Genomic DNA, 144,179 nt, shown 5'->3' on the forward strand with positions numbered 1-144,179 from the left:
GCTCCCCGGCCAAGACAGACTGCGGCCGCTGGCGACCAACTGCAGTTCTCGTGCTCTGTGGAGCGCCGCCGGGCTTTCTAGCGAGCGACGGCACTTCTCTCTCTCTCTCTCTCTCTCTCCCTTATTGCTCTTCCTTCCCCTTCCCTCCCCCCACACCTGAATTTAGAAGGATGGAGACTATCCAATCTAAATTATTATGGAAACAGTGGCACACACAAAACATTTGGTGATATTTGCAGAAAATGCCTGTGACATTTTCAGCTCGTTTAAATCAATGAAACAAGGAAAAACATTGCCAAACTGGGAGAAAATGAGTCCTTGAAGAACTGAACTCCTAAAATGTGATATAACATCTCTATTTGTCTGTTACAATATGCTAACAAGATAAAGCAATCTCCTTTGGGCTCTCACAAACAAGATGTGTGTTATAAGAAATTTACTGAGCTGAAGATCAAAAAGACCTACAGTTCATCCAATCTCCCACCCAATGTTTCAGAGACTTTCAATTTCCTTCAGTTACCCCTCTACTGACTCCATCACATTTTATCCAAAGTATAATTCTGTAAGATACTCAGTTTGACCTGAATTTGCAAGAAATGGAGTTCAATATTTATTTTGATATTTTGTTTCCAAGGTTAATTATCATTACTTTAAAAAAGTTGTTCTGAAAGGGTTACCTTTGAAGTATTGCTTTTCTGGTTAATCAAGGGTCTTTACAAGACCTGTATACTCTTTGAGGATAGTTACTCTTTTTCTAAGACTTACCAACAAGTTTCATTTTAATACAAATGGACATATAGAAGTGTTTCAGCATAGTGAGAGCTTTCAAGGCTTTTGCATCCCTTCTCTTTTTCAGTTTCTGTTAAGATGCAGCTACCTAAACAAAATGTCATTACACATAATGCCTTGCTTGGAAGTAAGGTCTGTTCCTAAACTCTCGTGTTCTGCTTGTGGCACTTTTTGTCACAGCAGCTCATCTGGAGAACCTGCTGTGCTGCATATGAAGTAGACCCTTGGACTATTTTCAGACTCACCATTTTCTGTATACAGTCTCTGCTTCCACAGATATTGCATACTGCACACTCAAACAAAAGAAATTTTGCACATATGTAAATATATTTTTTTCACTAACTGTTTATTAGCCAGACTTAACCTTCTCCTTGAAAACTAGAACTTTCTTGTTTATAATTCTGAAAAACCTTCCTGCCATCCATTTTTTTCTGCATATTTACATTATCTCAATTTTTTTCTGCATATTTATATTATCTTTTAAACAATTGATGAAAATTATTCAGGCATAGTATCAAGTTTTATAAAAAGTCATATTTGGTCACCACCAGTCTTTGCTGACTTCCCCCGTAATACTTATCAAACCTTTACACTGTAAAAAAGGCTTGCTTTGCTGTGACTAGCTTCATGGCAATGAAGTATGTGTCACAGTATTTTTGCTATGCACATATCTGAAAAGGACCTTGATGCAGAAAACACCCTTAGCAGATACCTAAAAAAACTTGTTGCAGCAGTATTTTGAAAGGCAAAATGCTAAAAGCAAGAGTAAAGAAATACTTTCAAAAGCAGAGGGAAAAAAGAAATTAAACAACTCCAATAGAGGTATTTCACATGTTTCCACAGGCATCGTCTCATAGTGTATTCATTAAAGCTATAACCATTTTGTGAACATCACTATTCCGATTACTGCTTTCAGGGATGCTCTAAATCCAGTCTGAAAATGTTGCCATTAACATTTTGCATCATGAGTATACATATTCAGTCAGCTGTGCAGGCTGCAAATACATGTTGGAAGTCAGATACTTCTTTCTTCATTCCACATGAATTTGATTTCAGTTTCAAATATAACACATCTTATTTGATGCATATTTTGTCAATTTTTTCAAACATTTATGGGAAACGTATTAAGTGTTTCTCAATAACTGTAGTTTTTTCTTTTTCACTAATAAATATGGTGGGACAGTATATGGATTTTAAATTATCTTTGAAGTAATGTTTGCACTTTGGCCCATGTCCAGATGTCAGATTCCCCAGTACTGTAGAACCATAGATGAAGAATTTCTGAGCTGTCCTATGAAGTTTGTCTTAATAGGACAGTTGGTGACATTAATAACAAAAGTAACATTTCTTAATGCCGTATCAGAGCCTACATATACAAAATAATGATTACCAAGTGTTAAAAGAAAGTTATTGTAACTTGACACCTTTTCCCTCTTAGACCTTTGATTTCCCATTATTTACTTTGTCAGAGTTTTGCTGCAAGCATTCTTTTTCAGCTTCTGAACCATTTCCCCATCAGTCTTTCTGTTACTACAGCTAGAGTCCCTAGCTGGTTTATTATACCCAGGATGCTGGAATCACTGTCATCTTTATCTTTCAAAATTTTTGCTATTTAATCCAAATGCTTTTATTGTATCTCTTTTTTACACTATTTTGCCATTTTTTAAAAAAATTTTCATTTTAGTGATAGTCTGGTAGATTGGAGCTCAGTTGAATGCCTGGTGTATAAGAAGCTGTAGATTCCATCTGTTACTCTATCTTCAGGAGTGTTATTTTCTCTACTTTAATCGCATTCTCCAGAACTCATGAAAAGACTGCTATGATTTTGGTACACTGTGAACAATATCTGTTTTGGAGTCTTTTTATTAATACTGGTTAGCTTTCCCCCCACCCTCAAGTATCATGTATTTCTGTACAAACAAGGTTTGTGAAGGAAAACAACTCTACAATGAAGACATATGTTCACAGAATCATGTGCTCACAAACATTAGTAAAATATCTCTCAGGATGAACATAAACAAATCTTCACTTAAAAGAGGGACTCAACTGGGATGACATCTAAGTTTCTAACAGTGAAACAGACTAAAAAAATCAACCTGAATTCTCAACCAGAGGTAGACATCCAGACATCTCTGAGTCCTGACTGCCCGTGAGCTGTGGCCTAAGACTGTGCAGTCACCTTTGTGTGTTAATAACATCAATAAAATACCTGTGCCTCTCAGAGCTTTGTTTTCAACTTCACAGAAGATTTGCAGTCACGGGTGCATCACAGCAGCAGCAGAGCTGATCTTTACCTCCTACCAAACAACATTGTCTCATACAGAAATGAGCTCTGTCCAGTCCATATCTCTTGGAGATACAATATACTCGTATGGGGTTTTGAGCCTTGCTTGTTTTTCAATTTCAAAATAACTTCCATTAATTTCATCACTTTTCCCCCATATATTCCAATCAATTAATTTTTAAACCTTGGAATAATTTCTATCATGTCCAGCAAGGCAGCTGCATGTTATAGTTGTAAGAACTTTTATCAAACTCCATTACACAGCTGTCACAAACCATCGTTACAAGTTTGGAAAGCCCACCCAAGGTGTCTCTCTGTCTTTAGGAGTAGAAATGTATCCACAAGTCCAGTTTATAATTTCTATGCCTTTTGGCTTTCCCAAGCTTTGGGAAACACTGTGAGAGAGAGCAACACTACTACTACAGCTACTAAAATTGCTATAGAAACATAAGGATGCAGAAAAAAATTGAGTCATTAATATTTCAAAGCTCGATCAATGAAATTTGATACACTTTTACCTTGTTGTTTCCTTTCCTTACTCTCCTTGCACCCTTGTTATTCAAGGAGAAATCAGGAAGTTTATCATCAAGTTAATAGCAAACACAGAATTCCCAGTTCATTCTCTCGTATGCTCAACACCTCTTTCATTCACAAGTATTGTGTACTTGCACTTGCACCGGAACAGAATTGGTTATCTTTTTTCCATAGCTGGATCATCTTTCAGCAGACATCAATTAATAAACACATTCTTTTTTTTCATGAGAAACAGATACTCTGAAGCACAGCAGCCAATATATGCTCATCCTAAAACAATCTATAACAATATATAGGGGTTTATCTAATGTTTTTGTGTATGGTAATTGAATTCTTTGCGAACATTAATGTGGAGAGGAGCCAATCAGACTGTGTCTTTATATTTTCTTATACAATAATTTGCTGCTCTTTTGGAATAATTATGTTGTTACTCAAGGCTCAGGATTCCTTGGTTTAAGTAATTTAATCACCATACCATGGCTCATAATTCTGGAACAGAATTCACAGAACTTGAAGGTAGGAGAAATGGACATGTTGCTTTTGGTATTTTTAATGACTTACTGCAAAATGTCCAGTTTAAAAGAGAGAAGCATGATGCATGCTGCTGCAGAGAATTTAGATCACTATGCAGATAACAGTAAAAAGGAAGGCTTGAAAATGGGGAGAACAGGAAATTATGAGAGGCTGTTATTAGACAGGGTTACTGTAGGGGATTTTGTGCATGTGGTACATATTTAACTTTTACATTATGTGTTTCTGAATAAAGTTCTTCATGTTTGAAAAAGAGACAAGTACCATCACAGTATTGTATGGCTCAGGTGAAACTGACAATGGAGAGATTAGAGATTTATCTACATTTGCCCAGTGGCCAGTGACAGCAAACAGGATCTGTACTAAGAATCAGATTTTTTATACCATGCAGTCACTAGAATAAAACACTAAAAATATTGCTAGTTTTGCAGACTTAACCATGGATTTTTGCTTCAAGTATTCTGACAGAAGCTGAGTTGAAACTCATAAAGTCAATGTGGGTTTAACGCTGAAGATCATTGGATAAAGTCCATTTTTTCAATATCAGCAAAATGTGCAGGTCTTTTACCAGCTTGCAGACAGTATTTGTCTGTCAGCTTGCCTTTTATGAGAGACAGATGGTATAAGGATTTTTTAAGAAGGTTTAAGCCATAGCAAATTCAAATCCATTGATAAATTTTGCAGAGGTGGTATATACATCTTGTCAAAATTGAAGCACTTATGATAGATACATTGGGAAAATTGTCACTGGCAAGGTGAGGGCAAGCTCTTAGTATTTTCTTCTGAGGTGATCCAAAGGGACTCCATCTAACTGCATTCAAGTGGATGTCTTAGTTACACTATAAGGCCCGGAAGGACAACAGTCAGTATTGATGTTTTCTCACTGTTATTAGTTTCTACCGGGATGAAGCGCATTTGAGGGAGCTTCAATAAAGTCAAGAAAAAATTAGCCTCTAAAATATGTCACAGGTCAGATTAATGCTACTCCAATCCTCTTTTACATACGGCAATCAAGTGTAACTCCTTGTTTGCAACCAGAAGCAGAAAAATCAATATCAATATAATTCAGCTATGAAATTCTTCAAGATCAATCTACTACTGTTTCTATTAAAAATAATTGTGTTAGGTATGTGATTTCCCTGTTAGTTCTGGGCACTCCTTTGGTGATTTCATCATGGAAAGAAACAGTAAATTCCAAACAACATGTTCATTTATTGGACCATCTATCACTCCTACTCATATATGTTTACCTAAGTCCCTTGCACTGAACATTTGGCATTCGGGAATGCATTCATCTGGCAACATTTTTTCAGATGACACCATCTTATTCCACTCCTAAATGTTAAATTTCTTCAGTTTTACTAAATGCAGCACTCTTCCAAGTGTCTTTCCTTCCTTGTCTTCAATGAGAAGCAAATTACCTTCTTTCCATACCTTCCTCCTAATCTCCTAATCCCAGTTCTTTCAGTTCTTCTCTGTGTTTTCATCTAGGCTAATGTTTTTTTTTTTTTGGAACTCAGATTTCTCACCGCCTCATTAGTTTGGAAAGATCTACCGGTCAAACCTTAGTTTTAATTTAACTCATACTGTTTCAGTCAAACAGAAAATGAATTTAAGTCAGTTTACTTACTTGCCTGTGGGCTGGGCTGTCTGAGTAGTCTTCATCCCCTGCCCAACTGTGCATCAAACCTCACAACTTGGGAAGAATGTTGAGACACGAATGAGTCACTGTGGAAATCCAGGAAAGTCCTAGGTTATTAATAATGTTGATAACTTGATTTCCTGATGACCAGAGAACAAATGTTACATCAATCCCCAAGAAGCACAAAAAAGGGGACTCAGGAAATTACAGACTCGTTGGTTTTATGGCAGTCCCTGGGAAAGTAATGAAATGTGTCCTTCTAAAAACTATTATAAACAAAACCAAAGGCCTTGATGGAGAAACACCAGCATGTATTTACACATAGGCACTGTAGATCACCTTCTACAACAAAATAATGTCTACATGGACACAGGAGCAGTACTGGATGCAATTTATCTGGACCCCAGCAAAGTGTTCTGTGCACTTCCCCACAGTCTTCACTGGACAAACTGTCAAATTACAGGTCAGATGCTTGACCTAGGAGATAGGGGGTAAATTCATACATGGATGATGGAAATAAAAGCACCTTCAGTGAGTTTACTGATGACACTAAAGTGACTAGTGGGGTAGACATATCTGTAGGATGAATTATCTTACAGATAGACCCAGACAAGTTGGAAGGGGGGTCTAAGAAAACTGTATGAAGTTTAGCAAAGACAAGTGAAGAATACTGAGGCTGGGAAAAAAAAGGTAAAGAGCCCAGTACAAAGTAGGAGCTGTGTGGCTGGAAAGCAGTATTCCTGAGTGGGACATGGGCATCCTAATGAACAGCCAGCTGAGTATTAGTCAGCAGCATGCCACTGGAACAACAAAGGCTAGTCAGATCCTGGACTATATCCAGAGGGACATTATGAGCAAAAATAGAGATGTGTTCATCCCGCTCCCCTCAGTGCTTGTCAGACTGAGTCTGGAGCACTGTCTCCAGTTCTGGTCCTCATAATTCAGGGAAGACATAGACAGGACTGTGGGTCCAAGGGGAGGCCATAAAGATAATCAAAAGTCTATAAAGTTTATTCTATAAGGAAAGACTAAAAGAGGTTGATCTCCCTAGAGCTTAGCAGACTCAGTGGAAACTCAGCATAGTAATCCAGTATATAAGAGGCAGCTACAAAGACATCAAAGGCTCCCTCCTCACAAGGAACCATGTGGAGAAGACAAGATGCAATATGGCTTGTCCCAGGAGATGCTTCAACTCATCATAAAAAAGAAATTTTTTACAGTAAGAGCAATCATTCACTGAAAGAGCCTTCCAAGGTGGATTCTCTTCTACTGGAAGTTTGCAAGATGCAAATGGAAAGAGTACTAGAAAATGCTATCCATCCTTTTTTTTGCCACAATCAGATGACCTTTCAAGATCTCTTCCAATTTGGCCTGTTCTGTGATTCTATAATTGTATGAATTTTGCCTGTTCCCTGAGCTAGAACCTACATATTAGAGCTGCTTAAGGAGCATAAGTGAATGCTCATTCATAAGTGAATGCAGCAGAAGCACAGTTAAATTTTAAGAACAGGAATTACAAAATGGAAAGTAGTGATGATGGGCTGTGTCTTGAAATGATGCTCTTTAATATCTTTATGAATAACATAGTGGGATTGAGTCCATTCTCCGCAAATTTGCAAAGGACATGAACCTGAGTGGTGTAGTTAATACAAGAAAAGGAAAGGCTGGCATCAAGGGAACCTGGACAACCTTGAACAGTCGGTCAACAAGAACATCCTAACTACAACAATGCCAAGTTCAAGTTGCTCATCCTGGGTTGAAACAACACCAGATAGGAGTGCAAGACAGGGAAAAGTCACTTAGAGCAGCCTTGCTGCAAAGGACTGGAGGGTTCTCAGGAATGAAAAGCTGGACATGAGCCAACAGTGTGCACTCACAGCCCAGAAAGCCAAACGTGTCCTGGGCTGCATCCAAAGCAGCGTGGGCAGCAGGGGAGGGAGGGGATTCTGCCCCTCTGCTCTGCTCTGGTGAGAGCCCACCTGGAACCCTGCATCCAGCTCTGGGGCCCAGCACAGGAAGGACATGGAAGATAAGGAAGACAGAAGGATCCAGAGGAGTGCCATAAAGGTGACCAGAGGGATGGAGAACCTTTCCTATGAAAACAGGCTGAGAAAGTTGAAGCTGAAAGGCTGAAAGTTATGCCTGGAGAAGGTCCAGGGACACATCACTGTGGCCTGTCAGTATTTAAAGGGAGGCCATAAAAAAGCCGGAGAGTGACTTTTTACATGGGCAGATAGTGATAAGACCAGGGGAAACAAGTTTAAACTATAAGAAGAGAGGTTTAGATTAGATGTTAGGAAGAAATTTATTGCTGGGAGGGTGGAGAGGCACTGGAACCAGTTGCCTGGAGAAGCTGTGTAGGCCCCATTCCTGGAAGTGTTCAAAGCCAGGCTGTATGGGGCAATTGCAGGGATTTTCAGACTAGATGATCTTTAAGGTCCTTTCCAACTCATGCCATTCAATGATTTTATGACACTGTGCAAAATTCTTATATTATATTATCACTACTGTGATAATATAATCACAGACAAAAAAAGAGTATACCAGAATTAGAGGTATGATCACTCTGGTGCTGTTTCTATCCAGGAATTTGGAGAAGTTGATATTGCTTTCTTAAAGCAACATGTCCCAGAGCATTGGTGTTATATTTCAATATTTAAGCGGTAAAAAATACCCCAGAAAACAAGACAAATAAACAAGGGAAAATGAACACCACCATCACCATCCCTTAAACCCTAAAACAATGGAAAAACCAAAATCAACATAGAGTATAGGTTTGAAATTCATTCATTTCGAACCTACATGCACAAGGCAGCTGGTTGCACTAAGTGTAACTTCTTACAAAACTCCTGTTGAAAAAAGGAAAAATCAAACTAAGGGTCTAACCTTCCATCGTACTTTAAAAATAGACTTTCCAATCAAACTCACTGGTGGGACTTAGGTTTCTTTCCTTTTGTTCTTTTTTACTTGGGGATATTTTTTCCCCATAGGTTGCTAGGAAACACTACCAGCTATGTACTTAAGAAAAACAATAGAAATAGCCAAGCTCGGGGGAAGGAGGGCATTTGGTTGCACTTGAGTGATGTTGGGGAGTTTCTCTCCAAGGGGCAGATATACTGTGGGAATTGGCCAGAAATAGGATGGGCTGGGGCAGCTGCTGGCTCTCTCCTCTCTCTGTTTCTCTCTCTCTTGGCTTCAGAGGAGGACGGTCGGAGCTGCTGCTTGGGGAAGGGAATTCGCTGCTGCCACCGGAGCCCAGCCCAGAGCTGCTTCTCCTGCCATGTGTGAGCCTCTGCTGCTGAGAGCAGCCACTGGACTGGGAGCCCATTAACACCGACCTCACTAAAAGAGGGGCCTGTCCCCGTCTGCTCCGTGCCCGGGATCCTGAGCTCGGCTCTCCCTGCCCTACTGCGAGCCAGGCTGCTGCTGCCCCACCCTGCAGCTTCTTCGGCACTGCTCCGACCTTTCTCTGCACCCCCTGCCTGCCGAGACAGCCTGCCATCCCAGCCAGGTGGTCCCGAGAGCCCTGCTGGAGACCGGGATCGGGGCCATGGGGTTTGCGGAGCGAGGCCTCTCCCCATCCCTGCCCGTCCGGGCCGAGCCGCCACCGCCACAGCGCCCCCTGCAGGCGCGGGGGAGGCACCGCCCCCGCCCCGCCCCCGGGAGCAGCAGCGCCCCTGCCGGCCGAGCCCGGAACTGCAGCAGGGGGAAGGGGCCGCGGCCGAGCAGGCCGGGCCCGGGCCCTGTTTGTGTTGATGCTGTAGGCGTTGTTGTTTGTTTGCTTTATTACACATACCCGTTATGAACTGTTATTCCTATTCTCATATCCTTTTGCCTGAGAGCCCCTAAATTTCAAAATTATAAGAATTCAGGGGGAAGAGATTGACATTTTCCATTCAAAGGGAGGTTCCTGCCTTCCTTAGCAGACACCTGTCTTTCAAAGCAAGACATTAATCTTTCCATTTTCTTTTTTTCTTTTAATATATAATCTTGATTTAAAATATTAATGGTTTGAAGCTTTTTACTGAGTACCTTACTTTGCTTGCATTGCTGCTCAATTTATTTCACAGTTAAAATGTAATTGTTCAGGATTTTCATATTCCACTCCTTTTTCCTATTTTCTTTCTATTTCACTGAACCCTAATCTCAACATAATTAAAACAAATGTACATCCTTCTTATTTGTTCTGATGAGGTACAGCAAGCCATGAAATTATTCTGAAAAGAAAGACCTGGTACAGTAACTTTATGAAAAAAATGGCAAAAAAAATTCCTGCTTCTATGGAGAAAAATATTTCCTCCTTTACTGGTTTGATCAGAATAGTTCAAATTCATCTCAAAACTGTTTCAAAGAACCAAACCAGATTAAAGCAAATGGAAGTGTCCCCACAGGTCAGGGAATTTGCTGTATATTAGGAATAATTCCTTTGCAAATGGAGAAATGCTCGTGTGTTTTTATCTCAGAATGTGTTATCTCACTTATCTCATCAGATTGTAGTTTTTTCTAATTCAAACTACATTTTCTATAAAACTGCTGGTCCTCAATGGGTAAACCAAAGAGTTGGTGCTCTGAACCCTCCTTCTTTCTATGACAGAAAGAGAATTTTCTTTTTCTTTTATTGAAGGAGCTGTAATCAGTTCTCCTGAAGAGACATAAATTTAGCATAGCAGTAACTTAAAGATCACAAAGAAAACTCCATTTTCTTTGACCTTTTCCTTAAATGCCATCACACAGCTCTTTTTACAGATATATTTCAAAAGGCAACATAATTCTTAGGAAGATTTCTCACAATACTTGGGTAAAATAACTTTCTTATGTAGCTATTCATGATAGAATTTTATTATTATACTTATTTTTATAATTACTGCAGTCATCTTTGTGTGTGTTGTTATTTTACTGCTATAGTTAATATAATATAAGACAGTACTAATATATAATTTAGTCATAGAAATGTAATATTATTATATTACATTCATATGAATGTAATATTATGTCACAAAACATGATCCAGTACTTGTAATGAGCAGTTAAATCAGTATGTGGAAAATCTGGCCATCCTTCCCTACTTTTTCCTCTCCCAGGGCTGAATGGGAACCCTCTGATCCCAAAACTGAAAGAAACCAGACTAAAGACTTTTTGTCTAGATAGATGTAAATTTTTTTCCTCTTTATACAACTTTTCCCCTCCTCTTCTCTTTGAATTATATGAAGATACTTTTCACAAAGGAATAGGAAGATAAATATTAGGAAACCATCTTAAGAGAGTCTGGAATTGGGGGAGGCTGAAGGCAAACAGTACCAATAAAAGATACAAGATGCTCAACTTCCTATTTTTTTCACTATTAATTTGAACATATTTTACGGAGTGTGCTGGAATATGTAAAGTATGGGCAGTCAGTGGAAAGGTAAGAAAAAGAGAAGCAATGCTTTTAATTTTTTACTTATCATTCTTCCTCTTTTGTACTATGAATTTCTGTAAAATAGAACAGATAGACTCACATCTCTGAAATGTCAGGTGCAGCACTCATCCTGGATAATGTTGATTACCTTTAGGGACTGACAGAGGTTGTAAGGGGGCTCCCTTGGAGATGCTTTTCTCAAACACCTATTAGGAGATATAATAAAATTATATGAATCTTTAGTTGAAAGAACAACTTTTCATGCCTATTGTAACTTATGGCTAAAATTCTTGCCACAAAGAAGGATTATATTTAGAAAACAGAATAAAACAAATACAGTCTTGATTGCAGAGTTTGAGTTGATTGCCTAAAGGTTTACATTAGCAAAGAAGCAGTAATGAAAAAAAGGTCAGATATGTCATGCTATCTTTAACTGTTCTATTTGTCACGAGGAAGTATAGACATTTGTTTTGCATGAAGATTGAAAGCAATAGAAAATGTCTTATTCATGTGGAAAATGTTGTGCTGCTGAAAATACCCAAATGCTCTCAGCTTCTTTTTTGAGTGCTATTTGATATTTTTGGTAGCTGTAAACTACAGAATATTTTCTAAGTACTACTGAATCAATTTACAACAGACATTATTTTTTTACTATTCTCCTTAATTCTGTCAAAGTCACATTCATATACCCTGTCCTTGTGCATGTTATAAAGATCTTCATTTTTTCTATGCCTTATCTGCACTTCAGCTGTCTGTTCAATGTGTGTTTTAGACAAAGTATTTCAAGGAGACATCAATGTACAGAATTGCTATGAAGTATTTGACATTAGTTCATTTTTTCTTTAGAATAGACCTAATTATTTACCTCAAAGTGCTCTGTACATGCCAGTAAATTATAATAACACTCACAATACTTTCGTATACCTCTATTTTACACACAGTTAAGCTTGTTTAGAGGAAAGGTTATGCAACTAACCTTTGTTATGAAGCGTGTCACCTGCCAAAACTGAAAGTGGAATATAGTCATTCTTCTGGCTTACAAGTGCTTTCTCTCATTTTCTCTTTCCTTTGTTTTGTTGTTTTATTTTGTTCTGTTAATTTCTTTATTTCAGCCTGTCTTTTTCTTCCCTCTCTTCTCTAAATCCATGTAGCTCAGAGAGGTGAGTAATTGAGGGGAATGGCAGAAAGCAGGGAGGAAAATCCAAGAGGACTTCTTAGACATGAGGATGACAATCCTGTATGCTCAGATATAAACACAGTATTTGCAATGTTGACAAGCAGAGTACAATAATTTTGGTATACTAAAAAAAAGACCAGTGTTTTTTAGTGAAAGAGGAGTTAGTTGTGGTTTTTAAAAATTATTTCTTTTTTTTTCTTCTTTTTATTCTTTAAGTCATTTAAGAACTGAAGTTCTAATTTAAACTTTCTCTTTTGTTTGTATACACCAACTGTTTTTGGGCCTGAAGAGTAAATAAAAGAATTTTAAATGCATCTTAATTAGATAATTCTGTGGCTGATCCCTAGATATAAATATGTTGCTCCAGTAACAGCAACAATAAAGCTGAAATCCCATTAGAAATGACAATATGTCAAGTAAATATTTTTAAAGAAAAGGAAGTTTAATTTTGTTTCATAAAACATGATCGGCCTTGATAAATGATTTCAATATTTCAATATATTAGAACAGTTTCTCAGGATTAAGAAAATTAGTTCAAAGTCTTCTGTCTAGAACAATATAATTTACTTTAATTACAGTTAATTTTAATTCAGTTAAAACATCTTGGTTTATGGCATAACAAATTGTGTAATGGGGAATAGACCCTTCAACAAACCTTTAACACTGATAACACATGCTACGTGCTTTCCATCTGATGTTTTGCAATTATGTTACTTGCGATAGAATCTTAAAGTTGAGGTCCTGAAATAAAGATTCAGAGAAAGTTACAAAATAGATATGTCATAGAAAGAAGTGTTCTGAGAAGAATTACACATATCCCAAACTTCATTCATGAAGGATAAAAAATCTTTCAATTTAGCCTGAGATTGGGATTATAAATACTTTATCAAATCCAGTTCTCATATGCCACTATTCACTTTACAGATCTGCACCTTTCAGTCCCTATTCTGAAAAAATTAAAATGAAAATATCTACTGCTATGAAGAGCTAACAAGTTTGAGCTCTACCTTTAGCTAACAAAATAAAAGGCTCTGTTTAAGGTCAGGGAATAGATGAAGAGCAGCCTCCACTGTGAGATACTTCTGGTGTTCTCTGTCATAGTTTGTCTTTGAACATGTACATAGGCTTGATCTGGTCTACCCAAACATCATGATGAAAAGATAATTCCAGAATGAATTTACAGACCATGCATGTGAACTGTACTATACATGACTTGAACTAAATTCAGGGAATGTAGGAAATAGAGACATTTTTTTCTTCTGATGACAGGACCTACAATCACATCTGCCGAAACGTGTGTATGTGTGTGTGTGTGTGTGTCTATATGAAAGAGATAAACTAGGAGTGGACATTGTCTTTCAGATAGCAAGGGCTGTTGCATGACATATCTATTTTTAACTCTCCCATAATTCCTGTCTGCCTTGAGTTATTCTCAGACCTATGTTTTGTCTGACAGTTTCTCTTCAGAAATGTGAGCTTGAAATGACAAAGGAATGTATTTCTAGGAGGTGTGAAGAGTTCATCTTGGCCAGAGTAGCCAGGGGATGTCAGAACAGGAGCTTTTCACTTCATTTAGAAGTGACCATGATAAAGGACATTTACAGGACCATCCAGGAGAATAAGCTTTCCTCTTAGGTGGAGAGAATGTGCTCCAGTGGAGTCCTTACTGCAAGAAGGCAACTTCATATTTCTCATGTACGACAAAGATACTTTTAGAGCCCTTCAACCTAGTAAGTTGGTTCATCTCAGTTTGGAGAAAATCTCAAACAAAAGACAAAGCAGAAAGACAGGAAGTAATTTGTCAGCCTCTGTCATTTTCTCAAAGGTAGTATAACTTACTGGGGAATTATATAACCAGAAGAAGTGAAGTTTGTTATGCATCAGAAATAGATAGGCCCTGAATGACTAATGGAATGCTAGTAGGTATTTATGGCTCCTCAGTCTGTTTAATGTGAAAAGGTCTAAAGGAGGTTAAATTCCAGCTATATCTTCTGACAATCAGATGAAACACAGGTTCAAAATATTTTATTTTCTATTAGGCCAAGCAGTCACCTGACTTTGTATCCAGTGCAAAGGGTCTCAGGAAATAGCAAAGAACATCACTTACCAGTAATTCATTTTCCTCATCTGTTCAGATATATATAAAACCCTTCTCAAAATGGGCTTACCTCCCCTTAGCAGACACACTCAGGCAGAAGAGCCTACAAACCTTGCATAGGTATGATTTCAAAAAACTTCCAGCTGCAGAGGAATTCTTATTGGCATTTTCTGCATGGAATCCTGAAAAAAAAAATTGTGTAATTTTAGACTAACATTTTTGCAGAGACATCAGAAGCTGGCACAAAGTCTTCAGTCTGGTTTAGACCACTGCCAATTATTCTACATCTGTGACAGCTCACTCCACATTGACTCAGATGCTTTGTCCACTACCCCGCTCCTGGGATAAATCACCCTCTAGGCTAGGATGTTAGAAGGAATGCTTGGAAAGCAGACTATCTTTCCGAACACACTGAAGGTATTTTCAGCTACATTAGTGTTCAATTTAACACAACCACTCCCACAATGTCCCCTTCAACTTCCTTCTTATTTACAAGTATTTGACTTCCGCTCTCATTTATTTTGTTTTGAAGCAAACTTTGTGTCTGCGGGGTCAGCTGTTTCTCTGAACTGTCAGCTGGTGGCCAGGCACATTGAGACTCTTTCTAAAACTCTAAATTTACCTGTCCTGCATGTGATGTAAAGCCAGAAACATCACTGACACAATCAGCAGGTAGATGTGCCAATACATCATAAATAAATACTGTGCAAGCTCTGCTGCTGTCAGATGTGGTATTGTGCATAATCTTAGCACTCTGATACATTTTGACTGAAAAAAGCCCATCTTCTCAGGCAAACTATAAGGTTTTTAAAAAGACAATAAAAGTGCCTGAAAACTTTGATAAGAATTCCCCTTTTGGTGTGTCATTAAAGCAGAGGCACATTGCCTTTCATGTAGTTCTCAGGAACCTCATTACTTTCAGCAGTCTGTTAAATGCTGTATTAATATTTTCTGATATGCTGAAGTGCTGGGTTTTGGGTTTGTAGTGAACACAGGGCTGATAATATAGACATGTTTTAGTTATTGCTGAGCAGGGATTATACAGAGCCAAAGTCTTTTCTGCTTCCCAGATTGACAAGCTAGTGAGGATGGTTGGATGCATGGGAAGCTGGGAGCAGACACAGCTAGGACAGGTGACCCCAACTTACCAAAGGGATATTCCAGAATGTATGACATCGACTTGGGGAGAAGAGAGAAGAACTGGGGAATGTTTGGAGTTAGGGAGCTTGTCATTACAACTATTATGCATGATGGAACGCAGTTTTCCTGGAGATGGCTGAACACTTACCAGTCTATGGGAAGTGGTAAATGAATTTATTATTGTACTATTTTTACATTTACCTTTTTTATTATTATTTTTCTTGTGTGTCCAGTTTTTGGTGTCCCTAATAAACTGTCTTTGGCTCAAGTTACAAATTTTCTCATATTACTCTTCAGATTCTCTCCCTGGTCATGCTGGTGGGGAGAAGGTGTGTGGGCTTTTGTTGCTGGGTGAGGTGAAACCACGACAACTTTCCTTTTCCATGACAGCCCATGGAGACTTCTGACTACCTAACAAGTGAAAGGATACACCTGCCTTGCAGAGAAGGCTTTGGCATTCGTGGTTGGTTCAGGGAATACCAGAGGCTACCCTGTCACATGGAAGACTCCAGTGCCAGGATCATGGGTCCTGCAGCTCCATCCCTCACTCCTAGCTTCTTTTGTATTCATCCCAGCTATGGTGATGTGACACAAAGAGAATTTTACCCAAGAAACAACAGATGTTGCAAGAAAGAGGAAATCTGGGGGAGTCCTAAACTTGCTGTCAGAACAAGGAATTCCTAATACAAATGGAAATTCATTTGCTGAAAGGCAATGTTTGTGGTTTTGCCGGTCATCCCATCTCTATACCTTTGTCTGGGAAAATCCCAAACGTGTAATCTGACCAGAACAGAAGCTATTTTTCAGTGAGGAAAGGTGAAAATCCTGGATGTATCTGCTGAGGACTCATCCAACTATTTTTAATGCAGCATTGCTTGGGAAGTAGGTAGATGATCTGCAACATTAAGACATAGCTAAAAATTAAGAATTTTAGGGGACATCAATTTCTTGGATAAAGTATTTGTTATGTTTCAAGTTTACTGAGAATTTATTTGGTAGAAAGTGTGTAGGCAACTGGTATGTAGGTCATTGTAAGAGAAACTGGGAAATCCTCAGTTCATTCTTATCCTCTAATTTCACTGATTTATTAATAATTAATAATCTCCAGCATTTTTATCACAACCTTCAATCAAAGAATTCAAAATTGAGCTGCAAATACTAATTGAGTTTCAGGGTACCCATAAAACAGAACCTAGAGTAATCAAACTTTAAATTCTGTACTTGTATAAATATTGTATGTGAACTGACAGGACAAGGAAAAGCTTGTGTCACTTCCCTGTTTTTTCTTTTGTGATGAAAAGTTGAAATTTAGCCATGACAAGGCATCATATGTTTTATTATTAGAAAAAACAATATGACACAGTTGAATAATAATTGTGCTAATATTGTATCTAATTGTTGTGTTACTGTGATAGCTTAGCTTCCAAGACTACAGCCCTTTGGCTGTTATTCATGAATTGAATGCCAGAGTCCTTTTTAAATAATCATGTGATAGCCTGTCAAACATCTGTTTGTAGATACCTTATATTATCTTTGCAAGCGCAGCTTCTAACTCAAAAGGGAGCAGCTGTCAATAAGAAACTTAAGAGCATGAATCATGGAGAGCATGAAAAAGCAATCCCTAGAATGAAAGAGGTGCAAAAAGCCCAGGAGAGAGCCCTTCAGGGAGAGAGTAACTTATTGACATAATAAGAAAGTTACTGAGGGGGAAGGTTTGAGAGCAAAAGATAATGGCAGAGATGACTAGGAGAAGAAAAGAGGTTATAAAATGAATGTTTGAGTTTTTATATGTAAGTCTTCAGGAAAATGGTTTCTGCTTAAAACAGAGCAGAATTTTTGCTGTGAAACATCTTGACAAAAGAAAATTGAGTTTTGACTCTCCATTGCTAGAATATGAGCTTCTTTACATATGTGACACATGCATCTTATTTCCTTCAATTTTCTGATTAGGCACTTTAATTTGCAATAAAAGTTTCTGGTGTGTCAGTGTCCCATCTTTCAGTACTAACAATGCTATTTTATATTTGAACATACTGGTGTGTCAAGTACATTCAGATCTACTTATCTTTAAATTTTTCAAAGTCTTCTTTCTTTTCTTTTCTTTTCTTTTCTTTTCTTTTCTTTTCTTTTCTTTTCTTTTCTTTTCTTTTCTTTTCTTTTCTTTTCTTTTCTTTTCTTTTCTTTTCTTTTCTTTTCTTCCTTCTTTCTTTCTTCCTTCCCTTCCTTCCTTTTCTTCCTTCCTTCTTCCCTTCCCTTCCCTTCCCTTCCCTTCCTTCCTTCCTTCCCTTCCTTCCTTCCCTTCCCTTCCCTTCCTTCCCTTCCTTCCCTTCCCTTCCCTTCCCTTCCTTCCTTCCCTTCCCTTCCCTTCCCCTTCCCTTCCTTCCTTCCCTTCCTCCCTTCCCTTCCCTCCCCTCCCTCCCCTCCCCTCCCCCTCCCTTTTCCTTTTTCTTTTCTTTTTTTTTTTTTTTTTTTCTTTTCTTCTTCCCTTCCCCTTCCTCCCTTCCCTTCCCCTTCCCCTTCCTTCCTTCCCTTCCTTCCTTCCCTTCCCTTTTCTTCCCTTCCTTTTTTTCTTCTTCCTTCCTTCCTTCCTTCTTTCCTTTTCTTTTCCTTTTCTTTTCTTTTCTTTTCTTTTCTTTTCTTTTCTTTTCTTTTCTTTTCTTTTTCTTTTCTTTTCTTTTCTTTTCTTTTCTTTTCTTTTCTTTTCTTTTCTTTTCTTTTCTTTTCTCTTTTTCTTTTCTTGTTTTCTTGATTTCTTCAGGAGAAATCTCTAAGAAATTTCCTGTAAGCTTTTGGCCACCTTTTTTGCTCTAATCTTGACAGAACCAAGAGAACAAGTTGCAGTGACACGAGGTGCTGTCATAGGTATGGATAGGGTTCACCCATCACTTTAAGTATTTGAGGTGCATTCACTCTTTTATAATTATCTTTTTTTTCAACTAATGCCTTGTCAAAATGACATCTCAAATTAAATCCTTTTTGACTAACATGCGTGAAATAAGTGCCTCTTCTGTGACTATTTTTCTAATATTTTGATAATAATAAAATTTGAAAATACTGTTTTTCTTTCCTTTCAAAACGTGAATGGCAAATTCTTTCTTTCCAAGAGGTGTTAAAACAGACATGCTTTGATGAAACAAACTTTATTACAGTAGCCCTTTGAAAGGCAGAAATGGAATGAAAAGCACAAAATAATACTCTGAGCATGAAACCTGGAGCCATTAGGTACATAAAACAAGAAAGAAATTGCATTAATCATAGTTAACAGTAATTTTATAAAATACTTACAAGATCATGTTATTTTAATAATTTGTCATAGTCAATGAAGCATGGAGTTTTAGGAGTATGCTTTCTGTGTGTTGGTGGTAGATTTTAGCACCACGTTTAAAGAAACTCAACTAATTGTTCATGCATCTGTTTGAAATATAGTCCTCTTTATGAAGTACCACATAGCCACAGGTGAAGCTGTAGCTGAGAAGCAGATTGCTTTGTGCTCCTGCTTCAGAAGCACCCCTGCAGGGAGATCAGCCGTGAATCAAGAAGTTTAAATGTTTTACTTCTCTCATTTGCTGAGAGCTCCAAATGCCATTGTTGAAACAAGGAGAGAAGATAAAAGCCAGATGGATGTCTTTGTACCGCATCTGCAAGTAATACTCATTCACATTATACATATACATTATATAAAATTTGTTATTTGTACAGACAATATTCATTCCCAAGTCCACAGTGATATATGGCAGAAGTAGGAACAAAACCAATATATGTGTTTCCTGAGAAGAAGTTCAGATCATCAGGACATTTTGACTCCTTCAATAAAAAAGCTGACCAAACCAGTCTTGGTTTGGAAAAGTAATATTTTACCAGTCTATGTGTTTGGATGTGAAGGTTTTAAAATAACTTATGCATTAGTTTAAATATGCAGACAACTAACACAATTTTTTTGGTTCTCATAAATACACCTGGCATGCAAGGAACCAGTACTAGTAAGTCTTTCCTATATAGACACAAAGAAATGTGAATAGGAGAGGGAATATATAAGAGGACAAGCTATTCTGAATGCTGGCATGCTTTTGATTTTTATAGCCAGATGAAAATTAATCTGACGTGGTTTATTGCAAAACAGTGATGGAACTGCATTTAAGAGAGCAGGAAAATCTTTCACTTGCTGTCATGCTGTTACAGCTGAGTACTATTAGAAAAATGAGTGTAAAATGGAAGTTAAAGTCACCTTTCCCAAATCTATTAGTATAAAGAAGTGTAAGTTATGTATTCTGCAATGATGAAGAAGAAGATTCATTAATGTCATATTTTCTTGCATCTAACTCCTCAAGTAAATGACATTGTAATGGCAATAGTATATTTCCAAGGTAATTTTACCAACACAGAACTGAAAATTCAGAAAAATTTGCACCAAATATGGTTTAAAATGTGCAAATTTTCCAAGTCTTATGTCCATTAAAACTACCTTGTACATGCTTGCAAATGCTTTTAAAATTTCTTTTAGATTTTTTTTAATATCCTTAACAGGAGTTCTGACTCTGTGGTAACACTGGAATCAGATAAGTCTTGTGCCTCATGACTAGTTCATTTTGATTTGTTTAAAGAATACTTTAGAATATGCAAACTGTAGCCCTTGTTCTCTGTAACCCCTAGAATAGTGTCACTGTGGATTTAGGTGCTGTATACTAAGCATTGAAGCTTCACTATGGTGCAAATAGTGGGTAGAACAGATGCAGGAAAAGTATTTCAACATATTGTCAAAAGATACTGTACACCAAACAAAGATGTGGTAGAGACATATATGTGGGCTCTGATTGTGTTATATCACACAGCATGGGCTTTGCAGTTAAGAGGTCTTGGTTACTTCTGATTTATGCTTTGTATAAAAGTAATTAGATGCAAAAAATTGCTCTAAATGCAGTAGTGATTTCCTGTATGCAAACAAATAGGCAACAAAAAAAACAACAAAAAGACAAAATAGGAAATAGTTTCTCTATGTGACAGCCCTGAAACTGTAGAGAAAATTAAAGCAATATCTTAAAGCCTTAATAAGAATTTCACATGTTATTAATTTTTCAAGGGTTGTCTAGATCCTTAACGACAGCAGCAATGAAAACAAGTCTAGCTCTGGATAAAGAGTGATAGATTTTATATACAGATTTTATATATATGAGCTAAACCATTAATTGCCTCAAGTACTGTGGTTGGGAACATTTAGTTTTTCAACTGGTAAGAAAGGAGTGCCCAAGGAAAAAAGTTTCTTTCAAAATCACTGTCTAGTGTTTTTGGTTTACCTGTTTCATTATAAACTCTAATTTCATATGAGTTCAAATAGATTTTTGCAGTTGCAACTCATAAATGTTTCCCACAGTGTGGAAACCTTACTGAGATGTGTTTACTCCTGGCTGCTTTCCTGCTTCTTTGTCAGAATTCATGCCAGTGCTCTGATACATCTGTTTGAGGTATCAAGATGTGGTTTTTAGGTACATGGAATAGTCAACTTCAAGAGTAGATATTCCTGGCAGTAGAAGTAGTATTGCGGAGTTTGTGGGCTGAAGTACCTTATAGTTTTCAAAGTAAGGTGTTGAAGGGAAGCCTCCAGTTAGGTCTCCTCTCCACTTCAAATGGCAAGAAAATAGCAGAAAAAGAAGGGTTGGAGCATGAAAGAGTAATGTAAGTGTAATTGACTGTATTGGTCTGAGGGTCAGCATAGATTAATGGGATCCTCCACGCTAAAATGCATGAATCTGTTTGTTCTGTGTTAAAGAATGAAATCCTCCACTAGGAAACTAACCACTCTTTGCTGAAGAATATTAAACATCATAGAGTGTTGGCTTTCCTATGCTCTGGAAAGCATAGGAAAGCATTGGGCTCTTATACTTGGACATAATGGTGGAGAAAGATCGATTGTAAGAAATGAAAAAAAATTGGCAGTCAGGGTTTCAGTTGATTCTGGTTGTTGTTAGCACTCATACATCCACAAGTGCCAAAAGTAATTGAGAATTTAAATTTTAATGGAAAAGAGAGAAGAGAGTGAAAAATACATTTCTAGGTCGCTGTCAATACTCTAAACTCTGTACCTCATCACATTTAATTTTGTCATGAAAATATATTCAGAAGAAGAGGCTTTGGTTTTTTTTGGAAATAAATGTTTTCATAAAAGTTTACTCAAATACATCTTTTAGTTAGTTATATTGTTCCTGTCTTCCTGATGTGTTTTACATTATAAAGACAAGGATTTTCTTCTGAAAGGCAGTAGACCTGGAATTAAATAAGTTATCACATAGCTTCATGTTGTGTTCAGACCTCAAATCATAAAACACAGAGGATAGGAGTCTTTACTATGTAGCACAAAATGAAAGACAATAGATAAGTCTTTTTCTCTAGTAGTCTTGGAAATTCACTGCATCAGGGTCTGCACCGTATAACTATTTATATGGTTACTTTATAGGTGGTTAATTTCTAAACACATAGCTGTAAAGCTATCATGGAGAGATACTTTGATTTACACTGGGGAAAATATGTTTTAACCTCTTTTTTATTTCTTTCTTTAACTGTTACAGTAGACACATCTTTGTGTGAACATTCATGGCTGAGGTCCTGTTTTCCTACCTCAGAAGGAGTACAAAGGATGTGAAGATTCTACACAGGATAAAAGTGAACAACTATCAAGGACATTCTCACACATACTCAAGCTTAACTTGCTCTGTCACTCCATTCACATGAGGAAATGCAGGGATTATTATAGCAGGCCTTTTAATTTGTATGTCCTTTTTCAAATATTAATAAATAGCAGATCTTTCAGATAAAAGTACAGCAGCTCAGTGATGAATAGATAAAAATTCATTTGCTCACTAGCAAATTCATTTTGTCACCCTTTCAAGAATTAGAAATTAAGCTTGGGAAAAAAATTTAAAATTTCATGTTCCTTGTTAAAATTTGAAAATCTGGCTGAAATTTCAGATTTCATATTTTTAAAAATCTCAGCAGTTTTTGATTGTTTCCAGTATAAAAACTTCCATACCTTAGACTGACAATCTTGTCTTGCTGGGAAAAAGTCGTATTAGTTTGAAGGGACGTCAGGTACCTTGCATGTGTGTACACAGTGTCTCAAGTACTTATCTATTAGTTTATATATATACTATATATACATATAGTACTTATCTGTTACTTGCTATAAGATTTTTCACATCTTTCTAATTGACAAGAATAGTTTTGGATTGACTGTGAAGCAGCTTCAGCTATGTTGTATAGTTGAAATCTGTCAAAATCTCTTGTCTAGCTTAATAAAAACTAATTACTCTCTAATACCACCAGAGCAGCAGGGAGGGTTTCTACTAAAAATATTAAGTAATTTTTATTATTTGTTTCACCAGAACTGAGGTATTGGCAGAAAATACAATCAGCTCTGCATGAGAAGATTCATAAAACACTGGCATGGCATCACACACATGAAAAGAAATTTACCATCAGAAAGTTGTGGGTCTAATTTCAAAACCGACAGCTTGTGTTGAACAGATTTTATCATATTAAGTGTTAGATAAACACTGTGAAAAAGACCCATAAAAGAACTGCTAATTTTTTCTTCAAACTTTTGTAAATCTCTATCCAGCAATCTTCATAGAGCTAGTTGTTTTACAAACATTTCCATGTGAGCTTTCCTCTTTAATATATTCATAGAGATTTTACCATGACTGCATATTAGTTTTTCCATATCATTTTGTCATTGTACTTCACCTAACTTGTCACACTCACTCTTTATGCACTTGTGAGGGTGATGAAAGATGGTTGGGTTTTTGTGTTTGTGTCTAGTCCCTCTCCCCACTCCCACAGTCTCTGATGGGCAATGTGGTTTATGCTAGGGCAGAAACACCAGGCTGGTATTGCAGGAGGAGCCGTCCAGATGCTTACACAATTACTGCATTCCAGAGATAGAGAAGCTGAGGAGATTTCAATTGAATTTGGTGCACATAAAACTGCAAAGGGGTATAAAAGGCTGGTGGAAATTGAGTCAACCATGAAAACCCATGTCTAAGATGATGCAGATGCTTTCTGAGTGAATCTCCACCCTGATGAGGACACCTGCAGCGTACGTCCAGTCCAAATACAGAACTTTGGTCACTTTTGCATAGGTGAGTAAAAAATGTTAAGACGCAGTCAAATATGGAGATAAAATGCTAAAGTAGCTCCATGGGTGCTTTTTTTTCTTCCTTTGTAATTATGAAATCGGCAGGGCCAAATAATGCAAACTTGTATGCTTCCAGGTGAACCTGCTTGTATTATAATCCTTTAGACAAAGATTGTTGAAGAAATCTTAGACTAAGTGAACCCAGGCACAGTTAGGCTTCTCAGAAGTTTAGAGAACAACGGGGTCTTACTGAACTTTGTGACTCAACAGAGGGGATTATGACCTGATGGTACTATAACACATTGTAACAATAGACATAACAGTTAGATAACGAATTAACAATATTTAGATTCTGTTTTAGCAATAAATCAAATTATAATCATCCACATAGTCACTGTGTCTGACCTTCTGCACCTGACTGTACCTTACCTATACCTAGGGCTCAGGATGACAGCTCCCTATACTTCAATATTCGGTGAGGCCAACAAATACTTAAAGAGCTAGAGAACTATAAAAACTTCTCTGCAAATTATTCAAGAGCTTTCTAAAGTATTTAAGCTAGGAAGAGAGGAATGACAAAATAATTTCCAAGAACAAAAAGAAAATGAGCCAAGATATGTTATTTTGTTTTGGCAAAAAAAGTAAAATTACTTATTTTGTAGCTGCTTTCATTTCCAGGTGAAACAGCTGCATAAAATGAACTATCACTGAAAGCTTCATTCTTGTCTTTTAGAAGGAAAAAATGTCAGTGAGTTTTCAGGGTTTCCTAAATGAGTTTAGGCATGTTATTAATGGGTGTCTGAATTGATTTCCAACTCAATTCAAATATTATCTCTGTTTCCAGAATTCTTTCACATGATGAGTGAAAAATCATAATCCTATATTAGTCCAAATGAAGTGGAATAATATGTATGTATAAAAAAAATAGATTTTAGAAAAATATCTTGTAAGGAGTAAATGTATGGGCAATATAAGTCTCAGGTATGTTCACATACAGATTTATGTTAGTACTAGATGGCACCTACCAATGGGCTTCACTCTTTGCAAAGAGTGGAGGCAGAGGAACACTTCAGTGTCAGTTTCTGTGTCAGTTTCTCTAGTTTTTATTTTTTCACATTTAAAATTTGGTCTTACTACTCATAACCTCCAAATTAAAGATAGGATTTACAATCTAAGAGAAAGAGAAAAGAGGAAAAAATGTGAAATAATACATGGTATAAGTCTAAATGAACTCAAAAACCTTTAGATAAAAATGTGTGTAAGGATAGTTAGCTCATTATAGTAAACATGTCATTGTCATATATAGCTGACACTATTAATCTCAGCTGGAGAACCTCTCCAGAAATTAAATTCAGAACACTAAGTTACACTCCTCTGACTATTAAGAGAAGGAGCTTTTACCTGTTTCTTCAGCATACATTTTAAAATATATATTTGGTACATACAAGCATAGATATTTTATTAGGTCACATCAAAAGCAAACTAAATTAAGAATCTCTGGGTTTCAAACAACACTTAGCTCTGTCCATATCTTTCCAGAAGAGAACGCATCTGTGGTGTATTGCCCTTGAACATGCCTTGACTGGATGCCACATACGCACCAAACCCATTCTTATCGTCTTTCCTCCTATAGGGCCCAAACAGCTTGTTTAACAAGACTTTTAAAAGGGCTTATGGATGTTCATGTAAATTCTGAGTTAGATGCAAAGGAGAAGTATCAAGAAGATATTCTGAAGAGGTCAAAACAACAAAAATAAACTTTATTGGCTGCTTTAGAAAATCAGAATTCTGGCAAAAGTTTAGTGCCACATTCAATCAACGAAAAACACTTGTCAAGGCATTAAATTGGCCCATTTAACTTAGTGAACTATAAGACCATTCAAATTTAAGGTAAAAATTACAAGAGGGAATTAGAAGAAGAAGAAAGAGAAAGAAAGACAGAAAAGATGTGGAAAAGCACACATAGAACTACTAACTAACGGATTCCAGCAGCGTTCAAATAGAGATTCCAAGAGGAGATAGGTTGAAGACATCTAATTGCCTTGTGTTTGGCCTTAAATAACCCTTGGCTTTCCTGGTCTCTTCCTTCAGGTAGGATTTCTGGTCATTTGGCCACTTAGGGTCTGGACTGGGGTTCCAGGGCTGGGGTGTGGAGAATTGCCTCTGGTGTGCCAGGGATTGGCAGCTGCTGTGAGGATACTGGCTCTAGGGATGGGTGGTGACACAGGGACCATCCCACACACGTGCATCCCAAAATGTCTCAAAAGATCTTTGTAATCTCTCACAGCTCCTTAGCTGGGCAGGGGAGATAAAAGATAAAGAAAAATGAATTAAGATGAGAACAGAGAAACATCACTCATCAATTACTGCCATGGGCAAGAAAGATTTGACTCAGGAGAAATTACTTCAGTTTTTTGTCAATCAAATCAGAACAAGATAAAGAGAAATAAATCCAAATCTTAAAAGTCTCTTCTCCCCACACCTCAGTTCTTCTCAGAATCAACTTCAAAATTTTATCTTCCTCCTTCCCTGCAGTAGTGCAGGGAAATGAGAAAAGGGAACTTCATCAGTTCATCCCAAATTGTCTCTTTCACTCCTTCCTCCACCAGGCAGGGACTCCTCACACACTTCACTTCCAGCACGGGGTCCTTCCCATGGGATGCGGATCTTCATTAACTTCTTCATCATGGGTACCCCATGAGCTCGCAAGTCCTGCCAGCAAATCTGTTCCAGCACAAACTCCTCTCTCGACGGTGTCACAGGTCCTCCCCGAAGCCTCCTCCAGCATGTGATTCCCACATAGTCACACTCTCTTGCCAGGTGTAGCTGCCTGCTGCAGCATGGGGACATCTACAGCCTGCAGGTGGATCTCTACTCCACCATAGACCTCCATGGGCTGCAATCCACACCCTGTCTCATCATGATCTGCACCACAAGCTGCAGGGGAATCTTGGTTTCAGTGCCTGAAGGACCTCTTCCTCCTCTTTCTCTGCTGCTCTAACATGCTCTCACTCCTCTTTTTCCTGGTTAAAATAGTCATTTGACAGTAATTGTTCCCTTAAACTTGTTATTCCAGAGGTGCTACCACCAAGTCTGATGGACTCAGTTTTGGCCAGGGGCAAGTCTGACTTGGAGCCATATGGCACTGAATATTTTGGATATGGATGAAGCTTCTAGCAGCTTCTCACAGAAACCACCCATGTTATTGCAGTATACCAATACTCTGTAGCCTCCCCATTGCCAAAATCTTGCAATGCAAATTCAATGCACTATAATTTCTCCAGAAGTGAAGTATTCAGATTCAGACTACAACACAAAAGGTTTCTTTTGTTAGAAACCACCTTTTCCCTTCACATTTGCCCAAAGTGGTCTCCAGTTCTCTGAATGAGGCTTTTACATGATTAGTGGAAAAAGCTGATGCAGCTTCTTTTAAGTGAGCCTTTAGGGGAAAAGAGGATAGTAGAGATCAAGTCAAACCGAACCACAAACTTATGGCAGCTAGATGCTTGCTTATTTACATACCTATAACTTCTTAAGCAAACAGGTTGGCACTTCATTATTGTATTATATGACTGAAAATAAGCTGAATATTTAGCTGAATAATCTAGCTCAGCTGCAGGAACATTTCATGCTACCACCTGAGACTCATTCTTCATGCAAAGAGTGTGCAATGCTGAAAAAGAAATAAAGTTAAAAAATGCAGTTAGTATCTCTTCTTGCTCAGAAGATGCTCCTAAGGCAAGATGCTGGTCCTTTTATACTTGACAGGGATTTTGATATTGATTTCAATGAGTCCCATGTTTACATGTAATTTAGCCAGTTCTATTATATACATTTCCCTGAAGGCACCATTGACATTTTTGAAAGTTCTGTGCATTAATTTAATTTATATACCTATAGCAATTGTTTACAGAATAAAAAAAAATAAAGAGAAAACCTAGTCAACAAACCTAGTCTACTTTGTCCTTCTAAATGCAGTCTTCTGCTGCACTAAAATTTTGGTTAAATTACTAGTACAGTGTATTTGACAATAGTAGGACTTTTCATGCTCTCAAAACAGTGACTGTTTAAACACTGAATTTATATATTTAAAAGGAAATTTGATGGTAGGTGCTAATTTTTTTCCCTTAAAATTACTTACATGAAGTAAACAGCTGCAAACCGTAGTATTTGCTGACAACCTTCTTGCACTTCTGTAGGTTTTCAAAACCTACTTTTTTTTACATTTACTTTTTTTTTTTGACTGATGCCTCCCTCTCTACAATCTTCTTTTGGGGAGTTGTAGAGACATAAGGTCCTGAGACTCCTTTTTATCCAGGCTAAACAACTCCAGTTCGCTCAGAGGTCATAGTCTCCGGACCCTTCACCTGCCTTGTTACTCTTCTCTGGACCTTCTCTGGCACCTCAATGTGTTTCTTGTAGTAAGTGATCCAAAACTCAGCACTGAACAAAGTTCTGCCTCACCTGTGCCAAGCACAGAGGAACAATCACTACCTGCTCCTGCTGGCCACACTATTGCTAATACAAGCCAGGATGCCCTGGGTCTGCTTGTCCACCTGGGCACACAGCCAGCTCATGTTCAGCTACTGTCAACCAGCACTCCCAGGTCTTTTCTCAAGGGACAGCTTTCCAGTCACTCTTCCCCAGCCTGCAAGGCTGTGGGGAACTGTTGTGACCCAGCTGCAAGAAACTCGCTTTATTTTGTTGAACCTCATGGAATTGGCCACTATCCATCAATGCAGCCTGTCTAGACCCTTTTAAAGAACCTTCTTAACCCCCAACAGATCAACATTCCAACCCAGTTTGGTGTCATCTGCAAACTAACAAATCTCTTTGTCCAGATCATTGATAAAGCATTAAACAGGACTGGGGAGCATTACTTGTGACCAGCCACCAGCCAGGCCTGGCCATCCAGCCAGTCTTCTACCCAGTCAACACAACACCCTCCCAAGCTGTGATAAACAAATTTCTCCAGCAGAATGCTGTGGGAAATTATATCAAAGGCTTTACTAATGACAAAATGCACAGCCTTTCCCACATCCATTTAGTGGGTCACCTTCTCATAAAATGAGATCAGATTGGACAGGCAGGACCTGCCTTTCCTAAATCTGTGTTGGCAGGGCCCTATCCCCTAGCTGTCCGGCATGTGTCCAGCTGTGTGATCACACTCAAGATTATCTGTTCCATAGCCTTTGGCAGCACTGAGGTTAGGCGGATGGGTCTGTAGTTCCCTGGATACTCCTTCCAACACTTTTTATGGGTGGCTGTCACATTGGCCAACCCACAGTTATCTGGGTCCCCCCCAACTATCCAGGGTGGCTTATAAATCCTGCAAAGTGGCTCAATGAGCTCTTCTGACAGGTGCCTCAATATCCTTGGGTGAATCCCACACAGCCCTATAGACCTGGGCCTGTCTAAGTGGTGTAGCAGAGTGTTAAATAATCCCCTTGTGTTTTTGATACAGGCCATCAGTTGACAGCCTCAGCAACACCTCCAAGCTAGATGAAATATCATCCTCAATTATTTTTGAGCTACACATGCAGATCAACATAGCAATTGTTCAAGGGCCTCTGGGAAGGCAGAATAGTCACAGAGGAGATGCACCTGCTCCAACAGGCGGAAATATTTTGCCATTGACTCCTATCCCTTAAGTCAGTTCCTGTCCCAGGAAAGCAAGGATGCAATTCCAGTAGTCTCTTTACTGAACTCCCATCATCTGCATGTTGATTTATAATCATGCAATATCCTTATGGATATTGGAAGGTACCCATGAAGATCATTGAATTGAATCCCTGACTCCAAGCTGGGCAATCTAAAATTAAATTGTATATCTAAGAGCATTGCTTATTTGCATCTTGAATACCCTCAGAATTGGGGTGATAATAGTTTCTTTGGGGGAGCTTGTTCCACTGCTGAATCATCCTCTTCAAGAAGAACTTAGTAGTTACCTTAAGCCATTTCTTCTTGTCCTATCACTGATGTGAGAGATAAATGATCAGCACATTTCCACTAAATTGTGTTAATCAACATTGAGGTTAGTTTATATTTTGCATTAAATTATTGAAAATGCAAAGTCAATAGAAAGTTCCTTGAAGTTATCCATGAAGTAATTTTAAATTCAGGAAAAAACCCAGCAAACAAATAAGCAGAGATGTTTCTGAAAATTTACACCACTGTAGCTGAATGTAGAAAATGTAGAGATGGGGATTTAAAATAGAAGGGAAGAAGATGTATCTCATCTACCTCGTAAAGACATGGATCAACAAAATAAAAATAAAAAAGCCCCAAACCTTCTGCCTCCAGAGACCTGGTTTAAAAATGCATAATAAGTAAAAAATTGTGTTTTATGGCTTCTCCATTTAGCTAGCATTTGTACTGTTAAATGCAAAACAAAGCAAAACAAAACAAAGAAACAGCAAAACCAATAAAAGACATAATTACTTAACATGACTGTCAGGAAGAAGAGAGTTATCGATAGCAGGGTAGCAGAATGAGAAGAATATGGCAGGGCAAAATTGAAGCATATTGGCACCTGTCTGCAGTGTGTTGAGCTCCAATTCATGCTATTAGTTTGTCATTTTTAGGAGTCAGACATCCTGTACACAATCGTGAATTACAAAACCTGTAAAGCTGTTGCACAGGAATAGGAGAGGACCTGTGGTGGCTCCTGCTGAGAATTGCCTGTGGCTAGCAGGGACAGTGGGCAGACATCTGGCTGCTTGCCTGTGAAACAAAAGCTGCTGTGTTGGGTTACTGTGGCTATTCACTATAGGTGAGACTGCCGTGGCACCATCTTGAAGTTAGAAAGTCAGGGACCTTCTGATGATGGCTCCTGGGTGGTTTTACTGAGCCCTACAACCTTAGCCAGTGGATGGCAGTACCAATTTCCACTGCTATGCAAAGAGAATAGGTTAAAATTCTTTTGCACTGGATTCTTCAGACCACAAATTATGGTAGAAAGAATTATGCTTTTTTTAAAGATACTATAGCAATATGCCTTATCATTAAAGCAAAAGGTTGGGGTGTGGATGCATCTGTTGCTGTGGCAAACTGCAGGTCAGGGGAAAGTACTTGAGTAGTAACTAACTTTGGAGAGTTGAAAAGGAATTGCTAACTTGTTTGTTAGAAGACTATCTATAATGATTCAGGGTCTGAGGGGGTCACCTGATAAGGTGCAGGATTTGATGCATTGTAATTAGAGAAATAGACTGAAATAGATTTACAGAATTTTGGGGTTTTTTTATGATGCAAGTGTGCATAATCATAAAAGAACTTTCTAACCGTATATAAGGGTCAAGCCAAGAAACAAGGAGATGTGTATTACAATCTGAAAATAGGCATCTCCAAAGTGACACATGGAGAACTTCTTTGGCCTGGAACTTTATAGCAGCAACTAGTTCAAGAAAATACTTATCCTGCAGGGAAGACAGAAATTATAATTGGAACAAGATGTATTGTTTCAGGTGAATGCACTGCATGTACAGAATAAGTAGGCTAACCCAGCTGACCTGAAGATTGAAAACAATTCAGTTACCCTATAGCTGTCCAGTATGTCACCTAACCAGTGAGTGGCAGAGTTTTTTGTTTGCTGGGGGGAGTGAGGTTGGGATTTTTTGTTTTCCTTTTTTTTTTCAGTTTTAATATTATTTTTTATGCACAGGAGGCTGGATCATGCTGGGAAGTGAATATTTCAATAACTAAATTATAATTTCATTTCTACCGAATATGTCTCTTCAAAGGGTTTGATGCTCTCCTCCAGGCGTTGCATCTGGATCCACTAAGAATTCCACAAGTGTTTCTTTGACACAATGCTGCTTCTTCCCTGCTGTCTTCCACTTCTGGACCCACTAGGAATTCCACACTGGATATTTCTTTGACACAATCTCTTTCTCTTCCAGCTGTGTCAGTCATTTTCATCCTCTTGCCATAAGATTTGAGATGGGAAAGACATGGGTGGGAAAAGCAGACTGTAAAAGCTTCTGAATAGGCTCACCTCAGAAACACACAAAGAAATAATTTCCAGGTAACATTAGTCAAAAACTATAATTTTCCATGTATTTCCAAGGTACAATGACCGCAGGAAAAATTCTTCAACAGGTATTCACAGGCAATTAATTTTACAGGAAATACAAAAAAATACTGCCACAGCAATCATGCTAAGTCAATTAAATCAAAAGACAAAACTGGAATACTTCTAAAGCTTATGCTTAAAAGAAAAATGCTAGTCATTAAACCAAGAGTGAAACCCGTGTAAGACAAGAGGCATATTTGTGATGGCTTTTGTTTTATGAGGTTTGATGCAACTATGATGAAGGCATGATGATGTGGATTTAGTAGTTATTTACTACAGATATTTTTTGTCAGATTTGTGTTATCATACTGCCATACAATACTGCCCCATTCTGTGTTTTTGTGGGGAAATGAGTCTTGCTGTCAGTGGCATTCACACGCTATGAAGCATTTTCTAACCAAAATAATGGATTTTGATACTCCTCACCTGTCTCTTAAACACTGCTAATTGTTGCAATTAATCTTTGCATTTCAGAATGAATTGTTCAACATAGGCATAATTTGGAATCCTATGTTCTTGCTCTGACAAGAGTATTTTCTACTTACTCTGATGGCATATTTTCTTGCATAGTTTGTTAGACAGTGCTTACTGGTTGTGGGAACAGCATTTGCAATGTGCAAGTGGAGCTCTGCACAAGCAAGGATCCACCTACATCAGAAAATCTAGTAAAATAATTTGTGGATCATTATTTCTTTCTATTATTATGTGACACAGAAATATAACAAGGTGAAGTAAATAGCTCCTTCCTTAAAAAACCAGTTTAATGATAAAAATGTAAAATTAAATTAGGAAATTAATTCCATATCTAGCAGTAGTTTAACTATTCCTCTGTCAAAATTAGATTATAACCTTCTCTACAAAGATATTTTAAAAGAGATTAATCTTTCTTTTAAGATTAACCAAGGGTAAAGATTCTATTTAAGAATTACATCACAAAGGAATTATGAGATTGGAAGAACTTTGCAAATACTACAAGAAAAAAAAATACATTTGAGATTTCAAATCCTAGTAAATGTATTCTTGAATATCTTGTCACAATGTCAAAAGCAGAAAACCTTCAAGTTGTGCAAAAATTCTTATAAAGATGGAAGCATAGCACCCTTTCTTAAACTAAAATAAGCCAAGCAATTTCATGAAGGCAATGAGAAAATGAAAGGATGACAGTCATAGATACTTTAAATTGGGCAAGCCATGACAAAAATATGTTTTCCTCTTTCCAGAAGAAAAGAAAATAAAATGTTCAGCAACAAACAAGCAGCAGCATGCTTTGATCCCATCACTCAACCTTCAGTACAGCTCCTTCCTGCTCATCTCTGCCAGCAAGCCACTAACAACAGCAGTCAGACCGAACAAACAGAAGCCGAGAGGAACATCAAGAAAAAGCAGCCTTCCACTTCAGCGACGCAGAGATGAATTTTGCAATATTGGTGATAGCAAATGAGATTAATGTTTTCATTATCATCACTTTTATTTGATACTGAATTGTTTATAGTATACTGATGGCTTATCCTGTTAGTAAACTTCCTTTGATTTACTTCTGTGAATGGGGAGGCTTATGCTAAACTTGGCAAACAGAAAAATTACAAGATTCATTTCAATGCAATATTCTTGGTAATTTTTTCTGTGTCAAGGTTTGTCCTTTAAATATTCCTTCTGAGAAACTAGGATGGATCATGTCTTTCAGCCTTAAAAATTATGCTGCTAATTCTGAGCCTCTATTGATTCTGGGAATAAGGTTCTTGAATTTTTCCAAAAGCCAATACATTAAAATAGCGCAGGCTCTACTGAAGGCTTCCACACAGGAAGACATTAGAAATATTATAGCTAAATTATTCTGTGCCTAGGATCATTTATTTAATTTTTTAAAAAATTTTCTTATTTAATAAACATAAAGTCATTATTAAGATTAAGGACCACCTTTGTTTATTTTTCTACTTCTTTTCTTTTAGCCACACTATCTGCTAAAGTGTGATAGAGGTCTTGTTGCACAAGTCACTCTTGTGATCATTTTAATGATCACTCTAGATCATTAAAATGCAGCTTTCAATGTCTTTATTTCTTTACATTATGAATTATGTTTGGTCTTTTAAGATAAAAATGCTTTCTTGTCAGATTGCCACGTTTTATAGATCATGCTGATGTTACATTAGAGTGAACTGATATAAGTCAATGGAAAGAAAATCAGCTGTCTTGCACCTAGAACAATACTCTTAGCATATGAACAATAAAAACCAACAACATTTAATTACAATTTGATAGTTCTAGGCACTGCACCTGACCTGTGATCTTTTGCACATTACAAATAAAACGCAGTGCTTTTGCATTGTATGCTTTAGGTTGGATTCTTCAGATGATTGCACTTGATTAAGAATAATATGTTGATAAATTATCAGGCTCAATACTAGCATAGCTGAAAGCAAGAATATTAAAATAACATGGGTGATTTCATTTTCTTTGACAGGCACAGTGTCTTCTGCTACCAATAGTATGCATTTAAGTTACTATCTAGTGTTGCCCTAAAAAAGATGTTTGTGAATTGCTCCCTGCTTTAAGCTTCTTTTTTAGGCATCTATGTAAAATTTTAAATTCATGCCACTCATTTTCTCAATGCTTTTGTAGGCTATGTACAGTTTACTGAAACCTTAAATGTCATAAAGGAAACACTTAATTATTTGATCTACTGTTTAAACTGACTGAGTAGTAAGGTTTGTGCATGTTATTGCTGTCACATCCAAGGAAGCCATTCTCATAATTTTCTAAAGCACACAAAGATAAAGGAAAACTAGAATACAACCAATTAAACATATCTGATAATAATAAATTTGCTTTTGAATATCTATAAGTAGCTTTGCTTTCTCTGCCCCCATTAATAGTTTATTTTCTGGTCAGGTGCATTATTGATTGTTCTTCATTTAAACTATTTTTTCCTCATTAGCTTTCCAAACTTTCTTGCCTCAATTTTTGTTAGATACAAAAGCTGAGCAGAGTATGTGAGACTTGTTGCTTAGCAACAGTCCTATTCCTAAAACGATAGTGGCGGAGCACTCGATGTCATCTTCTCATGAAAGAAGTCAGATATTTGTCCATTTATGCCCCAGTGCTTCAAGGCTTCTCCCTCTCTTTCCCTTCCCTCCTCAATTAAAAAAGAAAGTCTAATTATTAATGAACTCACAGTTTATATAATGCACCTGCAACTTAGATGCTCTTTATATTTGGTGCATCTGTATTTTTCCGTGGGAAAACAAGTGCTTATGTTTCATCTTCCTACAGTGCAGGAAGAAGAACATAAAAGTGCTGACAGGTAGCAAAGTTAATGGAAAGATGGGAGAAGGGAGAAGAGAAAAGCAGAGGAACGTTTGGAGTAGAGCAAACCCCATCCTTTTTAACACTCAGAAATATTTTTACCCTTCAAAAAGATTTTTGACCCTTCTAGGATACCTGGCCCCTTACGTCCTACAGAATTGAAGAGTGCGGAGGCCTGCAGAAAAATAAATGCACTCTTTAGCTGAGAAAAGTTAACATTTTTTGTTTGTTGGTTTGTTATTTTTTTAAGAACCAGTAATTCATTCTTAGTGAATCTTCATCTCTTTACAAAAACAGCTCATTCACATTCCTGCTATAATTGCCCACAAGTAAAAATCGTTCTACATTAGTAAAATTAACATGTCGCTTAGGGGATGAATGTGCAGACTGTACAGAACAGATGACACGTCCTACAGGAGAACTATTTGAACAAACACTGAGAGAATATGAACAACAAGAAAACTAAATAGAAACAGAAGAGTGATGTGTTGTAATCACACAGCCTGTTGCTCACTCCAGTGGGATCAGAGAGAAGAAAACTCACAGGCTGAAATAAAGACAGTTTAATAGTGGAAAAACCCCTGCATGCACAAGGAGAGCAAAACAAGTCACTACTTCCCATGGGCAGACAGGAATTCAGTCATCTGAAGGAAATCCAGGATCCACTTCACTTTATGTTTGCTTAGGAAGACAAACACCATCGCTTGTCTCCTTTTCTCTCTGCCTTCTCCAACTTTATATGCTGAGCATGATGGCATGGCATCATTATATGGTGTGGGATATTTGCATCAGCTGGAGTCACCTGCCCCAGCTCTAGACCTTCACCAGCTTCTAAACAATATAAAGCTGGGGAAAGAAAAAGGAGGGGATGGATGTTCAGGGTGATGGTGCTCTTCTGCCCAAGTTAACTAGGCATGATTGGAATGTTGCTTTCCTAAGGATGCCCACAGGAAGTGGGAAATTAAATCCTTGGTTTTCTTTGCTTGTATGCAAAATTTTACTTTTAATATTAAAGGGTCTGTATCTCAACCCATGGTATTTTACCCTTAGGATTCTCTCATCCATTATGCTGGGCAGAGTGAGCAAGTCTCTTTGTGCGGCCTAGTTGCCAGCTGGGCTTAAACCATGACGGAACTGCAGAGTAAGGGACATCTTTGAAAAGCAGAAGCAGCTTTACTGCAGATGAACCTCCACCAAAAATTTTCTGGTTTAAAGAGAGGAAATACTGGCTCCAATGTTTCCAGTAGAATCCAGTAGAATCCAATAGAATCCAGGATTTGAGAAAACTCTTTCAATTAGTGGTTTGTCTAGTGGATTGATGAGAAGCTCTTTTTATGGAGGGTTTGGTTTACTGAGTAAAGGAGGATGGAATTACTAGTGTGACATAGATGTTGCACTTGTGATCATGCTGGGGTTTGTATTTTAACTCAGAAGGCACAGGTGTTATTCTTGATGGTTACTCCACCTCAGATCCTTGCTCTCTGCTATTCACTGAGATGCCAGATGAGAGATGGCTGGAGGCAAGATCTGCTCATCAGCCTCAGTGTTTCTGTAAAAATGTTTAATGTCATGGTAATCTGTTGCTCATGCTGGGTTTTCATGTGTATGCCTGAGTGCACTCCATCTTGCAGTCACATTATGCACAACTGTCACAGGCAAGTATACATGAAGTGGAAGGAGTTCAATGTTCACTTGAACTCTTCAGTCTTCAAAAACTGTGATTTTTCAGGCAGGGCATTTGATCCAGGGACCAGAGAATATACAAATTCACTATGACATCAGACAGGTAGGTATCTTCAAGCCTGGTAAGGTGGGAGCAATGCAAGTACCAAATACCGAAGACAGAGGGTTGAGTGCTTACTAGATATGCTGAGGCCTATATAGTGTTCTTGCTTACAAGCAAAGGTGTCTGGTGACATAAGAACAATTTGTTATCATGCTAGTACTTTGCTGGGTGTTGCCCCCTTTTCTACCTGACATAAATATTTATTAATCTTCTTCTTTTCTCTATGGGTATAGGAAAGTGAGGTCCTGCCTGACCAACACGACCTCCTTTTATGATCAGATGTCTTGGCTGGTGGAAGAGGGGACCGCTATGGATGTTGTCTGCCTGTACTCCAGTAAAGCCTTTGGCATCATCTCCCAGGGAGAAGATGTCAGCCCCCATGGCTTGGACAGGTGCTGGTTAAGAACTGTTTGCGTGGCTGGAGATGGAGAGTAGAAGCGAGTGGTGCTGCACTCAGGTAGTGGATGGTGACTAGTGCTGTCTTCCAGGGATCAGTGTTGGGTCCTGTCCTGTTTAATATCTTTTTGGATGAGGGGATCGAGTCTACCATTAGCAAATTCAAGGATGACACCAAGATGGGTGGAGGGTTGATCAAGCTTGGTGGAGGGTAGAAAGATTCTGCAGAGGGACATGGACAGGCAAAACAGATGTGCTGAGGCAGACCATCAGCAAGATACTCAAAAAGGCCAAGTACCAGATCCTGTGCCTGGGTGACACTGAGCCCATACAGTAATGCAGGCTAGGGGCAGAGTGACTGGAAAGCTGCCCAGTGGAAAAGGACCTGAGGGTGTTGATCAACAGCTGCCTGAGAGTGTGCCCAGGTGGCCAAGAAGGCCAGTGGCAGCTGTCCTTTGTCAATTGTCTAGCCCGTAGGTCTAGGGAAGTGAACATCTGCCTATAGTCACCACTGGTGCAACCACACCTGAGTTCAGTTCTGGGCCCCCAACGTTGGAAAGGACATGAAGACACTGGAGTATGTCCAGTGAAGGGCAACAAGTGACAGGTGCAGAAAATATGCCTTAGGAGGGAGTTAGTCTCAAGAAAAGGAGGCTCAAAGGGGAACCTTGTCTCTCTCTACAGCCGTGACCCTGAGCACGATGCTCTGTCAGTTTAACACCGATGTTGTGTGTTCAATCCTCACGTGGACCATTCCCTTGAAAGTTGGACCTGCTGAGTTGGACCTGTTGAGTTGAACCTTTTGCAACTAAGAATATTATGTGACTTACCTGAAAGGAGGTTGTAGTGAGGTAGGGAATGATCATTCACTGTGTTTGCAGTAAGAGGACAAGAGGAAATGGCCTTAAGCTAAGACAAGGGAGATTCAGATTAGATATTGTGGCCTCAACTCTCTTCACAGAGAGCAGCAGGCACAACTTTCCCAAGGATTTGTCCTACGGAAAGGCAGTACACAAACCTCAGAGAAGAAGAGAAAACAATTATTATCTCTACTCGCTGCTCCTGTTTGGTATATGTGGAATGTGTTATGAAGATTGTTTACCAAAAGTGATTTGTTAATTGGACACCAGTGAGGGTTGTTTGGATTGATTGGCCAATTAGTCAAAGCTGTGTTGTGACTGTCTCGAGACAGTCACGGCGTTTTCTTTAGTACTAAAAGGTATCTTAGGTATAGTTATAGTATAGCATTAGGGTAACATAATATAGCTTAATAAAACAATTGTTCAGCCTTCTGAAATCATGGAGTCAGGGCTCATTATTCCCTGCATTGGGATTGGCCTGCATTGATAGATATATGAAAAACTTTTCCTCTGTCAAGGTAGTCAGGCATTGGAGAAGGTCGCCTAGGGAGGTGGTGAAGTCTCCATCCCTGGAAGTGTATAAGAAGCATCTGGATCTGGCACTAAGTGATGTGGTTGAGTGGTTTAGGGGTTATAGTGGCAGTGCTGTGTGGAAAGGTGGACTGGGTGATCTCAAAGGTCTTTAACAGTCTTGCTGGTTCTGTAATTTTATTATTTTTACATAAAAGCTGTTCTCTGTTCTACATCTGTTCCTTCATAGAACCTAGTTTGTATTTGTCATTATCAAAATAATGAATATATCTATGTGATACACAGATATATATTATAATTGTAATAATTATGTGAATATAGATATGCGATACATCTCATAGAGTCTAATGTCCCCCAAAATTATCTTTTTAGAAAAGGTAACAGGAAAAAAAGTCTTTAAAAATGTCTTCCACCTTTCTGAAAGACAGAAACATGTACATTTCATGGTTTTGTCTCCCAATTTATTACAGTCAGTCCAAACTGAATGTTCTTTTCCAGAATACATTATCTGTTGTAGCACACATGAGGAAAGAGGACTTAATAAGAGTGATGTGATGATGTCTGTATGCTGTATTAAATAAAGGAATTCACTCTAATTTTAAAGTCACTGCTTGTATCAGAATTTTGTATTCTGACAGAACTTATAATGTACAAAGTAAAACAAGAATATGTAATTTTACAAATGCTTTTTAGCTGTTCAAATGAGCAGCTCAAAAATACAAAGCAGTTTGTATTTCAGAGGCAGTAGGAGAAAAACCTTTCCCTTTACTTGCCTATTTCTTCCTTTTGTTGTGGTCTGTATTTCATTTTCTTGTTATTATTATCATGGCCTTTCCTGCAGAGCTTTCACAGGTATTGATTTTGTTTTGGCTATCTGCACTCACAACTTGTCACTACCTGTATTTACTCAGTCTACTGTTCCTAAAATTAACATTGTCTGCTATATTTTAAATGAGGTTGTAGATTTACAATATAACTGGCAGTGTCATTAGCAGTTAAGATCACACAGTCTCCCTTCTTTCACTGACCTCTTTCTCACTGTTGCCTTTCTTTTAATGCTGTTACCACATCATTTACTTGAGGCAGTTAATCGTTCAGCTGTACCAATAAGTTGCATATCATCTTGCATAAAAAATAAAAAAGAAAAAAGAAGAGAAAAAAAAAAGGAGGGGGTTGTTCCAGTGGGTAAAGGATTGGAAGCAAACAGAAAAATCAGGGTTTCTGCTGTCTGTGTGTTGCTCCCTGAGTCTGTAGTTGGTTTATATAAATGATGTAAATAGGTTTAAGAAGCCACAGATTATCCCTTCCTGTTACTTCCCCAGAGTCAGTACATATTGAATTGAGTATTGAATAAACTTATCATGCCACTGCCGAAACTCTCATGTGTGAACACAACATGAATTAGTGCAATGGTCAAATAAGTTAGAAGGGAGAAGCAAGGACAGACCATAGTTGCTCTCAAAAGGTTATTTGTGAAACAGCACTTAAAGAACTAAACTTTCTAATTTTGAAGTCAGTATAAGTCTGGCAGAAATGGTAAGGTATCCAGTCCACTGGGTAGAAATTATCCTGTATTCAAAATGATTGCAAATTAAGAAAATACCTGGGCTTCACATGAACTTGCATCAGCTTTTGAACCTATAATAAACTTTTTTCTATGAAATATTTTTCTATTGCCTTGCAACAGTAAGGTTTTTGTCTTCTGGACAGCAAAAAGATTTGGAGGGGAAAACTCACCTCACAGTATGCATACAGAAGTTTTATTCCACCTTCCCAACACTTACTGCCAGATTGCACGAACAAGATTTAATTGTTATGGCAGATAAGGCACCCACTCTGACTTTAGACACTTATAAAACCAACAAGAACACTACTTTTGCCAAAAGCTACTAAAACTCTTTGGCTGACCTTGCTTCTGCATATGAAACTATGGAAAATTATGGTGTTGATTTTGAAATGGTGCCTTCTGCCTCCCTATTTCTCCCTTTTATCCATTTATACATGTGAAAATGAAACTGAACAAGGTGTTCTTGATGTAAAAAGAGGAGGGGACCATGTTGATAATACTCTTGAGAATTTCTGTTCAGCCTTAATACTTTTATTTTCATTTAAAATAAATTATTTTGGTCTTGGTGGTATCATGTTAGTATCACTGCAATTATTATTTCTTAACACATTTTATATAGCTTCCAGTAGATTTCAGGAAATGTCTCGATAGTTTTCTCTTGTTTTGTCAAAAAATTTATTTAGCTATCCAAAGTTCAATCTTTTTTAGCATTATTTTTTCTTCCTTTGGATTTGTTTCTCGAAGTTTTGCTTTACCTTTTCCTTTATAATATTTTTCCCTCATCTTTATAATGATAATTATAAAGATGAAGGAAAATATTATAAAGGGATATTTAGTTTAATACTTTCAAGGTTATTTGATTCATTGTTTTTCTGAGAGTATTTTTGCATAGTTCATTCATCAGGATATCTTCCATATACGTTCTTTGCTTTTAATATTCCCTGTCAGTTCTTGTTGTATTAATATTTCTCTCTTTTTTATCAGTCAAAATGCTAATACTTTCTTCACTGGGATGGTCCTGCTGGTATTTCATTAAACCATGGATCACACTTACTGCAGAAATACAAATAGCTGCCCATTAACTCTCCTATTAAGAAGCATATCTCCTTCCCTTCACTTCCCTTCATCCACACCCCTCCTCCTAGCACAGCTCTCTTTGTAAGCAAAATTTATCACGTGCTGAAAGGTGCCATCCTTCTCTTTCTCCCAGGTTAGCTATTGAACCAATGTTTGGGTTTTCTGGAGAAAACCAGATTCTTCCTTGAATTCTGGCTCAGAGCTCTGTGTTCTGGGAGCACTACAAAAGTACTGCATATATTGGAATGATCTACTAAGAAATGCTGTTCACTAGAGCAAGGCAGACAGAAAAACACAATCCTGCACTTCCTCTGTCATGTTTCCTGCACCTGAACATCACAATAGTTTTCACCTGCAGCTTTCACGGTGTTCTTTGTCTTTCTCTTATCTCTGGACCAGAAATTGACTCAAGCGACTTATGAGGTAAGGCCAAGGCCTTATGAGATTGGACCCTTGTTTGAAATACCCTTTTGAAGACTCTTGTTGAACTGTCAATTTGTTGATCAGATTGAATACTCTGCCCTTCTAGTATCATGTGGCTGAGGAAGGTAGACACTCCAAGAAGCAATGAGTTTGACTTCTGTAATGAGCTCTGGAAAACACGCTGCTAATTGCCATGGTTGTCAGTCTCAGTTTGACTGATAGATCTAGGAGCCAAAATGCCATCTCTGAAGATCACCATGATTTATAAGGGAGCCCTCTGGCTTTCTGACTGGGTCACCTTGCAACCATATGTAACATTTCTCATTAAATGGGTAAAAGGGTCTATTGGCTTTTCATCCTTCAGTGCATGTGGCTGTAAATGGTTTAGAATGCGTTAATTTTAGTTTGCCATAGAATACAGTTCTCCTCCTCCTATTGCTCAGACCAGGCACATATATGGATTAGATGTGTACATAGCAATCATACTGTAAAATAATGTCACGTGCACACTGTAAGTATTCACATGATTTTCTATGTTATTTTTTGTTATTCTACCAATACATAGCCATTTAGTAAAATCATGTATTTAAACTGTATAAATTTTACTTAAACCTGGTCATGTTTTGTTTTCAGAATGTACACCATATGACACTCAGGTGTATTTTTTTAAGGCTCTCAAAACTGGAACTGTTTGTAAAACACAAAATAGCAGGACAGTGTCAAATTATAAGAAATGGAAGTATTAACATGGAAGAGATGGGGGTCCATAACAATGGTAACACTTAATGACAAATAACTGTTTGCAGTTTTGAGAAACTTATAGGATTCTTTTTACATTTTTTGTCAGAAATTAGTATGTCTCTCAGTGTGAAGTTCTAGCACTCATGCAAATGCATATATATTGTTTCAGTGTGCTGGGTCTTTCCATAAAACAGAGACTTCTTATAGTACAGATATTACTGATCAGAAATTTTTATCTCTGAAAAGCCTCATGCTTTTGCTTTCTTGAAAATAGGCAACTAGGAAAAAAAATAGGAAATAGAAGCCAATTTTCATGAACACTTACAAGGTCTCTATGCTTAATAGAAAGAGTGTTTAGGGAAAAGAAGGACCAGAAGAAGTTGTGGGTGGATTCAAAGATTACTTACACAAACTCAATTCATGCAGTTCTATGGGACCTTGCCAGGGGACTTGAGACATCTGGGTGTATTCTCGTAAGGACACTGTCAAATATCTTTGAACGTCTGTGGAGATTAGGGTAGATTACCAACAATTTGAGAAAGGCAAAATTTTGAAACTTCATGTCCAGTTTCAAAAATGACAAAAAATGTAGTACAAGAAATGGGCAGCCAGTCAGTTTGATCCCTGAAGGAGTAATAATGTGGATCCCCTTGGGGAATATCTCTAGGCATATGTAGGAGAAGCAGGTGACAGGAACAGTCACTGTGGCTTGAACAGAAGCTGATGCCCAGCCTTGCTGCTTTCAGTAATAAAATGGCCAGATTTGTAGATAAGGAGGGAACAGGAGATGTTAGCAGAGCTTTTAACATTCTCCTAAATTATCCTTGAAGCAAGTATGGAAACTAAGTTGTCTGGATGGCTTTCCTATCAGGTGATTGGGCATTTAGGCTCAAAGATGGTGAGAACCATGCTGTGTCTGCTTGGTATTTCATGGGATCTCACAGGACATTTCTTATCCTTCTTATGATCTCTGTCTCCCAACTGGGGAAGTTAAAAAGTGCACTCAGTCAGTTGATGACCATACATTTTCAAATTTCTGTCTGATCAAGAATTGGAGAAAATCGGTTTATTTATTTACTTATTTTTACAAAAGACATGTTGACTGCTACAAACAACCTTTTCCTGTTGGCTGTGCTCAAGACGCTCTAAAAATCAGTGTCATGAGTCAAAAGTAAATTAGAAAAACCCTTCAGGTGATGAGAAATCCTTTTCCTACCTCCTTATTAGTTCAGTGTTCCTTTTCTTGGTGGAGTCTGACCTATCCTTTTACTATTCTCTTGTTTCCTTTAGATGCAATATTCTATGCCTTAGAATGACATGTAAATTGCAGTGATGTTTACATTACTTAAAGAGTTTTTAAAGCTAGTTAAATATTTTTTATGGATGTTGTTTTCAAAATTTTTACCTAGATAAAAAGTAAATATTTTCCTTATTTTTTAAGTAAAAGGTTAATTCAATGGAAAATTTAGTGACAAAGAAAGATGCCTTATCTACTACAAAGATGTATTTATCCACACGCCTATTCAAGAGCAATGTTAAGGGAAAATTTAAGCAGTCAACAATTTTTTCTCTTGGAGAAAAATCATAGTTCCACACAAACTACCAGTGTTTTGAACAGAGTTATTTTAAAAAATTATGAGTTTAATTGTGTTTAAATTAAGCAGATATGAAATCAAAGTTGAAAGTCATTCTCTATGAAACCAGAAAATTATCTGCTTTATGCATGAGTGTTAAAATGCATGAGTGTTAGGCCTTCAGAGTAATAGAACTCTCTTAGTAACAGAATGCTAAGAAATTCTAAATTCTAATTTCTAATTGCTGAGTCCAACTCATATTAATATAGGATCCACCCTGGCACCTTGTACATGTACCTGGCACCTCTTCCATGTTACTTGGCATGCTCTTAATTCTACAAGTGGAGAAAACAAATTAGCTCATTTTTGGATTTACCGTCTTTCTGTCCATGGCCATAAGGCAGTTATCCAAATAATTAGATTCCTTGACCTCTTAAATTAGATTTGGCAGCATTTTCCCATCTTTATTGACCCTCTTCTTCACCTTAGCCTAAAATAAAACTAGAGACATAAAATTTAAATTAACATAATATTTATTTGAAAAGTACCATGTCTAACGCAGATCTGTCTAATGCAGATATTGTACTGCCTAACTCTTGCTTTCCAGAGATCCCAAGAGTACTTTATACCCATGTTCTAAATAATTTATTCTCAGCTCAGATTTCACAAATGCCTAAAGTACGGTACTTTTCACTTTTATTTTGAATTATCAACAATTATCATTATTCAGATATGAATAATGTCTTTTAGATAGTGCCTTGTGTTGTGATCTGATTACTGAGAGATGTGTCTGCATGAATTAAAATGAGAGACATATATGAAACCATATGCTGAAGTCAATAACGCAGATTTTATTCAACAGGAAATGTGAGGTAAGAAAGATAAATGAGACAAAGAAAGACATAGAAAAGAGGAGGTGAGAAGGAGAATAGAGAGAGGTCAAGTCAGCACCTGTGGATCCAGTGACCTCTCACTGAACTTTATTCACCCTGGGCATCTCAGCTGGGGAGTCCTGGAGTCATTCTTCTAAGGGTAGCACCTTCCTTCAGGTCGGGTTCCAGGTATCTGTGGGGGTGGATGCTCCCATGAGGTAGATGTTCCATAACTTGGAGTGTCAGTGCAAGTATTTGAGCAGTTGTTTCCTTTCACACAATTTGCCACAGTGGGAATTTTTTGTCTGGATGCATTTACTAGGATGTGCTAACCAGACCTCACATTTGCCAGCAAGTTTATTGTAACACTCAATTTAAAAAGGATCTTAAACTTTTCATGACCTCAGATCTTCAAAAGGAATTGATCAATCTTGCTGAAATAAGACCATCTATTGGCAGGATCCATAGACCTTGTCTCAAAAGATCTCATTTATGAGGAAGAGAAGAAAACAAATCTCATGAGATCATGATGGATCCATGGTTTTCTATATATGTGATGCCCAACTGTCCAATAAGTGACATTTATTTCTTAATTAAAAGAAAAAAAATTGACGATTTTATACTGGGTATTAATAACTTAGTACAGGACCCAGGGGAGGAAGTTTTTCCAAGGTGAGTGAGGACCAACATCAAAAACCTTGTATTCTTTTGCCCAAAGAATGATACAATCACTTGATCTGTTACATTGCAGGCATACAGCCACACTGCAAAAGAAGGGATGTTCAAAACCAAAGGTGTTATACCTACAGGGGTTATCCCAAAAAATATAAACTCCAGATAATTTGTGCACAACTGTAAGATTTTTGTAAAGGAGATTTACAGGCAAAAGAATTTTAAACAAAGGAACAAATAGTTGAAGCTGAGCCTTCAGAACTGATTTGATGGGCCGGTAAGCAAGGATGGTTTGCTTAGTTCTAAGGCCAAAAGAAAGCAATGCTATTTAAATCGAGCACTGACTAGAAAGTGCTGTGGCTCTTATTCCATTAAAAATATAGCTATAGGTCAAGTTTCCCTGGTAGGACGGTAATCTTTTTCACTGGGCAGTTTTGATTCATAAATTGCTCTTTGCCTTTAATCTAATTAAGTAGAGAAGAATGCAATTTTCTTTCTTTTAAGAAAAAGGATTGCTATTTTTGAGATATGACAGAATAGCAATGAGCTGTTTTATTATAAAATTTCCAACTCCTAATTATTAGTAAATTCAAAAGAAACGTCACTATTTATTCATTGTTTCACCAACTCCTTCTGAGATCTTTGTTTGCTGGACCTCAATTTTACCTCTACTCAATCTTTCTCAGTAGTGTATGGACACTAAATTCCCCTGTGTGTCAATCAATTGTGGTTCAACTGTGGTGGAGAGAACTAATAAACTAAAAGCAAGGAAACCCTTGGGTTAAGATAAAGACAGTTTGATAGTAAAAAAAACACCTCCACAACAATAACAAAAACAAAAACCCCAAACCAAAATAACCAACCATATAAAAAAAAAAAAAAATTAAAAACTAAGCCAAGCAGAGGGGGGGAAATGAGGAAAAAAAAAACCCTTTAATTTCTCACTACCTACTAACTGGTGCCTATCATTAACAGTCCTGACATACTTGCTTCCTCAACTTTTTATGACTGAATATGATACCATAATGAATGGGATAATGTATTTGGACAGTTGGGGTCAGCTGCTCTTCCCAATTTATGCCTCAGCCTGCTCACTTGTGGGATAGGGTGAGAAGCAAAAAAGGCCTTAGCTCAGTGTAAGCCCTGTTGAGCTGTAATTACAACATTGTTGTGGAATCAAGACTGTTTTCAACACAAATCCAAAAGACATCCCTGTAAGAGTGCAACAAGAAAAATTAATTTTGTCCCAGAAAAATCAGTATGAAATTTTGAAAAATCCCACCTGCCAGAATCAAGTACAATAGTATCAAAAGGCTTAATCATTTGCTCTTATTTGTCTTACAAAGGGTATGATCAGATGACTGGATTTTACCTTTTCCCACTTCTGTCCATACAGGAAGTGTGATCTCCTCCTCTAGAACCCTTGTGTGAGGAACCAATTTAATTTTAATTTTTGTCTCAACATTGTTTGACCAGAGGTACGATGGGCTGCACAGATGCCATATGCAGGAGTCAGCTAGGAGAGGATGAAGAGAAATTCTATCTCTAGGTCACTTTGCCTAACAACTATTTCATGTCTCGCATGGCCTATTGGCAGTCAGTATCCATGAGGAGGAGGAGATCGCCAAGGACACTGTGACCTCTCAAAAAGTTCTGCACTTCCATGGCAAAAATTCTCCACTAATGGACTGCAGTCAAACACTTGACTGGCCGACGGTGTCCAGACAGTGAGCAGGCTTTGGGAGGAGCCAGGGGACATAAAAGTAACTGCATTAGAAGCTGTGGAGATGGATGCTTGGAGGGGCACTTGGCTGATGCTTGGCTCTGCTGTCATCTTGGCTTGCTGACTTCACTTCACTGACTGACCACTTGAAGTAATAGTAGCCTCCTCGAGCCAGGTCTCATAAGCTCTTGGAGGTCTACTACTCAACCAAGATAGCTCAGCTACCTTTGGAGGCATAAAATCAGCAGGATGGCTTCTGTTGCAGTGTTGGAAACAAAAAGGTTTAGTAAAAGGCAAAATAATAAACAGAAAAAAACCGAGCCAGGTGCAAGAGGTTCCTGCTCCTGGTAAAACACCTCACAAAAGTGATTAGTTTCTTTGTTCTCTTCTTTTTCTAGTAAATTGTCCAGGTGGGACTTTTTGGCTCCTGTCCAATTAGCTATCCTTAAGTTTGAGATGAAGTCCCCAAGGTCCTATGAGGTGTCTTTTTCACCTAATCGAGGAGAGAAATTTCTGGGCTTCTTTCCTTTTTGAGGGGACAAAGGATAGTTTTTCCACTCTGTCAACAGGGGGCGCATTCCTATAACCTGAGACCACCTCCGAGCCTCATCCTGCCCTACCGCCTCTTCTCCCTCACCTGCTTCAGCTTTGGCTTGTCCTACCTCCCTGTGGTCCTGTCCACTGCCCTGCCTGTTTGTCGCTGCCTACCTCCTTTCTCCCTGCTTGGCCAGCCTGCTGCTGAGATCCCTGCCACAGCCCTGTGCAGGGTTCTGCACTCCTGCCCACCACGTGTCCGGCCCTGGGAGCTGTGCCTGTGGAGCTGCACCTCTCCAGGAGCTGCACAGGCTCCTCAGCAGGCATCCAGAACACTTCCCCACTGCATGGGCATCGACGGTGCACCATGACCTTCTGCTGGTAACTCCCACTTTTTCTCTCACCTCTCTCTCCTCCTGTCTATTCTTTTTTCTTTTCCTTCCTTCTTTTCTGCCTTTTCTATTCTTCTTTAGTAGGGCAATGCATTTTTGGTTACTAAGTGGTTCTCAGATCTAATATTTGCCTCATTTGGCTTAATTCTTTCCTATAACATCTGTTTAAAAGAGATCCCCACAGTGTCCCCACACAACACCTTGTCCATGTGTTGCTTCAGGGGCAGTGTGAACAGATTTGGCAGTAATCAGAACTCAGGATTGGCAGAATCTGGCTTCTGTAAAACCACGATACTGAAATGTTTGTGTGTAATACATCAAAAGCGTCTCATACATGGAGAAGGACTGTACCTCTTATACATAGGCTTATTTTAATTTATGTCACTTCTTTTAATTTATGCTAGAAAGATTATTTTCCTTTTCATCCTCATCTTCTCAAATTATCTTCATTTTCCAGATTTTAAGGCTCACCTTCTGAAATGATACCTTTAACAATTTTCCAATCTTGATTTTTTTTTTACCTTCAACACACTCAGTATATTAATTGTATTTTACCATCACAGGCTTTCCCACCCTGCAACGTTCTTTGCCACATATTGCCATTTACATGAATAAGATCAGCAGTTCAGATAATTCACCAATTTTTGCTCTCCAGCAAAACTATGCCATGTGCAGCTGCAAGGAAACACAATCCTACAGGCCAGAATAAATCAACAACATTTAAAATAAATCCCATCTTAACAGAAAGAGATGCAATTTTCTATAAAAAACACCAAAACCCAAAAACAATACAAAGTAACACAACCAATCAACCAACCCACAAACCAAAGCAACAGTAAAATGGACAAAGAAAACCCAAACAACCCCTCACCAAGCCTTTGGAGATACAGACAGTGCAACAGAGAGTGTAACATCACTGTTTAATTGTTGAGACCAGCCCTCTAGTTGTGGGCCTGACCATGTATTATCTGTTGCTCTGATATCTCTGTCTCAAAACAGAGCTTTATTCATCTGTTGATACAATGATAGACAACAAATGTGTGATCTTTTATTTCTAATTTAGAAGTACTTACACAACAAATTATGCATATCTTTCAAGAAAGCATCCAAAATTTTCATTATTCCTTTCTTATTAAAAAAAAGTATGTGTTGTATCTAAAGGAAATAAAATCTTTACAAAATATGTGGCATCTACATTCCTTTTTTAAGAGGAATAAACTGAATTTTACAGAAGAGTAAAAAATTAAAATTATCTTTCCACAAAAAGATGCCACTTAGAGCTTATTTTATCCTGTGGTTCTAAACAGTTACTCATAATCTGTATTAATCAAACTCACTCTTTTCAAACTCACTTTTTCTCTTTGGGAACACAATTACCTTCTCATTTTTTGCTCTGTTGTCTACTAGAGAACATTTGTGTACTTTCTCCTACTCCTTTCTTTATATTGCAAAGAAGGCAGCTTTTGATTTACATGGTTTAGTGAGGTTCAGCCTCTGGGTGGGATCTCTAACCCAACTGTTTCACACAATTCCAAGTTAAACGAAAAGGAGGAGAAGGAAGAGAAGCAGAAGACCTACAAGTAGAGTGTTGGAAACCATGAGTAAAGTCTCTTCGGTTTCCTTTTACATGGCAATCATTTGGCATGAAATGTAACCACATTTAACATGGAAGAAACTAAAGCAAATCTGTTTGCTTGATATGAAATAACATAAGCATATTTCCAACCCTGAAACCATCAAAGAATGTGGGAGGTAGGGGGTCTGATCTGCTGTAAAGTATGACACAATTAATCTTCATTATTTTTCTTTTTTAAAAAATATTTTATTGTTGCTGTATGGGCTGGGGTTTTGGTTTTTTGGTTTTGTTGTTTGGTTGCGTGGTTTGGTTTTTTTTTCATTTTACCACAGGAATAAATGTAGAAGCACTACAGCACATTCAATAACAACTCCCTCTGAGGCAGAAAGTTAACAAGTAGTACTTGAGTTTCCCACCAACAGTACTTGTCAGAGGAAGGTTTTCATTGTAAATTGCAAAAATACACATAAAATAATTTTAATCAAGGGCTTTTAGCAGTATGCACAAAGGCAGGAGTAAATAAAAACATGTTAGTGAATTGTAATTAAAGTCCATAGATTTCTATGTTTCTGGTTCCCACAGGTAATGAAATTAAACAGAAAAAATTGCTATTTTTTTAATATCCTTCCAGGACTTACATATATATATGTGTGTGCATATATATATTTGTATGTATGTGTGTTTATGAAAAAAAATATTCTTTTGATATCCTGATAGGATATCAGAGGAACTGAATGTATCAGTCAGACTTTGCCCCTAGCACTGACATTCATAAGAGCTTTGTTGCAAGGAATAGGATCTGTTCAGATACAAGTAAAACTAATTAAAGGCTTAAGCCACCTTCTAAACAAGAGAAGCTGTGATAAATGTCTTCTCCAACAAATCACTCCATAATGCTTGAGGTCGAAGATGTGCTTAACATATATCAAGTTGATTTGATAGCTGTCAGTAATTTCCCACTTCCACTAAGCCTACATCCAAATATTGTGCCATTGCCCAGGGTATTTGCTTTGACACTGCATCAGATTTAATGGATGCCTCTCAGAATTTCTTTTTATTTTTCTATATATTGATGTTTCTGAAATTACATGATATAAAAACTATTTGACACTAAGTTTCATGTATACTTAAACTTCTGTGTCTATCTATTTGGTCACAAAAACCCCGTAAAAAACCCAAATACAGAACCCCAAACCAAACCCAAATGTTTATAGTTTAGAGTCAACTTGTGTTAAGTTCCTAGTCTGACCAGGAATTCTGAGGTTCCTTCACATTACAGTGGGGAAGTTCTAGCAGACAACCAATAGAAATTAAGATGAGACTGAACTCACTCTGAGCACACTGCACAGTCCAGCTGTTGACTGACCCTGACCTACTCTCCACCAAAGCCACTTTATCACTCTCTTTCAGCAGCAGGATCAGAGACAGAAAGTGGAAAAAAAAAGGCTCATGGGTTGAGATAAGGACAGAAAGACATCTTTCACTAGTTACCATCATGGGCAAAACAGACTTGACCTGGGTAATTAATTTAATTTATTGTCAATCAAATAACAGTAGTAATGAGGGTAATGAGAAATTAACCCAAATCTTAAGACACTTTTCCCTAATTCCTTTCTTCTTCCTGGTCACAACCTCAGTCATGATCTCTCTCCCTGCTCTAATGTGGAGTTCCACCCACAGGAGACAGTCCTTTATGAAATTCTCCAACATGGTACTTCCACAGGCTGCAGTTCTTTACAAATCTCCATTGTGGGTCCTCTGCTAGGGCACAGGTCCTGAGAGAAAACCTTCTGCATAGGTTTCCCTGCACAGGGTGGTAGTTTCTTTCAGAAATATGCTGCAGATTTCCAGATCTGCTTTGTGTACTCTTCATGGACTGCACCTTCTTTCATTGAACCTTCTCTGGAGTAGGATCCTCCATGGGCTTCAGGGTGCATATGTGCTTCATCATGGACTTCCACAGGCTGTAGGAGAATTTCTGCTTTGAAACCTAGAATACCTCCTCCCCTTCCTTCTTCAATGACCTTGGTGTCTGCAGAGTGATTTTATCACGTTCCCTCCCACATCCTCCCTTCTGCTGCTGCACAGAGGTTATTTATCCTTTCTTAAATATATTAAACCAAAGGTGCTTCCGCTGTCACTGATGAAGTTAGGGTTTGGTAAGCCATGAATCTATCTTGGAATCCACCAGATGTGGAGGCAGCTTCTGGTGTCTTCTAACAGAAACCGCCATGGCAGCCAATGCCCCCCTCCCACAGACACAGCCCCACTTATGTTACCAAAATCTTGCCATGTAGCTCAATACAACAACATGATAAGACCCAGGAGTTAATTTACACTCAGATGAAACCCCTGGTATGGGATACGTAAAATGTATGTATATTTCTCAGCACATCACCTTGCTGGGGGAGCCTAATGTACAAGAAAAAATCAAACTCTGAAGATCTCTGTGAAATATTGCTGGAAGAAGGTTGACACAGTGCCTCTACAGAATAAGGGAGGTTTTTGAAGTAAAATCAAATATTGGCAAGGAATATTTTGCATTCTCTCTTTTTTTTTTTTTTTGGCAAGTTTGTATGACAGTAGTGAATTTAATTGGTTTTCCCCTGGATGCAAATATTGTGGCTTTTTTCCTTTTTCTCAGCAGAAGTCTATGTTGAACATCCAAAACAGGCTGGGAAGCAGATGATAGGCACTGAATAGGCTGGTGAACACATCCATTCTTTAAAGTCTTTTGACTGAAAACACAGTTCAAGTGCCAAGAAATAGTGTATTGGGAAATTATGTATCTTAGTTGTGTTAAGTATTTTAATCCAGGAAAGGCAAGCATGATAGTAAACTGTTACTCAGTCAAAATGATCAAATTTGATCTCTTTTTCCTTCTTCTGTCTCTCTTTTTTTTTTTTTTTCTTTAGAATTCTGCTGATCAAACTGATAAGTACAGAAGCACAGCATTATGTGACACCTATGAGACATGAATGGAAATAGATATTGGTTAAATGAAAGCCTCGTTTGAATTAAAATCTGTGTATTATATATAACTAAAGTAATGCTGGCAGGTGGTTTTGTAGAGTGGACTCAGTAAGTCTGACATGACTGCACTGAAATATCCTTTCAGTAACATGAAAATTAATACACTGAAAGTATATTTCCCATTATAATGTACTCAGTGACCTCTGTTTTTTCAAGATATATGGTGCTTGAGTAATTGCAAAGTCACCGATAGTGATAGCTAACTTTAACAAGCAGAAATCTTCTCATTAAACTACTGAGAACAGTTCTATGACTGTAACAGAGAAGCTTATCAAGACAGGCTGGTGTTCACACACCCTTGTATCCTGCGATGTGTAGCCTGTGGTGCCCTTGAGCCTTGTAGCCTCTGCTTTCTCCCCCACTCTTTTTCACTTTTCCTTGCAGAAAGCACACTTCTGCATCTTTCTGGCTGGCAGGGAATTGGCTGTCTGGAAAACTTTTCTCTAATACCAGTAATGATAAGCATTGCATTACAGAATGGCAAGCATCTTCCCCTTGGAGCTGAACCCTTATCCTAACTCTGTCCAGGGTAATTTCCACCTGGGAAAGCTTTGTGCCTAGCAGGGCTAAATGGGGCTTTTTGCATAGGTTGAGTTGATACAGTTTGACTGGAGACTGATGGCAGTTTGGTGGTAGTGCCTGGGCAAAGAATCAGTCAGTCACTGCTGGTCAGCAGGCACTTGGCTCACCCTTTGCAAAATTTAGAACTTTTATACTGACAAAATGGCTGAGAATTCACTCTTTTTTATTTATATGTATGCACATACAATTATTTTGAGGAAACATGAGTTCAGAAAACATATCTGTTCCTATAAGTTTTGATTAAATAAATCTATGTCTAGATTCCTTGGAGAATACTGTAAGTGCTATTTCTTCCAGGGTCCATTGCAGAGTAACCTGCAAAAGCTGCTTTTCAATTTTGCTCAGCTGTCTAATCTCACCTGCAAAGGAATTCTCCCCTGAAAAAAAATTTAAAAGTTCCTTATGCTTAGAGACTTCTTTCACCATAGAAGAACTACAGCACCTAGCACTTCTTTCTTACTTGTAAGTTTATACCTGAAACCCAAATGTCTCTAGCAGGATTAAATTCTGCATATGACAATTTGTTTACTTTCTGTATATTGTATGTGTATATTTGCATGTGTGTATGACACACGCTGGCTTAAATACATTTAAATTCTCATGGCTGTGGCAATATATTTTTCTCCCTAAGGAAATTAATTTGTGCTATAAATTTGACAGCATACTCAATTGATACGGAGATCTTTTTCAAGGCTGTAATTTTGTGCATTGTTCCTATAGAATCAATCTTTCCATATTTATTAAAAAATTAAACAGCAGAAGTGTCAACATAGCATATAGACAGAATAAAGGCTATATAGTCTTTATATATATTCTAGAATGCTTCATTGCACACCAAAGGAAAGGAAAATAGTCTTCTGTTGGGAGAGAAACACAGGGTTTTACAGTGATTTTCTTTAATTATTATTTAAAAGATGTTAGAAAATATTTAGCCTGGTGTAAACCACTAATTTTAATGCTTTAGGGGCATCTTAAGCTCAAGGAATGTTATTTCAAAAATTATAATTTATGTTGTTTTTTAGAGTTTAGTTGGGTTTTTTTTTGTAATGCAAATTGAGGAAGCTTGCTGCCTTTTGTTACCTGTGCAAACATCTAAGGCTGGGTTCAAGTATTTATAAAAACACGGAATCAAATTATGACAATGGATATATTTTATTAAAATAAATTTTATTTAAAATAAATTTTTGCTATTGTATGTATTCTAAATGCAGCCAGACATGGCTTTACCGTATAAATAGTCTGAGGATAAAACTGAGAATGAAGTTTAAACTTCAGCTCTGTGTTTCTTTGCAAATTGTGACGACAGTTTTATTGCAAGCAGAACTCTGTGGGGAAAATAAATAAAAAAAACCCAACCTTGCACCATCCTGCATATCTCTCACTGATGAAAATCAATCAAATAAGCCGTGTTATCAACCATGAAGATGGCACCATATTAACTCTGCAATTCTCAATGGATTAAGAGATCCAACCCACATGCTGCCAATTCCTACCTCATCTACTCCAATTCCACCTTGATGGGTTTCTACATTCCAGGGTAGACTTGAGTATTACTGTATATATGATATTTATAATATAATAATATATGTTTATTATTATTTAAATATCTACTAGAATTAATGTAATCAATATAAATGTTATTTAGATTATGCAGGAGCCTTCCTGTTTTTGTACTGAGAGTTACCAGCCCTGAGAAGGATCTGTCATTATGACTGAGTCTGCACTGGCAGAAGGCATGTTCCCTCATGGGAACAGAGGGGATATTTTTGATGATGTTTAGCTTGTTTTATTTCAGTGCAGTACTTGTCTGCAAGGTGAATCCTGCCTACAAGCTGGTGTTTTCAGCAGACTGGAATTTCAAATTATTTACTCATACTTGAGCATATACTTGGCAACTTTCCAAAAATACTTAGCTGTACTGAAGTTCAACCCAGGTTGTTCAAGGTTCAAAATTTAGTTTTATGTCCTTGTTTCTTCTCGTGGATTCCAAAATTTCCAGGGGAATTTCCTTGGTACTTCCCAAAGTTTCTGGAGAAAAATTATTGCATCAGGTATAAAAACTGTAGATGAACTATTAAAAAATCTCAAAAATAAAACCAATGTAAGTTTCCGTTGCAACATTTTTTCCTTAAGAGAAAATATTGCCTAAGATATCATAGAATCACAGAATGACTAGGTTGGAAGAGACCTTCAAGATCATCAAGTCCAACTCATGCCCTAAACACACTAACTAAACCGTGGCACCAAGTGCCAGATCCAGTCTTTTTTTGAACACATCCAGGGATGGTGGCTCCACCACCTCCCTGGGAAGGCCATTCCAATATTTTATCACTCTTTCTGTGAGAAACTTCTTCCTAATATCCAACCTATATTTGCCCTGATGCAGCTTGAGACTGTCCTCTCATTCTGTCAGTTGCTGCCTGGAGAAAGAGACAAACCCCCACCTTACTACAGCCACCTTTCAGGGAGTTGTAGAGAGTGATAAGGTCACCCCTGAGTCTCCTTTTCTCCAGGCTAAACACCCCCAGCTCCCTCAGCCATTCCTTACAGGGCTTGTGTTCCGAGCCCCTCACCAGCCTTGTTGCCTCCTCTGGATGTGTTCAAGTGTCTCAAGGTCCTTCCCAAACTGAGGGGCCAGAACTGGACACAGCACTCAAAGTGTGGCCTCACCAATATGACTGATTGAAGATTGTGTGCATAATAGAAGGTGGTCATACCACTTTATTTTCTTTCAGATTCCTATACATTTGCATATTTTGATTAGGTTTAACACCTGAAGTATAGTGCTGAGTTTTTAAATGTCTTGTATTTAAGTATTTTTCTTGCAAAAAACACTTTACCTTCATGGATTCCATCTCCGCTTCTTTACCCCACTCTAAATTAAAATTTAGTTGTTTTCCTTATTGCTCTTCTACAATAGTGGTGAGGTGGTTTTAAGACTACAACTTCCCCATTTGGTTTTCCTGATTTCACGTTTGAAACTTGTTATTACGTCTGGTATTGAAGCAGGATTGCATCACAGAATCAAACATCAAACCCTTTGTTGGAAGGGACCCTTAAAGATTATATAATTCCAATCCTAAAATGAGCAGAAACTTCTTCAACCAGATCAAATTCTGTCCAGTCTGGTCTGGAATGCTCCTTTATCCATCACAACTCTGGGCAAGGTTTTAACACAACCACCTTCATTGTAAAAAAAAGGTCTACCTTATATCTAGTCTGAATAATTCACTTTTAGTTTAAAACCATAAACCCTTTAAACCCATTAATCCTATCACAATAGACTCTGATAAAAAAATCTGTCCCCATCTTTGTTTCAAGCCCTAGCACTGGAAGGTTGCCATAAGGTCTCCCCAGAGCCTGACTTACTCCACACAATCTCAACTGACTCATCCCATCTTTGTAGATGAGGTGCTCCAGACCTCTGGTTATTTTTGTGGCCCTCCTTTGGACCTGCTCCAACAGGCCCATGTGTCCCTTGTACTGAGGACTCCAGAACTGCACATGGTATTCCAGGTAGAGATAGAAGATCACCGCATTTCAGGTTGCCTCCAATCCTGATGTGACTGAGTAGGCAACATGCATTGGAAATCAACATCCCCTTCTACGGAGCTGTCTATTACCTGTCTGAAGAAGTTACCCTCAGTCCAGTCCCAGAGTCTCATGGATTGTCTGCTGTGGCTACTCTGAGTGAACATTCTTGCTGACACATTACATACCCTACAGGCTTGTTTCAGGCAGCATATATTAAGTACAATCCGTGTTTGGAGAGACTATGGTTAGTGAAGAGAGAGCAGAGCAACAAAGCATCAGAAGTAAATGCAGTGACATTTTAGTATGGTCAAGTCTAAATAAGGTAACATCCAATTCTGCTAATTTTAAAAATCGTTTGATTTGAAACCAGCCGCCTTGAATATTTTTATAAATCGTGATAGCTTAAACTGCTTCAGCATGTTGTGTATAGTTTAAGTGAAATACCTACTTCTTGCTTTCTGATAATGTCCTGGGTTGACTATATGATGCTTTTATCCCCAAATCGTCTCATTGGTTTATGCTGAATAATAATAAGTTTTGCACCTTTAAGACTTGTTGCAGAGAGTGAAAGGGGGGAGAGAAGAATCGCACAGTTCTTTTCTTTTTCTTCGCTCAGACATTTGCACGTACTCCCCCGCATTCCTCCTCCAGGACTGTGTTGTCTGCGGACAGACAGACGGCAGGACAGAGAGCTCTCCTTTTGCTTTTGGTTAGTTTTAGCTGGCTGAGGCAAAGAAGAGTCCCTGGACTGTGGTTTTTTCTTTTCCTTTTCTTTGGACCTCTTGGAACCTGCTCTGGACTGAACACCCAGGGGAGCACCGACAGCTCGCACCTGTGGCCACCGGGCCAGGCCGGGCCTGGCCTGTGAGAATTCCAGCACCAGAAGGACTGATAAGAGACTGAGTGAGCTGGGCTGCAACCCGGGGGGTTTTCTCAATTAGTCATCTCTTTTAGAGCGGCAAGGGGTTTTATTGTTTTAATATTGTTAGGTTCTATTGTTTAATAAACAGCTTTTTTCCACTTTTCTTCAAGGAGGTATTTTCTCCCGGACTGGTTGTGGGGGGGAGGGGCCGATTGAATTTATCCTCCTACTAGAGCCCCTCTGGGGACTCTCTCTCTCTCTCTCCCAAAATTTTGCTCTAAACCAAGACAGATAATTAAAAGATGTCATACTTAGAGAGTCACATTCTGAAAACTTAGCTATTCTGAATGAAAAGCATTATGATTGTCCCAAAAATTTTTTTTTTGCTTAGAAACAGAATTTTCCTCATTTTTCCCTTCAGCATGAGGGACTAGTTGTTTTCTAAAATACTTTCTCTGTAAAAATGTTTTGTAGCAGCAAAGAATTTTTTGCATTGTTTCATATAAACATGTATATTTCAGCTTACTAAAATATACATAATGTCAAGAGCTTAGGGATGGTCTACACTAATACATCTCTGTTTTCTCTTAATTTGGTAAGGAAGAAACTGGCTTATACATTTTTTAAAGGTTAAAAAAAGTGCTTGGTCCTCCAGTGACCATCTCAGAAATAAAAGCCTATACCCTCGCTGAAAATGCACAAAGAACCTCAAGCATTTAAGGAAAAGATGCCTGTCCTTCCAAAAGACACAATGCTCTTTGAGAAGGGTGCTCTCCGGTTAAAAAACTTCAAAGAGAAGCTTTACCCATAACATACAAAACTGAAGGCCTGCTTTTCATTTTTAACACCTCTGAGTTTGATCTGAATTGGATCCCAAGTAATTTGAAGTTATCAAAAAGCTGCAATGAGAACTGACTAAAAGGTCATGGAAATATTTTTAGGACAAGAGAAAGATCAGAAGCAAACCCTTCAGAAATCAATAAACCTTGAGAATAGTAGTAAGTTCTTCCACATACCTGACTTAGGGGATGAACATAATATTTCTATATCAGAAATACAAAGCAGATGAACTAAAGTGCAAGGACTGCTAACAAGCAAAATATTGATACTCTGATATAGAACCAAAACAGTACTTACTCCTTTATAAATAGAACAGGAGGGGATTGTATCCCCTCCTGTTCTATTTATGACCAGCAATATGATGGGTGATAAGAGAGACTATACCCAGTGAAGTAATTGGGCAATCCTTAATTTTCTACTGATGGCAGAGACCATCAAGACCTAAACTATATCAACAATCAATATTCCCATCTGGAGAACCAGTAGACTTTCATAGGCTCAGTCAAGTGAAAAGACATTTGTAGCTAAATAATATTAATGACCTAAGCACAGACTTAAAAATTGCATGACTAACTCTTAGGAATATTTTCGTAACAAGTCTCTTAAAACCTAAACCTTCATCTTCAAGTTCAGTTGATTTACATCATGATCAATTGCTAGATGGGACATCACTGTTACTGTTGTACTATGGTCAAGACTTAGATGTGGTGGTTGCTCTGTACAGAGAATGATTAGTGTGCAAAAGCCTCAGATGTCTTCTCTGTAGCCTGTAAAAGTGGTCCATAAGCAAAGAAGAGTTCATGACATAATGGATGGCAAGGTTAGAGAAATTACTTGCCAGTTCTGGGCTCTGAATACAAATTAGATTCTGGCCATGAGAGCTGAGAACTGGATTGAGGAGAACAGAGTTTCTGTTGTAGTCCTCCCCATTGTCTTCTGGATAAGTCTAGCGTTCTGTCAGGAACAACTAAGGAAAAAATGAACCATCTGCTGGTAGACCTTGTAGCTGTGCTCATCTGGTGTGCATATGCAAAAGAAGTCAGACATGATGCTTTAGTGAGAAAAGGGAGCAATATGGCAATGAAGGCAATGGGTGCCATTCTGAACCATACTGCTAATAGTTCAGGAATCCTGGACAAAGCTAAAAAATTCACAACCTACTAACAGAGTTTTTGAATGAATCCACTATTGTTGTTTTTGTTTATCTATGCCGAAGTTCAACAGTGTTATCCATTCAAAAACTGCACAACAATCTAAACGGTTAAAAATCCTAAATGTCTGGCGCTTGCTTTATAGAAGCACAAAGGGATATGAATATGTATGGAACTATGAATTTGGAGGAAATAATGACATATGGTAAAGTACTGGTACAGATTTAGGATACTTCTATTGGTTGTGGTGAAATACCTGAATTTACAACAGGATATTGAAGGACATTCTCAAAGGAATGTCTTTGATACAAATCATCAGGGAAAAGGCAGCTATTCAGCTCTTTTAAATTTATATTTATAAGAAATATCTAAATATTATTATTAATCTTCCTGGCTTCCATAAGGTACTAAACAATTTAATGTTCTTCTGAACTTAATAGCAGAGGTTTTCAGTCTTACCTTCTTAACATTGGCCCCTAAACTATTTTAGAAACTCTAAAGAATTGTACCTGTCTTACTAATTGCATAGCCCTTCAAATATGTAAGTGTTTAAATTTTCAGGTGACTTTTTTCTCAGGCTCCCCATGGCAATCCATGACTGTTATAAATTTCTAATAATCTGACTTTAAACATTTTCCATGGATATACCGCAAGTTTGAGAAATGCGCTGCTCAGATCAGCTCTGCTCCTATATCTGACCGTAGACGGCATCTAGGAGGGATTATGAGAGTGTTGGATACACTATCAGGGGACTATAATAGGAAAATCAACAGCTGCAGTGATGCATATATCCAAATGAGTACTTTTGTCACAGAATCTACAGTATCAACTACATGACCTTTAGGACAGTGTAGCTGTGAAGGTTGCGTTTTTTAAAAAAAAAAAAAAATCCCATGGAAAGCCTAAGATAAAATGAAGGAAATCTGTTGGGTTAAGCAAAAACATGACTCTTCTAATGGTTGTCTGTACAATAGATTGGTGTCTCTCCTTGTTGTTATTGACACAAACTACTTCCCCATAGCAAGAATGAATCCTGCTACTATTTGTTTCCCAGAATTTTTTCTTTATTTTGCAGCTGAAATTAGGGAAAATCAGTTTCGTGGTGCTTCATGAAAGCCTGCTAGTGAAAAAAGCTTTCTGTAAATTTGACCATATTTTAGAAGCAACCTGCAGTTCCAAGGTTTGATGTATTCTGAGATGTCTGCACTTATCTACATTATTCAGCAATCAAATAATTAAATATTATATTACAGTAAACAAATTGCAAAGTAAAAACACAGTAGAGTAATTAATAATGCAGCAGTAGTTCTGTCTCCTAGTCTTCAGACAGTTTAATCCTGGTGTAACTCTCAAGAAGACTTCCTGCAAAAAAAAAACCCATACATATATATTTGTACATGTTGAAAGAATTAATTATATACTAAGTTTCAAAAAGATGCTGTAGATTCCTTTCATATTCTTTCCATATTCTGCAGTTTCTCTGCCTTCTCATAAATGCAAAAAGCAGAAAATGAAAAATGAGAAATTGACTTCTGAACTTATTGTAATGACATGAACTAACTTGTTCCTTTGAAGAAGGTATTAGCATCATACAGTGGTAATGAGTGTGAGTCTATCATGCTTATAACCTTTAGAAAGATATAAAAATGTACAAATAATAAAATATTTATTAAGGATAAAGTAAGTCTCTAAATATTTGAAAACCTATAGTGTATTTTTTTTCTTATACTATGTTCTTCCAGCTTTGGATTAGATAGAGTACGTTTAAGGCAAAAAATAATTGTCACCAAATATAATGACTATCTCTTAAAGAGGATTTAATAGCTCTGGGAAGTAAAATGGATTCTCTGTTTCTGATAATTTTGTATTGTAGTATACAGACCTTTCCTTTGCTTTCAGACTCAGAGTACTGGGTCTCTTATGAAAACCTATTATGAGGGGAAAATTTAAATGTTGGAAAAAAACATTTTAAATTGTGAAAAACAGTGAGCTGCATGTCACAAAAGATAGATATTGTCCTTGATAAGTGACTCAAATGCTGATATCTGTGTAATTTTTACTAATAGGGTTACAAATAAAAACATCATTTCCACCCTCCAAGAAGACCTTTGACTTTTTGCATCTCAGACTAAACAGAGAAAAAAATGTTGTATATATTACAAATGTAGTTCCATGTTTAAAGAAAACTTTAAGGGAAGAAACTAAATCATGCTTTTAAGCACAGCCTTTGAAGTGAGGATTGAATTTACAAGTTATTGTTCTGTTTCTGTTAATGAAGTGGGTATACACAGGAGAAGAAATTAAAATGTAAAATTTAAACAGAAAATATTGCTTCATCATTAGCTGTAAACAAGCATTCATTACCTCTGATAAGGGAAGTTGAGACATTATTCAATTAACCTATCAGTACAGAATGAGAAATTTCACATGCCTATGTTGAGAATGACCATTACATATTTCCTTGTACTGTCAAGAACTTTTTGATCTCATGTGGGAACAAAGGTTATTTTGTAAGTCATTCCTATGCTGCCAGATGGCACACGAATAACCTCATCTTCACATTTCTTTTCATTTTGTATAAAAATGATATTTCATCAAAAATACTGCCAAAGCAGACAAAAGGCAAGTCCTGGCTTTGCCTCATTTCCAGACAGGTCTTTGATAAATATTTCAGGTTTGTGAGCACAGTATCTTGCTGAAAAACTGTCTTTTTGCCAAGTACCTTTAGCATTGCATTAACTTCAAATACCTTTTTTAATTATGCATGTCTTTAAGTACATACGTGTATTTGTGTACCTAGATAGCTGGATAAATTGCTGGTCACTGGCAATCTAGTTTTTCTGGCAAAAATTAATCTTTCAAAATGCTGGATGATTAATAAATTTCTTGATGGCTCAGAACTCTGTTGATTTTCTTAACAGGATATTAAGTACACTAAATAAGATTACATAGTGGTAGCTCACAATAGGTGAGAACAGTTTCATGTCATTTCAAGAGTCAAAATAGAATCTTAGATACAAAATGGATAATGTTGCTGTTTGCAACAACATTCTTTGTCTTTTCTACCTCCGTCTTTGTCTTTTCTGTATCCTGACAACGCTTTTATTTGAGTACTTGTAGATGTTCTTATCTGAAGTTTAATTTTTTTCCATGTTCAGCAATTTAGGCTTGTGTTGGTTGTATAAAAAAATAGAAAATACTGGACATGTAGTATTTTACAAGTATTCTCACATGCTTTACCTGTAGCTTTAATTTTTATCTCTCTCTCTAATTGTGCATAGTTACTAACACTGAGCATTTCAATGCATTTTCCTTGCGCTTCAGTGGGCTTGTTCTGTGTAAAAAAGGCCTTGCTTGGTTCATCACTGCACAAGAATATTTTTCTGTGCCTCAGCAGCCTGGGCTATTCTAAATTTAAATGTAATAAAGTTGAGACATATTCTGTGAGTATCCTGTGGCACAGGTTATGAGGTAAATATCCTCATATCCTCAGATAAATAATCTCTGCTGTAAATAAGAAATCAGTGAAAAGAAGAACACTTCCTCAAATTATGATTGTTTTCTTTGGAGACATTGAAAAATTCATCTTTCTTGATGCTGAGTCAATGTGATGAGTTCAAGCAGGGTGGGTTCTTGGTAGCTCATGCCAACATCTTTAATACTCTTTAATATATACTGAGGGTGGATACATGCAGACTCCATTACAAATTTTCAAAAAGCTGCAATAAACCACCTTGTATATTTTTAGTCCAGAGCAACTAAATCACACAGTATCCCAGAATCACAGAATCTTCTGAGTTGGAAGGGACCCTTAAGGATCATTGAGTCCAGCTCCTTGCCCTGCACAGGACATTCCCAAAAATCACACCATGTGCCTGAGAGTATTGTCAAAGCAATTCTTGAACTTTCTCAGGGTTGGTGTTGTGACCACTTCTGTGGGCAGCCTGTTCTCTACTGCCCTGTGGGTGAGGAACCTTTCTCTAATAAACTCAAAATTGTTTCACAGTTTTCTATCTGTTTCACAGATATTTCTTATTGCAGAATATAATGCACTTTGAAGACATAATTTCATTATAATCTCTGGAACAATATCTGTTGACAAACATCCATCCACATTTGTCTTGATGATATACTTTATAGGAAGATATATTGTATCTTCAAATTGGTTTGTAAGGACTGGCTCCAGCAAGCTGCACTATCGTGTTTAAGCATAAGTCTAAATATTTCTGTTATTTCTTACATTCTGAGTATAAATTAATGAAGTATTTTGCTTAGCCTGGATAGAAGATGATTAATTATTAATCTGCTCACCACACTGACCAGTTAACAATAGCACTAATAACTTCCCTAGTTATATCTTTCAAAACTTGTTCAAATATTTGCAGGGGGTTTTGCCAGTCTAATGACTACTGTAAAATGAGGACTCTGTTGTCTGTTGTTGCCTAAAGTATTTTTCCTGCATTGAAAACATTCAAATGATGCATAATTTAGTAGTGTATGAATGAATATTGCAAGTGCAAAAAACTTCCTATATTTCTTTGCCTAAAATTTCTCTGTAACCTTCTATATCAAAATCCTCCAGTAACCTTTCTTTCAAATATTCTTACCAACACTTTAATAAATACTTTAATAAATTTTGGGTGGGTTGTTTGTTTTTTTTTTTTTTTGTTTGGGTGGGCTGTTTTGGTTTTTTTGTTCTGAAAATATTTAGAGAAAGAAGAATAAATTATTTTGGATGTCAGTTGTTCACCATTGTGTAAGCTAACCCTGGCTCAAAATAGTAGTCCACGTTAGATATGCAGAAAGAACAAAGGTTTAGACAGAAAGCAAAGTTAGTTCAGTAACAGATTGGGCTGTTCAAACAAGAAGAAAAAAACAACCAGCCAAAATTTACAGATACTAATCACTCCTGAATCCAATGGAAGGCAGCAAAAGAGCTATCAGACTCCCTTAATTAAGAAAATCTGTCTCTGTTTAAAAAGGATATTTGAAAAGTTATTTTTAAGCTGTGTGCCATTGGAACATTTTTGCAAGGATAGCAAAGCACAACCACTCAGTTGTAGCCTGATTGGATGTAGAAAAGATGTTATGATGAAGGGTAAAACCAAAATCGTTTGCACAGGCTGGGCAGGCATGAAGGTTGAGAGCTAGGAAACGGAGGTAATGGCTGCTTTTCAGGGCAGGCTGTTCCTATAGATCACTCCTATAGAACAGTGGAAAAAAAAATATTTCTGAATATTGGGCATCCACTCAGACCAGTACACTCACATATTTTCATACCAGAAATACTAAAATTATGCTAAAGTTTGTACATTCATTTCTTCCAGCTAAATACTTTATTGAACAAGATTGATATTGAAATCGCCTATTCCACAGAGTACCTTTTAAGGTGCAGTAATCACATTTTAAAAACTGTTTCAAAAGTATGATATAATGGAGACATGTAACATTACAAATTTACTTCAGAATCTGTTTTCCTATGGCAGTGTAAGTTTGTCATAAACTACAAATCAGACCTGAAACAAAAAGAAAATACTCAGGAACAAAATTTTATAGAGCATATCTACAGGCTGTTGCAATCATAAAAATAATTGCATACCTTCAATGATGTAAACAGGACATGAGGCACTCTTGTTGTTAGGAAAGATTCTGGAGGACCGTCCTGTAAAAAGCAATCATCTGTACATAAGTTTGTGTCTGTTTAGCTGCTTTCTTCAAAATTCTTCCTGCCTGGATAACTGTTTTTTTTGGCTTAGGTGTCAATCAAAATGTATGAGTGGATCAGAAGCCTAAAAGTGTGTTGCGGGTTTGACATAATAGCAGACTGCACTGAGACCACTTGGCTCTGGAGGGAGAACAAATTGCTGCAAAACTGCCCTGGATTCCTAGTCGTGCAAATTCCACAGAGTCAATGAGCACACCACTCTTGCTCGGGCCCTTCTGACCAACAGGCAGATAGTGCGGACTGAGTGGTTGTCCTGAATGCCATTACACCTCCCACAGATCCCCACAATGCTTGGATTTATTCTTTCTGTTATTCTGTAAATATTCAATAAATTATAGATGATGTGGCAGTAAACAGACTGCATGACTTCTTTCAATTATTTTTATTCAGTTAGTTTCTTTCCATGTCAGGTTTATCTGTGTGCTAGCATAGTAATATTGACGTGCTAGTACCAGTAAAACTAAGTAGGAGTTTGAAGTAAAATTTTAATAACTTTACGGATTTTAAAACCCTGTCCACAAAACCCTGCATTTTTTTCACCCAGTTAAGTTACAGAGTAATTAAAGGATTTTCAATAACACTTCACCAGTAGCTGGTTTTTAAAAGTGAAATGAATTAGATAAAAAAAGCTTTCAAAATCTTTGTTTTCTTTGGAGATCTATGCAAAGGAAAAATCTCAATAATGAGTCATTATGTGTACAAACAAAATGTTTATTTTTCTGAGCTAATTCACCTATGAAATGATAACATACAGTAAACCTCAATAACACTGTTATTAATATTACTAAAAATCTCATTCTTCTGAATACACTTATTTGAAGCCAGTGTGCAATATGTCAAATTTCTTCTTTAAATACTTCTAGGTACAGGAAGTACCAGTAAGCTGCTGGTGTTTGCCATATTTCCCATTGCGTATTCGGGACTTTAAAAATGTCACTGATTTATGAGCAGAAAGAATCATTATAAATGCTGCTGCATTTATCAGAAAATGCATTAACAGACACAGGTTTCTAATTCATGAATAAAAGATCTTGTATTTATTTTCTTTTTTTATGGGAGGAGAAGTGAGAGGAGGAAAGATTACTTTTCATACATCTCAAGAAAGGGGTAGAACACTTTTAGGAAGAAAATTTGTTGCTCAAACCTTACAGTGAAAAAAAAAGTGGATTATTATTATAATAAGAAGAAAAATAAGGGAAGTGGATGAGATTTTATGGGTGAAGTGCATTTCAGCTATAATATGTTGTGTGTTGCAAGCACTAGATGCACAAGCCTTGGATAACTTGTTACACTTTTTGCAGCATATATCATATGAGAAACCCCTGCCTCATGGGCCATGCACCTGAAGTCACAGCAATCATTCCTGTGCTTTATGCTGCTACCACAGCCTATTCTAGGTATGACAGCTTTTTACCTTTATGAACAATCTGTCACCTCAGTGAAAGAAATCAAGCTTGTGAAGAAAATGCTTGGATTTTTTCTTCTTTTTTTTTTCCTTATGACAGTAAGCAATCTGCTGTCAGTGCAATTTCACCAGTACTATCCTTGTCACTCTGGGGGAAAGAGCTGTTGCCTCTAACCATCTCCTATGCGTTCTTAAGTTTTATCTCAACGTCTGTATCATCTGTGTAGAGAGGCTTTATTGCTGATGCAGAAAAGTATGTTTTCCTGAACTGAGGTTAAAAGCAACAAACCTGTAGTTTTGTGAGCATACTGTACTTTGAAAAAAATGAATTTTTTAAATAGTTAAAAACACACAGGTTCTAGAGGGCAAGTACACATTAAGTAAATTTCAGCCAAAAAAAAAAAAAAAGAAAAGGAGGGGGCAAAAATTTATACCATTTCAACAGCAAAACCTATTCCCATACAAGCTGCTGAAGTACCTTAATTTGAATTATAAGCCTAAATGAAATTTTGTGCAAAAGAATTATCAAGGTTTCTTCTTTTCTCTTGATCAACAAGTCTACAAAATGTTGTCAATTTTGATTCCTAACTTCTGAATCCTGATTGCAGTTTTGCATAAATTGATTGGAATCTTGGAAATCATATATGAGTGAGTGGACAAATGTTGTGGAAATAAGGCAGACTGTTTTCATTTCACCTCTCCATTACTTTTGTTTCCAACAAAACAGAAAACAGTAAATTATAAAAATTTTCTCTGACTTTGATTGGTGCCAGTTATCATAGGATCACAAAATGTCATCAGGTTAAAATGTTCTAATTAATCTAGAATCACATTTGAGAAGACATATTGCTATGAACAGTTCTTTCTCAGGACGGACGAAATTAGATCAGCATAGAAATTGTCATCTTCAGGATACAAGAAGATATCATCTTCTAAATGTTTCTTTTTCAGGATAGCTGAACATTTCTTTCCTTCCAAATGATGAATTTTGACATTATCTTCTTTACAGTAGTGTAGGACTGTTCCACTTGCCAACAAAAGTAGTAGAGTTTTTGGCAGATGAAATAGTTTGTTGACCTTTGAGGAAATGCTTACACCCTGGTCTCGTGAGGGTTTCCCTTTGCACAAGTGTGGGAGTGATTGTACCTGTCGCACCTCTGCTCTCTGTGGTCATACTCTGTTTACCTGTCCATCTGCTGCTCCCTGTGCTGGTTTATTCTCCTGTGCACATATTTGGGCAGTTTGAGGAAATTTGAATATGTGACGGGTGAGGAAGGTCCGCTTACTTGTTGCTGTGTTCAGAGCAATAGTAAGTTGCCACCAGGGGAAGGATGGTAGCGTATAAATTAGAAATATTATGAATGAGAAATATTTTTCCTTTCTGCATGAAAATATGTGTCAATTAAATTCTTGACTGATACCCTTAAGGAACAGAAAAAAAAATTTGGGAGGAGAAAAAAGGACTGAAGACACAGATAGAGACACCACTGGCGACAGCCCCTCCTAGTACTTTGGAAATACAGCAAGAAGAGCTATTGTGGCTGTGGTTAAGCCATGTTTGAGGTTTCCCTATGATGAGGATAGGGATTTGCATCCAAGGTAGAGAGTCACATTTATCATGGTATTTACTCCACGTAAATGACCCTTTGGGATGAAGTAGGCAACTCACAGCCCTGCAGCTTTGAGTAGCACAAGATCACTCAACAAATTGTTTAGGAGAAACCCAAGATGTCTGAAAGAAAGCTAAATCCAAGCTAAAAAGAAAAAAAAAAGATTTTTTTTTCTTCTGTTAATTGTACCAATTTTTTGTTTTAAAAAAATTTAAGTATTTTTTGGGTTTTTTCTTTGTTTCTTTTATTTTGTTTTGATGTTTTCCTTTGGATAAGTGATTTTTTGGGATTTATCATATTATTAACTTAAATTCTGAAACATTTTCAAAAAACAAGATAAGAAAACTTTATCAGAAGATATGGTTTTGGCTTTTGTAATTAAATTGTAAATAAAATTATGGATTATTTCATTTTTTCAGACAAACATATAGATTTACAGTGGCATAATAAATCTAACAAAGACATTTTATAAATACATTCCACTTTTTTTTTTTTCCAAAGTAGGTAACTGGTCAGCAAGGTAGTGTGTCTGTGCACAAAACTTGTGTATGAGCTGGAAAGCCATAGGCAAGAAATGCTGCATTTTAATAGTAGTTCTCTGGATTAGTCTTGAAAATCTCCCATGAGAGCCTGTGCTCTCCCCACTAACCAGAGACTCAGAATTACCCTGAGATTTTACATTACTCAGGTGTGTGCAGTGATTCTGTTAATATGAAGCTTAAATGGCTTTCTACAACCTGGCTCTTCATATATTACTGAATGTTCCCATTACATTGTACATATAATATTGTACATAATCCTTTCCAAAAATGAACTTCCAGAATTTTTGTGAGCACTTGCATTATTCCATTACTGAAACATAACTGATGCATGAAGCAGATGTTAGCAGCAATGGCAGCAGCAGCAGATGCTTTGTGCTGGGAAGCATGTGAGGCTTGTGAGGTCCACAGGGAATATCTGAGGGGACTTTTGAGCTCCAATATCCCTTAATTTGTGTGTGTGAAGGGACAAAATTGGCAGCTGAAAGGTCTGACAAGAGAGGCGGGTGATAGATGGGCAGTGTCCCCATTAGCAGTTTTAATGGTGGGAAGTGAGTATAAACTGCCCAGAGGGATTACCAGCAAACAGGGTAGGCACAGAAAATTGAAGTGGCATGGCACTGTTCATGGCAGTTCTCATGGAAAGATGTGCAGAAAGGGCTGTGGGCTCTGAGAGTTAATGGGTTGCTCTGTGCTCTGCTCACCCACTGGTTTAAGCTGCAAACCCAGCAGTCAACTCAGCAAACTGTGACTGTGCAAATATATCCAGCAACCTGAGGTCTTCAGAGAATAAAGTGCTTCTTAATCTGTGTTGTTATGTTAAAAGCATGGTGGTGGAGATGACCTGTTGGTGTCTGCAGCTGACAGGAATGAGCTACCTAGCCAGGTTAGTCTGAGATGGATGGAGGTGTATCTGGACAGACTTACTAGGGAAGCTGCTGTCTAGGTGCAGGGCCATAAAAACTGTATGGATACTTGGTAGACAAAATGTCGTATGGTAAAGTCACTCAAGCAGTGGGAGGAGGAGATGCAGAAGGAAGTAATCATGTTACACTGTACAAAGGAAAGAGGACCAAGATCAATGGGCAAGATTCACAGGCAGAAACTGTATCTTCAGTTCATAATTAAAACTTCAAAAGGAGGTGGTGAGTGCTGGTGCTGGGTGACTTTTGCAAGGCACAGAGACACTCATCTGCAGACCTGATATATATTTAAGGGAAATCTGCAACCTACGAGGAGACAACATCCAATTTGCTGTACAGAGACTGCCACAACTGGTGAAAATCCTCTCCTCTATATCTTTTCCATGTGGGCACAAATGCAAGAAAAACTTATGGAAAAATCACCAGGACATCAGACCCCTGAAGGCCCAAGTGGAGGGATAGATGTTCAAGTGATCTTTCACTCGATCTTGCCAGTCAAGAGCCAGGGTACATTTGATGTATTATCCATATCAATACGTGGCTTTGTGGCTGATGATGTTGTCAGATATTTGGTTCTTTGAAGAATAAAGGATAGAGATGAGATCATATTTAGAAGAGGCATGGTAATCTTCACTAGCAGATCGGCTGAGTGAACTGTATCTTAAACTTGGAAATTTGGGATTATGATCCACAGCTGTGACACCAAACCATGAGGCAGTTGAATGCACCTACCAGTGAATTCTTCACTACCAGAGTATTGAAGAAGATGACCAGCTCTTTCCAAAGGCAAGCTTTGGAATACCTGCCCTTAAGCTTCCATGAAGCCAGTTTAAGGGTAGGTATACCAACACATAATCTGGGAAAGAGACAGCAGGAACTGGATTCCTGTGCCCACTCTGAGATTTTGGGCATCATATGAATCACAGAAACATGATAGGAAAATGCACATGATTAGATGTCTATGATGGATGGCTATAAAATCTTTTGGAAAGATAAGAGGAGGATTTGGAATTGTGCTTAATGTAAAAGAGGTAGTCTAGAGGTATGGAGGTACACAGAGATCATGAAAGTTCTTGGGATCAAAACTGGAATGATTATCACCATGGGGGAAACTTTTGTTTGGTTTCTGTTACTGACCTCCCAGTCTGAGTGACAAGACCAATGAAATCTTTCTTCAACTGCTCAAAAAAGTCTTGGGTCAACAGAATTTTGTCCTTGTGACCCATTTCAGTTACCTTGACATTGTTTGATAAAAGCACATAGCTCTGCCAAGCACAAGATGTTCGCTGTATTAATGGAATTCACAGAACTGCTTTCTGATGCAGATGCTGGAAATGCAGATTAGGGACAAGGTATTGCTGGACTTACTGCTCATAAACTGATCAAGTTTGACTTGACAGCACAACTTCAAACAGTAACCCTGCATACAGCAGCCACAACATTGTGGATTTCAAAATCTGACTGAGCACACTGAAAATCAGTAGTAGAGCAAACACTCTGGGTTTTAGAAGAGAGAGTTTCAGTATCCTAAGACTCCAGCTGTGAAAGAGTCCATGGGAAGCAGCCATGGAGGGCAAAGTAGCTTGTGCATGCTCAGAGTTATTCAAGAGCAGCCTCCTGAAAGCACAAAGGGAAGCTGCAAGGAGGTTGAAGGTTGTCTCTTCACAAGGAGTCAGATGGAGAAGACCAGGGAAATTTGTATAAATTGCACTGGAAGAGGTTTCATCTCAAAATAAGAAAGAAATTTTTTACAGTAAGATCAGTCATTCAGTGGAACATCCTCCTCAAGGGACACAATAAAATCTCCATTGCTGGATATTTTTAAGATGTGGTGAGACAGAGATAGAGGGATGGATGGATGGATGGATGAATGGATGGATGGATGGATGGATAGATAGATAGACAGATAGATAGATAGATAGATAGATAGATAGATAGATAGATAGATAGATAGATAGATAGATAGATAATGTGATCTAAGCTCCATTTCCCATGAAAGATTGGACTAGATGATTATTAGAGATCATTTCCAGCCAAGTGAGTAATGTATTTCTGTCTATTTACATCTCATTCCTTTATTTTCAAGGGAGAGAAATTTGGTACTGAACATTGCTGTTTTACAAGATATGTTCAAAAATGTATAAAACTTGCTATTCCAACATAGAGATCTCTATTTTTTATATCTTCAAATAACATATCAGTTTGCCAGATTAAATCCACCTTTTTATTAAATTTAAGTCTGATTTGGATACTTTCTTGAAACCTGAGCATGTGAGAAAGTGAAAGCAATCACTGTAAACAAATGTAATTTGTGTATTTAGTCATCTAATAGGGTTTCCTATGTCTCAAAGTCAATTAAATAGATGTTTAGTAAGATGAATATGGAGGAATCAATACAAGAATCCATATTAATGGAGCCCCTCCTCATTGGTTTGGTGAGTTTTTTAGAAGGTAGAAATATCTGTGTTTGTCTCAATTAAACTTCTGAAGACTTTGATAAAACAGAATTTAGCACTTATTTTTATATGCATTCTTTCATTAGCTAATATAGTCATGAACAGAAGTAACCAGACTTACCCCAGCATATCCAATAATGCTTCCTCCATTTTACAGAGAAAAAATTCTTGCTCATTGGGAAATAAGCTAATCTATACTTACATTTTGCATCTGCAGCTCACCAATCTAAATACACCTATTCTTGTCTAGGAAGCAGTACAAATGTCTTTTAGGCATGCATTCCTAACTATCTACTGATGATTCTAATATTTTTTTCTTCTATTCAATATATTCTTGCTCAATATGCACTATACATTTCTGAATATATATGAATATAACAATTCCTCATAAACTGGAACATCTACAACATCATCTGGTAAAAAATATATATGCAACTAATACATAGTACTAAAAAATGTCACTTGGAAAATAAAAAGTTATATGCACATGAATCTGCTGTGGATATTGCTGCAATTAGCATTTTCCTGTAAAAGCTGTAACCCAGGGAAGTTAATTGGAAATTATGCATATTCACCCTTATAAATATGTAAAGAAAGAAAGATTATGGAACAGTTTCACTGCTTTTGGAAAAATTAATTTTAATATCTATAAACAACAAATGCGTATAGCAGCACTTTCAATGCCAGCAAAATTCTTATTACTTTCCCAGTCATTTGCTGGATTTGTGATGATGGTCCCTTGCAAGACATGAGAAATTTTAGATTTCAGGCACATCTTTATCAAAACACCAACATAAGATATTCCTGGTTCATTTCTTCATAAGCTCAATTATTATTTTTATGTTCAGACTTAATAGTTAAGCTTACAAATCGAAGCACTCAGAATTCTGAAAATTAGGAACTTGGAAGCTGAAAAGCAGTACCATATATCTTGCTTGTGCAGATTATCATGTAGTCTTTAAACACATAGTCCAGCAAAGAATGGGCCCCTTTAGTGTATTCAGACTTCCTTGGTGTAAAAATATATCAGAATTGTTGAATCCTGGACTATATGGCCTATATGCTTCAGGTCAACTTGTTGAATAACCCAGAGTTTATGAATGAATGTGCCAAATACTGCTTCAGTCTGATGGGAGAAACAAGAAGAAAAAATGATGTTTCAACTGAAGTAGCTGAGCAATTTTTGGCGGCAGTTCTGCTACAGGGCTTCTATGGGATCCTTGACAAATGATTAAAACTGGGCTTTGCAGCATACATCACATGTAGTTTGTTCTGCTCCAGGAGATGATTTGTAGAAGTGTTTACTAAGGAAAACCACAAAGTGGCTAAAAATATAAGTAACCTGAAAAATCAAAGCACAGATCTTCAAAAGATGAAAGGTGCATTAAACCATACTGAGCTTTACACAGCTGAGCAGAGACCTCTACCAACATTCTGACATACACACCCTGAAATTTGGATATGCACCTGTCTGTCAGAATTCTGTTCCTTTTTAGCTTGGAAGCCAAATGAATTTTTTTCACCCTGACAACAAAAATTAATGGTAGATGCTCAACAACTATCAGGAGATTTTCATTGCTTAGAGCAGTAGGCAAATCAAAGCAGAATAATTTCTGAAGCCTTGGTTCATAAAGTCGTGGAAGCTGAAAACACCCACCAAATTTTTACTGGTATCAGTCTCAGTAGTACAGAGTCCCATACTTTTTTTTTTTTATTCCCTCAAAGTTCAAATGAGTCCAAATAATGAGCAACATCTTCAGGATTAAATATGGATTTCCCCTCATCAGATTTACAAATGGAAGTATTGTGCAGTTTCATGCCCAGGCACACTTAAACAGCAGCTTTATATAATCTATCTATTTATATCATAGTGGATTTTTGTCTAAATTCGGTAGAATGTCCTATTCTGTTGCAAAGACAGCATTATGCATCTTTAGTGTCTCAGAACAGCCAATCTGCTACACCTGAGTAGTAATTTTAGTATTTATTTAAAACATTGAAAGCCAGAAAGTACTGGTTCTACGGGGACATCTCCGTCTAATTTAAACAGAAGTAAAATGACTGGGCCTCCTTGAAAAGGCAGTCACTGCATAACCTCACAATATCTTTGAGTTCAATCACCTCCCCATCCCAACTGCATTTTCTTCACAGAGCTCAATTCCTCATTGCTCTCTGTGGAAGAAACATTGATCTCACATTTCTGTGTGACCAATCCAATTTTGACCAATCTAATTTTAACCTCTCTCTACATTCGCCTTCAGTTGAAACCAAACTGTGCCATAGCTCATGTATGACAAGCCCTTACCTAACTGCATTAGTTCCAGTCATTTGTGATTTGAACACTATTCTTGATCTGTTCTGGCATTTTATCCACAGCAGCCAGCAGAGTAATGGGAAGGCCATTTCAGTGTTATTGTTCAGATTCTAGATAGCAGAATTTGTATTCAGTGTTACTTCAACATCAAGGAGATCATTCCATTATGATGAAACATGCTATTTCTAAATTCACCAAAGCTGTATATTGCAGTAAATAATAGCAATGTTCACTTAAGGGCAAAAAAGAGTAAAGCTCTCAGGTGGGTAGGTCTATTGCCTTAATAAATAGCACCACTAACTTCTCAAATGTAACAGTAAGATCAATACTTATTATCAATACTTATAATCAGATCTCAAATGATATGAAAATGAAGGGAAATTAAAGAAATATCACCATGGTGCTATATCATAGTTGTTCAAGTCTAGAAAAGAATATAAAAAGAATGTGTTCTAATCATGTACTACACCTTAAAAGTAGTTAGGTATCCACTAAATGCTTTATTTTGTTTACTCTCTGACAACCTGTGGTACAGACTCATCTATCAACATTGCATCACAAAGCAATAATGAGCTTATGTAATGAATGATAATGACTTTCTTATTGAAAAAATAGTAAATCTGTATGTCATCAATTAAACTAACTTAATCCACAATTAATTAAATTAACATTATCAGTTAAGACAGAGTTGGAAATTATATAAATTGAAAAATCTCATGTTGTAAATATACGATGCAATCATAATGAACAATTAGTGTATGATAGCATTTGATTAGGGTGATTAAAATCAATCTATAGTCACAGCACAAAAGTTTAATTGAGGATGAAGGTAGCTGAAGACAGAATAATCAGCACACAGCTAGAAAGGTTTGCCAGCTATCTTTAATCTATCTATACTAGAAAATATGTAATCATCAGTAAATGTGCAGCAGTCCTCATCTGCGAATTTCTTCATTCTAGGAATGTAGGGCATACTGAAAGCATTAAAGTGAAATCCTAAAAGCAATCCAGGTGTAGCTTGTTGATTCAGCTTACACAAAATTAAAGTGTGAGTGGGAACAAATTATTTCTGCACATGCTTATGCATTTGGCTCATACAGATGCATGCTAGAGAGACTGAAAATTAACCTCTTTCAAGTAGACCAGGTAACTGACTCAGAACCTAAAATGGAAGGTATTTTGCATCCCATATTACATCTCAGTGTTTTAATGTTTCTGTTTTTTGTTAACAAGGAAAACAGAACTCATGTACCAATTTTTTCCCCATTAAAGACTATCATCCTTATTACTAGATAAATTTAGAAAGTAAAATCAATAATTATGAAATCAGTTGTTCAGTGCCATTCAAAACGGCATATTTGATGGGTTATAAAGGATAAAGGAACAAAACAAACTTACTATGATGGTGACAAAAAGGTAAACACACAGGCTGCATTTGGAATATAAACGCTGTAATCTCTAACAAATATGCTCACTTCATATCAATGAAATCTATTTTGATATCTTAAAACTTGGCTGTGAGATTAATAAGGATTCTGCAGCCATCTTGACCTTGGGGTGTGCAGGTGTCTAACTTTCCACCTTTCCCAAGATGCAAAGTATGACACCATTTTGACTCCTCCTCAGCCAAGTGCTTCAGCCTGTGCTTTTCCTCCAAGAAGATTAAACTGGAAGAGTAAGAGTTAGAGAATTCTACCTAAAGGTCTTTTTCCCAAGAACAGGTAAAAATCCAGATCCAAAGTCCACTGATATTCACAATGTTTCCTTCAGTCTCATGACTTCAATGCTTTTTTTACTGCTCTCTACTACTGTTTCAGCTTTCTACTCGAACCTAGCTGTTTCAAACAATATAGTTTACCATCTCCTTTCATCCACTCTCTTCATGTCCGACTTTCTTCTTTCATCATAGCATCCTGCCATTTATTATTGGAATTTACAGTAGTAAAGGCTGGATTCAGGTTCACAGTTAAAGGGTTTTAGTTGAAACTGAAAAGCTACAGCTGGCAGCTCCATGTTTGAAGAATTTTTGCTCCAGAGTTTATGCCTCCCTCCAAAGCCATGTGGAAGGCAAGGCAGAACTGGAGCTGTCCAGTGACTGTAACATTCATGTAATGTCCCTACCGCAACTAGCCCTCCAGTACTTCGTAGCTATACTGTGCTTTCCACGAAGCAAAGGAGTCGGGAAAATGGGAATTAATGCAGTTTTTTTCCTGTTTTGTTTGAGTAGTTTCTTACCTTTTCCTGTTTATCCACCCTTTCCTGCCCCACAGATCACCTGCGCAGAGCTTTTTCTGCTGTGATGCCTGTGTCAAGAAAAAATTACTGTGGAAAGGCAGAGCTTCAGGGAAAAGTTTGGAATGAGTCTAATAAACACTCATGGATATTAAAAAAAACAGGAAAAAAGTCTTTAAAAATACATCTTTTTCATTGTCTGCTATAATAATAATGGTAGAAGTAGTAGCAATAGTAGTAGCAGTAGCAGTAGTAGTAGTAGTATTAGTAGTAGTAGTAGTAGTAATACCATTGCCACTACCTGAAAGAAATTTTTATTTAGTTTTTTTGTTTCTTTGCTGTTTCATAACTGATATTTCACATGGTTTTTAATTCTCCTAAATGGCTCTAGGTGATAGCAGAGAAACTCCCTTCTTCTTGTACCCTGCAACAGCTTTGTGTTCACAAAACCCAAAACATGGCAATCTTCAAAGTTGGTATGCTGCCATGTTTTCGAAATAACTAGATGCATACATGCTTTATGTTTTGACCAACATGCTGATATATTTGTATAATATCAGTATTTGAGGCACAAGAATGTCTGGTAAATCACAACCACACAAACTGAATTGTCACTTGCAATCCAGGTTTGCATATCTGCCTAATTATGAAAAGCATAATTTCAGGTTACACTTCAATCTGATATAGTCATCCTGACGTATTAATGTATCATAAAGTTTGTTTTAAGAATTGAGAGTGTGACAGCAGAAGTGTTTGTAAAACAGGTTTTTATGCTTTTTCTAAGTTTATATATGTCACAAGACATTAGGAAACTATTTTAGTGGCATCTTTCATTTTAAATGACATATGCTAATGATAAAATATTTGTGTATGTCATGGTATTTTGATAGATTAAAAGACCTTGAGATTTCACAGCTTGAAAGTTTATGCAAAGAACAGCCATTAATTTTCATTTATTTTTCAAAGGTAGAAGTGATCAAACCATGTGGTGAAGCCTTTTTCTTACACATCATGCGTAAAGATATAAATAAGAAAGAAGAAAGCAGCTCTGAAATTTTTTACTTTAATTATCCCACAAAAATATCTGAAGTTCAGAGTTCTTTCAGATCCTGAGAGTGATTAAAATATGACCTTAAATTCTCAAATTTTTGCTTTACTACCTAAATTTTGAAAATAAAATCTTCCACTTGGTAATGCACCATTAAAGAAGGCACCACAGTTATGAGAATTTTTGAGCCCTCTTACTTGCAGTAATAATTCCTATATTTTCAGTCCAGAAAAAGCAGTAAATCTCAGAAATCAAGGTGATATTTACAAAAGATTAGAGATTGCTAAAATTTGGATGTCATGTTAGCTGTTGTTAAAGATTAGTTGATATTTAGAGATTTAATGATTAAAAGAAAACACTCTTCCTGTATTAGATCTAAGAACACAAGCTTTCTCTTATTTTATGCTACATTTTTTTTCCCATGTCAGCCTTTTAAAATCATCCCTATCAACATATACCAATTTACTAGAATTTGCAGAAAGATGGAGTATTGTTTGTAGTGTAAGCCTTGGTTTGGCGGCTAAATAAAACCTACATCAATGTTTCTATATATTTTGGTGACAGCAAGCAATTCTGTAATGACTAAATACTTTTAATATGCTCTATCTAATAGCAGACTTTCAAAGAATTTTTTAACTGATTTAGTTCTTATGCTTTACTTTTTAGAAATTATTTCTTTGTTGTTATTATTTGAGTTCTAATATTCCTTTAAAAGGTAACTTAACAAAAATCCTAAATAAAAAGAAATAAAGAGTAATGCTTCTATTAACAGGAGCAATTGTGCTCCATGCACAGAAGACATTTATCTACTTTAAATGTCTTATGTACATGGAGTACAATATGAAAGAACTTTTTGCATTAAGAGCAATTATTCACTGAAATACTCTCCCCACAGGATGTGATAAAGCCCCCATTACTGGAGGTTCTCAGGATGGAACTTGCCAGAATTCTAGATAAATTTCATCTAGGATCCCTTTCCCATGAAGGTCTGGACCAGATGATCTTTCAAGCTGCCTTCTAACCTGAACTATTTTACTGCTCTATGATATGACTCTATAAATAATTATTTAAATGAAGCAAAGTTTTGCAAGTCTGGACCTCAAATATAGGTGAAGGTGCATGCAAGCAACATCATCTGTTTCCTGATAAGTGAATACACAGTTTTGTACAGAATGTATATATCACGCTCTACTGTTACTCTGTGTTGGATCTTTCACTTTTTCCCCATCCATCTTCATACATATACATATATATACCTAATTCAGCATCTTTGTGATTAGATGCTTATAGTCTGAATTAACCCTCAATGTTATGGACATTCTAATGCTTGGGCATATAAGCATCCATCTCCTTGCATCAGCAAATGTGTAATTATGCTGTCAGTTTGGATACATTTTGTGGTAGAATGTCAGAAATTATCTCTGTTTTTATGGGGGAGCAAATCACAATGAACTCTCAAGCTTAATGGGACTGTTTTCAACTTTGACTCCTTCCCCCTGTTTTTGGGTAGGTTTTGTAAGTGGGCACAATGTAGCATGTCACCACATCACAATACCACAGTTCCATCCAGCACAGAAGCAAGTGTTGGGTCAAACCAGCGCAGAAGTAGCCACTTCAGGCTCACAAGACTGTAGAGAATAAGTTTCTGTAGAAAGCTGCTTTGATCAACTCTGGTTGTGACAACAAGATAAAGGATGGTTTTGAAAGGGCATTTGTGCTCCTCAGTTCAATCTACCTCCATTATCCAAGAGCAGAAAAATCAAATTAAATCTGTTTTTATTGATCATAATTTCCAGAAAACAGTAAATATTGTTCCATGATCAATTTAAAATAAAGATTTATACCTGTCTGCCATTTTTAGTCTTTAATTTAAATACTTGTAAATTAACACAATAAAATATTTTTCAAAGATCTTGATTTTTTATTTAGAAAAAAAATTTAAACAGCATTAAAACCAAAGTAAAAGATTAAAAGAAATCCTAAAGAACAGAATTCAGTGTTTAGATTAAAACCCCAGCAGTTAAATGCATGAGTGCAAGTATGGAAGATGTGCTTTAGAAAGAGGCAAAATATTGCCATAAAGCAGGAAAACCGGATTGTGAAGGATTTTGTGTATTCACTTACTGGTCGTAGACATCCAGAAATATGATCATTAAAAAATCCAGTCTTAAGTTCTTCCTGTCTTACACCCCTTCTCCAAACTAAGTAATTTACAATAAAATTAGACAGTCACAGGGAGTCTGCTTTACATTTAGTGGGATTTACAGATTTGACAAAAGAAATATAAGTAAAGTAACATAAGGAAAAAGATATGATTTTTTCCTTTTTTGCTTCTAGTACTATGGGGAAGCGGTGATTCCCTTCTACAGATTTTCACTCTGGGGACACTCACATGTGAATCCAATGCACTGGATTCTTCTCTTCCAGTTGTATTCACATTATCCTTTCTGCAGACTAAATATTAATTATAAACTAGGAGTAACCCTGGGTTTGAGTATTCAGCAAGCAAGCCACGTGCTTACAGCTTTGGAACTAATTATAGCTGGCAAGGATAAATCATTAGGAATGCATGTCTTAATTTGCTTAAGAAATTTTAAGTGTTAGTGCAGACTCTTCTAAAATCTGCCTGGTTAGCATCACAAAGAGTTTGGAGGAGAAAGGAGAATGAGGAAAGGGGAGAGGGGTAGGCAGTAATGGCAGCTAGCATTCCCTAAGTAGGTCCAAGTTGTTGACAAATACAAATGCTCTCATTCCCAATTCTACCCCTACATGATTAGACTTCAGACACCCCTTGGAAGGACTCTGCACTACCAACACATTAGAAAAGACATTGCATTACAGAATAAGTTGTATTTCAAACAGGCCTGTTATATTGCTCTTTCAGAGTGCTGTTGAAGCCTGTATACCTTGAGCAAAACATGCTGTAATTGAGGCTAGAGAAAGAACACATAAACAGAGGGAAAAAGAAAATGAATAACTGATAGCAGGAATTGATTAGTTAAACATGTTCCTTTAAAGATCTTTATGTGAGAAGGTTGAAATCTCACAAAATATGGGTGATAACTACCATCTCCATGTCAATGTAAGGCTTTTACCTTTCTGCTCTATTTGCCATACTGAAACTGGCAAGTACAACTGGCTTGAAGGTATGTCCCACAAAACAGCAACCAAAATAAGGGTCACGATCAGCTGTGAATTGTCTGTTCTTGGGAAGGAATCTTTCTATAAGTGTCAGAAAATCAATGACTTCCAAGGAATGCAACAGTTCTGACAATCTAGTCTATAAGGAACAGAGGCTCACTTGCTTCCCCTTTTTTTCATCCTTTCTCTCTTCTTACAAGAAACTGAACATATGTCTAGCTAGCATCTCAATTTAAATGGTAACAAACCGGTTAGTAGCAGAGCCTTCATTTTAGTGCATACACGTTTCAATTTTCTGTCACAACTCTTGACTAATCCAGCTCCTAAGCTTTAGGAATGTGTTAATGAATATCATAACAAACTAAGGTGAACTAAAGAGAAAAACAATCAAGTCTTTGAAATGAAACAGAAATAAGCTATTTTCTCCTAAATAATGTATTTGCACAAGCTGCAGTCTGAGTGTATGTGTAAATGATTAAAATCTAATAAACAATCATAGGACGCTTCGATTTTCAATAGAAAACTTTATGCCGAATACAGACTAAATTAGAGTTGCTGTATAAATTATTTCTGTGAAATAAGCAGCATCTACATAGAAACCCTCTTTTTTCCAGCCGTACAAGACACACTGCATTTGTGCATGTAGCAATCAGGTGACAAAAAGTGATTCAATTTCTAGGATGACTGCAAACTTCTGTAAAACTACCACTCCTTAGCCAAGGTCTGGGACTGGGTTTGTCCTGGATACAGCACATATTATGTTCCTTAAACAGATCATCCCTTAGCTTTGTAACAGTAGGATTTCTTCATAGCGCCTATCTGCTAAAATGCTCTATTTACCAGCATTTTGGATCCACAGACCAATGGATCTTTGTATTCATTTGCTAAAAGCATGTGTATGATTCTATCACTAATGACCTCTGAGTTCCAGATGGTTCATAAAAGAATGCTGCCACATGTGTTTGCTAAAACAATTGAAAAATGTTTGAATTTTTATTTTATTTTAATCACAAGTGTATAATTCTGACAGCAAGCCAGCGAATGACATGATTTCCAGAGAATGAAAATGAATAAGATGATTTCATGTGAAATGATTTCCAGACCACTAGACTACCCATAAATTAATTCTGGTTCTATGTGTGCTGAGATTAAATTGAAAATTTTGAACTATTAAACCTGTCCATATCACTGAAGATGGTAGATAAGGAGCGCAGGTTCATGTCTTATTTGCAAGTCAGCAAACACGCGAGGTGAGCAGTGTCTGACCTCATTACCATCTGGCAAGTCTATTTCTTTCCTTTCTAACAGCAGTAATAAAAAAAAAAAGAAGAGGGTCATATTTGTCTTTTGACAGAGAATCATCTAGTTTTACACTAAAATATGCTGTGATTTAAAACCCAGTTTCTGCCCTTGCCAAGAACCTTCACACTGTCACAGAAATTAACATGAAAGTTACAGCTCTCACTGAGTCATCAAATCTTTTTCATTTGTTCTCTAGTCTCTAGAGCCTCTCTATCTTATTCTACAACCTTCTGCTAAGTGATTTTACATCAGAAGAAAACATAAAATTGTACTGTGGAAGTGAAACATTGTATTGCAGGCTGTCATTGCTTCAAGGTAGACTAAGACTTTATTGTAGGGAGTTCATGTGGCAGGAGTGGGTTTTCTATTTCTGCTTTCTTAATGTTGTCGACCAGAAATTCATAACATTTTTCTCTTTGTGTTATTTTTCCTATTTGAGGATTCTTTTTTTTCCCTGATTCCTTGTCTGGACTACTTGCTCTCTGCATTTTTTTTCCTGGAGAATTTCTGCTTAATTGTAACTTGTGAATAATTGAGAAAATCTTTTCTCTAAATGTTTTAAGAGTTATTTTACACCAGAGACTTCCTATTACTCAACAGTTTTGTTCACAAAGACATTCCTATATAAGGAAGTTGGGTTTGGGTGCTTGTAAACTTACAAAACAATGTAATATACATGACACATGGAAAATATAAATAAATATAAAAACAGGTCATATTTAAACATACATAAACATCTCATGTTTTAAATCATGTAGTTGTATAAACATAATATACTAGTATATATTTCCTTCAATGTATGATGATATTTCATTACTATCTGGTAAATTTGGGGCAATCTGAAGCACTTGAAGGATGGGTTAATGACAGTGACCAAAGTCATATGTCGCTCTGAAAAAAGCAAATCACAACTGAAAGTAAACTGTTTCTATGAATTAGAAAATCTAGTTAATCAGCAAATAGAAATGGGTCATAGTTATTTGCAGTTTCCAAGAAGTTTGAAAAGCAATCTACAGTGATACCTATGCATATAGTCCTAATGAAAGTACCTCCAGTGTGAATAAATAATTCCCCATTAATTTCATGCATTTGGCAATTTTGCTACAGCCTGACCTGAAACTATTGATGAACACTGACACTATTTATAGTAATCTACATTTTGTATCTTACTGTAAAGATAAGAAAAGGGTAGCACAAGAGGGGACAGTTAAATTGAATTACACATCTTCTGAGCAGGTCACAAATTATAAAAGCAAACTAAATATTACTGTGGTGCCAGCTCTGTGGTAACAAAGCTATCCAGCTAGTGCTGTGCAGCAAATAAATCTCTGCAGGTCTTCCTGTCATGAATCAAGAAACCTTTTTGAATATTTCTGCAAACTTCTGCATTGCCTTGAATGTGGGACCCCAGACAGAAAAAAATGGGGCTTTAGGTGCCTGTGGTAGCAATGAGATGTTTTACCATCAAAGATATTACTGAAGAGAGCTACTGAGACTGTGGCATCTGTTTCAACAGTGCTCCCATATGGTCAGCTGCAGCCCGGCCTTCATATCAGGTTTCCGAGTTTGGTAAGTCACTCCACCTGCTTACAGCTGCTGAAAATGCCAACTCAGATAATAAAAACGAGCCATCTGTAACAATCAGATGCCTTCATTTTTTGTTGTTTTACACTGAAAAAACCCAACAAACAATACAACACAACAAAGTACAACGGATTAATGGATTATACTGCATATTTTGAATCTTATGCAGATATTTGGGTAGATTTGTTCAGAAATATCCATGTAGGGAATTTTTATTCAGAAACCTTTGTAACAATCTGACTTCCTATTTTGAGAAATAAAATCTGTTCTGAGATTTGACACTAAAGAGTAATCTAGTCCTGTGAAGACCTGTGGGCAGTTAAACATATGAGGTTGAGTGGGAACATACAGTTCCACTGGATTATGGAAGTTAGAAATTCATGCACACTGAAGAAATCACTACTGGTGAGTGACATAAAGGTTGGAAGAGTACTTTACAACTTTATAAAATAGGTTTATATACATTGATTGTTATCATAACGACGTAAGTGATAGTGCCTTGTGTACTTTACTATGCATGGCAAATGATGAACAAAACCATCAAGATTGAATTTGCATTTTACATTTAATACACTGAAAATACTTCCCCACAAGTAGTACTCAGATGCACAGTTACACAGAAACACATGTGCATGTAGATACACAATTATACACACACTTCCAAAATATTCAGTAACATTCAGTTTGGGGTGTGTTTAAAGACAGGATTTCCATAATTGTTTGCATGTAGTAAAACAGTTCTCTGTCCTCTGTGGCTCTCAGGAGGCAACCAGCTGAGTATTTTTAATTAATGTCGAAATTTTTTTGATGGTCAGATATCTCATACACAGGACCTTGTAAAGCTATTGGACTTGTCTCTGCTGTAAATTTCTGACTATGCCAATATAAAAGAAATGCTCAATTTTAGACATCCTGTATAAAACATGCAGGAATTTACACACAAAAAATTGATACTGATGAAATTGATTTAAGGAACTAGAAATGCTTGAAATGTAAATATACTTTTAAAAGAAACCTCCAATTGTATCATGCTTTAATAAAACAGTACTTTTACGATATGATAGTGATTATAAACCACAAGATGTAAACTTTCTGTGATTAATTTTTTGCAAAATATTGATTACTGTAACATTCTGGAAACAGAGAGAATAATACACAAAGAAAGAGGTATCTAAGGGGAGATGAAGGGCTTTGTAATGAAGATAGTAAAACAAGATATGGTAATATGCAATCTATTTTTGCATTTTTAATGCAAAGTTCAAGCTTATGAAGGGCTAATCTACTTGTACTGGATATTGTTTGCCTATCTAGAATACATGGAAATGATGGCAATGAATTGTTCTCATATCTGTTTTAGCTTCAATAAAATTAGTTGTTTAACCACTGAGATTCTTCTCCTGTTCTAAGGATGTTTTAAAGAAATTTTCAACAGAAAAGTAATAGTAACGATATTTTTGAAAGGCATCAAGACATCTTAGTAAAAGTAAATAGACTTTTTTCCTTTTGTCCACCTGAGAGTGTAAGATAAAGCAGATCAGCTTTTAGAACAACATAAGTAATATTTCTTTAACTACAAAATAAATTTAACTGACTTTATGAACTGATCTTTTGGATAGACTCATGAAATGTCAAAATAGCTAATGATTGGTAATTGCAGTTATCGTTAGTGAAATTGTTCATTCTTTCCTGCTTTTAAGAGAAACAGAGTGGTATCATTAAACCTGTTGCTTTCTTTGATTAATTTTTAGTCTACTTCCCCCCTTTGCACGGAAATATTCCTCTGAAAAATCAGGAGAGATTTTTTAGATGCTGTATGCCATATTAGACTATAAATTTGGATGGTTATATGTTAGGCAAAAATCCTCAAATTTTTTTCATCTCTTGTTGCATCTATTCTCAAAATATTTTGAGTTCTAAGGATGAATTAAATGGGTTAGGAAAATTATAACCTGAATTTATACTTAGAAGAAAGAAAGATAATATAGTTATCAAGTATGGAGTCTTTTAGAATAGGATAAAGGTCTATATTTTCAAAACTTCCAACACACATTTTTAAGAAATATGCTAAAATGGTTTGTTAGGTTGCAATATTCCATAAGTCTTTTTTGTCTAGCTCTTGGCTTGCTCTTTTTGGACACCTTGTGCTAGTGTCAATAAAGTAAGTAATCAGCCACTTTGCTCATTGTGAATGAGTATAGTGGGAAGGATGGTCTCTTTACTTCTTTTTACATGTGTTTTCAGTTGTTCTCTAGGCATCAAAACAACTCTTCTTCCCAAGGGATCTGCCATACTAGAGATCAGGAAGAAAAACCTTATGTGATATTAATGAATGACTTGTGCTTGATTCAAATCAACATTAACATACACCAGAGTGAGGCATTTTGGATACGTGGAGAAAAAGAAGGGAAGAACACACTGAAGGTTAAATGGCAAACACACATGAATTCGGGAACAAAGGTCAGCAATTTAGTGAGAAAGGAAATTGGTTTTGAAAAAAGGAAATTGTTTCTGTCTTGCAACTAGGGCAGCAAAGAGGAGGAGTTGGAAGCCACTGTACTGCTGGACAGTTTTGACCTTGTTGTCACTCCTGAAACTCAGCGGGATGGATCCCGTGACTGGAGTGTGACTAACAATGGCCACAGGCTGTTCAGAGGGAAGAAAGAGACACAGGGGGACTGCCCATCAAGAGTTGGGTTGAGTGTGAAGAGTCTCTGAAGAACAGCCATGAGCAACTGTGAAGCTGGTGGGCGATGATGCCAGCCCAGGCAGCACAGGGAGCCTTTGGTCGGTGTCTGTGCCCAGCTCTGACCAAGCAGAGCCCGCGGACGGAGCCTTCCTGCTCCAGCTGCAGGAGGCACCCTGCTCACGGGCTCTGCTGCTTCTGCTGGGGGACTTCAACCACCCTGCCCAGGCTGGAAAAGCAGCTGTAGGCAATCCTTGAGATTCCTAGAATGCATGGAGGATAAATTCCTGTCACAGGAAGGAGAGAGCCCTACAACAGGGCAGGTGTCACCTGGATCTGTTGGTCACCAACATATGGGGGCTAATGGGGAATGGCAAGCCAGGAGGAAGCCTGGGAGGCCGTGATCATGCCTTGGTGGAATTTGCAATCCTGACGGATATGGGTTGGGAAAGCGGTCAAAAGAGGCCCCTGAATTTTAAGAAATCAGACTTTCAGCATTTCAGGGTGACTGTCCTTAGAAGCAAAGGAAAGGAACAGGCCTGGCAGATCTAAAAGAAAGCCTTCCTTGAGCAAAAACTATCAATATTCCAGAGCAAGAAATTAGGAAAAGCCTCAGTCAGGAGAAGGGCATGGCTGATAGAACTGGAGAAAGAAGCCGTGTGACTGGGGAAGAGTATAGAGGTGAAGTCTGTTTATGTAGGGATGTGATGAAGAAGGCCAAGGTGAAGCCAGAACTGAATCTGGAAAGGGAATTACATGGCTTCTGCAGAAATTAACCAGAAAAGGAAAGTTAAAGAAGGTATGTCACCAATAAAGAGAGCTTGGAGAGTATGCGCATGAGAATATCAAGGGGTTTAACAAGAACAAGTGCAAGGTGGTGCATCTGGGTTGCGGCAACCTCCAGTATCAACAGTCTGGGTGATAAACTCAGAGAGCAGCCCTATCATGAGGAACTTATGGGTGCTGGTGGGTGAGAGGCTGGCCATGACCCAGCCATGGGCACTCACAGCCTAGAGAGCCAAACGTGTCCTGGGCTGCATCCAAAGCAGCGTGGGCAGCAGGGGAGGGAGGGGATTCTGCCCCTCTGCTCTGCTCTGGTGAGAGCCCACCTGGAACCCTGCATCCAGCTCTGGGGTCCCAGCACAGGTAGGATCTGTTATATTGAGTCCAGAGGAGGGAGGCCAAGATAATTAGGGAAAGGTAGCACCTCTCCTTGAGCAAAGACTGAGTTTGTTCAGCCTGGAAAAGAGATATCTTAGGGGTAATCTAATTCTGGCCATCCACTAGACAAATGAAAATACAGGCCAGATGTTTCTTCCAAGAACTTGTATTGGCAAGACAAGGGTGAGTGGCTTCAAACTAAAAGAAGGCAGGCTTAAATTTGATGTTAGGAAGAACTTCTTTGCTGTGAGACACTGAAACTGGGTGCCCAGAGAAGCTGTTGTAGGCCCCATTCCTGGAAGTGTAGAAGGCCAGGCTGAATGGGCTCTGAAAAACCTGGTCTAGTTGAAGGCGTCTCTTTTCATATCAGGGGATTAGGACTAGATGATCTTTAAGATCCTTTTAAGCCCAAATCATTCTATGATTCTGTGAGATTCCTAATGACTTGCCATTGAATATGTCTCAGGATGAAGTGTACTTCAAAGCACAGCTGTACTGTTTAAACTGATGAGATTATTAGATTAATACAGCAATATCAGGCTGTCACTGTCTTTAATGTCACAAGTGCTATAATACATCTGAGCAAACACACCTGAGAGCTACTAGGGGCCTTTGACTTGGAAAAAGCCAAAGAGTTAGGGTAGAACTCCAAAACTAATGGAGACATTGCTGGTTTTTTCCTGATAATCTAATTTTAAAAGCTGTAAAAATGGAAAAGATTAGTCCCTTAAAAGGAAACATAGATGGGGAGCTACAGGTCTGTCAGTCTGACTTTGGTGCTGGGGAAGGTTATGGAAAAAGACAACTTGTGTGCCATCTTTGGCACATGCAGGATAACCAAGGGAACAAGCCCAGTCAGGATGGGGTCAGGAAAGGCAGGTCCTGCTTGATGAAGTTGATCTCCTCTCATGAGCAGGTGATCTGCCTAGAGGATGAAGGAAAGCAACTGAATAAATGAATATGATTCATGCTAACAATTGTAACTATATCAATATTTTAGAAAATATTTGTTAAAAAGTAATAGAGGAAAAGGATATGTAATCAATGTCACAAAACAGATGTTTTCAGGTGTTCATGAGAAAATAGGATACGGGATGCAGTTTGAGATAAATAAAATCCTAAATGGAATAGGTCTTGGGACAATTAAGGAATCAGCCTTGAAATAGACAAAATTGCGATGATTCCAGATATCTATGAAATAATAAGGCTTATTTTTGGAATATAATTCTGGCTTCTATAACATAGGATTAGGGGTGCATGTGCAACCCGTGGGGTTGTTCAAAGGACAGTGATGATGATGAGAAGCCTTTGTCGGAAGTGACCACAAACTGCCAAAGAAGACTCCATAGAAACAATGGGAGCATGCGCTGTGCAGTAGAGTGACATAGATTTCCAGAATTGAAAATAGGAGGAGATTTGCAGAAAAATGCTGATGAATATGTATTAGCATACTGTGTATAAATTGTATTTAGATTCCTTTGTTTCTTGCATGTGAGGCAGGGTGAGAAAACCCCCCTTGTACTTCCATTGGTCAGTTTTGCTTATGCTTTATCCAAACCACTGGAAAATTTTTTTGTATGTGCTTGATTACATTTAATTGTATTATTTTACACAAAATTACTGCTCATTTAAAATTGCTGTTAAATTCAACTTTGTTGTTTATTGAATTAGACATACAGAATTTCATTCGTAACATGAGGGAGCTGGGGAGAGAAGGAGGGTCAAGGGTGACCTTATTGCTCTCTGTAACTACCTGAAAGGAGATTCTCCCAGGCAACTTCTGAAAGAACCAGAGGAAATGGCCTCAAGATGCACCAGGGGAATTTCAGGTTGGACATCAAGAAGAATTTCTTCACAGAAGGAGTGGTCAAGCATTGGAATGGGCTGCCCAGGGAAGGGATGGAGTCACCATCCCTGAAAGTTCAGGAAATGACTGCACATGGCATTTAGTCCTAGGATCTAGTTGTCATGATGGTGATTCATCAAAGGTGGGACTTGATCTTAGAGATGTTTTCCAACCTTAATGATTATGTGATTCTAGGTAGACCTTCAACAACACACAGAGGATTGAGCCTGAGAAGGAGTTGCTAGGGCCACAAACCAGGGACTGGATTGGTGGGAGCAAGAATTCTGCTCCTCTGAGGTTCAAGTTTGTGTGGGTACATCATGTGGGTGTTTTTCAGGATAGAAATTTCTGCCTACTTGTTCATTCCCACTCAGGGGGAAGAAAAGAAACTCATATATATTACTGCTAGTTCTAGTTGTGGCCTTGTGGCTCTGTACCTCCCAATTCCATTCTCTCAAAAGTCAAGGCTAGGAGCCTGGAGAAGAAAATCAAACCCAGGGAAAGGATGACCCTGAATTAACTATGACAAGAAGCCATACAAAGTCCTGAAAAAATGCAGGAGCCCAAACATCTCTGCACGTAAAGTCTGATCACTCTCTCTTAATTGCAGTGTTCTTAGTGTATAGTGTTTGTAAGCATATTTAGTGTATCCTGAATTATTCATCAGTAAAGGCGAACACACAGTAACAAAGTGTGATGGGTGACATGATGTCTCACTTTGTTTTGCATTAAACATGAGCATCCATTTGCCATCAGCATGAGGCTTCCTTGCTTGCCACCTTCATGAGATGGTGGCAGCTCCATGATGCCAGCTGATGGGCGGCAGCTGCCCTCACAAATGCCATCATGTCATGTGCTGGAACCCAGCACCTGTGCACAAGTGAAGGGCAGACCAGACATGGTCTCATTTCTGCTGAAGCAGACAGCACATTGTTCTAACTAAATTAACTCATTACCATAAATAAATCACATTGCATTCTTATTGGAAAGCTTATCAGACAGTACTGTTGTGGCCTTTATGTTTGGGCCTGAGAACCTTATCTTCATAGACCATGTTTCTGAAGTATAATGTTCATTTTTGGGTGGAAAGAAACTCATTCCAGGGTTTGAATGAGAATTGGATTCACAGGAGTAATATCAATATTGTGTTACTCTTGAATATGAAAAATGATTTTATTATTTCATGAATCATGGTACAGAGGGAAAAAAAATACTCACACCAGTAAAAAAATCTCCATCACTCTACTTCAATATAAAATATTTGAAAATAAAAATGTAGCTCCTGAAAGATGCCTGCAAATTTTCCATCATTAGACTAGAATGCAAATACTCCTGTGCAGGCAGGGGTCTTAAAATGAGAGTGCTATTTCAGAGAAAAGCATAAACATTACTGTTCATTAAGGATCTACACATTAATCAGTAAAACATAGGCCTGTTGCAAAAATAATGAATCAGGGGCTTCACTAAATGCTTAATCTTATTAATGTTTTAATATTATATTTATGTTAACGATTTTGTTTTTTCTGGGATATTTTCTGTGTAGATAATACAAAAATAATTATGATCTATACATAACCCATAAAAAGAACAAAATGCTGTTTCAAGATGTTCGCTTTCTCCTTACTACTGGTATGTTGGCCAAATGTTCTGCCTGTGCCAATGGGCACATTAAGAAGTAGGGAACAGTATAATATAATGCTACAAATTTAGCTCATTGCTTTCTGATTATGGTATCCGTTACATTTAATTTTTTAGAAATAATGGGATTAGTATTAATTCACACAGAACTGTCCTGTTCTCTAGGATTTATTTCCTAGTTATCTGTAGACTGCAGCCTTTTACCAAACAATGTTCTTTATGTAATAGAAGTGGTGCAGTAAAGGGAATTGTCCTCTTCATCATAAAATATGCAGTGCCTTCCAATTAAACAACTTGGAATTTATAGAAGCCAGATGCTCAGTCCCTATAAATCAGCCTAACTTTACTTAAAATGGAGATACAGTAGTTTGTTTTCACTCAGGAATTTGCTAGCCACATATCTAAATAATCCATAAGGTCTTGATTACAGAAATATTGCCATTTAAATGATACTAGCAGAATTAATTTAACAGTTTTGTTCTCCATATTCAAATAAAAATAAAGGTAGACAGGGTCAATAGGGCATTCTTGTTGCATATCTGAAGATTATAAAATCTTTACCAAAGCAATCATGCTAGAAATCTTAGTGGAACTATGTCCTATCCTGGTATTCCTCTAAATCTTTACAATCTTGAAGGCGATTAATAGGCAGGTAGATTGTGAATAACACTGTCTACTATGTGCATAGTAATCTCATTCATGCAATTATTGGGCATACACCTGATACAAAGCCATTTCAATGGATTGTCCTTATGGAGAAGCGTTGATGTACCCGTTGGCAGAGTAAATCCAAGGACAAGGAAAAGTTATACTGTGTATTTGGACAAAACATTCAGAATGCTGAAGCAAGATAAGTCCAAGAACAACCGAAAAGCCAAATTTTATTTTTTTCTGTCTACAGAGAAATAATGAGGTCAGCTCTGCTTTTTAAGCTTAAGTTGATGACAAAGAACAGATAAAACCCCAAAGTGCACAATGCTGCCTTCACCACAGTCATCACTCTGGTCCTTAGAAATACTAAGGCTACTATGAGAGCAGATGGCAAATCTGAAGCAAGGAAGACTTAATGTTAGTGTAAGAGGATCAGGCTGGAGGGCATTTAAACAAACTGGAGCTACACAAATCTGTAGGCTCTATTGGGATGCACCCACAAGTGATGAGGGAGGTGCCCCATGTCATTGTGAGGCACCTCTCAATTATATTTGAAAGGTAATGGTGGTGGGGGGAGGTCTCTAAGGACTGGAAGAGAACAAGTGGCACTGCTGTCTTTGGGTAGGACAACAAGGAGAATCCAAAGAACTAGAGACCAACAAGCCTCACTTTAGTTATAAGGAGCTGTTGGAGTGTCTTATTCTAGGAAAAAACATTTCCAAATTTAATTAAGGACTAGATGGTGATTGGGAATAGTCAGCCTAGATTTCCAAAGTAGAATTCATGCTTGACCAAACTTATAGACTTTACAATGACATGATTAACTTAGGAGATGACAGAAGATCTGTAGATGCTGTTTATCTTCACTGTAGAAATACTTTTGATTGTGTCCCACAAGATCCCCATTAACAAACTATAGTTTAGATAAAGAATGGTGAGGTAGATAAAAAAATTCTAGTTGCCAGGTTTGAAGGACTGTGATCAGGAGCAGCAAAATCCAGCTGAAGATTAGTCAGTAGTATTTCTCAGGAGCACACTTGCTACCAATAATTTTTAAGTACTGACCTAGGTGGGTAGACTGGAGAGTACCCTGAGAAACTGGCAGAAACAAACCAAAATTTGGTAGTCTCCAGAGGTACCTTCTAAACTCAGTGATTCCATTATTGTACCTTCAAGATATGTTGCTATAGGAAAAAGCTCTCTAAATAAAATAAAATAAAAATCTAAGTAACACCACTGTCATAAAAAAAGTCAAAAAGGTCTTGAATAGCTACAAATCAGAATTAAAAAGGAGAATTTGTGGCAACATGATAGAAATTCCAGATTAACTCTTTCATTAAAGAATTAGAATTATAACAATGGGTACAAAAAGTAAACTTCATATGGCTGTTAAATCAAGCCAATTGCACGATTACTACTGGCAGAAGCCAGCGTCACTTATCAAACCACAGAAATTCTTTTAACTTGAATATTTGTAGTAACACTACAGCAGTTCTACTTCTTAAATACTATGGTTTGCAAATCTTATTTTCCTCACAGATTTGTATTTTTCCATCTATGCATCCATTGGTGTTCAAAAGAGCAAATAGCACTAATTCTGATAGTTTTTCTGGTGCAAGTGTACAATGTGTCTTAGGAAACTCCTCACTCTATTACTCTGCTACTGCTTACTCAGACCATATTTCTTGAATACACAAATCTTATCTGACTATAGACAAGTCAATTAATTGGTAGTCACATTTCCTATGCAGTTACTCCTATAATAACCCCCTCACTTTAAAAAGTGGCAAACCACACCTCAAAATGATTTTGTCTCTTCATACGTAGAGATTTGAGGGTCAGGGAAAAAAGTTACCATGCAAGATTATTTGAGATAAAAATAAATACCTATGATTTCAGAAGAAGAAATTATCTGATATTTCAGAATCTTAATGCTCATTATTAAATCTGAAAACAAACATTCTTATCAAATCTTCCTTTTACAGTGTGAAGTCTCATGAGAAACACCTGCAATTTTCATGCCTATGAGTCCATCTTTAAATAGTATTATAAGTTAGCAAATGGGTGACTGGTTTGGAGGTCAGCAAGTAATCAGATTTACAATGTTAATTAAAAATCTAACATGTTGCCATGAAAACAATCTTGTATGATTATCAACCAGAGGCTTGTGAAAGATGTACACAGCCAAATCTGGTATTTTCTTTTAATATGCTCTGAACTGTAGAACCTGTTCTACATGGCAATAATAGATGGAAGGAGTTTAATTAAATCTAATTATCTGCCCAAAAGTCAATGTGTGTGGAAATGGAATGAATAAAATGCGTGTGGAAATGGAACTAATAAAATTCCTAGTACATTTTCTCTTATTATAATCAATTATTACATAGAAATGAATATTAGAAATAACTTGTCTGAGAGTAAAAATATTATGTATAGAAAATATTTACCTTTGTCTGGCATTGATTAATTTCTCATTTGACTTCAAATCGCAAACAAAATATAAAATATCTGTAAATTACAAGACAAATTGTGATGTGCCATTTTTGTTTTGTTTCTAGATATAAGGTTTGTTTCCTATGATAATGCAGTATTTTAAAGCATAGTGTCTTTTCTAGTAGTCTAAGCAGTAACTCTAGTAAACATGATATAGGTTTACATACGGTTTTATTATTTGAAGACAGTAAGGGTATATGTATCTGCTTTATAAGTGAGAAAATGAGATTTTTTTTTTGCCTTCCTCCCTCTTCTCACATTAGTCAAACCCCTCTGCAGCTGTCCTATATACCGAAAGTAACTATTGCAGAGTAAGCTGGTAGGGTGTAATGATGTCTTGGATGTTTTCTCTGTGGAGTGCTCCTGAAGCTGACAGGAACACATTTTGCTTCCACAGTGGTTTTTCTGCTCTTCTACCATCCGCACTCTTCCCCAGAACATCCCGTATTTTGGGAGGCCCCTCAATAAAATCACATTATACAAAAGCCACTCAGCAGTATCCCAATATGAAAGCTAGATTTTGTATGCTTTTAAGCAGGATGTTATCTTTGTGCTTATTATTTATCAAGAAAGAGAAAAAGAAAGGGTCTCAAGAATGTTAAATTATGATTGAGACCTCAGAATATACCACAGGTCTAATGTGGATATATATAAGGAAAGCAAATGAACTCTTATAAAAAAGGCAGTAATCCCTAAAGCAATAGTATACTTTGTTTTCCTTTACTCTACACAGCAAACTCTCACTTTTTTCTTTGCTTGATCTTTAACTTGTTGATTTCAGTTCGCAAAATATAATGATGTCCTAGATTTTTCCTTTTAGCTCCTTCTGTTAGTTTGAAATCTGCTAGTGTAAAGCAGGTAACAAATCTTTTAGGGTATGATTTACCATCTGTGCATTTTTTCCTGTTTTGTTAGACAGATCCAGTTTGACTAATGCTTCCTCAACTGTGATTCTGATCATTTTTGAAAGATGTCAAACAGAAATTTAGAAACCTTCTACATTCAAATTTTTTCTTTTCAAAAGCACAGGTGATAGAAATTTTCTCTGCATAATTCTGTTGTCTTTGAACTTATATTCACCTGCATATAACCACAGTCTGGTACTTCTGGACAAATAGAAAATCCATGTAACTTAAATTTTTTAGGTATTGTTGCTGGTTAAAACCAGCATGCTGTTTTGAGACAGATACAGTTACAGTGCTGATATAGTCTCTGGAGATGAAAGTTTTGACCTTGTATTTACAGAATTATTCCTAAGAAAGGGAAGCGGTGAATACTAGAAAATTTTGATGTGCTAAATATAAAACTTATAAAATGAGTGTTAAGATCCAATTTGTGAGAGATGACTCTGATGGAATTAGGATGCAAATAAGGCCGTATGCTGAAATCAGAAGTAAAGATTTTATTTAACAATTAATGTGATATGGAGAAACATAAAGAAGTAGAAAAGAGATGAGAGGAGGGAAAGAGAGAGAGAGAGAGAGATATATCAAGCAGAAGATAGTCACTACCCATGGATTCTGGTGTCTGGTTGGTCTTTCTTCACCCTGGATTTCTGGTCAATGGGGGGTCTACAGGTTGTTCAAAATTGTTCACTACTTATACATCTTAGCAAACAAAAGAATTTGTGCTCATTGGCTACACAGTTGTAGTACTATATTGGTTAAGTGAGTCCCTTGTTTCTTATCCTGATTAGTCCCATGCTCAGTCTTTTTTGAGTTGATGAGTTTCTTGGGTTGGTGGGCCACAACCTCCCCCTGCCGGAATTTTCCAGCCAGAGCTGCTTTCAACACAATTTATGAACTGTCTTTCCTTGTGGCCTGTAAATTCTGTATTCTTTGTGTCTATTGTCAGTGATACATTCCTCTCCCCAGCATTGCTCACTTCCCCTTAAGTCTGAGATAACACACGGACAATAGTACCATTTCTATCTTCTCTCAAGTCCTCTGTGATTTATCTCATAATCTCTGTGATCACTGTGGTTTAATTTAGAGTTCAAGTTCCAGGCACCCATAGAGGAATATTCAGGGGAGCTCTGGTGGTCATTTGTGTTCACAGATGATATTTCTACCCTAACTTGGGGTGATCTTTGTTTGATCAGTGGTATGGCTATGAGCAGTTTCTTCTTCACAGAATTTTTCACAGTGGCAATTTTTGTCTGGATGCCTTACCCAGGATCTAGTAACCAGGTCTCACCTCTGATAGGCCTGGAGTTAGCACCATCCTTCCTCTTCCTTCTGCTTTTATTTTATGGCAAATTCCTTTTTTGCTTTTTGGCAGTGTTTGAGACGGGCAACTATTGTAAGTCCTTACAATAACCTATTGTTGTCATAAGAGTCTAAATGGATTTTTTTTCAAGTAATTTTTTGTGCTTGGGGAAGAGTTAATCCAAAAGATTTTATCTGAAGAAGTTGAAAGATGGGGTTAATTTAACCTGTTTAAAATGACCGACTCCTTTCCTGATTAGCAACCGCCTGCCCTCAGCAGTCCTCTACCTTTCTGCAGTTAACAGATTTTTTCAAGATACCACAGAGGCTTAAAATGGGTAGGACTCATTCTTTGTGCAGGATGTCTTTCTGTAGTGGAATAATTCATGATCTAAAGTGGTAACTATTTCTGGAAAGAAAATTATTATGTTTTAGAGATAAAAATCCAATCCACTTCATAAAGAAATACTCCTGGGAAGGAACCAGAACATGTAGGTTTTTTCTGATCCAAAGTCTTGAATAAAGTAATTTTCATCACAAGACAGGGCAAGCTAAATTGACCTAGATAAAAGATGACACTTTATTGTTATGTTTTGTATTCTAAAAACTGAAATTTTTTGACAGTAATTTTGGTATATCTTTACAATTAATTAACAATAAATTATCTCCTTATCACACACTTCTTCTTATGTAAAGCTAAAAATAAATACCAATAAAATGCTGATTTTGGGTGCTACGTAAACATGTTAGACAATATGTCTTTCCAGAAATTTAAGGAATTTTTTTATCTTTTTGTAATTCTGTCTTTTTGATGTTAGAGAAATCATTTATAATAGTCACAGACAGTGACTAGCTCATCTGACATGGCTGAGAACTCTTCTGCAAAAAATGAAGAGAATTACTTAACAAATAAATTTGCTGATTTCAAGGAGGTTATTGTTTACATAGAATAAATCTTCAGTAGGCTTGAGATTAGTCTTTTTTTTCATGTTTGACTGAACTGAAAAAGAAGGTCATTTATGTAAAGTGTAGAGTTCAATGTTGAACATTCTATGGAAGTAATGAAATCTTTTGGAAAGATTGTCATTTAGTGTATGCCTTTTGGTACAAAGAGACTCCTCGCCATAGAAAAATCGGAAGCTGTAAATTAAACTACATCAAATAGGTTAACTAATGATGAAAAGAAAGAAAAAAGGGACTGAAAGAATATTGCTTGCCTTCTTTTGAAGGAAAACCTGGTGATACGCAGAATTTGTCCAATATATTTATATGTAGAAATGAAAGGAAAGTCATTAAGCATAACTGACCTGTGCTAAATTTTCAACAGGTTTGCAGTTTTTGCTTTGAGAGCAATGGACACATCACCTTTAGTGATGTGATATCATTAGATGATGAAAGATAATTTGAATAAAAATTCATCGTTAGAAATTTCAGGGTTACAAAAAACCTGCTCCAGTTTATATTTTTCCTTTAAGAGTAGTTTAAAAAGATGGAGAGATGGATGGAAAAGGCCTTTCAACTTAAGATAATTTCCTCTTGTCCTATCATGTTATGTGGGAAAAGATATCAACCCTCCACCTTGTGAAAACCTTCTTTCAGATAGTTGTAGAGCACAATAAGGTGTTTCCTCAGCTTCTTTTTCCCTGGACTTAACCACTCCAGTTTCCTTACTTGCTCCTCATAAGGCTAGTGCTCCAGGCTCTTTCCCAGCTATGTTGCCCTTTTCATCAGCTTTTTTTGGATCTATCATGAACTCTCCAAATGAGACTGCTATACAAAGCACCTTCCAGCTAACTCACCAAATTCATTTTACCGCTTTGAAATGCCACATTTTTTTTTACTGTCATTCTTTTCCTTTCTTCTTTTCCTAGCCTTTAAAGCCCTAAAAGCCCATCCAGCCAATTCTTTGTCCACCAAATGGTCAACATTTTCAATCTATGTTTCTGCAGTTTGAAGATAAGTATGTATTGTGGGACCACATCAAAAGCTGGACAGAAGTCTAGGTATAATGTAGATTACATTGATTGGTCTTTTCTTGTTGACTTTTGCAGTTGTTCCATCATAGAGGGTCACAAGACTGGTCAGGCATGATTTACTCTCTGTAAAGCCGTGATAGCTGTCTTGTAGCACTTCCTTGACTTAATGTTGTCCACCTTAACATTGTTTCCATGAGGATCTGCTCCGTAATCTTCTCAAGGCATAGAGGAGAGATTCATTGGTCTGTAGTTCCCCATGTATTACTTTGTCCCCTTAACTAAAAATAGGAGTGATATTTCCCTGTTTCAACTCACCAGGGGTTTTTCCTGGCCTCCATGACTTTTCAAATGTGATGGAGACTGTCTCTTACCTTAGTCCCAGCCAGGCAGCATGCCTTCCTATAGGTTATGTTGAGTCAATATATAGGGCCCTCTCTTCCCTTTGGAAAGGAGTCAGTGATGACAACTACCCTTATTTCTCCTCTTAATGCAGTGGTTGTGACTGTGGGGTGGTAGACTGACTCACTGTAGGCAATTCCTCCAACCTAGGTGTACCTTTGTACACATTATCTCATGCTGGGTCCTCAAGTTCTAAAGCCTCATACGTATTGTATAAGGTCACCTGGGAAGGTGAGATAGGTCAGGAGAGGATTTTCCCCTGACCAAAAGCTCAAAAATGATTTCTATTCCCTCTGCCTCCTCCTCATCCCTCTCCAAGAGCATCTCTTTCTGCCAGTTGCTGAATATTATAGGATATTATATATTACGTAGTACTTTATGTAGCCTATGTAATATATGCCTATTTATACTTAAAAGTATGTGTATGTAAAATCCCACTGCAAAAATATATTTTGCCTTCAGAATTGTTATCTGAGTGTAGTTCTCCTTTTTGCTCCACTTGTGGGTGTGATGAGTCATGTTGTCCTTCTGTTTTTCAAAGTCTACAGCTACTGGTAGATCTTCTGAGCATTTAATACAATCATACTTCCTTATGCTTTGTTAAGACATTCCACATTTGGCTATTGGTGTTAAATTAACTTTGCTAGAAACTTTATTCAAACTGTTACAGTTTGGTGGCTACCAGTTTTACAGTCGATCCCCAGATGAATCCTGGAGACAGAAGAAATCCATGTGTGGGAGAAAATGAGAAGATGCACAGATCTTCCCAATACAGAGAGATGGTTGAAGCTGTTGGGTGGATACAAGGGTTACTTTGGGTCACAGCACAGAACAGGTCAGTCTGTCACTGACATGACTCTGGGGAAATTGCTAATATTTTATCTACCCAATTCTGAAGAATAGTGTCTATCCCCAGTAGCTGTAGACTTTTATTGTGTGCCATGACAACTTAATATCTGTGAATTTTATTCCCTCTATCTCAAGCTTCTTTGAGGGACCAGAAAGTTTTACAGCCATAAAAGAAGTAACTGAAAAGTGCCACCATAGAACCAGAAAAATAGTCCATTTTTAGTATGATACCACAGTAGAATAAAAACTCACTATATACTGATTGCCCATTTATCTTTAGCAGGGAAAGTCTACATCAATAAGCTCATTACATTCATATTATCACTTTTAATCATGATATTGGACACTTCAGGAACAGGAAAATAACATTTTTCCCAGAAGAAAGTTAGATGTTTCAGAGTGTTACAGTAGAAAGATCATTCTTTCTGGCTGCACTACAAAGACTTAACATCTTTAATTTTGGCCATACTTCAAAGTGACTCAGGAAAAGAAGTTACACAACCTTGGATAAATAAGTAACAGTAATAGTTTCTATTTAGTTCTGCAATATTTATAATATTACAATTTTGGATTTTTTAATTGATGACATATTGTGTATCACAGTAACTATTAAATTCTTCGTCCCATCAAGGCAAGGACAAATCTTCACAGGCATATAATCCACTTCGTGCTTTCATAGCCACAGGCGATGAAACTCAAAGCCACACATCCAGTTCTGGGCCCCTTCTGACAACAAAGTCATTGAGGTGATGGAGTGAGTCCAGGGAAGAGCAACAAAACTGGGAAAACCTCCAGAGAGCAAGTCCTATAAGAAGCAGCTGAAAGAACTGGGTTTGCTTAGCCTGGAGAAAAGGAGGCTCAGGGGTGACCTTATCACTCTCTACATGTCCCTGAAAGGACGCTGTAGCGAGGCCAGATTGGCCTCTTCTCCCAGGCAGCCAGTGACAGGACAAGAGGATGTGGCCTGAAGCTGAACGAGGGAAATCTCAGATATTGTCCAGGGCATGGAAGGGGTTGTCAAGCATTAGAACGGTCTGCCCTGAGATGTGGAGGAGTCAGGAGACCTGGAGATGTTCAGGTCTCAAGACCTTTCCTGTCAAGAAAGGACAGAACGTGACACTTACTGCTATGGGCTATTTGCCATGGTAGTGATCCGTCAAAGGTTTGACTCATTGATGGGCAATGGAGGTCTTTTCCAACCTAAATAATTTTATGATTCTGTGAAATAAGATTTTTTCAGGCAAAGGAAACTACATGAAAACAAATAAAATTGAATGTTGAATGTATTTACCAGAAAGAAGCAACACTTTAGTAAAATTTAAAGACAAATATTTAAGAATGAGTCTTCAGTTACGATTTTGATAAAATTGATTCTAACAGAGGCATCCTGTAAAGGCTAGAATGAATGTTTTCAGTACTTCTCCTTTCGCTGATTGCCTCTGATGTTGCTATCTTGCTTTGAGAAGATACTATGGAAAACAAGATGTCTAGAAGTGTGTCTGGTGGCCTAAGATATGTTGTTGTCATACTCTGTCTCCCATATACTTTTTTCTGGTTTTCTATTATATAAAAGAGCAAACATAGCTATGAACTCTAGCACAGATCTACACTCTACACCTTTATAGCTGTGTAAGGAAAGACACACATTCTGCCTTCAGATTTACTTACAAGGCATTGTATTCAATCCTATTCTGTCTTTCAGCATAAGCAGATTTGCTATTCTACAAGGAAATGAGGTGGGGAATGAAAGGAAAACTTTACTGTAGGGTTTTTTGCCTTGTATACAAAGTATGTTGAGGAACCCTGGGGTGATATATTTTTCCTTCACTTCCCAATGGGATAAAGTACTTTAACTCATGAAAAGAAAAAGAAGTAAAGACAGATTTTTGTACAAATTTTTTTCCTACTCATATAAATTAAACAAAGTAATAAACAAAGAAACCAATGGAACAAAGGAAACAAAAATGAAAAACAACAAGAAAGAAACCTACTACTTGGTATTACTTTGAAATTTTAGTATCTAAACCCTGGTGACCATGTTAATCTGCATGTGACCCTTCTTTGACATGCACTGGGTCCATTCAGAAAGCTCTGTGATATAAGCCACCTCAAAGTTTCATGACATGACTAACAACTAGAGGAAATGTATTTAGAGATTTGTTTTGCACTTGATTTTCAATATTTGGGTTTGGAAACATAAATGTTTCAGGTTTGAATTAAATGATCTAAAAATGTAACTAGAAGGTTGAAGGCTAAAGTAGAAATGTTCAGAACTTCCTCAAGTTGCTAAGGGACTATTTAGGAGTACCAGAGGCACAGATGGTCTGTACATCAGGTGAGGAATAGAAAAAATAAACCATCATGAAGAATTAAACAGACCTAAACCAGTTTCTCTTCAAAAGGTGAACCCTGCCATGCCAAGTCTAATGAAAATATGGCATGCTGTAAATAAAATGCTTACCAAGTAATCAGATGGGATATACAGTTACTTAGAAATTCTGATACATGTTGTAATTATGATTTGATAGATTACTGCAGACTTCCTATAGTACTGAGAGGATAAAAAAGAAGTCAAACAAAACAATGCATGATCTTCTAAGGTACACTTGCTCTATCCTGCTTTAAGGACACAACATAGTAGCCCACCATGGGTTCCCTTACCTTGCCCTTAAGCTTAAAATCACATACTTCAAAAATGTTCTCCTTGCATAATGGTTCAGATTAGTCCTTCAATAGATATAATTCAAATAAGTTTTCCTTCTATTTGCAGTCATAATTACTCTCTATAATCAGAAACTATTTCTCATAGCATTCAGTATTACTGTTTGCAGACAATTTAAATTTCAAAAGAACCTGAAGCCATTCAACTTTCATATCCCACTGTTACAGATTTATTGTACTAACATACTTTTCTCAGCAGGTTACTACCACTGAATTACTGTATTTAGATGCATGATATAGTCTATAAATCATAATTTTTAATTAAAATGGTGGCTACTTGGAATATTTTTACAATATATGAAATTAAAAATCTAAGTTCTCTACAGCCTGATAAAGAATAATCAAGTGACTTTCAAACTGAATGTGTCATCTGAGACTTCTCCAAATATTTCCTCACAAAAAGACCTTTCAGGCTGCGTACATTACTGGTGTAATTCTTAGGATTTGGAAATTTGTACCTGTTTAAACTACATGGATGTATAAAGAGGTCTACATTAGTATTTTGTTTTCCAAATGACTCAAAGTAGGTTGAAACTGAGATATGCAAGCACCAAATGCTTACAAACAGGTTTTTTTTTGTTAGGGTTTTTTTTTTTGGTTGATTGGTTTGTTGGTTTGGTTTAATGGAGAGTTGTTTGTTTGTTTGTTTGTTTGTGGGGGTTCTTTTCTGCAGTCGAGTTTTCTCATTATACAAAACCTAAGGCCCAAAAAATGTACATGGAAGTGCTCAGATTTATCTGTTATGCCCACACTGATATCATGCTCTATCATTTTGGTATGAATATATAATGTATTTACGTATAGACTATAAATATTTTCACTTGTATTGTTTCTGTTGTATATCACTGAATGTTTATACACAAAGACTAAAGCAAAGCTTGTAATCAGCCCTCATAAGTCTAGAAGTAATTATTGTTGTAATGTAACTGGCACTGAAATTACACAAGTGCTTTTCTAGCGTCCAGTTACCTTATGCAACTTCATGTCTTCTTTCCATCAAGACACTTATAGCTCATACATCTGGATGTTTTATCCTGTCTGTTGTCTACTGTAAATGCCAGTAGTAGTTCCTTAAATGTGGTGTAATTCTGCTCCCCAACTCGATTTCTTTCACTGTAAATTGACAAAGAACCTCTCTGAAAGGAAAAAAAAATTGTGTAGGTCTTCATGTGTAATACTTATAGGACAACAAAATCATGATTTCTTATCCTTCCTTCCTTTCTCCCCTGTTGTGTCTTTGATATGAAAACTGCTTTTATGCTTCATATGAGAAGATGTAAAAAGCAGAAACACTGGTATACATTGCAACAGGTTATCTTTCTGGTGTTTTAATACTTTCCTTTCCTACTGTTGATATGGTTCCTTATGGACCTTATGGTAGGATTTGGGGTTGCTTTTGCCTCATATTCACTTCAAAGTTTGTCTTTGCCATAAGAAGTTTCATTGCAAATATCTGGGATTTGCTAACCATCTTATGAGAGAGATTGGAGCTTTTTATGAAAGTTTCTGCACTGGTGGATCTATTTCAGTAGCAGAAGTTGTAAGCTAATTTTTATAAAAGGGTGTGGAAAGGGCACTGGCCTGTTACACATGTCCGAGGAGAGGCTACATATTCTCAGAACTTTAAAGTTTGGATTTGATATGAGTGTATCAAACCTGTAAACACAGTTAATTTTTACTCATTTTGAAAAGGTAAAACGTGAATATTGAAATTGAACTGATATTGGTGTGTTTCATGTGTATTGCAAATAAATTCTAGTGGGTTCATCTGTGGTTTTAAATACTTAACTTAAATGTCAAATGTAAAATATTAAAGGAAATCTGTATATTTTAAAGTCTTTAGTGAGGCAATTCACAATTTTTTGCCTATAAATTTAAAATGGTCTTATTTGGAGAGTATTCTCTTATTTGAGAATTGGCTGAAAGAGCTGGAGGGGTTTAGCTCAGGAAAAGGAGGCTGCAAGGATATCTTTTGCTCTTCAGCTGCCTGAAAGGAGTTTGTAGCAAGGTGCATGTTGGTCTTTTTTCCCACATAACATATTTAAGGAGAAGTGGAAACGGCCTCAAGTTTCATCAATTTCATGGTGAAGTTTATTTTGGATATTAAGAAAAATTTCTTCACTGAAAGGCTGGTCAGGCATTGTAGCAGGCTGGCAAAAGAAGCAGTTTTAAGTATCTTGATGTATTTAAAAAACCCATGTACATGGGGGATGCAGTTTAGTGGTATACCTAGGACACTTGGGTTAATGGTTGGACACTCAGGGTCTTTTCCAACATAAATAATTCTATGAATAATAATAGCCTTTTGGCCATTGGAGGTAAAAAAGAGAAATAGCTGAACTGCCACAGTGTCACAGGAATAGTTGAATTACTATAATACCTTCTACCCATTAAATAGCATTATATGGCATGAAGCGAACACCGGAATGAAAGGCAGCCACATTTGTGTGTCTTTTGTCCTGCACGGAATGGAAAAATAGTACAGAAGCTGACAGCATGCAGTCAGGCAGGTGGGAGTTGGGAACAGGAGAAATGAAAAAAATATGATATTAGAGTGAACTAGTGGGAGCACATACTTTCCTGAAGCAGCTTAATAAATAGCTTTTATAAAATAAAATGGCTGTTCTTTCCACCCCCGCATTTATCTTAATTATATTAAATACCACTTTAAACTCTTGTTTATAGGAATATTAAATTTATTGCAGTCTCTAATTTTAAAATATCTGCTATTACATTGCAGATGCTGTAATGATGTTCTGCATACTTTTTTCAATCTGTTTTTTGAAGAGGCCTTGCTTAGTTTTGCTCATTCAATCTATTAAAATTCCTGTGACATTTCTGTTTAGGCTGACATCACAGCCAAAGGTGCTGTGCTTGGGATGCTATATTGTATAAAACAACATGCTTGGAGGCCATAATAGTGGGTCATTGGGATGTGTTTGCAACGGCATAGGAGAGCTATTTTACGTTGGTCTTCCATCCTGCCTTTTTCATACTGTTTATTACATGGTTCACTGCAAGATATTTCTGAAGCTAGTCTTCCTGAGGATGTACTGAGAAGGCAGGATATGCTTAAATTGTTCAAACTACCTGACATGACAGAAAATGGAGTGTTCTGGGATGCTTCCTTTCTATACTATCCTCTGCAGTACTAGATGGGAAAGGACTTTTTTCCGATGTCATATATGACTGTACTAGCCAGGCTTGAAATTGCTGTAACTGATATAACAGAGCAAAAGATAACTCATCGGTAGGCTGTTGGTAGCTGGGCACTTGATGGAACATGAGCCATTCATGGAAAACTGATTTCTACAGTTTGGATGGCAACAGATTTCTTAGTTTCTTTCTTAGTTAAAAGCATGTGAAGCTGGTTGAAGCTACATGATACCAAGTAGTAAGATTGCTTACTTACATGCTTGCTGCTTGAAAAATTATACTCAAAAAGAATGCATTTCTCATTATGCATTCCATCTTCATCTTACAAAGTGAGAAATGGACTTGATAATCTTCGTGTAAAACCAACCAAATAAAAATTCCCAGTATCTCAAACAAACCAGAAATTTGTATCTATCAGTTTGTTTTTTTAAGAACCAAATTCTTTGGCAGAGATTTTGAGAAGCCTGTTGTTGTTTTCTGAAAATCAGTTTTCTCTGTTCCCCTAACTTTTAATTTTTTCAGGTGTCAGTCAGGGAACAGAACATAGTGAATGAAACTACAAAAAAAAAAAAAAAAAAGGAAATGCTTGTTCTTTCTTTTCCACTGGGAATTGAATTTAGATTTTCTTACTTTTGCTGTGCACATAAACTGACCTCTTAAGCTTATCCAGGTCAATGTCACAAAATTACATTTCCTAGACTTGTGCCTTTGATTTTGTAAAGAACTCTCTGAAGGATATTTATATGTATTTGTCACTAATGCTATTAGAGATTTTCAATGCTTATGTTATTATTGTTTTAGTTTTCTGGTTCTATCTGTGGGGTCATAAGTTTTCTGAGCTAGACAGATATTTTCCTTTTTATTTAACAACATTGATGCTGAAACAGTGCAAAATTATAATATAAATTTTTTAATTCTGTCATAAAAAAAGGAAGTTAGGTAGATGTGATTATTTTAAGTCACCTAGCCAGCTAATGTCAATGGTTCATAATAGCAGTCAGCTGCCAGAGCATTATTTTGCTTTTTATTGGATAAGTGTGTTAGGTAGTATTTAAAAACTTTATTTGCACTTTCATTTCAAGATGTCCATTCTACCCTTTGTGTCAATGTCATGTCTTCAGCCCTGTACCAAGGTAAATACATTTCACTTTTAAGTATCTTTTCAGTTTTTCCAATATATTTGCAGGAACTCAGTAATGGGGATGATGAAATCAAGCACAAGAAAACTAAACTACAATTGGAGGGCTGGAAATAGAGTAGGTTAAAGCCAAGGATTGCAAGTTTTAGGTCAACATTTATGTCTCCATACCTATTAAGACCTTGAAATTCTAGTCAATTTTCTTTCAGATTAAGTGTTTGAATGCAGATTACTTCTGCTCAGTCAAGATGTGGGATACAGCAGAGTGAAAGGAAGTGCTGAATTTTCTGACATGAAAAATTAACAAAAAAATTATAGATCCCAGAAACAATGCCTAGACTTTAGAAGTCTGTTGTGGCCTAGACATGAAACAATAATTACAAACACAAAATTAAATTCTTCCTTTATTCTCTGTGCAGAATCACAGCTAGAATTGCAGAGTCTTGGCTGGAATAAATTCCTCAAAAAAATATAAGTCACCAATATGATGTGTACTCCATATTTTATGGAGGCTCAAATTTTCATTTTTTTGTACAGGCTCAAATTTTAATTTTTTCCTTCTGGAATGTATTTACTCATTATTTTATATATTATCTCAGCAGTAACTCTAATATATAATAATATTCCATTCCCCTCATCTTTTTCAGCCAGCTGACCTTTCTAAAGCATTACCCTTGGGACTGAAATATTCTTCTTGTGTGTATAAAACTGCATTTCTTAGACCCCTCTTAAAATTTTAGATGAAAATATAATTTGGAGTAGGAATAAAGAAGAAAGAATTGTTTTCATTTTAAATAACTACAAAAGACAACATTGAAAGGATGAGCTCCTCTTCCAATCTACCTCTTCTTAAAATGTATTGTGTTCTGACTTTCCTGTCTCTTGGCGTTTGTTTGATGGTAAACAAACATTCACCTTTTCAAAGTTTATTTGGTTTTGTGGAAATATTGTTTTCCAGATTAATATGATAACTTGGAGCAATGAGCACAGAGGGTAAGCTGTGCTGAACCAACTGACAATTTTTTTTCCCAAAAAATCTTCATAGACAATTAAATGAAATTTGTGATAACTTCATTATCAAAACTGATAATGGCTGAGCAGACAAGTGTAATGGCTTGTAAAAAATGTCAAGTAGCCCAGTTGAAAACTGGCCTACAGTGATGAAACCATGGAGTGGATATTGGGGCCAGTTTCTTGAAGCTCTTCTTTACTGACCCATGAGATAGGTCAGAGTGCACCCAGGGCAGTTGATACATGGCAGAAAGCTGGGAGGACAGGCTGATAGACTAGGCATGTGTGGCACCACTCAGAGGAGCCAGGGCAGGCTGGAGAAACAGGTTGACTGGAACAGTAAGTTCAATAAAGAGAAATGCAAACTCATACACCTGTGGAGGAGCAACACGGGCACCAGAACATGCTGAGGGTTTTCAGCCACAAAGCAGCCTAATGGAAAAAGACCTGGGCATCCTGTGCATGAGGAAAGGATTGATAAAAGCTGTTATTTATTGCATCACTAAGAGTGGCCAGCCATGGGCTGTTACTTCAGTATCTTCCACTCTTGCACCATTTTCCTAATCCTGTACCTTTCATTCCTTCTCAGTTGTTTTGGTTGTACAGAATTTCTGATTTATAAGAAATTCACTATTTTCCCTCTAAGCTTTATCCATAATAGAACACAAGGCTGAAATAACAAAAGGAAAAAATACTATGTCTACATCATTTTTGTGTCTTCCCTTGACCTTTTCTAGCCAACAAGGTCTGAAACCTAAATTGGTTGTCCACAAGGACTGTACTGTAGCAGAAAACTTAGGTAGTTGGAAGAATTATTTCTGAAAGAAACTATATTGTCATGAAAATTGCATTTTTCCCTCAAAATCTTAAAGTATTTCCTTGCCAACCTGTCATTCTGACCTTAATGTTGTCGAATATGACATTTCAGTGTGTTGAATTGGCCTGGTAAAAGTCATTGTGAGGTCACACAATGAATGGGAAAAAAAATCAGAGTAGATTTCTGTTTACGCTTATATTATTAGAGAAACCTGAATTTCAATAACCAAAGGTTATTGAGATGGTTATAACCAAAAAGTTATTGAGCATTGGAAGTGGTTGCTCAGGGAGTGGTTGAATAACAATCCCTGGAGGTCCTTAAAGGACACACACATGGGTGGCATGCAGGGACATTATTTATTGGTAGACTTGGGACTGTTAGCCTTACAGCTGACTCATGGATCCCAAAGGTCTTTTCCTTCAGGAAAATCCTAAAGGAAATCAGGAAATCCTGATCCTAGTAGTCTATAAAAATCTAATTTAGGGGCTGGATTTATAATTTTGTTTGAGATATTTGTTCAAAATAACCAAGATGTGAAACTGATGGATAAAGGGAAAATAACTGGCAAGAGCAAGAATTTGAATATCAAATAGATATAAAATATAGTGGTTATAGTGACTATAGATTGATGAATTCTTATCATTTAAGTGGAAGCTACAAAATGTTCAGTAATATCTTTCAATCCCTGATAAAGCATTTTTTCCTTTTTTTTCCCCCAAATCTCAATGAAAAAGATGAATGGGGGAAGCTTGTAGACTGGAGTTAATAACAGATCATGCTCTTTTCTCAGAGATAAGGGACATCACACATTGAAAAATAGTAGTAAAGTTTATTTCTGGGATTGCTGAGATTTGCTCATGAATTAAAAAATATAGCATTGGCTCAGGACAAAGTAGCTAGCTTTGGAAAAACATGTTTTAGGGACTGCAAAGTTTAACTAAAAATTTGAAACAGCCATTCTGCCTTTATCTTCTTTGTTTTCTTTAATTATCAGGGGAAAAAATGCTAACCCAAACCCACTGTTTGGGTTAGAACCATTCCTGTTCTACAAGGAATATTTTCTTTCTTTGAAGCCTGCAAATAAAAAAAGAATTTATGCTGTGCATTTGGATGCCAGTCACATAGAAATAAAATCCTATACAGCTATGTATTCCCATAAAACATAACTCTGAAGGAAAATTTTCAATTAATTTCAGAAAATTGCATCAAAATTACGGAAATTTTTTATGGAAAAGCAGTTTTTCTACTAAAAAGTGACACATTTTGGAATATGGGAGAATACAAACAACACATCTTAACAATAACACACAAGAAATGTCTTCCCTCACGACTTATAGAGCTTCAGGCTTACAGTTTTATCCTATAACTTGCTCCCTTCTGTTTTGCATTATTGCAATAGAGGTCCAATACGGTCAATAGTTCCATTCAAAACCCCCCCCCAAGTCTACAAAAATGTGCATTTAATTTCAGCAGTATGATGGAAGAATAAGGATAGAAACCTGATTAATAATGCAATGAATTTTGTCAGTAAAAAACTAAGAAGTTATTTTTGGCAAACCTGTCTGAAATAAATAATATTTTAAAGTATTTTGAGTATTTTTTCTTCACCACTTCATGCACATTTGGAATATTTTATGGTGTTATCGAGGATGAAGTTTAGTTTACCAAAATGTAGCTTAATATAATTTTATGTGTATTGGGGTATTTGAGACAACTGTACAGTAGTCAAGGTACATGACCTGTGGAAGATTAATAATGCAATTCTGGAAGATTCGTCTGATTCTGGATATCCTAGAACATTTAAATGCTGTTAGACATCTACATTTGGGAGAAAACATTGTATCCATATTAATTAGTCCACAATTTTTAACATCTTTCAGTACAGAATTTTTCTGATAATGCAAATGACTATTGGATGTAGAAATTAACTACCACTCTCTGGACTCCCAAATGAAACATACTAACCTTTCCTCTAAAACTTGGTACCCATAACTCAGTCATGAAAATATGACTTATACCAAAAATATGGCTATAGATTTCTAAAGTCCTGAATGAGTCCTATAGTCAGATCTTGCAGATGTCCTATAATCACTGCTATAATAAACATAGAAATATTTACTCTGTCACTACTTCATACAAGTACACAAGTATACAAGTACTAGGGTTTTTTGTTTGTTTGTTTTTTTGTGGTTTTGTCTGTTTGGGTTTTTTTGTTTTATTGTTGCAAGATGATGATGCCACAGAAAAATATGGAGTAATTGAGTAATTGTAATATGTTTGATTTCACTAAGAGATTCTTACAGAGGACAAGCATTGCAGTCAATTTAGCTATACTTTAGGAAAATCTGATTGTCTCTTCTCCAACTGATAACAAAAATCTGTAAATACTGTTCCTCTTTCACTTTTCAAATCAACGTAGGAAGGATGTTGCTTTGATTTCTTACTGTCTAAGTCATCAGAAAAAATAAAGAAAGAAAAGAATCTCATAGCTGTATTCTTCAGAGTAACGTTTTTGTCCCACAAAAGATTGTATCAGTGAAATTGGTCAGTAAATGCATCCTTTGTTTAGCTGGAGACTGTGCTGTGCAAAGCTAGTAAGCAGTCAGATGTTTGCTGCTGCAAACAGCATGAGCACAATGGTAAAGTTCTCTGTGATGCATATTCTGTACTTAAGATATATGAACTCATTATATTATGATATCATACAGATAAGATGAAGTTTAATTGCAGTAGGATCATCTGAGCAGTACAATGTGAAATTTCAGCACCAGCACAAGCAAATTTATTATATAATGAAAAGCTTTCTTCTTCCTCTCTTAGGAATAGTAGTAGTAGTAGTAGTAATAATAATAATAATAATAATAATAATAATAATAATAATAATAATAATAATAATAATAATAGTAAACAACCCCTCAATTTAGGAGAACACTCAGTGTAGCAGGATGACTTCAGAGTCAGCAAAATTTTGGAATGGATGACGCATCATATCTTCTCTGTCTTAAGCCTGACTGCTAACTTATAAGCTCTGTACAGAGTCCTTCCATGCACAATTTTTACAAGATTTCTTGAGTTCTCTATATAAGTGCAGCAGCTCTAGATACTTATGAATGGAACAGACAAAATGCTGGTGATATGCATTCACTTCAGGAGGCTTGCTGGCTCATTTTTTAATTGAGATATCTGGAACACAATCAACAATAAGAATTGCTTGCCCTTTGGTAAGGAAGTGTATTGTCAGGATGTGAAACGATGTGAATATTCCTTCAGAAATAAATTTGAGATCGAAAGCTTGTGTCATCAGGCTTTATTTTCATGCTAGACTTTGTGACTGAAGAAAGCTATTTTCAGAAAAGCTATTTACTATTCAGTAAGTCACTCAAAAGAAAAAAAAATATTTCCTCTAGGCTGCAGCATTTTTTCAAATAATTTTTTCATGACTCATAAAACTCACTTATATTTTGGTTGAAATGAAAGAAAAAATGAAAAGGATATCTTTGGATAACATAAAAAATACATAATTTCAATTTTTAATTAATTACTTAATTAATTAATTAAAATAATTTCAATTCAAAGCACATTTTCATGTCTTGGATGAAAGAAAAACATGTTTCTTAACCTGTATACATTATGAAAATGGAGCATTCAAAAAAACCCCAAACCCTCAAAACATTATATACCAGAATATTTTGCCTTTCCTTCTCAAAAAAATCTGTTAGTTCCACTAGTAGAAAGCCGATTGCAACAACAACAACAACAACAAATCCAATTACATATGGAAAGTTACACAGAAAACAAAATGTAAGGGTTTTTTCCTGTTCTTGTTCTATTTTTGTTTGTTTGGTTTTTTTTTAAAAGACAGGGTGATATGAATGTTCACGGTGACAAAAAGAGAAAGCACAATGGAAAACACACTTTTAGAACGTCACTATTTAAACTCCAAGTAATAAATAAATAAATAAATTAGATTTCATAGTACAATGTCGTGACATCTCACTTTTTGACTTTTATGAACAATACTTTAGTTGAGAATCTCCCAAGATACATTGGATAAGCTAAAACTTTCACATAAAAATTTCAAGTACTGTACACTGAGACATCATATTTTGAAAGTGAAGTACATTTTTTGCTGAAGAGTGTTATTATGTTGTTGACATTCTTATCAGACATTGAAAGTAGAAGATTAAATACTATTTACAGAGGTACATTCATCCTGCTGCAGCTGTGTTAATTCTTGCCTCTTAAACTTTTTTCTGAATAAATTGAAATATTCCGTTCAGTAGAATAACACTTCTAATTTTTGGTTTTTGAGTTTTTTTTCAATTATAATTTTCCATTATCCTGTGAATAGTACCATGGAGATGCAGTGAATCTGCATTGCAGTTATAAAGAAATGCACACATTTCCCAAGATGGAATTTATTTTAAGATTTATTTCTTTTCAACCTGGTTGAAATACTTAGCTCTGGGAAACAGAAGCTCTTAGAGACAATTGCAGGAACACTGGCCCTTTTGTAAACGCAAAGACAGGAGGCTTTCTTTGCCAGCAAACTTAAAAAGCTCATCAAAGGAGGGGATTGTCCTGCTTTACTCTGTGCTGGTGCAGCCTTGCTCAAGTCCTGTGCGCAGTTTTGGTCACCACAATATCATATATAAGACAGATATAAATTTCTTAGAAAGTGTTCAAAGGAGGACTACAAAGATTATAAAGGATTCTAGAAGGGAGTTCATATGAGGAATGGTGAGGTCACTTGGCTTGTTCCGCCTGGAAAAGAGGAGACTGAGAAGAAGTTCATAGCAGACTACAACTTCCTATGCGTTCTACAAATTCTATGAAGTCTTAGGATAAGAAATGATTAATATTACTGTCTTGTTTTAAAAATAATGATAAGCACAATGAAAAGCAGTTCATTTGTCTTGGCCAAATCTATTAATAGATTAATATTAAATAATTCATAATTAAATAATACATATAAATAATTAATATTTTAAGTGCTTGATTTCCATAGAATCATAGAATGATTGAATATCCTAAGATGGAAGCATCCGCAGAGATCATTGAAGTCCCACTCCTGGCCCTGTGCAGGACACATCAATAGACACACCAGGTACCTGAGAGGTATGTCCAAAATCTTTTTGAATTCTGCCAGGCTTGATGCAGTGCCCATTTCCCTACAGAGCCTGGTGCAGTGCCCAATCATCTTCTGGGGAATGAAAATTTTCCTGACATCCAACCTATACCTCTCCTGACACTTCAGGCCATTCCCTCGGGTCCTGTCACTGTCACCACAGAGAAGAGATCAGTGCCTGCCCCTCCTTTGCCCTTCACAAGGAAGCTGTAACAGCAATGAGGTCTCCCCTCAGCCTTCTCCAGACTGAACAGACCAAGTTACCCCAGCTGCCCCTCATATGGCTTCACTTCAAGATCCTTCTCGATCATCTTTCTTACTCTCCTTTGGACACTCTCTGTTAGTTTTATATCCTTTTATATTTTGTGGAATGAGGTAAAAATGACAAATGGGGGTAGATGTCAAATAGCAACATGGTAAAGGTAACTCTGCTTGTTTCAATTCATTTTTCCTAAACATCTCTGTTGGGAACCCTGTTCAAAAGTAAAGCTTTGCTGACAGGATATCAATTATGTAAAAGATAATTTATTTTTCTTTGGAGTAGAATTAAAAGAATTTTAAAAAGCACTTGAGTAGTGGCTGTATTTGAGTAAGAATTTGTTTACATTCGCTAAAATTCTTCATGCTACAACAGTCACCTGACACAAAAGAGTATTCAGTGCCATTGAAAATCTACTGATAGTTCTGCGAAATGACAATTCCTCATTCCCTATTTAATTCAAAGATTTAATTCCTAATTTATATATTTTTAAAATTTTCTTCAATATGTAAGGAATAAGGACATGAATGTGAGGTAAGAGATATATATATATTTCTGTAATTTTTGATAGCAAGGTGCTTTGTCTTTTACCTGAGTGTATATCTGTCTGATAATTGCAATTAAAAGTATTGCTGCTGTTTATAGGCATCCAATAGAGATTTATAGGAATGCTAATTAAGCAGCATCAAAAGAAAGTAAGAGCAAGTTAGCTGCTTCTTAAAAGTCTGAATTAGTGTTTCTTTATTGCTTAGAAAATCACTTGGTTCATAGAGCTTTGCTAAAAGAATTTGAAAGGTTTTGCAAACGTAATTTCATATTTGATCTGGTTTTACCAATGATATGTTCTTGTTGACAGCACAAAAATAATATTTTAGTCTGTTGCCAGATGAATTGACAGCTTTGCCTTTTAACAACCACATATCAGTATCTGAGCAGAGCTCTAGACCTCCAGCTTAGCAACCTGTGATAATGTTGTTTAACAGTGTTTTATGGCACACTGATTAGCAAACAACCTGCACCAAAGGCTTCATAAGCTGGAAACCTCTCTGGCCCTGTGATATGATTTTAAATTCTACAGTGTTTGGGAAGGGGAATCTAGCAATTTCCTTTGGGAAATTTATGAATGGTTAGCATAGGAAAAATACATTGTGGAAAAGAATATGGGGTATTTGAAGAATAGTTTCTGTTATACACTAGGGCAGAAAGATAAAATACACGTTACAATTTTAAGAGAGTATTTACATGGTCTGAGTGAGGGTAAAAGAGATAGTATTGACTATTTGATGATTTTGACTGCCCAACCTGAAAATAGGACTGTTTGTTTCTCTTTATTAAGTGAAAATTTATGATGTAGCTGGCTGCATATATATTGACTTTAATTCTGTTTTTAATCTTCATGGGGTGTGCCTTTCAGATCCTTAAGTGGTCTTTTAAACTGCTTCATAATTTTGTCTTCACATTAAAGCAAACCTCAGTTTGATGTATAGCATCTAACCTAATAACTTACTTCCAAATTAAGGTTAAAACAAAAGGTTAATTACCTGCATAATACTATTATTGATGATCTACTTTAGCTGTTCTTGTTACAGTGTTTCTGTAACAACACCTACTGCAAGGTGATAGTCCCGATTCTCTGTTGAGAAGAACTAGAGGTGGTGGCATATCAATATCCACCTGTTCAGTCCAACATGAAATTTAACACTTACTAGTGAGGCTCATCTCCAATTTGTGTTAACATTTCATTGGTACTAACAAGTTTCCCCAACCTTCTTTTTACACCAAAATAGAAAAAGGGCCTTGCAGAAATTTCTGCTGGTAGAAGTTTTCTACTGTTTCTACTAGCAGAAAATATTCCGTGTCTGTAGGACTATCTTAATTGGCTACTTGATCTGCAGTCTATAGCATCCAGATTAGTTATATTCTAAACATGCTGCTAATTTCTAGAAAAAAATGAAGTTGAAATTGACAAGTTTTAAGCTAACAAAAATGGATGGAGTTTATTTGGGCAATTTTATATTTCTCAGTGATTTTGTGAAATGGGGACAAAATGAGGCACTCAAACATTCATAAATAATATATATATGAAGGAGGTATATCCTGTTGTAAACAATCAAAGACTGTACTAAGCTTTTTTCGTGTAGTAGCATTACAGTAGTTCTCCTCAGCTGGTTATCTATGGTGACTTCAAATGCTTTTTACAGCTGCTGTTTTTTGGACATTACCTAGCAGTTTGGAGGTCAGCTGTATTCTCCATTTCTTGATCATTTTTTGTGGGGTAGGGCACTCAGAGAATGACAGTTGTACGAAGCCCATTGTGCCAGAACTCTTGCCTGTCTTGCTGAAACAGTAATGGGATTTTTCTTAACGAATTATTTGACACAGAGAAGAGTAAACTGTGACTGTTGAGATATAAGGGGGTCCATTAGTCTATATTTCTGAGAATATTCTCTTCCAAAAGGTGAGACAATTTTCAACAGACATGAAAATCAGAATTCCTGTACTGTAGGTCTCTTTTGTCCAGCCACTACAATCTCCAATAAGCTGAGTCAAATTTATTGGTTTTTAGGCTGTTTGAAGAATAATTTCTTTTAATATAGTATGGTAATTGTCTTATTTCCAAACTTACCAAACTGTTTTCTGGAACCTTTTTTCTAGTTAATGATATCAATTTATTGTGACTTGTTGCAATTTGTGTTACTGTTTGTGAAAGTTACTAATTTGACAGTGGCAAGTAGCTGTAGATGAAGACCTCTAATCTCAGTGAAGACAAGGAATTGCTTCACACTATGTTTTGATATCAAAATGTGATTGTTCAATGTCTTCATCGGTGTACAAAACTGAAGGTCAAATACATTTGTGCCTCAAAACACCACAAACATGCAATGAGACATCCACAGAAGTAATTATTTTGATGAGAAAATAACTTATGTTGTTGTTGTGTAATTCTTATGTAATATGTTTTGAGAGACCAGATACAACAATTCATTACTCCAATTTTGTCTCATTCTAGCTCTATTGACATTAACAGAATTTAACTGGTGCCCACGTGGAATGTAAAAGTAAATCAGATGTTGTATTTTAATTTTCCTTCTTGGTTTTCACATTTATTTAAATTCCTTTTAAGTCAATGTCAAAAGCCTGCTGGGAGCAGAAGCATATTAGACACTTGACTTTTTTCTTTCACCAAAACTGTCAGCTTCAGCACAAAGTTAATCTGCAGAGAGAAAGCAATTCTTAAGAAGCATGCCTCAGTCTTTTCTCCTGTAAAGCATTTTTTTTTCTTTGTGTAGCACATCCATTTGAATTTGAGTATAAAAATACCCAAAAAGTGATGCTAAATGTAAGATTTTAAAGAAGACACTTGGATATAATATCTAGCATTAAGGATAGACTTTCCATTTTTTGAAAACACTTTGTACTCTACCTCCAATGTGTTCCTTATACATTCCCACAGCTATTTGTTTTCTGCATTTTGTCAGCAATTTACGCTTTGCTAGGTGTTATACTCTAGTTTTTATGGAAAGTTTGGACCTGTTCAGAGGAAATTGCAATATGTGATGGCCAATTCTCAAGCATATTGCTTTAGTACAGGTAGTGGGGAAGTTTGGCTATAAATGTGAAGAAAAGGCTGTTGGAATTCTTTGGCATGAGAAATAATAGTGTAAAAAACAAAGAATTCTTTTGAAACCTTTCCAAAGTAAGAAGCTCTTTTTTTCTTATGTATTACAAGGCATAATTTGCTGAACTGAAACTGAAATCATTAGGTTGTTTCTCTTGCAGCTCTTAAAGGAAATAAATAAACAGTGATTATAAACACGCACATCAGAAGTTATTTACAACAAATATTTAATATTCTAGGTAAATCTTTTGTTTATTCACTGCTTTGGTCTATAAAAAAACCTGAAAGAATAAGTAATGTGGTGAGAATCCAGGGGATAAAACCAAGACATATTTTACAGAATGTTGAACACAAAAGTAGCATAAAGATTTAGTTCAGAGAAACAGGAGCCTGAAAGATTTTCAGTACCTTAACCTGGGAAAAGTTGAGAATGTAATTTAAAAGGCAGTAAGACCAAGAACTTGTTTTCTCTGTTTTAAGGAAGTCTGGCCTTTTGCAAAGTTAAAGGCAGATGCAGCAACTGAACAAGACTTCACAACCTGCTGAACTTCAAGCATTCTGAAGTAGCAGCTGTGTGTGTTTTATCCCCTAGGGCACTCATTATTACAAGGTAAGACAGGGAGGTTGCATCTTTCTTTTTTATGCACATATTCTCAGAGGAGGAACCTCTGTTCAAAGAACAGAAGCCAGGTGAGATCTTCACAAGACTGTCAGTGTCATTAAGGGCTCCAGTTGTTCACTGTATCTTGGACTGAGAATGGACTGCTGCACTGCACGTATGTCCTGCTTGATGTCATACTTGTTTCATAAAATGTTATTTTCATGGATTCTGCATGACATATAATAAGGAAAATTATTTAGTTATCAGAGGCAATATGTTTCAAAGGAAGACAGTAAATCTTTTTAGACAGACAGCCTTTAAGTGGCCTTTAAGTGGCTGAACTGTGTTGAAATGGGCCCAAAAAATGTTAAAAGAAATAAACAACTGGAAAACCTGCCATTCTAACCCTATCTGTATCCTTTCACACACTAAGCACATCCTGGTGTCAAGGTATAGTTTGAAGTTAATGATTCATTTTTCTGTCTATCTCTGCTGAATATTTTTGAAAAGCAGAAAAAACTAAACCAAAACTTTGAGCAAACGAAAAGTTAATAAATTCTCAGAAGCAGATTGAAAAGATTTAGTATTTGCAAGATTGCAGAATACTAAAAGCATAGAACTGTTTGGGTTGGAAGAGATGTGAAGGATCATATAGGTCTAACTCCCCCGTCATGGGCAGGGACAGCTTCCACTAGATCAGATTGCACAGTGCTCCATCCAGCCTGGCCTTAACACTTTCAGGGAAGGGGCACTCACAGCTTCTCTGGGCAACTTGTCCCAATGTCTCTGCACTCTTACAGTGAACAGCTCCATCCTTATAACTAATCTGAATCTGCTCTCTTTCAATTTAAAGCCATTTCCCCGTCATCGTATCACTACATGTCCTGCTTCTCTGTAGGCGCCATTTAGGTACTGGTAGGCAAAATAAGGTTTCCTCAAAACCTTCTTCCCTTCAGGCCGAGCAGCCTCAATTCTCTCAGTCTGTACTCGGAGAGATATTCCAGTCCTCTGATCAGCTTAGTGCCTTTTTTCCTGACCTGATCCCACAAGTCCATGTCTTGTGTTGTGGGCCCAGAAGCAGAAACAATATGGGATCTCACAAGAGTAGAATCAAGGAGCAGAATGAACACCCTCTCCCTCCTTCCCATGCTGCTTTTGTTGTGGCCCAGGACAATGTTGGCTTTTTGGACTGTGCATGCAAGGGTTAAGTTGAGATTACTGTCCACCAGCACCTCAAGTGCTTCTTCTTAGAGCTGCCCTCTTTTAATTTTCTGCCCAGCCTGTAGTTGTGCTTGGGATTGCCCTGACCCATGTGCTGGACCTTGCACTTGGTTTTGTTAAACCTCATGTACTTTACAAAGGTCCATTCTTCAAGCCTGTCACGGTCCCTCTGGATGGCGTCCCTCCCCTCCAGTGTGTCATCTGCACCACTCAGCTTGGTGTCTGTGGCAAATTTGCTGAGGGTGCCTTCAAGCCCACTGTCCATGCCAAGACGTTAAACAGCAGTGACAGTCCCAATATCAAAGAGAAAAGCACTGGGGCATTTGGAATGGATATACAAGAAATGGCAGTGAAAATCTGCAAAAACAGCAAGCATGCATTATTGAACAGGTAGTTTCTTTCCTTCCTTCCTTCCTTCCTTCCTTCCTTCCTTCCTTCCTTCCTTCCTTCCTTCCTTCCTTCCTTCCTTCCTTCCTTCCTTCCTTCCTTCCTTCCTTCCTTCCTTCCTTCCTTCCTTCCTTCCTTCCTTCCTTCCTTCCTTCCTTCCTTCCTTCCTTCCTTCCTTCCTTCCTTCCTTCCTTCCTTCCTTCCTTCCTTCCTTCCTTCCTTCCTTCCTTCCTTCCTTCCTTCCTTCCTTCCTTCCTTCCTTCCTTCCTTCCTTCCTTCCTTCCTTCCTTCCTTCCTTCCTTCCTTCCTTCCTTCCTTCCTTCCTTCCTTCCTTCCTTCCTTCCTTCCTTCCTTCCTTCCTTCCTTCCTTCCTTCCTTCCTTCCTTCCTTCCTTCCTTCCTTCCTTCCTTCCTTCCTTCCTTCCTTCCTTCCGCCACTTCCTTCCTGCCTACTTCCTTCCGTCACTTCCTTCCGCCACTTCCTTCCTTCCTTCCTTCCTTCCTTCCTTCCTTCCTTCCTTCCTTCCTTCCTTCCTTCCTTCCTTCCTTCCTTCCTTCCTTCCTTCCTTCCTTCCTTCCTTCCTTCCTTCCTTCCTTCTTCCTTCCTTCCTTCCTTCCTTCCTTCCTTCCTTCCTTCCTTCCTTCCTTCCGCCACTTCCGCCACTTCCGCCACTTCCGCCACTTCCGCCACTTCCGCCACTTCCTTCCTTCCTTCCGCCACTTCCTTCCTTCTGCCACTTCCTTCCGCCACTTCCTTCCGCCACTTCCTTCCTTCCTCCCTCCCTCCCTCCCTCCCTCCCTCCCTCCCTTCCCCCCCTTCCACCACTTCCTTCCTTCCTTCCAACACTTCCTTCCTTTCCAATCCACCCAAACAAAAGGTAAGAGTAACCCAGGTTCTTGTTAATCAGTTTCATGGATCTCAGTCTATGAAGAATTTTTTAAAACAAGATTTTATCCTTCAAAATTCATCTTCTCTCAATGATTTTTTCCAGACTGACATGGTTCCATTACTACACTGAACTAAAAAGAACTAAGCTAAACCAATTTTTCAGTAGGTGCTAAGTATCAGTTGTCCCTTTAAATTTTTTGTAAAGCAAAATGAAACTTAAGCATTTTAAGGTCCAAATTCTGTCATAATATGTTGGAGTTACAATTGTGCAAAGTTCTTGGAAATTCTGTGAATTACAATGCAATCATGAACTTCCAAATTAATACTCTTTCTTGTGAACTTTAGAATTCTAATAGAAATTAAAATGTTTAGAAGTAATTTAAATTCTATGAATAGCGGACTTTCATCTATCAATAAAAAAATATATGTTTTTTAATTCATAAACAGTGGTCTCAATTAGGATTTTATTTTATATAGAATAGGCCAAATTAACTAAAATTGACATATAATAGTGTAAATCACAAAAGCAGAAGCCAAAGGTCTCAAATGTGTTAATATACATAAGGGAATTCTAGATACAGCATACTTCCTCTTAAATAATCTTCTATTTCACAGGAGACACCGTTAGAGCATTGCTTCATTTGCTTCAATATCCTTGAACTGCAGATGTAGGGGTGAAAAAAAATAAATTGCTTCAAAATAAAAAGAAAATGCTTTGATTTATTTCTCAGTTTGAAACTTCTTTTTATTTACTTTGTCTTTCCAAACAAAAAGGATATTTTCCAGATGTCCTGATACCTGAAGCGTATGTGAATTACTTTTAGAAAGACATTAATGTGGTTAATGTGACATGGAACATAAAAAGCATAATGAAAAAACATATAAAAAAGAACAGCTAAAACTTTTTAATCTTTAAGCTATTGATGCAATGACAGTGTCCCAAAACTTTTAATTTTCCTTATAAAGCCTCTTTTTACAGATATACATTTCAGAGTACATATTGTTTATAAAAGGTAGTGATCTCTCTCTGATTTACAATATTTTCAGCTGCAGAGTTCAGTCTTAATTGTGTTCTGCACTGTTAGCATGGCACCTGTAGAATAATAACACATGGCTTTGTTTGTAAACCTTGCCTTCAGGCATTGGGCATACATTTAAACATCTTACAGAGACTTTCTCACTTATTTTTCCTTAGACTTAAACATGCAAAGATAGAGTTGAAAGACAAATATACAGATCTTACAAGTGAATGAGAAATTGCTTTTAGAGTTTATTTGTAATGGGCTTGAATATATGCATTTTCAGGGATAATTTTATAAATGTAATTTTTTGAGACTTCTACATTACCCAATCACCTAATCTGTTTTGGTTTCTAAGTATTATGGTGGATTCATCCTGGCTGGATACCTGGCTCCCACAAAAGCTGTTTGCTTATTCATTCCTATTCCCAGTGGACAGAGGAAAGAAAATATAATGAAAGTCTTGTGTTGTGGATGGAGACAGGGGCAGGGAGAAATCACTCATCTGTTACTGTTACTGTCATGGACAAAACAGATTCAATTTTGTGAAACCAACTCAATTTACTGTCATGCAAATCAGAGTAAGGTAATAAAATAAAGCCAAACCATAAAAACACCTTCCCTCCACCCATCCCTTCTTCTTGGCTTAAACTTCACTCCTTGTTTTTCTACCTAACCGTGCAACAGTGCAGTGGATGAAGAATGGGCACTGTGGTCAGTTCATCACATGGTGCTTCTTCCTCCCTAAGGGAAGGATGCTTCATACTCTCCCTCCGTTTCCTTGTCTGTGTGTTCCTTCCAGAGGAAACAGTCCACTATGAACTTTTCCAATATGAGTCCTTCCCACCAGTTCCAGATCTTCAGAACTCCCTCAGCACAGGTGTATTTCATGGGGTGTAGTCCTTCAGGAGCAGACTGCTCCAATGGAGGCCTTCCATGGAGTTTCAGACTTTGGATATCTACCAGTTCTAATGTGAGATCATTCATCAGCTGCAGGTGCATCACTGCTTCCCCAAGGCTCACCAGGGATTGCAGAGGCACAGTTGCTTTACCCTGGGCTGTGCTACAGGCTGCAGGCGAATCTCTGCCTCAGCTCCTGGAGCACCTCCTGCGCCTCCTTCTCCACTGACCCTGGTGTCTGCAGAGCTGTCCCTCTCACATGTTCGCACTCTTTCATTCAGCAGCTTTTGTAGAGCAGTTTTTTCTCCCTCTACTTAAATCTGTCATCCCACCTGGGCTACCATCTCTGCTGTTTGGCCTTGCCCTGTAGCAATGCTCTTTTGGAGTCAGCTGGCATTGGCTCCCTCAGACATGGGGGCAATTTCTGGCTTCTTCTTACAGAAGTCACTACTGCATCCATACTGACACCAAAATCTTGCCGTGAAAACTCCATATAGCCATTTTAGATTAGTTTGGATGTCATAAAAATTTACAGCCAGCCCCTACTGTTTACTGTTATCTTCTGCTTGAACGGCCAAATTTCAGATTTTGACCTTTATCCTGCAATCTTTCAATTATCAGTTAGCTTTAACAACCCAAGCCCATTTTTTCCTCAGATGCATCAATGTTTTTAATTTTTTTTTAAATAATACTATCACAGGTAGTATTTTCTCACTACAGACCCATACAAATAGCTCATTTCTGTTCGCAAAAGGTGCTAGGATAATAGAATTTTTAATCAATTTTCTTTTTGCTTAACTAAGCACTGAGTTTTCAGTATTGCAAGAGCAGGACTCCATGATTTTCTTAGACTGTGTCTCATTATGAACTGTGGTTGCCAGAAGATTACAGCCTCTGTTGCTAGACATAATGAACAACACCATCTGCATTTACCATCTGGCTTATGAAAACTTCTGATAAGTTCAGGAAATGTTTGAGACAAGGAGAGACCTTCTTCCATGTCTGATCTCACCAAAACAATGAATATAACATGATTGATTAATAAACATCGCGGATTATGGATAATAACACCCATGAAAACATAACGGCAGTGATATTTACAGCCTCAGAGGATTAAAGCATTTCAATCCGGAGAATTTAGCTTTGTCTTTCAGGACATGAAGAAGAAAACAAAAGAAACAAGTGGTGAAATATTGAGAATTATTTTTTTTCTCTCATACATTTCCTTATGAAATTTCTTAATCTCAAATTGATTTATGGGATTGATTGTTGGAGAGATCAAAAAGAGACAAAGAGTAAAACAACTATTTTATTAGTGAAATATAAATTTGATAAGGAGATTGGCTAAAAACGAGTTGCAGAGTGCTAAAATATCATTGTTACGTTACTGCTCAGCACAAACTAGTTCCTCCTTGAAATATATAAACCCCAAAATGTATTATACTAAAATGACAGATCACTATATCTAACTATTACTGATTTTAAGATTAAACAGTAATAGTAAAAAAAGCCAGCAGTAAGTAAACTAAGCAGCGTATCTAATTACAATAGCTCTTAAAATCATCCAAACTGCAAAGGTAGCTGCCTGATGTTCAGAATCCATTAAGGTTATGTCATGGCATAGGGATGTTACTCCCCCATTTAGTTCTCCCACTGAAACTCTTCAAACCACACTGCTGCTTATTCTGTCCCTCACTGACTCTCTTTCTGTAGCAGGATGGAGTTGAGAATTGGAAGCACAAAAGGTAAAGACCGTGAGTCTAGATAAGAAGAATTACTGGAAACAGCAACGGTATAAGAAAATGAACAGAAGCAACCACAATACTAATGACATAAGGTACAAGAAAGATGCAAACAATTCACACAGAAACAATAATGCCTGATCCCTGCCTATGTCCCCCTGAAAGGGAGCTCTTCCCCCATCACTGGATAGTGATGTGAGGTGGTATAGAATAACCTCCATATCCTGGTCATAACCCCTCCTGGCCACTGCAAAAGATAACCCTGGCTTGAACTAGAACAGGCTAGAAATCAACTGTACATGTAATTAGAGTGCATTAGAAATATTTCCTATTTTTTGTTTTGTCTTTTTAATCTGCTCCTGGTATTGCCTCTCTGTCATGAAGGATACAGCAAAATTGATACAACATCAGCAACAGAAAGTTCCCAAAATCACAAACAATTATCTCCAAGACCAGGTGGAGAGAAGAAAATCCCACAGATCATAATCAATAAAAACTACATGACAAAATACCAAAAACTGGCAAAAACCTGAGAAGCTAGCATGAAACAGATAAAAAGAGAAAAAAACTCAAAGAAAACACTGGAAGTTGAATAGAAAAACACACCTCCTAAAGAAATATTGAAAAAATTGGAAGCTATCCAGTCATTTGCCAAAAAAAAAATGTGAAGAAGGAACATCATGAAAGCAAACAGGTGTCCTTGCTAACTGCCAAAATCCCTGTAAGTTGCCTTTATTTGCTGCATTGCTGCCTATCAGCTGGGTAAATAGGTGCTCCCAGAGCATCTGAGTGGTAGCCATCTGCGAAACATCTGCAGTTGCAAACATTTACAAGCTGAAGAAAAATACCTTGTGTTTTCATGTTTCTGTCACAAATATGGAACTAAAAAAAGAAATCTGATTTCAATTAAGAAGGTTAATGCTTCAAAGTCTACCATTTACAAAAGAATGAGGAAATAAGAAACTTTTTTGCTGTTTTACTGCTAGCCTCAAGTCAAAATAGGCTACTGAAATTTTGAGCAGTACATCTTTCTTCAGTAGGGAATATTTTGAAAATCACAATTCTCCTGTGTCATATAGCCCTGATACAGAATCAGATAATGAGTTTCATTTCCCTGGTTGTCAGATTGCGTATTATCTGTACAGGAGTTTGACTCATATGTCAGCTAATTCACTGACACCAAATATCTGAAAATGCCAAAGCAAACTGGATGGAAGACCTGAAGATACAAGGAAATTAAACTGTCTTAGAAAATATATATTTGCCCCTGTACTCCATCTCAGAATCAATGGGGCTTTCTTTTTGTGTTGGCTACCATCACTTCTGAATAATTAATTTTAAGCTTTACTTTAAGATATGGGGCAATCTTGACATTGCTCTTAAAGGACAAACTTCTGTGACATCCCCTGTTTGGTGTCCATAGGAAAGCCCTTCTGACACAAACTCTCCTCTGCCTCATCTATTACTCCTCAGAGGCTGTAGATTGCTATTGGTCAAACTGCAAGTCACAGTCTGTTCCCTCCTCTTTTGGAGAAAGGATTTTGCCCTTATTTTTTCCATACAGACACTTGTGCTAATATAGGAAGGAAAGGGACATCTTTGAGTTACCCTAACACAAAAGAGTTGGAGAGCAGGCCGTTTTCCTCCTTTTTTTTTGTTTTACTAGCCTGTAAATCACAGCTCTGCTGACAAACTAAATTTAAGAAAATTCTGTCAGGGAAGAATTTGGGCTAGAGTATTTTATAAATCAAAAATTTACCTAATGTTCGAGCATTCTAAATGTGATCTTAATGGTACTCCTTTGCTTCAATTTGAATGAAATAAGGAGTATTAAATCAGTTATTAGTGGGAAAACCTTTTTGTACCTATGGATGTTCCTACTAAAAGACATGCTAAAATGGTCCTTCAGATTTTCACACTATGCTGACATTTTCACACCTTTTTTTGCTTACAGAGCAGATAATAACCCCAGTTTTAGCAGGTTTCAGAGATCACACATCAGAATTTTCATCAAGATCACTATCACTTCTTAATAGGCTACCTTCAGTGTATTACATGCCTGTTTCTGTCTTAAAATGGAATAGACTGGTGCTTCAATACTGTACAAGTTTTTCCATGGTCCATCTGTTATCAGCTACAGGTGTAGGACAGAAATTCCCTGCAAATAGAATGGGAAAAAGAGAATAACTCAAAAAATTCTGCTATTGCTGTTCTGCAGTATTGGTACAGACAAATAAAATTATATTTCTAATTAGCTTGGGCAGTCCTACAGAAGATGGAAGATGTGAATAAATAGAAAGAAAAGGATGTCTTCTAGAAAGTAATTTTTCACTTCTTTCATTCCGGATTTATGTTAACTGCAAGCAAAAATAAATATATATAGGGTTTTCTTCTATTTGAATAAAACTGCTAACTCAAATACCTGCCCTTTTTCAGACAGACTTTAATTTTAAAGCATCATCTTCAATCACCTAAGTTGTAAAAAACAGTTTGTAATGTCCACAGTAATTCTGAATAATCGTATGTAATGAGTGATTAGAATATTTATGGGGAAAAAAACTTTCTCAATTTAATTAACTTTCCAAATTAAGTACTTGGGAACTTGTTGATCTATTGTCCATAATTTCCTGCATGGGTATTAGAGGTATATCAGCTGAAGTTGTGGTGAGGAAAGAGAAGGACACAGGCTAAATCTCAAATTGTCAGTTTTTATTAAATTATATTATAATATTAATTATGAATTGTAAATGATTTTTCAACTAGTGCAGTATCATGAGTAAGGAAAAATATTTTAGTCTCATTCAGTCTTTTTTCCTGCACTTATCAAGGAACTGAACTGAAAAATACTTGATACACAGGTAATATCAATAACAGAAGATGAAAGCTAAGTACTTATTGCTAAATGCAGTCTTCCCCATTTATTACCTTGACAATATGATGCAATTGCACTGGCAAAACCCACTAAAATTTATATGACAAGATGATGATTAAGCGCTTTAAGTAGATATTTATTGTGTTTGTTTAAATTATGCTTGCCTAAATGTGCATGTGAAAACATGATGTGAAAGGGTCCATAAAGGTAGAGGAGATGGGAGGTTTACCAGTTTTATGCAAAATAAATTTAATACACCTAAAATGTAATTATTATATTAAAAACATAACATATGCCATATATCACAAAAATATAAATGTATCTACAACTGCAAATATATATTTCCTCAGCTAATGTATGTTATTTTCATTTTTATTCTCAATGTATTTCCCTAGTGTAATTTTCCTATTAAAAGAGAAAAAAATACTGGGTTGTCTCCTCTGTTGGTAGATTTGCATTTGCTACATCTGTTTGCTTCCATGTTATAGTAATCCAGAATTTACAGGCTTTTATCAGTCAATAAGATAGGAAATTTTCATTGGAAGAAAATCAACATTTTTGACAGATCCAGACAGTTCTAATAAATGTAGTTCAGTAACACTGTAATTATAGATATCCCCTTCAAGTACAGAGTTGAATCAAAATTATTTTAAATGCAAAATTAATGAGTAAAACTAAGACCCAGTTACCTTTAGCAAACAATTATAGCATTCCTTCCAGCATATAATTCAGCATTTGAATATTATTGACTATAACAGATCTAATACTGAAGATTTAATAAGGGTCATATTTAAGATGTGAATTCTCAGAAACCCTGTTTTACTCCACAGAAGGAGAAATTTTGTTATGAAATTGTAAGAAAACATGATGAAAGTGTAAAGTGATAAAAAACCAGGATGAAGGCTTCATCAGAATAGTGAACAAAACTCAGTAACAAAAAACACCCTGTGAAAGCTGCAACAGATTCAGGAATAACAATCATCTGCAAATACTGAAAAGATAGATGGAAGAATAGAAAATCCTTGCTGACACTAAAAAGTCCTAACTAACTTTTACAGTTACTAGCTCAGCAACTCTCAGGAAATTGTTGCACACCTCCAAGACATCCTTACAAATATTCACATGTCTTATTGGAAAAGAAGTTATAAACGGTATTTCCCATTAGATTTTTTTAATGGCCTTTACCAGAAAAAGATGAGAGTGCAAGAAGTACGTAGGACTTATGGCAGAACATGCATATTCATGCTTATGTAAAGTTTCTATTATCACTGTTTACACCAGCAAGGATCACCTTTGGATCCTCTTATCACTATCAATTAATGAGCAGCAAAGGCGGATATTTTCTTGGTTTAGCCATTGCTACTGATTTTCTTTTTTTTTTTTCTTAATTAATACATGCAGTATCTACAAATCCCTTGTTATTTTGAAGTAATTCAATTTTTTTTTTACTGTTGTGCAATGATAACAGTATAATTAGAAATGCCAAGATGGACCTGTCAAAATCGACATAATTACCAGTAACACCTTTGCTTTGGTGAGTTTGGCTTTTTCCCAGTTTAATAATAAAAAAATCCCACCTCACTATGAGCAGAGGAGAAAACTGGTCAATATAAACAAATGTTTATATGTGAGGGCCTAAATCTACTACCTCAATTACTAAGCTTTCACTAAGTTTTCTAGAATTTTAAAGTGAGTCTCTGCCCAGACCTACAGGTGACAAATATGAAGAGTGCATCAGAGTTCTCTTGTTGCCCCTGAGGTGCAAATGTGTAAAGCCAGGCACATAATTTTGCATCATGCAGGTCAGCTTTCTGCAGCATGTTTCAGCTCCCTCCCTCGCTGCCAGCTTGCTCTGCAGGCTGCCACACATGCCTGACAAGCCTCAGATTCCAGGGCTCTACAGCTCATCTGCTTGCTAAACCTGTATTTTCCTATGGGAAATACACTGACTTAGTGCAAGAGTCCTCTAGAAGTGCACTGAGAATGACTGAGTTCACTCAACCAGGTATAACTTTTTCCAGAAAATAGATTATATGACAGGCTGGAGGCAGGTTGTTTAAGAGGCTCATTGTGATCAAAGTGCAGCACAGGCCCTTCCTGAAGGACCACAAAATTTCTGCTCTACCTTATATATGATTTTTAAAATTTAAGGCAGGACTCTAGACCCATAGAACCAGAATATCCTGACTTGAAAGGGACTCATAAGATTGGAGTAGAACCCCTCATCCTGCACAGGCCTTCCTCAGGAGTCACACCATGTACCTGAAAGTATTGTCCAAATGCTTTTCCAGGCTTGGTGCTGCAACTACCCTTGGTGCTGTGACTACCCTGCAGAACCTATTCTAGTGCCCAACCACATTTTGGTGAAGAACCTTCTTCTGATATACAACTCTAACCTCCTCTGACACAACTTCAGGCCATTCCCTTGGGTCCTGTCACTGTCACCAGAGAGACGAGATCAGTGACTTCTGCTCCTCTTCCCCTCACAAGGTAGTTGTAACTGCAGTGAGGTTTCCCCTCAGTCTCCTCCAGACTGAACAGACCAAGTGACTTCAGCCACTCATCATATGAGGGCCCCTCAAGGCCCTTCACCATCTTCATGGCCCCCTATTTGGACATCCTCTAATAGTTCTAAATCCTTCTTACACTGTAGTACCCAGAACTGCCCCCAGCACTCGAGGTGAGGCTGCCCCAGTGCAGAGCAGAGCAGGACAATCCCCTCCTTTGCCCAGCTGAGAATTCTGTGTCCGACACACCCCAGGACACGGGTAGCCCTTCTGGCTGCCAGGCTGCTGCTGACTCAGGTTCAATTTGCCACTGACCAGGACCCCTGGACCACCTTCCTGTGGGGCTGCTCTCCACCTGCTTTTTCCCAGTCTGGATGTAGATCTAGGGTTGACCCGTCTCAGGCTACATAATCCAGTACTTTCCTCACTAAACTTCATATGGCCACTGACTAATGCTCTATTTTTCTTCTGCATTCATGGGATGAAGCAACAGTTCATCCTTAACTAGCAGTTTAGTCTGTATGACAAATGGAAAATGCATGATATGAACCAGAAAATTCCCTCCCAATAGACAGTCACAGCTAATAATTGCTTCAAATAATGCAAAATTAGAACATCCTTTTCCTTATAAAGGAATTATATTTCCTACACAGCTCTTTTTATTATTAAATAAAAGCAAATTGCATCCCATGTCATACAAATAAAAATAAAATGCTTATCTCCTTTTCTTCCCTGTTTGACTGTCTTCATGGGTAACCCTATGTGCTATGAGAGGGCTCTGTGGTTTTTATGACACACAGACATTTGCATTGCATTTATCATTTCCACTTGCCACTTTTCAATAGTTCTCATCTATTTGTAGGCTCCTTTGTCTTATAGGTCATTGCATATTTTGACAATATAATTTATATTCTGGAGATATATGACAATTTTTGAGTACAAATCCACTATTCATAATATGCCTTTCCAGGTTTCCATTACATATCTGAGGGTGGCTGGGAAAGTTTTCCATATGACGTATTTATTTAAAGAATTTTTTCATCTTTATTGTCCCTATTCATTTACACCACTTAAATCCCTAGCATGACAAGAAAAGATAAGCACAACACCTCTTTTGGTTATGTCGTATTACGTTTATACATGAGGAAGTAACTGGAAGGAATATTCCTCTAGGAAACACTATTAATTTTTTTAAGAAAATAGATACTCTGTGGTTAAGACATGAAAGGAAACAGATTTCTGGTGGGTATTTTTTTGTTTATTTTTTAAGACCACACTGCAGTAAACCTAGGAAGTAAAGCTGTTTGACACAAACTGTGAATGGCAAGACAAAACCCTGTGTATTGAGAAGCGTAGAAAGCCTTGCTTCCTATATAGTTATGCAAAAGACTTATGTGGCACAGAAATTTGGTACAAAATTATAACACCATCTTATTTAAGGTAATGCCTGACATATTTTTTTATGTTTTTTAAAGAGCTAATTGCATGTTTATAACAATTCAGAGTAACAATTTTAGAAACAAGAACTGCCTCTTCATATCTTTTCAAAGCTCAGCTCTTGGAAAATTAGTTTCTGTATTTCAGAATTGCATCTGGTTTTGTTTATTAATCCCAGTAGGCAGTCTGTTAAGATGCCAAAATCTCAAGAATGGAAAGTTAAGATCCAAACCTCAAATGTCATCCGGCACGTACTTGCCAATCAATGACCAGTACAGGTGCCTTTGATGCAGCTTGAGATGCACATCTCTTCACTAGTAGAAAAATCTTAAATAAAGAGAACAACCCAGTGAATTCTGCATGCTCTGGGAGAATCTTTCCAAGATGCACTCTGATAGTGCAGAATTCATCATCTTCATTAAAGAAATTGTTCAGAAATCCTATCGCTTTCTCTCACATTTTTTTGGCATTTGCTCTAACCTGTATATGAGCTTTCATCTTCACTCCAAGAAGTGCAGAAATGGTAGACAAAAAGTAAAAATAACAGGAGGCAGGGCCAATAAATAGTAACAGACCACTGAAGACTCATTGCTCCTTCTGGAGCTTTGGCTGAATTTTGAATAATCACAAAAAAGGTATTGTTAGAACAAGTGTAGAATTAAAAGAATTGGTAATCTCATAAATTATACAGTTCATGAGTTTCCCATATGAACAGTCATATGAAATATTTATGATCAATAACTGAGATACATAGTTCTTGCCGCATTGAGTAGCTATACAAATTGTACCTTTACTATCTTTTTCTCACTGTCATCTGTATTTGTTGCAATTAACAACTGCCACCAGATCTCAGGACTCCACTAATGTGGTTATTATACACAAAAAATCTTTAAAGATTTCACAACCTGTTTGTGCAAAATCACAGGTCAAAAGGGAAGTGAGCACACTAAAATGAAAGCTTTTTCTTAAAGCCAAATATGTTCAGGATTTAAATAATGTCAGACTGCCTCCATTCTAACATTTACTGGAGTATGTTATGTTTTTATTCTACCATTACTGACATACTACTACATTTTCTTTTCTTCCAGCTCTGTAGCTCTGTTCATCTTTTCTTTTTTCTTTTTTTTTTTTTTTTAAAGATTTTTCATGGAAGATTAATGAATATTGCAAAAGGAAAAAGGGTTCTTGCTTTTAGGAATGCAGACATGGGACAAGGATGAATATACTGAAATTGAATTTTTAATTTGGCTTTGGGAAGACTAATCAGTATTTAAGAGTAAAAAGTACTTATCACTAATGTTACAGGGGGACATATTGCATAGGAGGAGCCAGACCTGTAACTTACATAATGGATATCATAATGTTGATATGTATCTATTGAAAATTTGACTCAATGTCTTTAAGTGTTGAATGAGACCTAAAACTAAGTAGCTTAAAGTATTTTGTGAGTCTCTGTGAAAACCGAAAACAAAGCAGCTATGCCTTGTAGTGCTCCCCATGGTTCTGTTTCTTGAGATATCAAAGCTAAAGACTTTTTAGACAACATATCTTCTGGTTCATCACCCTTCCTTACTTTCCTTCAGAAGAAAATCTGAGTATAGAAAGTCAGAATGTGCATGAAGATGTCAAGCTAGTTCTCCTTCAGTGTGCAATCAGTCTTTGTCTCCAAATTTGTTTTGTGCAGGAATTAATATTACTGCAAGAAAAAAAAATATTGTGATTGCACCCTAGATCCTGAAATAATACATAGAGTCCATATATTTTTCATCTTTCTTCCTTCATGTTCATCAAGCATACAAACTAACACAAAGAGAAACCAACAGAGCAAGAATTGTTGTGTATTAGTACTTTTTTCCTCCCAAATTTACAGTTTCTTTCCTTCATACCGAACCAAACTGTTCTAAATATTTTTTTCTGTAAATTATCACTTAGGTAGCAATGACAGATGGTATATCCACCTGCTTCTTTTTCCCTTACTAACATCAATAATACTGTACAACTCTATAAATCAGCTTACACTAAGGGATTGCTGTCATCAGCCATCAATGTTTACAAGGCCAGAATACTAATGAGGTTTTACTGTGGACACTAAGACGTTCACTGTATGAGTGTTTTTCAGTATGATGTGTGTTTTTCCAGCAACAGAAAAATCCCACTCAGGTAAAAAAAAAAGACTACAAACTAAAGGGAGTACTTTACCCAATTCTAATTTTTCCTGTCCAATAAGTAGAACTATATATGTGTGTTGTATTCTAGCAGCCAGGTCTGTTTTACTTTAATTTCCAACCAGAGGCCTTGGAAAAGAATATTATCTTTTTTTTTTTCTGTTTGGCTTTCTTGCTAGGTTTTCATCTTGGATGCTTTCATGTTTAGGTATTTGGATTACCAATACAGATTTATGTACATAAGTGTCACCTGGGGATATTGACTGGCTAGCTAAACAATCAGAAACAGTTTAACTGTTTGGAAACATTATCTTCCCTGTGTCATTCTTTTTTGGCTCTTAATGAAGTGTCTAGCATGCAGCACAGGTCAGCATGTTGTATAGAAACACCCTTCTGGCTTTCTCTGCATCTGGTTTTTAAAACTGCAGTAGATTGTGGGTGTGAGATTTATAGTAGATTCCTCCTGCTTAAATAGGAGAGTGTCTATTGGATAACTCTGTGTTGTTGTTGTCTTCCTGCAAGATAAACCTCTTTCCACATGGCTTTGTTGCAGGGGCCAGCCTGTGTGGCCCCACCTTTGTATCATCTTGTACCCCCTGCCACCCTCTCCTTGTTTTCATCTTCCCAGCATGTAGATACATAAACCAGTATTGTCTCCCTGCAGTGTGCTTCTGCTTCACAGAGCACCATGTAGATTTACAAAATGACACAGTGGTAAGCGGCAAAACAGCCTTTAGTCTCAATTACACATGGCTGTGTGTTTTAGTTAATTGGTGTGGCTGAACTGTTGTGGGGAAGAGCACATGTCCTACAGGAGCCCCACTGCACCATGGTGGCCATGATTATTATTTGCCTTCTGCAACACACCTGCTGCAAAAGGAACCATCCTCTTTCAGAGTATTTCTTCTGGCCCTTTTGGGCTTAGCCTGCAAGTGTTTAGCTCACTGACCTTCAGGACTGATGTTAACAGTTCTTGTTTTGTAATCTGACGGTAGGGAGAACCTGTCTCTCCAAAAAGCAGAACCAGAGTTACCAAACTCCAAACACTGAGAAGTGTACAAGAAAATCATCCTGCAGTGTACTTGAAATTATAATCAGAAAATTGATTGTACTCACTGTATGTATTTAATTAGAACATCTCCATAATCAGCTGGACCCCTTTGCATTTCAGTATGAACAGCGCTACCTAAGGTTGTCTCTACTTCTGGCATTTTGTGAACAGAATATTAAAGAAATGTAATAAATCCAAGATATTTAGCTCTTTTCCCTGTACCTCCTTCAAAACAGAAGTGGATAAAATGGTTTTCAGGAAATTCATTGCACTACAGCATGTCAACACATCTGGAATACTCTGGTCTCAGAAAACAATCCCGCACACCCAAACTCTTCTTACAAAATTTAATTCAATTTAGTCTACAATATTTGTCTCACCAGTAGTATTCCAGAAGTGCACAAAATGAAAGAAATGCAAGAACATAGAGGAAATGTCCTATTAAACGTATTTTGTAAAAATAATAATATCTTTAAATTACTGCTTGTTTTTTTGAGGTGTGTTTGTTACTCATTTTCAAATGGGAAAAATTGGATTTATCAGTCACTCTCCATCACTACAATAAGGTCTCTTATGAAATATCAGGGATAAAGGATTTTTCTTATCATATCAATCAACTCCAAGGAAAGGTTTAAGTAACATGTTATCTCACAAGTACATTTATTTTTATTACTCCAAAGGTTATTTGAAGAATAAACTTTTTTAAAAAGGTTTTAGTCAAACAAAATAATGTTTTTATTACTTAGACATTAGATATTTTATTAGTTAGACAAGATATTTTCTTAAGGTTAAATACCAAAGGTTTTGTTTAATTAATATCTCTACATTTCTGATTGAAGCTTAGCATAAATAATGAGATGACAAGGAAAGAGATCATAAGAGTCAATGAAAATATATATTTTTATCCTCTTGCATCTAACATTTTTTGATAAAAGTCATGGCAGAATTACAGAAACAAAGAAATTATAGTAAAATCAAATCTTAGCCTCCATTTTTGCCCATATATAATTTATTCTCTTTTTTATTGTGTATATATATTTGCTTAAATGAAACTCAGCTATCAGTTCCTGATTGCAACATGAGTACCACTATGTCTTCATGAAAATCTGTCACAGTTCATTACAGGCTTAGAGTATTTTTATTTTAAATTGTAAAATGTTTACAGCTAGTCAGGATTTTACAATGCTGCAGAAAGGGTTAATTTTTCATTCCTGTCTTATAAAAAAGTTCCATTTCTAACTTTTAAAAATATTCCAAGTTCCAGTTTTATTTAAACTATTTTTCCTTTCAAAATACCTCACAGCTGAGGCAAAGTGAAGCAATTTTGGAATTTTGTTTTACAAGCAACCCCTAAATCATTAAAAAATAAGACTAATTAATGTAAACTTTCATCTGTTCTGTTACAAAAAAAAATGTTAAATATATTCTTTAGTATATTCTGTCCATCTAAAAGCGTGTTTCTTGTGCTCTGAACAACTCACAGTCCATGTGAACATGTTATGGTCCTTAACTAATTAACTGTTAACTAGGTAAATAGTCTTGAGCCAAGCTCCTGACTATCTTGACAACAGGGCCTTTAGTTAACTCAAAGAAGAAACAGGACAGGCTAGCATTCCTGTGAAGACATTCTTGTCCTTGTGGCAAGGCATCAAGGACAGTAAAATCCATTAAAAAGAGAATTTTTATCCTTATAGGATAATATGCTTAAAGATAGAGGAAGCCATGACAGAAAAAAAAAAATCATCTCCTATGTCTGAAATATTGAAAATGGAAATTGGTAGCATATAGTGTTATCATCTACCTGGAGACCTTATGAAAATTGTGGTTGGTGATATAATAAGACTCACTTGAGATGTCCTTCCAATTAAATCATTAACATTGAGTTGCTTGTGCTCACTGTATATATTGTTGGGTTGACAGATCTACAAGCCAATAAACACTGGACAGTTGTTTAAGTTTGGTGAAGATTATTATGGCAATGAAAGTGTATTATTCTAGTGAAAAAGAACACCCTAAATAATAATTAAACTCATTTGCAAGAAACAATATATTTAACAGATTTCAGAGCACAGATAAAAGATGTGCAAAAGGGTCTTGCCTGATCCTGTGTGATTTCCTATAAAACTGAAGAGAAGAAAAATAAATATATAGGGAAATAAATCTGGCTAAAATAAATAATTTCTGTAACTCTATAGGGACAAAAAAGGTGTATAATACAGTCTATTAAATCTTCCTTGTCCTTTTGCAACAATTTTGCTTTTGGCTCTAATATTCCAGCCTTTTTTGTTGAATATAGGTTTTCATTCCTCATGCCTCATGTACCTAGCCTTGATTCCCTTTTAGCTAACCCCAAGAGCTGCTTGCTAAAAAAGAGCCAATATTAATGTTCTGTTTATTGTGCTCTAGAAAATACCATTATTTCTGCAGCATCTTTTTTCATCTTTCTTGCCAGGGAATACTTCTCTGTTCTGCCAGTTCCTTGGATCAAGCAGAGTATTGTCTGCAGCAATTTCAATTGTATTTCTCACTCCACAGCTTCAGAAGAAGGTTGGGATAAATCATTCTGTATATCTGAGCAGATAATAAATAAAAATTTGAAAACCATTTTTCAGGACGTCACATTTTCATAAGCAGGACTCCCATAAGACTTTTTTGCTAGGCCAACTCATAGCACTCGTTGCTTCTGCAATTCACTTGAATGATGACGTTTCCTGCGATTTAGCATAAGTCACAGTTTGTACTCTTCAGCTCCCACTCTGTCCCCCCATGACAACAACATTTCACTGTTTCAAGGTCCTTCTGAAGGGCTGCACAGCCCTCTGGGCTATCGGCCACTGCTCCCAGCTTTGTGTTGTCAGAGAAATTGCTGAGGAGGCCTCTGCCCCTTCATCCAAGTCATTAATGGATAAATTAAACAAGACTGGGCCCACAGCTGAATCCTGGGGGACACCAGGAGTGACAAGCCTCCAATGGACACTGTACCACTGATTATGACCCTCTGAAATCTGCTGTTTGGGCAGTTCTCAGTCCACCTTAGTAAAAAGACAATCTCTAGCCCATGCAATCTGCATTCTGGTTTTTTTGGGTTTTTTGTTTAAGTCTAAGTTATTTCCTCAGTTGAGATCAGACAAACTGAATTAAGAGAACTATGGCGATATGAATCTTACATGAGTTTTCAAAGGAAAATCAATACAAGCCCAAGCCATTAGGACAGTACTTTGCTCGCTGAAATTTCTGTAATAGCTACTTTTAGTATGTTTTCAAAATAAAATGATAGCAGCATGAATGCAGAGTATTACTTGATAAGTCTGTCTTCAGTACAAAACTTCAGAAAGCTTTCGGTAAAATAAATATTCCATTTTCTTCTGTGAAAGATCAGAGTAAAATTGAACAAGATAAGGTATTTGTCCAGCTATACATCTTTTCTTACATAAAATATGACTGCAATAAATGGCATAATAGGAAGATTGATGGAAATCCATGTGCACTTAAGATAGATTATTTACAGAGGAAAGTGAAAGCCTTTAGCAACCATGAAGGTACACAATTGATTGCTATGTTGTATCACATTTTTGTTTCATAAAGTTTTTTCAGCTTGGTCATTGCAATAGAAACAGATGAATGGTTATTTTGAAGGTCTCTGGCAGTGTAAGAAATGTGTCATGAACTGCATTTTTCAGAAGCAATTTAAAACTCAAAGTCAAAACCAGAAAAAGGCATGAGTTTATATGTGAGTACTGGAACAAGCTTCAGGAAAAATATTCTTGAGGTTTAGAAAAGTAATGGAACAAGATTTCCATATGTTTTCTATGTAGCAGTAAAAACTGAGTAAATTTCAGCTCAAGTAAAAGGGAGTCCTTTGTGCCAAGCACGAATTACTTTTTCCTTTCTTCTCTTCCTGTCCTTTTGAAAATCACACCTATTGTGTGTGTGAATTTTATTCTCAAAAGTACTGAAAGCTTCTGCTTCCACTTAACATCAACAGAAAAAAGGTTTATGACAGACTTGAAAGAGGTACTTCCCATACTCTGCTCATATGCAGTGTCTTGTAGTATGAAGGCTCATGCTTCCCTCCTTTCTCAGCATTTCTCAAAAGTAAAATGCTGCTCAGAGTGAGGGTGATACTTGTTCAGGTTGGGGTTAGGGTAGCTAGGGCAAAATGCAGATCTGACTCCTATTTTCTTGGCACTGCATGTCAGAAATAAGATATAACACAAATAAACCGTTTAAAGATGGAATAAAGAGATGAGGAGGGAAAAGAAGAGCAGCACATTCAGAATCAGACAAGATACCCTTGATGGTCTCAGAGTGAAACCACATTTCAAGCTTGAATTTAGTGCACAAACGATTCAACTTAGGTGGTAAGCAGTGCATGACACAGGCTTTGCCCTTTAGGAATAATTAAATGTCTCCAAGTACCAGGATTTAACAACTGGTAGAGTAGTCAGACGTGTGTGGAAGCTGTTTGTCAGTTGATTTCTTAACTTCAGGTGGAGACAAACAGGGGGGAAAATATGTGCAGTCATTCTTACTATTTTGTACCACAATGGCTTTTGCCTATTTTCCACCTTTTATAGCATTCACTGCCTGTACTCGATGAAACTCTACCTTCTGAATATGCTAACAAGATCAAATCTGCCAATATTGAACTGGTTTGTCAAAAACCTTGCAGTGTGCCTCTGCCACACTTAACCATATTTTCAGATGTGCGTACGAGATGCCTTTTGATAATTCAGGCTTCATACATCCCTACATCACCAAGGTTCAAACATCTCTAGGCAGGAGGGCAAACTCTTGGAAAGCTCAAAAGGGAGATAGCTCTCTTCATCCTCTCTATTAAAAGTCTTCCTTAACCAAGCTCTTTAAATATATAGTGCAACTCCTGTAGTGACTGTTTCTTCCCTGGTTTGACCTCACAGAGCTATTCATTCTGCAGGATAGATGGAAAGTAAGCTGGAGGTGAGCTGAAAGGGACCAAATAGCAGACAAGTAGAGAGCACAACCCTAGGTAGGTAGAAATCAGGACCATAATTATTTCTCCTGTGTTTATTTTCAATGCAATGAAGCTGTCAAACAATAGTTTACTTGTTTGTCGTTTTGCTATTAATCAAAAGTAGGGGAAACAAAAGCTATAACAGAATAAATTGATTTTCTCACATTACATTCAGTACAAGAGGTGTGATATAGTCCTACTATCAAACGCACATCTGACAAAATTTTCAGGGATGACTTGAAAAATCAGTTAAATTCTCAGCGAATACTATCCCTGAAAACATATGACATGTTACTCTTATTTACACCTCTATGAGACAATAAAAGTACATCTATTTAAGAGATGCAATCACAGGAATTAAAAAAAATGGGTAAGAAAAAGAAAGGGAGAACATGAAGGAAACTATTTGGACTATATGGCTCTTGCTTTGCCCTTCTAGCCTGGCTCCCCCCTAGAGCAAAAAGGGTAAAAGGTGCTTTTCTGTGTCAAGTTAAGGCCAAAGAGAAAGGCTGCTTCGATAGAAAAACAAGAAGATAAAGAGGAGACAGTGAAATGAAAACAGAGACACTGCTGGAACAGGACAGGGACACAAGAAATTCCTTCTGATAATGAAAATTAGCAGCAAAAGTCACTGCAAAATTCATAGAAATGAATGTGTATGACCCTATTGTGAAATTGTATGCATATGCATTTGAAAGGGGGATAAAAGGGAGGAGTGGATACGCAAAGGTGCGCATGCCCTTTTAAAGAGAGCAGTCTCTGTCTCTCTGGCCTGCGTCCAGCGCTGAATAAACATACCGGCCCTATAACTTAAAAAAGTTGTAGAGTCTTTTTCTCTCCGTGAAACACTCGGCTCCTCAGGGTTAGAAGCTGAGGAGCTGAGGAGTCAGGTCTTGATTTAGAAATGTGATTTGAATTCTGTGATAAATTGACAAAACTTCAGTTTTACTGTCTTCCTTCTGCAAAATAGCAATTGTGGATTTTTTATTCACTTCAGAAAAAAAAAATAGTGCTTATAGTCAGAACTCTAGGCAGCAGGTGAGCTAGTTGTCTAAGAAGCAAAAACCATACTGTGTTTTCTATTAAATAATTTTATGCAAAAACCATACTGTGTTTTCTATTAAATAATTTTATGGAGGGTTTTTGGGTTTTTTTTTTGGTTGGTTGGTCAGGTTTTTTAAACATTATTTGCTTGGTTTTAGTAATTGAAAATAAAATTATCAAATATTAAACAGTTACTTTCCACAATCTTGCCTTAAAGTTACTGCAGCATTGTACACTAAAATGAAAAATATCTTTTAAAACAACAGTTACAGAACCTCCAAATTATGGGGGTTCTGACCAGGACAGAGTTAAGTTTTTTCAGTAGCTGGAAGGGAGATGTTGCTAAGTAGACATGACTAGGACATTATCTTATACCACCGCAAGTCATTGCTGGGGCCAGGAGTAAGGCATATTCACCTTGGAGATGAAAGGTATGGCTCCAGTTGAAAAAGCAGTGGGAGGGAGATGTTCATTGTCTCAGGGTCCACATTTTTGCAATTGAATCACCTTCTCTTTTGTATAATTTTGCTATTAATGTTGCTGCTGTTACTGTTTGTTTTCTATTTTGTATAATATTGTATACTTTTGTATGCTTTTGCTATTTATATTGTTGCTGTTACTGTTCATTTTCTTCTCACACTGTCGTTTCCAGTAAATTGTTCTTATCCCAACCTGTAATCTTTGCCTTTTGAGCCTCCAATTCTCAACTCTATCCTGCTGCAGCGGGAAAGTGTGGGAAAGGTGAGGGAGAGTCTCAGTGAGGGCACAGAACTGGGGTGTACTACTCCTAAACCACAACACTCTTCTCTTACTATGTTCAAGAACTTAAATGCAGAGGAAGATTTTTAATACCATATCCCACAAGCAGGTTGGGACTAAGAAAATGTGGAATCACACACACGTAGTGCTGACATCTGAACACTTCAGCAACATTAGAAAGTCTTTGCAGCTTAAAAATTTAACCTTCTAGAAGTAGAAAATATAAGGAAAACATAGTAGCTTTTTCTGGAAATTTTATTTTTTGTTTGTATTGCAGGTCAGATGTGTACAGCAATACCAAAAGAAAAGGAAACCAATAGCAATAAAAAATTCAAGGCAAAATAAAGTGTTTCTTTAGTAGAAGAACACTGCTATTTCTAGCTACATCAAACACCTTTAATTTAAGAACTTATATTAAAAAAAACCCTTTACTTATTTCTCATTAGAAGATTTCCTTGATTCTTGTCACAAAAAATGCACAGACATATCTGATAAATAATTGTATAATTCATCTGACTTTTAAGACGTACATGAACTCTGACAGTCTCAAATAACTTCACCCTACAAAATTACTTTGCTAGAAATTTATATAAAGGGTAAGACAAACATGCAAATAATTTTATATGCTACAGTTACTGTACCCAAACAGTGCATTAATTCGAGTTCTCCTAGATAACCTGTTTCTATAAGGAGCTAGATACCTCTGCTTTCAGTAGCTGCCATTGAGAGCACACAACAGCAGGTGAAAGAGAGAAAACAATTCAAAAACATGGAGGAATCCGGAAAGGAGAAATGATGAAAACTGTAGATTTCATTTCAGTCTATTTCCAACTGCAAAATAGAAGACATATTACATATATATCAAATAGGAACTGTGAATCAAATATGAAAGGGGCTGGGGACTCCAAACTTTGCAAAAAGATCCTAAGACACTAGAAGGTTCTTGAAACTTTGACAATAGGCACAGTTTCAGAAATTTGTGTAGGAGAACACAATAGAATTTCTTTATCAGCATGAAAATTGAGGAGAAGCAACTAAAACAGCTGAAAAAATGGCATTTTTTGGTCCATAACTGATATGTTCAAATAACTAAGTCGAAAGGAATATAACAGCCCTGCAAGGGTAGTTTATGGAAGTCAGTAATCAAAGAGAAAGGTGTAAACCAGTTTTCCCTAGAGCTAAGCTAGAACTTCTGAGGGACACTTCACTTCTGCTGGCCTCTTAGTTAGCAGTGTTTGGACACATCTAAACATAAGGTGCCTTTCAGCGCTGAGTTCAAGAACTGGGGAACTCTACAGGCCAGTTCAATCACTTGCCCAGAGCAGGATCAACTGTGGCGTCAGCTCAGACTGCTTAGGACTGCATCCTGCAGGGCAGAAAACTCTCCAAGGAGGAGATGACACCTTTGCCCTAGGCCCCTGTCATGTTCCTCAATTGTTCTAGCAGGGGAAAAGTTTTCCACTAGCTCCAGTGTCCTGGTTCAGGGCAAATTTGGAAGAGAACCCCTGAAGGGCTCCTCTAGAAAAGCAGACTCAATCAGCCCCTCCTGCCCCAACTGGTCCAGGAGAAACCACTTCCTTGGAGAAAAGTGGAAAAAACCTGTTTATTAAACAATAAAAACTAAACAATATTGAACAATAAAACCTCTTGCTGCTCCAAAAGAGATGACAAGCTGAGAAAGCCCCTTCCCTGGGCTGCAGTTCACCTCACTCATTCTCTTATCAGTCCCTCTTGTGCTGGAAGTGCCGCTGCACAGGCCCGGCCTGGTGGGCCACAGGTGGAGCTGCTGGCGTTCCTCTGGGTGTCCAGTCCAGAGCAGGTTTGAACAGGTCCAAAGAAAAGGGAAAAAAACCCCACAGTCCAGGGAACTTTGCCTCAGCTAGCTAAAACTAATGAAAACAAAGGAGAGCTCTGTCCTGCTGTCTGTCCATCCGCAGACAACAACAGTCCAGGAGCAGGAATGTGGAGGAGTGACTGCAGTGTCTGAAAACAAACTACACACTTCTTCTCTCCCCACTTCACTCTCTGGAACAAGTCTTAAAGGTGCAAAACTTATTCTCCAATATAAACGGACAAGATAAAAGCATCATATAGTCAACCTAGGACACTCCAGCTTCTCTAGCCTTTTTTCTAATTTTTATACTTTTTCTATGGATAGAAGGTGCCTCAGTTATAACTTCAGCTGTTCAGATATATTTCTTTAACTACATGAACACTAAGACCAAGTTTGGTAATCCTAAACTGATGATTTTATCAGACCTCATGACTGCAATGGAAAAACAGGAATTATACCTACTCTGTGCCATTAACATAAATTCCCTGGTCTTATTAGTACTTCTAAGTTAAAACACATGACTAAATTGATACTGGGTTTATGTCAGCTGCAGTGCATTAGTCCTGCCAGAAAAAGTTGACCCACCAAAATTGTTAGACCAGTTTGAATGATCCTATGGTTTGAGTCATGCAGCTGAAGAGCCATAGACACCAATGTATCAATAAATTACAACTGTCACAGTACAGAAACTGTAATCACCTTTGTTTTGATGCTGATGTAAGAGCATAGGGCAAGACACCAGGCAAGCTATGCTGAGGCAGTAAATTTTCCCTCAACTACACTGGGTGAAGATAGTTGTTTGATGAAAGGGGTTAGAAGAGACAGAAGATAGCTGAGGAGGCCATGGTAGCTCCATTCTATTCCTTTGCTACACCCCATTATTTATAAGTCACGTAGGAATATTATATGT

The sequence above is a fragment of the Camarhynchus parvulus genome, chromosome Z, assembly GCF_901933205.1.
Source record: "Camarhynchus parvulus chromosome Z, STF_HiC, whole genome shotgun sequence".
NCBI classification, from domain to species: domain Eukaryota; kingdom Metazoa; phylum Chordata; class Aves; order Passeriformes; family Thraupidae; genus Camarhynchus; species Camarhynchus parvulus.